The following is a 144,179-nucleotide window of genomic DNA, read 5'->3' as shown; positions in this document are numbered from 1 at the left end:
CAGGTGTCAGGGCTCATGTGTGTCAACATGGCTACTTAACCACTGTACAGTCCAAGCTCACACAGGCACCTACACTTGTGACCAGGGACCCCAGCCCCACCTCACTTTGTGTTCTTATGCTTAGCCCTGAAATCTACAGGTTTCATCTGGTGAGGTCTGGGGTTTTCCTGGTAGGTAGGTGATTACCCTACTTCTGTCACACTTTTTCTTGTCCCTGTAGACAGAAAGAGAAAAACACTGATGTTCCTTCCACCTGTTTCTTTTGACACCATCTTTCCTTGAGCTGGATGTATTATTAAGTATTCTTCCAATGCTACATTTTCTGTAGGGACCTCCCAACTGTTTAATCACATCACTTTTCCTTTGCAGTGACAGAGGCACATTTCATATACCAATTGCAGTAATTCCTCTGAATATGATTGTTGACTTAGTTTGTTGTGCTGACAATGCCAGAGATTTGGGGGCAGAGGGAAAGAAGCAGCAATGCAGAATGGACACTTGGCTTATAGTTCTGTGAACAATAATAAGTAAAATTGGTATATATTAATCTCTCCTAGTATCCAGATGCCAGCTGGGTCACTTTCCTTCATTCAATACTAAAAATACCAACATGATAACGATATTAATGATCAGATCATTACTTGAGGTGGTTTTCCTTCTTTTGATTGCAGAGATGTTAGCAATGCTTCTGGTCAGCAATGTAAGCAGACAGAAATTCATATGCAGTGGGCACCTTTGGCTACTTCTCCCTGGCTCATTCCCAAAGCTCTTCTTCTTTACTTCAAGGACAAAATGTGACTAGGCTATGCATGTGGCAGCCTTCTCACTTAAGATGCCCTCTTCCTTCCCATCCCTAAAGTCAGGCGCTCAGCTGGTCTCAATGCTGGCTGATTCCTCCACATTTTGTAGTGATGGTGTGTTTACTGAGCCATTTCCCTTCAATTAGCTATATATCATCTGTTTGGATAACTTATTCTAGAAGAATGTTTGTTGAATAAGTTAATTAGTCTATATTCCAATATGTTCCGCATGGCTATGTGTTGTCATGATAAGCCATCAACACTGGGATTTCTCATCTGACTCTGAGAGATGGTATGTGGCTGGAGAAAGTTGGCAGTGGCTATGTTGCATGTCCCAGCATGGCAGTGTTCCTGAGCAGAGGACTGGCTGACCACCCACTCTGCCTCTTGGGCGCTAAGGGACCTGATAAGTTGGCTCAGTGGTGCGATCTTTACTTATTTTCATGACTTTGGCATCTAGCAATGAAATTTTTGTATACAAATCTGTACTTCTCTCTCTTCATTCATTTTTGACTGAAAGTCTCAGGGCACAAGGTCCACCTCCAATAAACTAACACCTGTTTTCTGAGGACAGGACACCCAAGCTGGTTGCAACCTGCGTGAGTGATAAAAGCTCTCTCTCCATAGCACTGCTTTGCATTCCATCTTGCAGACATGGATGCCCAGTGACCTGAGTCATGCCCAGGAGCTGGTTCCATTCTCTGCCCATCCAGGAGGAGGATGCATTTCCTTTTGTTTGCATCCTTCTCACCTGCAGGCCATACTTGCTGTCTCACAGATCAACAGTTCAGCATGACTTTGTGCCCAGACGCACAATTGCTGGGAGGTTTGCATAAAAGAGTTAGGAAATCCTTGTCATTCCTGATCACTATTAAGCAATCAATTTCCCTGGAAACCTACTTATGTTGGACCAGATAAGCTGTCAGCACTCTGAGTGGCCTTTCACTGATGTGCACCGCCTCTTCCCCTGTTTACTTAAAACCTGCCTCACGGTCAGATTCTGTCAGGCCCAGTGGGTTCATGGGTTATCTCCAACCCAAAAGTTAGTTCTCCTTCAGGTGCATCATTGAAAGAAATAATTATAAGAAAATACTAAAGGATGTGCAGACTGACTCACTCGAATAGCCAAAAGTGAAAAGAGAAGTCTGCATTGTAGTGTAATGTAGCCATGTGAAGTGCAGAGGGAGAGGGTCCTCTGCTTGGCCCCTGGGGCTGGCTTTCTTCTCACAGATAGAGATGGAGAGCAATTAGAGTCTGGAAATATAAGCAAGCCAATCTGTTGTGTTTATACAGAGAGGTTCCCCCTAAGTGAGGCAGAAGCAGAGACACAAGTAATGAGCACATGTGTTTGGAAAGAGTATAAGGTACTTATAAATATTATAGTGGCGTCGCTATAGTTAAAGGTCTGGCAGCATTTCCATTATAAACTCTCATTGTCAGGGGTTTAAAACTCTGCTGTAAAAATTCCAGGCTGCAACTTGGCATTGCAGGATAGCCTGGGAAAAAAGCTTTCATCCTTGACCCCATGCAGGTTTTTCTTGATGTTCCCAGGCAGCCCTGCTTAAGTCTCTGCACCTCTGATCCTGTTTGCATCTACTAGGGGAGCAAACAAGCAGGTCTAGCACCCACATGGCAATTATGGTCTTTTGGTTATTGGAAAGGGGACATCTGATAAGAAGCACCCACACATTCATTGACCAATTGTTGCGTATGAAACCTGATCTGCATAAGATGCTCACTAAGGGCCATGTATCAGTGGACATGCAAATAAGGTTAGGAAAAAGCAATTAAAATAAAAATACTAATATTGAAAAGCTAAACATTTTACATAACTAGCTTTAGGACAATCGTTAGGATCATTAGGGATTTGCAAAAGAAATCTCATCAAGGCTGCTATCCCATGAAGTCTCGTGCTTACCAAAGAAATCACTATGCTTTATCTTTGATCAAAACAAAACTGACTAGTGAATTTGGCATTGAGTTACATGAAGACCATTAGAATACAAGTAGAGAGTTTCCAGAATTAATCTGAAAATGATCTGAGATTAATAACTTTTGAATGATAATTTTCCCCGTGTCATTTAATGCTAGTGGCATGTGAGAAATCTAATCAACAAAGGCTCATTGCCTGAACTGAAGATGACTGTGACACTGAGCACATCCATGGTTCTCCAGTGACCAGCCACGATCTGCAAAAGGTGGGGTTTGCCTTGTTTCCAGATGATGGATATCATGGACTACTACAATGATGCAGCTCTGTGCAGGGCATCAGGCTCTTGCCCTCTGTGAGCATTCCTCTTCAATGCCATCTCATCTAGTCCTAACAACTTCTGCTCTCTTATCATTAAGTTATCCCGTTTTGCTACATTCCTGTAGTAACTACAAATGACTATCTTTTCCTTGAGTATCAGGCTAACATGAGCTGTGTCACCAGAGACATCCTGAATGGTTAAGGAAGAAAAAAGATTCTTTTTTCTTTTTTTAAAGATTTTATTTATTTGACAGACAGAGATCACGAGTAGGCAGAGAGGCAGGCAGAGAGAGGAGGAAGCAGGCTCCCTGCTGAGTAGAGAGCCCGATGTGGGGCTCGATCCCAGGACCCTGGGATCATGACCTGAAGGCAGAGGCTTTAACCCACTGAGCCACCCAGGCACCCCGGAAGAAAAAAGATTCTTAAGACAATACATCAGGGAGCTTAACAGAGCCTAGAAAATGTGTCAAGGAGTTTGTAGAGCTTAGAAATTTTGAATTAAAACAAAAAAAAGAAGGAGAAGGAGGAGGAGGAGAGGAAGAGGAGGGGAGAAAGAAGAAGAAGGAGGAGGAAGAGGAGAAGAGGAGAAACCATAAATTGAAGGCCATGCCAAACCTGGACAGATGCTTTATTCAGAAGCTGAGAATTCTTTTCATGCATTCATTTGCCATAACAAGTAGTCAAGAGCAAATCAGAAATTAAAGAAAAACATCTTTGTTCTGATCCCAGTCATAAATTCACATTTGGTCTTAAATGAACAGAATTACTCTATCATTCTACACTGGTAGAATCAATCTGTATCAAAGGGAAAATTGCTAGCAATCACATTGCCATTCAATTTTGTCAAAAATGGGGTGTAATTGATATGTAGGAGACAGACTTCACTTCCTAAGAAAGAAACACAGTGTGAAAACTGATACTTCAAAATCAGTTGGGCCTACAATACAAAAAAGTAAAAAAAAAAAAAAAAAAAAAAAAAGTAACAGTGCTTGAGTTCCACATAGCCCAGCTTGGATTTTCAGGCTTGCCCTCAAATGCCTCAGCTCTAGTTTAGATCCTAGAAAATATGGAATGAAGACTGGAGATTTTGTTTTCGTTTCAGATTTACCTTTCTCCCAGTGGCTCAGGTTTTGGGGGAGCATATACACCAGCTAAATTCAAAATATCAGTAGTAAAACTCAAAGTTCCCTTCTGGGGCAGGGCATGATATTCATATCAATTAGAATATTTTAAAGAAAATTAAATACATTGAAACATTTCTTATCACATCAGCAACAATGTTTTCTGGAACTATGAGTCCATCAGTGGACCATATGTCTAGTTTTGTTTTGTTTTGTTTTGTTTTGTTTTGGAGACCAAGTGGGAAATCTGTGCTGTGTGGGGTGTCTCCTCTGATCACAGCCTCTACCGTTTTGGAGGTTTCCTTTTCCTTCTCTCCATTCTTCACCTCTACTCATCATTTTAAGGACCTCTAGGTGGCAGGACACATTTCCACTATTACTTACAAGTGAGTGACAACACCGTGCCAGGCTTGCCTTTATGCACTGTTGTGGGTCTGGTTCCTGAAGAACACTGCTGGATAGACGACACTGATTTGGAAATATCCCATTACTCTCCATATTTCACAATTACCAACTGGTGGTGAAAATTGTTTTCCCATCTTATTGAGTTTTCTTCAAGAGGGACATTTGAAATCCATTATTTCCTCTTTAAATCTTAACAGTGTGTATTAGCTCCTTGCAACCAATACTAATTTTTGCCAGATTAAACTCAACACACACACACACACACACACACACACACACACACACACACACTACTTATCAGAGGAACCATAGAACATATACAGCTCTTTTCATGAGCCAAAAGATCAATGTAGCTTTCACATAATACCTGGATCGATGTTTCCTTTTATTGGAGTTGCTGATTAAAACTGCTTGAGCTCTGTCATTATTTGTTTCTTCTTCTGTCCAGCTTTAATCCTAAAGTGCCTCAGAGCCTCCAGCCACCAACAGTAGAGACGATCCGCTTAGACTGGTTCTAGGTACATTTTTTTCCCATGGTAAATAGCCAAACTGGGGATAGGTTGGGTAGCTTTATCATTGGGTAAAATTTTAGTAGTCACACATCTGTAGATGGTCATGAGTAATAATTTATCTCTGGGTAGGTTTAAAGGAAGCCCTCTTGCTTCCAAGTAGAACTACCCAAGTTCAGGAGTGAATAAAATTCCACGATTTTTACACAAAAGCCAGGAGGGTGAGGCAAGAGTAAAGAAGGGTGTCCTGTTCTTGACCAGAGGGGCTCTCTGGTGTCAGATTCCCACAATGTTTTCTTCTAATTTCAATAATTTGTACTGCTACTCCACAATGTATTCATGTTTTACTTTAATAGAGAACTGACCCATAATTCCATAGCATAGCAAAACTCTTGTTCCAGGGAGGTATGCCTTGTTTTTCCTAAACCCTACCAAGTCCCCAAGGGGTGCTTTGCCCGCTAGAGACCTCCAGGCTTGTAAGATGAAGGTCCAACCCCCCAGCCTAGCAGGCACCAACCTGCTGCCTCAGTTGAGTTGATTGGAGTTGTTTTAACCTAAAGAAGAAAAGGCTAAGGTTGGGGGACAAAACAATTTGTATTTTTACAGAAAACAAATTACAAGAGGTAGAAGAACCAATATAAAATTAAAACAGATTGTTCAAAAAAACCTGGCAGATTCTTCAAACTTAGAAACTAAAAACAAAAGGATACATAATGGTCTGTTCTTACAGAGAGGCTTTTCTGAGGTCTGTTCTAATGCTAGAATTTTAAGATAGGTTTCAGTTAAATATTTTCTCCAGAAGAAAAAAAAAATAGTTTTCTTATATTAGGGCCACACAGGAGATCATTTTTTTTTTTTTTTTTGTGGTTTGGAGACATAACTATTGTTTCATTAGTAATGATGGAAAAGTACACTTTCTTACAAAAATCGTAAAAGTTGGACAATTGCCAACTACCTGTTGGTTGAGAAGGGAAATTAATCTGCAGGGCTCACTTCCTTTCACTGGTGTTGTTTTCTATAGAAATAGAGAATAATACTTCCCACAGTGCCACTCCTCTGCTGTCAGAGCTGGAAATGTTCATAGTCCAGGACAGGAAAAAAAAAAGATGATACACTGTTTGTTGATTTCTCTCTCCTCATCAAATGGCCACTGGCCAGAAGCCAGCCCTTGGCAACTAACAATGAAATAGGAAATGGCCTGTGGTAAATATTCCCTTGAATGCCCTGTTCTGACAACAACACTGGTCAGGAAAAGATGAAGATACCCAAATGACTAATGTGTGTAATCTAAAATTCTTCGAGTTTGTCTGGGGAACGCCATAAAAAAACAAAACAAACAGACAAATAAAAAGATCCCTACTATTTTCTTCTCACTTTCATCATCAAGAAGAGAGATAACAAATAATGGCACGGTGTGGAAAAAAGTGCACCCTTGTGCACTGTTGGTGGGACCATGAAGTAGTGTAGCACTCAGGAAAACACCATGGAGAACCCTCAAAAATTTAAAAATTGAGTTACCATATGATCCACCAATTCCGCATGTGGGAATATTTTTAAAGGAAAAAAAATTCAAAAAGATAAATATATTCTTATGTTTATTGTTACATTATTTACAACAGCAGAGACATGGAAGAGACCTAAGTGTCCATTAATAGATGAATGGATAAAGAAAATGTGGTATATAAATATACCGGAATATTACACAGCCATGAAAAAGGACGAAAGCTTGCACATTGAGGCAACATGGATGGACCTAGAGGACATGGTGATGAGCAAAGTAAGTCAGACTGAGACAAATATCATATGATTCCACTCAAAATGGAATCTAAAAAATGCATAATCAAACAAAAAGCAGACTCAGAACTATAAATACAGAGGACAAACTGATGCTTGCCAGAAGGGAGGAAGGAGGGAGGGTTGGGCAAAACTGGTGATGAATAGGGGAAATACAGGCCTTCAGTTATGGAATGAGAAAGTCATGAGAATTAAAACTGGAGCATTAGGGGCGCCTGGGTGGCTCAGTGGTTTATGCCTCTGCCTTCAGCTCGGGTCATAATCTCAGGGTCCTGGGATCGAGCCCCGCATCGGGCGCTCTGCTCAGTGGGGAGCCTGTTTCTCCCTCTCTCTCTGCCTGCCTCTCTGCCTACTTGTGACCTCTCTCTCTGTCAAATAAATAAATAAAATATTTTTTAAAAAGTGAAGCATTAAAAAAATAGTGATATTGTCATAGAGATGAACTGGGACAGATGGTAGCTATGTTTGTGGTGAACATAGCATAATGTATAAACTTGTCAAATCATCTGGAACTAATGTAACATTGTGTGACACCTATACTAAAAAAATCATCCAAGTCATTAATAAAGATTTTAGAATGAAATCATAATAAAAATCACAGTAAAATATTAAAAAATATATAAAACACTTGTGAAAGCAATTGAAGAAGACACAAAAAGATGGAAAACCATTCCATGTTCATGGGTCAGAAGAATAAACATTGTTAAAGTGTCTATACTGCTTAGAGCATCGCTTCTCGGCCTTTTGGCTAAGATCAAGTGTATACTGCCTAGAGCAATCTATACTTTCAATGTCATCTTGATCAGAATTTCACCGGAATTTTCAAAAAGCTGGAACAAACAATCCTAAAATTTGTATGGAATCAGAAGAGACCCTGAATTGCTGAGGAAATATTGAAAAAGAAAAACAAACTTACTTACACTGTCAGTGGGAATGCAACTTAGTGCCGCCACTTTGGAAAACAGTGTGGAGATTCCTTAAGAAATTAAAAATAGAGCTACCCTATGACCTGCAATTGCACTACTGAGTATTTACCCCAATGATAGAGATGTAGTGAAAAGAAGAGTCATCTGTACCCCAATGTTCCTAACAGCAATGGCCACAGTCACCAAACTGTGGAAAGAACCAAGATGCCCTTCAACGGATGAATGGATAAAGATTTGGTCCATATATACAATGGAGTATTATGCCTCCATCAGAAAGGATGAATACCCAACTTTTGTATCAACATGGATGGATCTAGAAGAGATAATGCTGAGTGAAATAAGTCAAGCAGAGAGAGTCAATAATCATATTGACTTAATCATAATCACTTAACTTGTGGAGCATAAGAAATAACATGGAGGACATGGGGAGATGGAGAGGAGAAGTGAATTGGGGGAAATTGGAGGGGAGACGAACCATGGGAGACTGTGGACTCTGAGAATCAAACTGGCATCTCTGCTTCTTCATGGTTATGACTGAAGAAGACACACTCTTCTCAGTTTTAGGGAGAGTATTTGCTTTTCTTCTAGAACATTTAGAAAGTATGGTCAAGTTAGACTTGATTTATCTTGCAAATGTTACTCTAGATCAGGCAGAGTATTTGAATATGGAAACAGATTTATTGATTGGGGAGTGTGAGGTTGGTGCTGGTTATTCCTTTGGAGGAGTGAGAAGTCTTTGATGTGAGAATTAGTGAGTGGGTTAAAAGGGAAGACACTGGATAAAATGGGAAGAAGTAGATAAGAGAAAGAAAAAAAAATTCTTTACACCCCAGAATTTAAACAAGATGGTGGCTTAAAAATTACATTTGATTTGTATGAAATTTTATACTGTCAAATATATTAGTCAATGGAACACAGATATTCTTTGTGCCAAGAGAGTTGAATATTCTGTTTTTTTAAACTAATTTTCTGATGCCTTAATATGTATTTTCTATGCTAAAGGGAATTTGAATAGAGTGTTATCTAACTTTTCTTTTAAACATGTAGAAATAAAAAAATTTTGAAAGTATAAGGCAAGGTCTAATTTATGTGGGAACTGGATGTCTGTGGAGACCATACACCAGGACAGCTAGAGAGGCCCATTTATAACCACTCTTATGTGTAGCTCTACCACTGAAAAAAAATGAATATAGGCTCATTGAAAAGCTTCAACATGCATGTGCCTTCACATAGCATAGGATCAGAGAGTTATTATTATTATCTTGAACAATATAAAATATCTAGGGTTGAGCACCTGGAATGGGCTTCATGGATTCTAAAGCCTCTCGATCTTTAGGTAATAGAGTAAATTTGCTGGAGAAGTGAAGCCCTTCCCTCATTTGAATCATGCAAACTTATTAGTATTATTTGATACAATCAGGTTATTTTGGACCCACTTACATGTGTATATTTATTTAGTTTTCCACGGCAATTTCATGACTGTTTTGTAAGGTATCTGAAGACTTACTCTTCCTCTATGTGCGTGTTCTTAATAGCTCTGATCTGGTAACCTCTTTATTTTAGCTAGAAGATGGATATTTCAATAATTTGAAATGAGTTAATGTGAGTTCAGATCCCAATCAGATCCAAAATTTTAAGTGCTCATAAAAACCTGAAACTTTGCAATAACTCTAAATCCCCACATGCAGAGGAAAACAATTTACGTTTTGTGGCACTTGCCGTGAACTTTTGCAGGCATTTCTGGCTGGATTGTCTGTTAAGCCTTTTGCTATATTAACGTAGCTTTGGAAGAAAAGGGCTAAGTTAGGTTTAAATGTCACATTCAAAACATTGTGAATGTAAGAAATATAACCCCAGGGCCAAAAATCACTGATGAAAAGAAATTATACTGGTTGTGTAAACACTGACCCTTGGGGAAGGAGGAGATGAGTTTTGGTGCAAAGGGAAAAATCTGTCCCATTAAGGAAGGGAAGTGAGGCTTCTTACACAAGAGGAAGGGACCTGTGGGTAATACATTTTTGCCTATTAAATTAAGAATAGATGACTGATCTAGTAAGACATTTTCTGTTACTATGTGAAGAGATTTTTAGGTATTTGCTAAGAATCACACATCAGGGACATTCCAGAGATGTCATATATTTTTCCCAAATCCTCAGTCCTGGGTCAGTTTCCTCTTTCATAAGCTCTCATGATACCTTGTGTTAACCCCTAAAACGATGGCAGCTACAAGGACATAGACCATCTACAAAGTCCCCCACTATGACTGTGGCAGCTCTTGCTTTCCAGCCTGGATTAGTTATTCCACTGTGTTATGCCTGAAAGCCATTCTTACACACACTTCCAGCACTCATAAGAACGCTTTTCTGCCAGCCAAGTACAAACCATTCAATGGCAATGGATTGACAGTTTATACAGGAGCGTATGGTAGATTACAATCACAAGTGTATAAATAGTTTAGAACTTAGAATTAATATTTAAATGTGTTGTAAATTGTGGAGGGAAAAAAAGTGCATTGTTCTCAAGGAGGTGGATACTGCAAGGAAGGAATAGCATTGGACTCTCTTAATAGGCCTGGCAGTGACCTTGGGGATCAAGCCAGTAAGCAGAGTCATTCCCCAATTCTAAGATTAAAAATGTAGGTAGCCTTTATGTAAAGTCCAGAAATTATTATCTACTGCCTCCCTTGAGTTGACAGGTCCTAGAAGGAAAAGTGATTCAGGTGGAACCTAGTTAGTACAGGATCAGGGAACTAGCAAGAGGCTCAGGGCTCCGTTCTGAGGCTGAGGGGCCATTCTTGCTGTTTACCAGGCGACCTAAGCTGGTGGCACAGCCAGTTTGACTATGGTGCACACTTCATGGACATTACTTAAGAGTCTGTGTGGTAGTATAATGTGAATGGACTCTCAGTCCTCAGAGGGCAAAACGCCATACAAATTCAAGTATTGCTATAATTCCATGGCCTAATGCTGAACCGAGACCATACAGCTCTCAATATTTATTCTCAGGGAATCAATGCACTCTCTCAGACTAAAGAAGTGGGGGAAAGATAGAGCACCTAGCACGTGTTTCCGGGGTGGGGGTGATTTATAAAGAATAAAGTGTATTTGGAGAAAAACTCACTAATACAAAATTTTTTTTTTATTGAGGCTCAGTTATTTTACATAATTACTTTTCTTATTGAGGTTTGTAAGTAAGTCTAGCTGGTTTTCTTTACTAACTATAATTTTCTTTATTAATTAATGATCCAAAGTTAAAATGGATAGTTTTTAGGGGCACATATATTATTTTGTGCTTTTTCTACTTCATTCTTCCCTAAAAGCAAAATCCTTGAGCAGATGTTCTTCAAATTTTTCCAAAATGTAAATAAGTGACCCCTGGAGAAAGAGAGAATCATAGCATGGAAAGTTTTCAGGAAAAAAGTACTTGGTTTTTCAGAAAATCATACATGAAGGAAAATGAGATATAAGTGAGAGTTCTGATGAAAATATTTATGCAATTTCAACTATAACATTCTCTTCCTAGTATGACTATAATAACGTTGCTTTGTCTTTTTGCAGATTTTGCTTTTGTAATTTTTTGTCATCAGAAAATACAGTGTGTGCTCATTGTTTCTGACTTGAAACTCTGCTTTATTTGTATTAAAAGATTTTTAAAAAATCTCTTTATTATCACCCTATTCCTATTTCCAAGACTACATGTTTTTTTAAAAAGTATCTGTGTTCTTTGACATGGGCTATAGCAACTTCTTTCTAGATATGTCTCGTGAGGCAAGGAAGGCAAAATCAAAAAAAGAAAACAAAAAACAAAAATAAAAAAACTTCAGGAGTTCATCAAAATATATATAAATATTAATTAATATATAAAGCTTCTGCATAGTGAAGGAAACAATCAACAACACTGAAAGGCAACCCATGGAATAGAAGAAGATATGTGCAAATAATATATCCGATAAAAGATTAATACCCAAACTATATAAAGAACTTATAAAACTCAACACCCCCCCAAAATAACCCAATTAAAAATGGGCAGAAGACATGAATAGACATTTTTCCAAATAAGGCATACATGAAGCCAACAGACACAGGAAAAGATGCTTCAGTATCACTGATGATCTGGGAAATACATACCGAGGTACAATGAGATGTCATCTCACACCTATCAGAATGGCTAAAATCAATAACAGAAAAAACAACAGATTTTGGTGAAGGGAGAGAGAGGAGATGGGGGGAGAAAGGTGAAGCCTCTTGTCCTGTTGGTAGGAATGCAAACTGATGCACTCTGGAAAACAATATGGAAGTTCCTCAAAAAGCTATAAATAGAACTACTCTATGATCCAGTCACTGGACTACTAGGTATTTACCCAAAGAATTAAAAAAAAAATACTGATTCAAAGGGGTACATGCACCCTGATTATTATAGCAGCATTATCTACAATAGCCAAACTATGGAAATAGCCCATGTCCACTGACTGATACATATATATACCGGAATGTTAATCAGCCATAAAAAAGAATGAAATCTTGCCATTTGCAATGATGTGGATGGAGGTAGAGAGTGTACTGCTAAGCGATATAAGTCAGTCAGAGAAAGACAAATACCATATGATTTCACTCATCTGTGGAATGTAAGAAACAAAACGATGAGCAAAAGGAAGAAAAAGAGAGAAGCAAACTGAGAAACAGACAACTATAGAGAATGAACTGTTGGTTACCAGGAGGAGGTAGGTGGGAGGTGTTGGGGCTTAAGGATTATACTTGTGATTAGCAGTAGATGTTGTGTAGAAATGTGGAATCACTATATTGTATACCTGAGACTAGTATTACACTGTATGTTAACTAACTGAAATGTAAGTAAAAACTTAAAAAAGAAATAAAAAGTATCAGTGTTTCTGAAAGTCAGTTTGTGTTGTCAGTTGTACATCTGGGGAGCAATTATGATTGCTTGAAACAAATGTGTTTCAAGAGGTTATTTCAAGCTTGAACTACATTAATATTTGCCAGTAGGTTTTAAAATCTATTAAATTAAATTCTATTTTTTTAAAGATTTTATTTATTTATTTGACAGACAGAGGTCACAAGTAGGCAGAGAGGCAGGCAGAGAGAGAGGGGGAAGCAGGTTCCCCGCTGAGCAAAGAGCCTAATGTAGGGCTTGATCCCAGGACCCTGAGATCATGACCCGAGCCAAAGGCAGAGGCTTTAACCCACTGAGCCACCTGGGTGCCCCAAATTAAATTCTATTTTAATTAAAATTAAAATCTATCCACTAAAAGACAGATTTTATTTCCTCAATCCTGAAAATACAGTTTTAAACTTTACTCAAAACCATATGTTCTATAGCCTACCAATGAACTTTCTTCTGTGTGAGCATCTTACCTGTGGAAGACTGACAGCCAGTAAAAATTTCCAAGGGAAATAGGAATATGGACAGACAAGTTGTAGTGAGAGAACACTTGGCTAATTTGTAAGAAACTTGTTCAGATGATTTGAGAGTGTACAATCTGTTTTGCCCAGTGCCACTGAGAGTCAGGACACAAAGAAACAAAGGCAGTGGGGTCTAATTAAGAAACAGGCATTCAGAAGAAGAATCAGTCCCTAAAAACTGGGGTTGATCTTGCTATCTTCCCTCTGTTTTTCAACACATGTGGTGTATTTCTCCTGGGACAGTTATAAAATATGCGCTGGGGGAGTGGGACAATTATAAAATACGTGCGGGGGGAGGTAAAGCTGGAGGGATGGTAGGGAAGTAAAAGAAAGTGGCAGATATACAAGAAAGGGAGGAACTAGCACAAATAAGAAAATGAACAAACTCAGTTTTAAACCAAGCTGATTGTTCTGGGTCTCATTGACCTTGGCAATACTCAAAGGGTCATATTTTATATAGATGAACTGTCTTCAATTTCTCCTGAATCTCTGGAACATGTGAATGTTTTCCCTCAATGCTTTACCACTACATTCTTTTTATTCCTCAAAGTTGTATTATATTAATAGATGTTTCTTGTTGTGCTTATTTGAATTCATCTTGACATTATATTTTTCATTATTAAAGAAAAATACATTTTTTGTTTTGCCTGACTTTTTGAAACTCTGGCCTCTGATATGATACTGATGCTTTCCTGACACATTCCCCAACCCCACTATATTTTAGAAGTAGAATGACATATTTAATTGAGTTTATGAGACACATGAAATCATACTTATCAAATATCATTATTAAACATAATGGAACCCCCTCAATGCCATTTTATTGGTGGACTCTTTTTTGTGGAGGTCATCCTGGTAGGTCAGTCCACATCTGTACCAGGCAAATATTGCAAGTGATACCATTTTCTTGACCTCATTTTCTCTTTCCTTAAAGAGAGTTTTATAAATTTAGAAAAATACACTCAGATGGAGTTAAAGATAAAGCAAGGATATAGAAACACATTCTGCTTAGAATTTTTCTCAAGTAATTATAGATGAGAGATTAAACAGCATTTCATCTTGTTCAAATGTCTATAGGCACTCCAGTCACCAGCTATGTTACCCCCAGAGCTATTGGTGACACCATTTATAGTGTGTGAGAAATTCTACTTAATGTTTTTGTTTAAGATTTTATTTATTTATTCGACAGACAGAGATAACAAGTGGGCAGAGAGGCAGGCAGAGACAGAGAGGGGGAAGCAGGCTCCCCGCCAAGCAGAGAGCCCAACGCAGGGCTCAATCCCAGGGTCCTGGGATCATGACCTGAGCTGAAGGCAGAGGCTTTAACCCACTGAGCCACCCAGGTGCCCCTCTACTTAACTTTTATGCTGCACATGATTGACAGCACTTTTTCTCACAATAAACTGTTCAGGTGTAACATAGGTTCCTAGATGAGTTTGGACAACCCCTTTTATTTTACTTTTTACTTTTTAAATATTTATTTGCTTATTTTAGAAGGAGAGAGGCAGAGGGAGAGAGAAAGAAGAGAAGCAGACTCCCTGTTGAGCAGGGAGCCTGATGTGGGGCTCAGTCTCAGGACCCTGAGATCATGAAGTGAACCAAAACCAAGAGTTGAACACTTAAACAACTGAGCCACCCAGGCACCCCTGGACCACTCTTTTAATATCTCTAAGATCTTTGACATTAGGATGGGAATTAGTAAAGATCCAGTGAGCTACAAATAGGAGAAAACTTCTAACAACAAAAACATTTATGATCTCACAAAAAAGAAGTCCAGAAATATGACAGGTTTCAGGTTGATTGAGTCAACAGCTCTGGAGTGCCTTAACAACCAGGTTTATTTCTCATCCTTCCCAGTTTAGAGAAGATAAAGTCTTAAGATCACATGACCAATAGGAATCCAGATTCAGTTTCCAGATATTTTGAAGGCCTTAACTGAAATGTGTTAATGGGATCTGTGTTTAAAGTTTTTCATATAATGTGCTTTTCTCAAATGAATTCCAGGAGAAAGGTTATAATAATCTGCTTTCTCAGTCAGTTAAGTGTGGAGGGAGCTTTAGCTCCTTCTTCTTATGGTGGAACAGTGTCTTTTGTCTTAGGATCTTCCACATAGTTTGGCATTAAGCTTTCTTCTCCTCATGGCAAGGAAACTCTTAAAATAACTCAATAAAAATCCACAATGTCTATAATAATTAGATTAATGAGTGATTTTCAATTTTACTAGTGAAAAAATACTACTACAAACTAGGCTAGATCACTGCTCTGCACACTCAGTGAACACTTCTTTTTTTTTTTTTCAGTTTCATTTTATTTATTTTTTCAGTGTAACAGTATTCATTCTTTTTGCACAACACCCAGTGCTCCATGCAAAACGTGCCCTCCCCATTACCCCAGTGAACACTTCTGAATAGTCAGTGGGATTCAGAGATTTCTAGCACTCTAGTTAAGATATGAAGAGTAGTAAATTGGGGTGTGTAGTTGCCATGCTATGTGCTGAATGCTGTGGTAATAATAGCAAAAACTTATAATGGTATGGAACCTTAGAGTTTCAAGTACCTCTATAAACTTACATCCTCATGACAATCTCATGGAGCTTCTAGGACAGCTATTACTACCCTTTTTACAGAAGAAAAACTCTGATCCCAAGGATGAGTAACTTACAAGGAGTGCTCTCCTTGTAACTGAGACCCGAGCTACGTCTTCCAGCACCTCATCCAGAGCTTTTCTCTTCTGCCATGTTGCTGGACCAAGTGGGCTGAGCTTACAGTTCAATGGCTGCTGGACCTGCTTAAAACCAATTTTACAGAGCTTGACTGGGGCTTTCCCCTCCTCGATGAGGGACTTCAACCATGGTAGAAGTAGTTATATTACCAACATGGGCAGATGTGCCAGACCAGGGGGATTCATCTCTCATTTGCCCCTCAAAAATGTATTGTTAAAATTTACCAGCACACCACTGGTCAAACTATGTCTATATGTATTTGCTGGTGCAGGTAGTTGGACATAAGTAATCCATTTCCTCTTTACTAATGCATATTGTTTTGCTGGGTGGGCTTCATATGTGTATAGAAAATAAATTCCCAATATTATTTACCTTTTTTGGAAACTGTGTTTGCGATAGCCACAAATGGACACAAAAGATGTGCACAAAACATTCATCTTCATCTGTAGGTAGTATAATCATATGTTTTATTTAAAAGCATATTTCTTCTGAGAAGCTTTGAACAACCTTTGGAATTTACTCTTGTGATAAGTATTACTCTCCTTTCCTTCTTATAAAAAATAAACTGAAGCTACACAATGTATTGAGTTCTTTAATAATTACTATTTTACAGACCAGTGTGAACAAAAGTAAAAAGTGATCTGATGGTCCACGTGGAGCAAGATGCTAGTATGGTTGGAATGAATGGAAGCCCTCTGGATTTACAACCTGAGTCTCTTTATCAAAGTGGAGGCTTCCTCTGAATATTTGGGATAGCTAACACAAAGTAGATGACCACTGAACCTGCCCTCAGTACCCCCACCAGCCTTACTGGAAATGCAAGTATATCTCAGTTATGTAGTTATGGCATCAATAGTCTGTTAAAACATGTGATTTGGAGTCAGCACCCTGTCCATCCAGTGCCATGCATTAGAATGTCAGTGAGAGAGGTAAATTTTGGTGAAGGATGGGGGGCAGCCCCATGGGCACAGTCCTTAGCACCAGGAACAAAAGGGGCCAAGAGATAAAGATTAGGAAAGAATTGTGATATGCACTAATAGCTTTTCCTTTTTATGAATAATAATCAAGCTGAAGCAGCAAAATGTGTTGAATTCTTTAATATTTAACACTATTTTTATTTTACACTACAGGCAACTGAACTGAAGGAGAGTTTCTACAGCCTTTATCTCTCCTGCTACCTGTTACTCTGCCAACCTCCACGAGCTTCCTGTGGGCAGAGGCTGCACCTTACTCACCTTTATATCTTGATTTCTTATAACTTGACCTGCTGTGATACCAATAATATTATCCATCTTAATAAGTTTAGTGCAGGAACAGCAGCATTATTGATAGCCTTTTATGTGCCAAGAGCCATACTAAGTTGTTTTACAAGGATGACCTCATTTTATTGTCACAACCACCCTGGGAATTAGACCTCGTTATCCCTGGCATGTAGATTAGGAAACAGAGGTTCTAAGAGGATACGACACTTGCTCAAGATTGAGCAATTACTAATTGATGTAGTTGAGTCTCCACCCAGGTTTACCTGATTCCCCTAATTAGGGAATGAGAATTCCATATAGATACATAGTTCTGCCCTGCAAATACTTTTTTTTTTCCATTTTATTTATTTTTTCAGCATAACAGTATTCATTCTTTTTGCACAACACCCAGTGCTCCATGCAAAACGTGCCCTCCCCATTACCCACCACCTGTTCCCCCAACCTCCCACCCCTGATCCTTCAAAACCCTCAGGTTGTTTTTCAGAGTCCATAGTCTCTTATGGTTCGCCTCCCCTCCCCAATGTCCATAGCCCGCTCCCCCTCTCCCAATCCCACCTCCCCCCAGCAACCCCCAGTTTGTTTTGTGAGATTAAGAGTCATTTATGGTTTGTCTCCCTCCCAATCCCATCTTGTTTCAAATACTTTTTACGGTGTCTTTGAGTAACTCATCTTTTCTCAGTTATTATCTCAATGTAAAACTTCCCCTTTGCAGCCTGCTCATTTATGGCTCTTTCCCTTTAAGGCTGATGACACAAAGAGTAAGAGTCCAGAATACTGGACTCTCCAAAATCACCCAGCTGAGGGCAGCATTGAGGGCAGATACCAGACAGGAGTTGAGAGTCTCTTCCCACACTTTTCACCAGTGATACCAAAGGTGTAATATCAAGAGGGGATTGAAGTTGTCTTCATTTTTCTGCTATATTCCATTGCATCTACTACTCCTGATCCTTACTTCTGGAAACTCCCTCCTCCCTCAGGCTTCAGACTCCAGCAGAATGCCTAACAGCTTGGCTTTGAAGTCAGAGTGACTCAGTCCCTATTCCACCACCTGTTACCACTGGCATGCTGGGAAACTTTCCCACCCTGAACCTCAGTCTCCTCACTGCAATGTGAGAAATCAGCAGGACCAGCATAGGTTTGCTGCAAGGATCCCATGAATTGATGCTCCTGAATGGCTTAGCTATGTGCCTGGTACACACTCCAGCATTTGGCATCCCTAATCCCCACCCTGCACCTGGTGCTGGTATGGACCAGAGCCATTTGTCAAATGAGAAGCAAGGCACCCTGTAGTCTGAGCTGGAACCCTAAATTTTCCCACTACAGAGGCCCATTGGGGTCATCCTTAGTCTCTCACCCCTGTTCCTGGGCAACAGGACCCCAATGGCATAAAAGAAGCCAAATATGATTGTCTTGTGAAACCTGAGAACTTGTTTGCCATATCCTGAGGGAGAGCATCTCCTTCAACTTTATGGCCAAGTTCTGGACCTGACATTGAACATCTGTATTTCTGTCTTTCCAACTAGAACTTCTGGACAGCCAGGCTGCTGAGGAGAGGTGTCTTACTTATTTCCAATGACAGAGTAGGCATTTGATAAATGTTAGTTGGAGAAATGAATTATTGTGTAAACACTCTTTTGTCCTGTGGAACCATATGAAAGAAAGAAACATTGGAAGAATGCTACCTATCACATTAATTCTTCTAAGTCAGGGATTGGCAAACTTTTCCTCTAAAGGACCACATGGTAAATATTTAGGCTTTGCAGGCTATACTGTCTCTGTCACAACTACTCACCTCTGCCACTGGCGTGCCAAAGCAGTCACAGAAGCACACAAATGCATGAGCATAGCTGTGTTCCAGTAAAACTTAATTTACAAAATGGGCGCTGGGCCAGATTTGGTGCAGATGCTGTCATTTCCTGCTTGTGCTTTAAGGGTTGGCACAGATCTTTGGTTTTAAATTCAGTGCCATAAGCAAATTTTCATACTCGTGTTTTCCAAACATAAAGCCTTCAAACTATGCATTTTCTGGTGGCAGGCTCAGCATACCAATCATTCATTCATTCATTCATTCATTCGCTTCATGATATTGGACCCATGATAGTGGTAAAGCATTTTTCTAGGTGCAAAAAAAGAGAATGATCCCAGACATACAACTTTATTTAAAAAAAAAATCTGTCCTGAGATACGTGTCCCTAGAAGTATGTTGCTTATTATTTCACTTCAATTGTCTCCTCTGGCTTCTGGACATTCTTGAATGCCTCTTAGGCTGTACCCTGTCTACTTGGCATAATCGATATCTCATCTCAATCTGGCATGACCTGAATGATTGCTCTCACTTCAGCTTTGTCTGTTTTTTGGAACATGCTATGGGCTTTCTTGGTCAAAGCTCCTGTGGGATTTGTGCTAGAGCCAGGAATGGGACCTTGTATCCCTTTAGTGTTTGTCTGGGATGACCTTCTAGCCTGGGCTTCTGGGAAGAAGCTGAATACGAAGGGTGTTGTATCCCTTATGTCTCTTCTGTAAAAGCAAAGTATGTATGTATATGTGTATGTGCATATGTGTGCAATTTCTTTTAATGTACTAAAATTTTAGGAGAACAATCTTTAAAAAACAATTTAAGCCACAAGTATATACCGTTATTGTATGTTTGGACAAGAATATGGTTTAAATGTACAAACATGGACAATAATCTTTAATTTACATGTTACTGGCATGAGGGTATCTAAATAGTTTTTGAGTACTAGCATTTTGGTACATTATCTTTTGGTAATTATCACCAAAGAAATTTATTTAATCAGAATTTCTTTCTTGCTTGCTACAAAATTAAATATCCCTACTGTTTCCTTAGGAAGAACATTTAGGTGAGTAGCTCTCCTTTAAATTGGCTAGAATTTTCATACATGCAAGAAAAACTAATAAGGAAAGACCTTAGCCGATGTTGTGCTGGTAAATGTTAATAACCAGCTCTCCAGAGAGAAAAAAAAATGTGTGCATATATACACACATAATTTTATTATCAACAATCTTGACATAAATATATTTTGCATACATTTTACAAAAAATAATGAAGTATATACATTATTCTTTTATCATAAATTCCATTTGATTCTCAAAGAATACTTTTGTTGACTTTTGCTGAAATCTTAGGTCTGTAGCCAACCTAACATTGCAGCAGATGTACAAATGTGACTCTGACTTGACTGTGGTTTGATATTTTCATAGTTAAGCCAGTGAGGAAAGAGAAAGTGAAATCATGAAGGTGAATGCTAGGGTTTCACGGGTTCTTCAGGACATGAGTGACTTCTTTGCTAAATTGGATAGTAGGTTTTGAATACTGAAGAATTCTTTCAATTTCTTGTGCTACTTCATAGGGTAACAGCTATATACACAACACACTTTTAGATTTAAACTGCATTATAAACATTTTCTTCACCATTTCCTGAAGCCTTGGCAGACAAGATAATAAATCAAACCCTGATTAGTGATGTTTGCTGATTTCTGTGGCATAAAGACCTGCCCACAACCTGTCTCATGCTACCAATGACATGTGACTAAATATGGAGCAAGGGCTAGGTGTGCACTAGCTCCCACCACACTGGTGTGATAGATGCAAAACCCCTAAAGAACATAAGACACAGAATAAAATGGAGTAAAATGTTTGGGAAGGATGATTTTTGAGTTCTTACTACTTTTGCATTTAATATAATAAAATATGTTTATATAATTTAATAGTAAATAACAGTAAATGTTTAGAAACAGCCAAAAAACCTGAAAATTTATCAGGTGTTTCTCATGTGCCATGATGAGCTAGTTTCACCACATTGCTCCTCTTGGCAAAATATATATCCCACTGAAACTGTAAATTATCCAGTTGAGTTTCGTGAATGGCTCAATCATTAACATTAAATACAAGTATAGTTTTAGAAAACCCTTTTAAGAAGTTGTACTTTATTTGCAGAACATTTAACACTGGTTCCTAACAAGATCAGTTCCTTGCATTTCTTTCACAGAGTTACCTTCGAAACTCATAATGTATGTGGTAACTTTTATTGACATATATCAGAATAAGTATACATATTGCAATAGTGAGCCAATTAATTCACCTAATTACTAATAGTAGATATGGTGGATTGCATACTGACAGCGAATATGGAGCCTCACAAAACATAGATTGTAAATTCTGTGGGTGTGGGGACTGGACCCCTCTAAATTCTTATAAAATTACATAGGTTATTCTTGGTAATTTGCATCTAATTATTGCAATCTATCATTATGATAATGTGTCACCCATATTGAAACCACTTATACAGGTAAAACCATGCATGAGGTTAACATATAAAATATAACCTGGACCCAAGTAGTGATTATTGATTAAATATAGATAGGAGGACAACACTGAATATGCTATCTTAGTGAAATTAATATGAAATACTTCTTTGAATATCTACTTCTTTTTCTTCTGGTTCCTGATAAGGCTTATTTAATTATGAATGATGATATGTCTTATATATGGAAGCTCTAGTGTTTGGTACCACTGGTTTGCACAATGTGTGACTTTGCAGAAGAAAGGAAGTAAAGAATGAATAAATAAATAGTGTATGAAGGGGAGAACTCTGATGTTTGTTGCTGGAGGGCAGAGACTTTCTCACACACCTGGCCAGGCCCTTCACAAACTATGTGGGAACCAGTCCAGGTAGGGGAGCATGAGAACCATCAGTACACTGGGGAGCAGGCCTCTGGCCTGTGACTGGAGTAAGGACCAGGAGGTATTACTGTTCTATGTCATGGCCACCTCTGGGCATCTGTGTAAATGTCTTCTACGGTCAGACTTAAATGTCTACCTGACTCCTCTTAGTAAAGATACATAATTTTCTCCCTTAACTCATGTTTTTCCCTAGGTGATCTACTTATATTTCTAAAACTGGATATAACTTTAATAAGTCAGGTGGAATGCACTTCTTGGGTTTTCTCTGGGCTGGATGCCCTGCTAGGAAGAACTGGAACCCTAGTAGCTGGGCCTCTAACAGAACTTCCTTTGAACCTGACCTGAGCAGGAACAACAGCTCTGTAGCTGAGGTGCTGTCACTCATACTTTATGATCCCATGCCTCAAAGACACAGGTAGACAATATGTGCAATAAACACAATTAATGAATTCACAGGGAGGCCAAGCCCATCCCTCCTTGGCATTGTTAAACCTGCAGCTTCAATCACTGTGAAAAGCTTGATTGCTCAGTTCCCATGCTACAAGCAGGGTTCCCAGATTTGCTCTACTGTAGTGAATCTTGCAGTTGCCTTTAATTGGTCTGCATACAGAGAATACAGATTCCAGTTATTGAAATAGGAGGTAAAATTTGGAACTTTTTGTAGGAAAGGGTACAAGTGCAGAACAAACGACCCTAGAAAATGGACCTGATTGCTAACCTCTGCACACTCCCCCTATCCACCAGTCTGAAAAAAAAACACACCACAGAAATCAAATAAGCATATACAAATGCCTGCACTGGGAACACATGAAGGTTGTCACAACCTTGTAGTGTCCATTTCATAGGGAAGTTTCCACATATCAACAAATTTTATTCAGTGACTGTTTTTTATGTAGGGCTAATGCAAAGAAAGTTTGATTATTTAAATTCAGGTTAAACAAAGAATTAACTAAGCCTTCCTATGGAAAATAATAAAACAAAATACATAAGCATATAGAAATAGTGTCTAAGGGAAAAATATATAATTTTGAATTATATATTCAAAATGCTTTTAAGAAATTATTTCCTAATAGTATTAATGACAATATAAATATTAGTTAATGCTAGATATTGTTCTAAGTACATACCATATTAATATAAATTACTTATTTTCTCCTAAATACAACCTCCAGCTGTCAATACCATCTTCCCCAAGTCTGAGAGACCTGAAGGAGGGTAGGTAACTACAGGGGGATGGGATGTCCACTGTGCTCCAGCACCGTATGGCAGACAGAGTCTTAGAGACATAACACCTGACAGTGTCATTTGCCTCCTATTTATAACAGAGTGACAGAGACCAGGCACCTCACAAGTGTAGGAAGAAGAGCAGGAGGAAAGGGTCTTCCAAATAGGGAGAGCAGGGTGAGGGAAGACTTCAAATTCTGCAAGGCTGCAGAGGGCATGCCAGGAGCTGTTCCTCTATCTGCTTGAGGTTTTTTTGTTTTTTTGTTCCCCATCCACACTAGTATTTTATTTCTATTCTTTTTATTTTTTAAATTTAATTTTATTTTCTTTATGCTTTAGTTTTTTGTGTATGTATATGACAGAAACAGATAACATGAGATCCACCCTCTTAACAAATTTTTAAGTGTATAGTATTATAGTATTGTCAACTGTATTACAGTATTATAATAATATTACAGCATTGTTAACTATAAGCACAATGTGGCACAGCAGGTCTCTAGAATGTATTCATTTTGCTAACTGAAACTTTATACCACGGAACAATAATGCCCCATTGCCCTCTCCTATCCCCTGGCAACCATCATTCTACTTTCTGTAAGTTTGACTACTTTAGGCACCTCATATAAAGGGACTCATGCAGTATTTATCCTTCTGTGACTGGCTTACGTCACTGGGTATAATGTCCTAAAATTTCATCCATGTTGTGCCATATGTAAAGGTCTTCTGCTTTTTTTTAAGGCTGAATGATATTCCACTATACGCATAGACCACAACTGCTCTGTTGATATATATTAGGTTGTTCCACAATTAAAAATAGAATTACTATATGATCCAGAAATCCTTCTTTTGGTTATTTTTACAAAAAAAGTAGTATCAGGATCTCGAAGAGATGTTCCCATTCCCATGTTCATTGCATCACGTGTACCCACACTTTTGCATGTGTATTTTGGGTTGGGAGGAGATCAGACTCTTTCATGTCTTTCCAAGTACTCAGCCACAGAGCTGCCACAAATATCTAGAGTGTGTGTCCTATTGAAGCATCAGGTCAGAGCATCAACACACAAAAAAATGTTTGAAAGCCAAGTGGACCTTGCCAAGGTTTTAGCTGGGGTTTTAGGCAAGGATTACTTACTACAGTACTCAAAGGCACCCCAGGTGTATGGGCCAGGAGCCCCACAGGATAGGGTCAAGAGGCAGAGGCAAGTGTTTCTTCCTACTCTGAGTTAGGACTGGCTGCATTGTAATATTGAGGAATAGGATAGTGAGAAGTCAACATTCTTTGTGAGTCTCTCTCTTCCTCTGAAGAGGTGGATGATGTGGTGACTGCATTCTGCAGAATAAAGTACATACAGTGAAATATCTACCTGAGATTATCCGGTCTTAAAATCCTTTCCTTCAATATTCATTTTCTTCCCTTGGAAACCTGATTTTCATGGAGGTGAGACATTTGTTCTCTTGCCTTTGGATCTGTCAGATGGAATATTACTTCCAATTAACAGCACCAAAAGAAAAGGAGTGAAACAGTTGATATCTAAACATTTCTCAGATTTTTTCTGAAGTTCCTTCCTTCCAGCTCTTCTTCCTAAGTTTTTGAGAATATAAACTCCCTGTCCTTTGACTAAGAACTGGAGGAGACCTTACAAAGTGTTTTCTTGGATGCAGAAGTCACTAGGCCTCAGGAGAAGAGCAGAGAAACCCTCATGCTCTAATCCTCTATAAGCAGAAACCACATCTGTGGGAAGTCATCATGAGGAGAAAATTGGTCTCATGCCTGCTCCAAAAATTAGACATTATAAAGAAGAGTTCAGGCCAGCAGTGCCTGGCCCAGGGTAGTGAGTGGGGTGGTCTTCCAGGCCACAACAGAAGCTCAGAGAGGCTGTGGGTCTTCTCTAGGTTTCACCAGAAAGGGATTTTGCTCTGTTACTGCTGATTGGACCTCAGGCTTCATGACAGTCAGAGCTAAGAAGAACTGACTTAATAAAAAAATAAGAAACACTACCATAAGCCGGAAAAGTTTCCCTTGAAAGAGCTGCTGCAAAGAAGTCACTGTATGAGATCTTAGCTTCCCTCTTGACTGGGAGCTGGGGGAAAGGGGTTGCACTTTGTGTCAGAGACTCCCCTTCTTCATGCTTGTTGTCTTGTATTGGGGGTGGTACTGGTAGAGGGGCCTGTGGTCCACAGAGTGTGGGAGTGATGAGCAGGGCTGTGGTGGGGAGGGGAGGTTGCATCTTTTGGCTGGCACTGGAGCTGGTCCCTGTGACTCAGGGCAAGAGTGGTGGTGTGGTGGGGTGAGCTGCAGCATGCCAGTGTCCTGATGGTAGTTGTGGGGGCCAAGTGTGGGTGGCGGTTGCCTTCTGGCTTCTCCCTAGAGCCATGTGTCTGGGTCTGTGATTACTGGCGGCAACCAGCTACAGGCCCAGACTCGTTTGTGTACTTAGTTCCTCTGAAAGTGCAGATGCCCTTCTCAAGACGCAGAGCTGCCCAGGAGCCCGCGAGCAGGTGCGTGGGCCTGGTAAATGTGTTTCTTCATGACCTCAGGGAACCAGGATGCATATGGCTGCTTTCAGGCTCCATTGAAAAACTTCTAAGGAACAGGAAGTGTTTGCCATTAGAATCCTACTCTGAATATGAATAAAACAAAATTAAAACTGAGTCTTGGATCCCCTATTTTTATCTGTTCCTGAGAGAATATCCTGGGCTTATTTATGATTTGAGTACCTTATAAGAAAAGCAATATAATATAAAAAATGTGTTAATGTCCTATAAAAACAAACCTATTCAATATAATTTATTAGAAATATGATCCCACACAAATATCCTTGTATGTGGAAGTCACCTTTGGTTAACTTTGAGCTTGTTCTTTGGCATTCCTGTATAATATAGAATCTAAGTAGCTTACAGCAAATACTCAGAGGACTTTGCAGCTTTGAATTGGATGCTCTGACCCCTGAATCCTGTAGGAACCAGGTGTCCTTTATCAGAAGTAGCAAGCCAAATGGCCTATGACAGTCTGAGATTACAAAATTGGATCTCATAATACCTTTTTTTCCCCACATGTACTTTTTATCTCCCTAATGATGTCTTAACCAAAGGGTACATGGATACAACCTATTTCAATATAATTGCTTTCCTTCCATTGTATTTATGTTATTCTATATTTTTATTATATTGAGAAGAAAGTTTATAGGCCTCACAGAAGGCAAAGTGGTCCATACACAAAGAGGCTAAGAACCCCTCACCAAGGAACACTCCAGAATTTTCAGGAAGTCCCACATCCCTTAGTTTGCTGTCATCCCTCAGCATCTACCCCTTCCCTGAAACCTCAGACCTGACACCTGGCCCCACAAAGGGGAACATACTGCCCTATTTCAACCCACTCCAAGATTGGCCTCTTCCTATGAAGATGGACTGTAGAAAATGATCCTCCCCATCAAGGGGATCCCACACCCCACATGGGAGTGTGGGTTGGCCTTTGGTCCTAAAGAGCAGTTGTATGATTACCTGAGTCATGGTTCTTGAAGGAAGAGCGTGCTAGCCTTCAAGAGTAGTGCCTGTCAGGCCCACACTCTGAACCTAGGTGATCCGTGTTGGGTGTCACAGCATCTTTTTTGGGCTCTTCATCGAGGTCTTAAAGTCTGTTGCCAGTCTTGCCCGTGGCGAAAGGAGTACCTTCAGAAGATACAACTGCCTTGTTTTTGCTTTTGTGTTTTTCATGTGGAAAGTAAAATGACAAAATGTAGGATACAATATTTGTTCAGAGGAAACATGCTGGGGAAGTCAAATATTGATTGGAGAGTGGCACTAGGGATTTGAGCTTGAGCTTTGTTTACAAAGAGGGCATGAACCCCAATGAAGACAGTGGTGTCACCCCACCACGACCCTGCACCTGGGCTTCTGGCTGTGCTTCAGGGCATACCTGTGACTGCAGGTAGAGAGAAGTCTGCTTTGCTAGGAAGCATTTGCAAATGTGGACCTAAGACTCACCTGATCCTGTAAGCATCATCCATTTGTGCATCCAGACCTGAGGCCACATCATGGAGCTGTTTTGTGTAGAAGTTGAGGATACTGTGTCCAAAGATTCAAAGATCTGTGCGTCAGAGCTCTTCTGTGCTGTTTATTTGCTGAATTACCTTAGACCCAATTTTTGGTCCCAGTTTCCTTATCTGTAAAATGGGGTAATAACAGAACTTTCCATCATTTCAACCCCTGTACTACACCTATGAGCTAGCTGTGAGGCTGGGAACGACCTGGACCACACTCTCCCACCTACAGGATGGACCCATAATCTACTTGACCTTCACTGTTTCCACACATCCCCACCTGCCAGGGTGGCACCTTGTGATTTCCTAGCCATCAAAATACCTATTTCTTTCTTTTATTTTTTTTAAAGATTTTATTTATTTATTTGACAGAGAGAGATCACAAGTAGGCAGAGAGGCAGGCAGAGAGAGTGAGAGAGAAGCAGGCTCCCTGCCGAGCAGAGAGCCCGATGCGGGACTTGATCCCAGGACCCTGAGATCATGACCTGAGCTGAAGGCAGCGGCTTAAACCACTGAGCCACCCAGGTGCCCCTAAAATACCTATTTCAATGTTATTTCAAGATCCTTTCCAGATGTGTAAAATTCTTTCTGTCCTAGTGAAGGACAATGACTGACCTGCTTTTGTTTCAGCGGGTACAATGCCCACTATGCCATTGGCCCTTGCTACCTCACATTGTTAATATTTGATTGTTACTATTTTTTTTTTAACGCATGTGCTTATTTTTTCAAACTGGTAAACTTCCAGAGCCCTCTTGAGTTTGTAGTCTTTCTAAAGTTCACATTCCTCCTACTGCATTAAGAAGAAAGGTCTTTGAATTCATTCCTACCTAGATTTTCTTTTACATTTCCCCGCAGGGGAAAAAACCCACAGTGCAATGAAACTGGGAAATCCCTCCCCAGTAGGAGTTTTTCACAACATGTTGCTGTGGAGGGGGCATCCTGTAGGACCTTAGCCCTTTTCACCCCCTCCTTCCACTTCCGAGGGGGAAGTGTCCATGTGACAGCAGATCTTGGCTTTGTTGTCCTGCTAGCAGGAACCCAATGTGGTTTCTCTCATTATTATGGTAGAAGCTTTTCCCCCACTTTTTTTTCTTTCTCTTTCATTCTTCTCCTCCTCTTCTTCTTCTTCTTTAAATCAGGAATGCTTTACACTGCAATTTTTTTTTTTTTTTTTAGTATATGTGCTGCCAAAGCGAGCACTGCACTGCAATTTTTATGGGCAGTGTCCTTTCTATGGTTTGGTGGAAGTGAGACGTGAAATCAGAGGGAAATGTGATTCAAACACAAGGTGGCAGAAATCTTTGTCAAGAAGAATAATTTCCTCTGAGCCCTCTCTCTCCTCTCTTGAGGTATCATGTTTCCAGGCAGGTTGCTTTCTGGAGAGACAGGTGTGTGTGTGTGAGTGTGTGCATGTGTGTACATGCATGCATGCATAGGAAACAAAGAAACTGAGGCCTTGATGGACTCCATTTCCAGGAAATCTCCTTGCTATGGCTGATGCAAAGACAAAAAAAAAAAAAAAAAAAAAAAAAAAAAATTCCTCATGGTCTCTTCACTTAAAAACATTTTTTTAAAATAGAAATTTAAATATTCAGCAGTTTGGTGATGATAATGATGCAGTCAACTTTTTTTTTTTTAATTCTTTGAACTTTTTAAAGCCCTTTGTGTTTTCCTAACTGTTACTCATAGGGCTGGGATAGGAAAAATGCAGGCAGGCTGGTGCCTGCTTCTGAGTACTCAAGTTTGAGCAATAGTATACCACACAAATTCAGCTAGTTATATATATATTTTTTCCTGATGGTGGCAGCAAGAAGTTGGATGGGTTTCTGGGCACATCTTGTTCTCCAGTTAAATGAATGATTTCCTTTCAGGCTTGTAGGTTTGAAACGAGTTCCTGACACAGGCTCTGTGTCCTGATGGGAGCTGCTTGCCTGCATGAAAACAGCCGGTAGGACAGAGGGCTTCAGGCATCCCAAACTGCTCTGTGCTAACCAGGCCCAGACGCCACCTTGTCAACCTGAGAGCTGGGGGAGGAAGGGTCGTTACTGCCATGTTGACCCCTATCTCCCTCCAGGTGTCTCAAGTCAGCTTTGGGCTCTGATGTTTTAGGACATGTGGTGGGATGCTCCTGGCAGGAGCTGCAGTTGCTTTTGAAGTGTCCTTGTGGCCAGGCTTGGTGGGAAAATGGCCAAAAGATGCTATCTTTATAACATCTGCTGTCATCTCTGTTGTGTGGGAACTAATGGCTGTGTTTGAATAATTAGGCCTTTGCACCGTAACACAACAGAAGCATGCATTGCTTCATTAAAACAAACATAATTATTGTGGTGCACATATTCAAAGCCCCTTTCATCCCTTCAGAACCTGCAGGATTTGGGAAAGTCTCTGTGCTGGAGAGCTTGCTCAGGTCTCATGGATACAAACCACCACCAGTGAGGATCTCTCTTAGGGTAGAGAGTGCATGTCTGGGAGTTTGGTTGTTGGATCTTCCTCTGTGTTCCATTACGCTTTAGTCAGACTTCTGTTTTTGCATTCATTCCTTCTTGGATTCAATAGCATATGGATTTGGTTTGTCTTACCAAGCTGCTGAGGTTCTCTGCATTAGCCCTTGCTATCATGTCCATAGTTATTTCTCTTATGCAGACTTTGGAGCTGAGGTCTGCTGACCTCTCTGTGCCTCAATTTATTCATGCATTAATCATCACATCTGCCCCAGCCACTTCTAGGACACTGTAAAGATCAAATGTAGTCATAGATATAAAAATGATTTGCAAAGTATAAAAATACCACACAAATAATAAAAATCCTACAGCTACCTGAATTACAGCATGGGTACTATTTAATCGGCCCTGCCAACCTTTTGACTCAGGATGTGGCTCTTCAATAAATACATTTGGGAAATAGGTCTTGTTTTTGTGGTGGCCAAGAAAACTCTAAAGAATGACAATCTTGTTTATGAGAAACTCTGATCTTCAGTTTCCTGGAAGATGTTCCCTCCATGTCAGTGATCAGTGTGTTCTTTCTTTAATCAACTGATCAACATTTATGGAACACTTATAACATGGAAAACAATGTGCCAGTTGATGCTGAAATATGAAAATGTATGGAAGCAGTGGGGAATATGTCTCTCAAGACCCTTAAATCTACCAAACTCTGTCATTTGATGGTTAAGACAAAGATGGTATCAAGAATTCATAAGAGAGAGAATTTCTGTCCTCTAGGACAAGGGAATTTCTGCACACCTCTCATTTTCAGTTTTTGTTATTTGTTGATGAAGCTAGCATTGGAGGTGTTCCATGGAAGTAGGATTTGATCTACACCATCAAGGACGAACTGCCTCTTAGTTGACAGAGGAAGATTGGCTCAGAAGATAATTCATTGATAAACTGATGCCAATCATATTTTGGAATTTACCCCAAGATACCCAGCCACCTATCACTTTCATACGTAGTTTATACCCATAGTACATGTGATGAACACTCATTATGACTGTCAGTTGTAGGACAACCCAAGATTAACCTGGGACAGAGAGAAATCATCAAGGACCTTGTGGCTGCATTGCATTGTGGTTGAAAAGGGAAATGGGATATAAAATTCTTTACACATGTCAGCTCCTGAATGAAGAAGTGTTTTGTTCTCCCATTTGGAATTTTAAGCCCATAGAGAAGGACATGAATAGATTTTGTTTTCCTTAGATCTTAGGAGCGCTCCTGCAGTGCTCTAAAAGAATCCAGACACTTTTCTATCCTCTGCAAATCCTACAGCTTTATGGATGCTACCCAGACTTCGTGTACAGTCCTCACACAGGTGAGATATTAATGAGTCATTGGCTGACATGGAATTGCAGATAGATGAGGCACATTTTATCCCTTGAGGAGCATATCTTTCGTAGAATATGAAAGTACACTAGCAGGAAGTTGTATGATAAGTGGCTGACTACAGCAGGGTGTGGTAAAATCTCAACAGGAGCTACCAGGGATAGTTTCTTGACAGAGACAAGGTCAGAAGCAAGTCTGGTGCATGTGAAGGAGTTCTCCTGATGGAGAAAAGGGACAAAGAATGTCAGGAAGAGGAAATAAAATAAAGGAAATAAAATAAAGGAAATAAAGATCAGTGCAAGTTGGTAATTTGGGAGAAGGCATTGGGATGAAATGATGGAGGTATCTATGATATGGGTGTTAAAGTGAAATGATCCTAGGGTTTGAGAGGCAGGAATTTAGCAGATCATGTTCAAAGTTCAGAATAATTGAGATGGAGATTTTAGAGGAGAATGTAGTCCAGTGATATCAGGTCTGTGGTGTGGATCGCTTGCTGAGAGGGTCATGCACCCTGAGGCTATATAGGATGGATAGTCACACAGACCTTTGTCATTCACCAGGGTAGAAGACCTGAAGTATGTTTGGGGAAATTTCAGAGCTCTCTAGAGCTGATGAATTTGGTCTGAGAACATTCTTCACATTTCTGTCACTTTAATGGAGAATTATCATATGTCACATGAAGCACTGACATGAATTATGGCCCCTGGCTTGTGTGAAATCAAAGTTGATAAATGAGTACAATGCTATATGATGCTGTAAGAGAGGTCTGCACCACAGGCTCTGTGGTGGTAGTGGTTCGGGAGTGTGCAGATCTCTTGACAAAGACCAGGGCAGTTCAGAGTAGAGGTGAAATTTGACTTGAAGGGCAAGTGGAGTTTGTCAGGCAGGAGGAAGTGGAACAAAGGCGATTTCTGAAGAACGGGTGGAGGTGACAAGACTCTGGTGGGCCAGATATGGCAAATGTAGCCTGAAGGAACCCCCAAAGTCTGCTGTCTTACTAAAGCACTCCAGGACACACAGAGAATCAGGCAACCACTCAGAAGCACTAAGCTTCCCTCACATCTTCTCCAGGCAGGCTCAGACATCATCCACTTCTGAAATGCAGTAGATACCTGCTAAGAGAGAAAGATTTTTCTCACTCAGTGAAACCTTTACCGTAAAATCACCAATCCTGTTGATCTACACATTCCCTTCTTTTAAAATTTAAGATTTTGTGGCTAACCATGCACTAAAAACTAAGATTTGAAACCCTTGACATTATAACTTTACCCAGGGCTTGGAACATTGGTAGGGACATCATCCCCAGGGAGCTATCAGTTAGCTCCCTGCAGGAGCTTGTCAATTATATAATATCTGACAATCCAACTTATAAGTTTCACAGTGATATTTGTCCCTTAGCAGATTGTCACAATTTGTTATAGACATGTCAATAGAATAACATTTATTTATGTCAAACCAAATTTACTATATACATCAGTTGGAGTCTCTTTATTTTCACTCCACTATTTGAAAGATACATTCTATTTAATAAACTTCCATAGGTAGAGTTCCAGTAAAGGCTTCAACTCAGCTCTTACTCTTCTCCAGGCAAAGAAAGACTTATCCCAGTAACTTTCCCAGTTATGTAAGTGGCCCTGGTTAATTCATTTTTTTTTCTGTAAGAGGCCATTTTCAATTCTATTTGCTGACCAAATGAACAGGATGCTACTGAAGCCCATGCAAGGATGGGTAGCAAGCAAATACTGACTCCTACTCATGATTTCATGCAATAAATCTTAGGCCTCAGGGCTTCTTTGGACCAAGGAATGCCAGTTCAGCCCTTCACTTTGTATTGTGGAGCACATTATAGAGTTATATCAACTTCCTCAAAAGATAATGCTACCCTGAGTTCCCAAACTCTGTTGAGATCCAATACAAAAAAAAAAAAAAAAAAAAAAAAAAAAAAAAAGTTTCCAATAGCACCTGTTTCAGGATTTAGTCATTCAGCAAATATTTATTGAGTGACTACTATCTATGTGTGGGGGTCAAGGAAGAACTCTAAGACTGATAGGTTTCATGAACTTATATTCTGGTAGAAGGAAAAACCCAATGAAACAAGTAAATAGGAAAAAAAAAAAAAAAGGAAAGAGTGAGAGCAGGGTGATGTGCCAAATGGACGCTGGCAACCGTACCATGTGGGGGCCATGCTAGGCCTCCCCTCCAGGGCTGAGGTCATGAGCCTGATCTTCCCTTTCATATTACTGAGGTGGTTTAAGAGTTTAAATGGTGATGATGGTGCTATTGAACTTTACATTTACCTTCTAAGGTTTAGGTAGCTTACCTTAATTCAGTATCCACTTACTCAAAAAAATACTGCTAGAAATATTAAAAACTGTCTCTGTCTGAGGATCAAAGCCTTTTGGAGAATGAAACTGTGTGTTATGACCAGAGGGCCCAGTCTAAGTTTGCAGTGTCATGTAGACATCAATATAGAAAAGAGCCCTCCCAGAGACTGAGGTCCTTGATCAAGGGAGAGCGAGTCCCAACAGTAGGTATGACACTGTGTGGGTTCCTGGGGTGTGCAGAGAGAACCTGGGTGGCATTTGGAAGTTCTGGGGCTTTCGAGCACTGAGTTCTGGGCTGCTAAGGTAGTCACTCAGCCCAAAGATGACTGAAGGAGGAAGGAAAAAGGTGCTCTGTGTGGAGGACAGGAGGATAGTTCTGAGTGGCCGCCAGCAAAGTCCGTGTCCATCACAGCCTCTGGAGAAAGGAGAGCCCTCCCAGGGGGACGCGGGGCTGCATGGGACAAGTGTCCACCACCAACACTCCCCTTGCATGGTCTCAGCCTCTTCCAGTTGTACCTCACCTCTGGAGCAGCCTGTGTGTGTCATCAAAGCCGCCAGAGCTAGAGACTCCACCAAACCACTCCCTCCCTCCCGTCCCCTCCCACTGCAAACCATAATCTTGCAGGCAGACAATGAAGATAGGACAGCTATTCAGAAAAACGCGTGGCTTTGGAGGCTCAGGACATGTCCCAACTGCACCTGCAGGTTTTCCTTTCCTGGGGCCGACGGGCACTGGCTGCGCTGCACCTGCCGCGGGCCAGCTCCCTGCCTTTCAGTCACATACCTTGTGCGGGGCGTGCAGGCCCTGGCCTGCTCCACATCCTGCTCTGCCCTGATGATAGCTCCTCCACTCCACTAACTTCTCAACACACTCTGCAAGGGAGGCTGTCCCTCTTCTCTCCAACTGTGGATTTTCTGTAATAACATGCCTATAAAAAACAGAGACAAACACCACCCTCTTGGTCCCTCTCCCTTCCACAGTTCATGGTGGGCCCTCACTTGCCTTCACATAATCTGTTGTTCATTAGTTCCTATCCTTATTGTGGTTTTCTAAGAAGCAAACCAACATGACATATGTGGGTTTAAGCTGTGTAGGTGATCTTGGGAAAGAAATAAAACCAATCAGGAAAACAGAATTTGGTAGGATTGGAAGTCTTTTTTGAGGAGGGCTTTTCTATCAGAACTCACATATCAGCTCTTTGTAAGACCAAACACTGTTTGCTACTCTACTTTCTTTGCAAATTTCAATAATTTGTTTTGAGCTCTAAGATATACCTGCAGAAAGGAGATTGTACAGAAAGACAGAAAGACAAGGCGGGAGACATCAGAAAGAAACCAGCAGTGTAAGATTCGTAAGTACTGTGCCTACATGAGGGAAGGGCAGTGAATTTCTTTGCTAACTCACAGAATGGCACTACTCTGAGCCCTATTAACTACACGTCTGACTCATTAGCTAGGATTGACTAGGTTTTTAATAATATTGCTTCTGTGATTTGTTACTCAGTACCAGAAAAATGCAAAGATTTTTTTATTAATGATTAAGCACATGCCATAACTTTTCTGGCCAAAAACAGTTATTAAAGTATTCAAAACATTCTCCAATGACAGGAGTTTAATGTCTTATTTCATTTTTCACTTAGACACTTGTGTTTCCTTCAAACTCCATTTTGTGTAGGGCTGGGAGAACACTCTGTGCATGTGTGACTGGCAGGTGGGGACATTCCCTGGATGCTGGTGGCCCAGAGTGGTGGATCATGAAGTGAGTTTCTGGCAAAAGGGGAGGAGGAGCCCAGGTTTTTCTCATTTGTTCAAATGTCCTTTTGCCTGACAACCCCTCATGCTGGGAACTCTGTGTGGGGCTGGGCCACATAATCGGGGCAGTGTAGGCTGAACAGGCAGGAGGAGGTGAAAATAAACAAGAAGATGTGTGTCTTAGGAGGAGGAATATTTTTTTGAGGGATTAAATCATGGCATGAGTATACAGTAAGCCACAAATTACTGAGGATGAGGGCCATGCTGTTCAACACACCAAAGGATGCTGGCAATTGCATGAAGATATGACATACCAAGGGGATTTCTGGCAGGTCTTCAGTGACTCCCTCTCCCCACATAGTTCCTGACTTGTGTGAGTGTCCATGTATGTAGATGAAAGGCAAGTAGGGACAGCATGTCCACTCGATGTATACATCAAGGTAAAATTTCTTTTAAATACTAGATTGATTGCCGGACCTTCAAAATCATATCAGCTCCATTCCTTCCTTGTTTATAAGCCAATAATCTTTTCAACTATCTAGACTGCTGTCCTTAGGCTGGCTACAAACATTCCAAAGAGGGAAAACATGTATGCTATTGTTGAGCTGATGATCTACCAAGGCATTCTTCCTCATGTCTTACCAAATTATTTATGGTTTCTTTCAAATTATTTCTTGTTTTCTTTCTCTCTCCCTCCCTTCTTCCTCCCTTCCTCTCTCCCTCCCTCCCTTCCTCTCTCCCTCCCTTCCTTCCTCTCTCCCTTCCTTCCTTCCCTCCTTCCTTCCTATTTCTTTGGGGATGACTAAAATCAGATTGGTATTTGGATTAAATAAACTCCCCATTTTGTTGTCCTTTTAGGACTCAATGCAATTAAACCTTAGTTTTCATTTCTATAGGTCAGATAAGTCATTTCTTTAGCAATATGTGATGTGTTTGTAAAGTCTTTTCTAGTACTGAGGATCATGCTTGGTTGATCTCCAGGCCATCAAGAGCCAGGCTTCTCACACATGCCTATGCATCACCACAGAATCCAAGGAAAGGAGGGTTCCTACTCATCAGGGCTGGTGGGGCCCAAGACTCTATATTCTAGCCAAATTCCCATGAGTTGTTGCCTCTCTACAGGCAGTGGACTGCAGATACTCTGTAGCCAAATGGGCACTCAGTATGTCCAGATTTACCTTCCAAGAAGGAGGGAGCTCCCTGAGATGAGCACATACTTGCACCTGTGCTGAAGCATGGACCCAGTACAGGGGTGCTCCATCCCGAGGTTAAGGTGTTCACTCTGTGCCCTCCCATCCCTCTGCTCGCCTCTACCATGTTGTGTCATTCCTGCTACGACTAGGGGAAAGGGTGACCCTAAAATAGGTGGTCCATTCCTAAGAGCTCTTTGTCATCCTACTCACCCCTATTTATCAAGCTGGCCCATGTGCCACGAGCATGGGATGCATGGGGACACCACTGTGAGCAAGGAAGTCCCTTCCTGCTCCCTACAGAGCCTGAAGTCTGGTTTGTTTATTATTCCTGGAGGCTGTGCTTAGCCATTTCCTCCTCATGTCCATCAGAAGCGTTTTTCCTAGAGAAGGTAAAACACATCTATTTTCCTATACCACACACCTGGCGATCCCTAGATAAGGCTGGGGGTCATGCTGTTCTTTTTCTTTTCTTTTCTTTACTTTACTTTTTTCCCTCTTGCCTCCTCCTTTCTTCTCTTCACTTTGCCTGTCTTTGTCCCTCTTCTCCTTGTGTGCATCTAACTTGGCATTCCACATGGAAGGGCAGATGTCTTTGCTTCTACGTGGACTCCTACAGTGATGCCTGTTGTAGTGGCACTCTTGTTAACTGCTTCCATTTTTTGAGGTTATGGGTTTATTCTAAACAGAAGGATTTAAGGAACCCACTTGCATAATCATGTAGAGTTTGTGTGGCCTGGCTAATTCAGGTTTTCCTTCCCCATCCTCTGAGTACTGGGCACTAGCCAGCCAGCTCACTCCTGAACCCACTGCCAGAGTAAATGGGAGGATTTTTGCAGATGGGCCTTAAAGAGCCAATATCCAGAACCAGCCTTTTGTCTGAAGGTTGTTGTCAAAGTCCTGGAGATGACATATCTGTTGCCTGTGATCCCAAGACTGTGTCCAGCTTACCTTTATTCTCTGAGCCCCACATGGGGCCTATTTTCCTATCATCTTCTATGAAGTAACTGGAAATGATGAACATGGGAGAGATGATCTATTTCAGACAGGAAAAAAAATGATAATCTAGAGGTTTCATAGGAAGACACACAAGTCAGTGCAAAAACAAGTGGAGTTTGGTAGTGAAGACCCAAAAGATTTGGAAAGGAGAAAGTCTCACTGCATGGATAGGTGAGTTTAGTTATGTGTGCATGAACACATGTGTGGGCATGCATACACACCACACACAACTGTAGCTTAATTAAGGCTAGATAACAAAGCACACTGAAACTCACATAGTAGTGGATTGTGATTTGGTGGTTAATAATAGATAGGAGGAAGGAGTCCTTAGAAGTAGCCTGTGTCTTCTAGGATGCTATTTTTTGTAAGGAGAAACCTCCTGGATGTTAAACGAAAAGAGATTCTAATTATGGCCAAGGGTTAGCATCCTATGAAAGTAAACCATTCCATTCTTAGCCAAGAATTTTTGCAGGGAAGGTATTTGCCACATAGACTGAGGACTCTTTTTTTTTTTTTTTTTATGTTAGTCACCATACAGTACATCATTAGTTTCTGATGTAGTGTTCCATGATTCATTATCTGTGTATAACACCCAGTGCTCATTGCAACACGTGCTTTCCTTAATACCCATCATTGAGCTACCAGTTCCCCTACCCACCCCTCCTGAAACCTCAGATTGTTTCCTGGAGTCCATAGTTTCTCATGGTTCATCTCCCGTTCTGATTTCCCTCCCTTCAGTTTCCCTTCCTTCCCCTGTGGTCCTCCATGCTATTCCTTATGTTCCACATGAATGAAACCATATTCACTGCTTGACTTATTTCACTTAGCATAATCCCCTGCAGCTCCATACATGTCGATGCAAATGATAGGTATTCTCCTTTCTGATGGCTGAGTAATATTCCATTGTATATATGAACCATAACTTTTTTATCCATTTGTCTGTTGAAGGACATCTAGGCTCTTTCCACAATTTAGCTCTTGTGGACATTGCTGCTATGAGCATTAGGGTGACTCTTAATCACCTCTTCATGACTGCTTAACCATACTTGCCTTTGCTTCTTCCAAGCATGCCCACTTAGGATGCAGAGCCTTGGATGAATTCCAGTCCTGCTCAGGAATTGTAGCAGGCTGATAGCCTGTGTTCTTACTGAGTGCTGTCTGAATGTTATAAGGGGTAAACAAAGGAGCAACCAATATTATAGCTATTCTTAAAAACATGACACTGAATAATAAGACAGGTCTCAGATTCCTGAAATGCAGCCAAAGCACACAATTTTTACATAATAAGTCATCTATAGTTAATAATTTTACATATATAAGTGTGTGTATATATATACATATTTATATTTATATATAAAATCTCACATCTACTATGATTCTAAGAGCTCTTAATCTATTCATGACTTAAACCTTGACTACGCTATGTGGCAGATATTCTGCTGACCCCCAAATGCAGTTGTGTAAAGTGTGGCACAGAGTGGTCAAGGCATCTCTCCTGGGTCATATAAGCAAATGGTGAGAGCAGTGTTCAGTCCTGACTGGCTGTAGAGCCCACTCCTAACCCTGGCTGTGCGACGTCTCCAGGTATATGCAAAGGCTGCTTGGGGTGGGAGTGGAGATGGTGGTGTGGCAGGTAGTAGAGATGTGTGTGCATGGGCTCTGAAGGAGGGTACCCCCATTTTCTGTCACGATGCTCAGTAACTGTACCAGAAGTTATGTTTGCTCAGTCCTGGGCTTGTCGCTCTGAGTGTTGGCGATGTACAAAGCACAAGTCCCAGACCCCCTCCAGCTCAGATGGGAGTAGAGGCCTTGTTGAAAAAGGGTGCTGTGCTGCACCTATTCTCCTGGGGTTGGAAGAAAACAGAGTTTCATTGCCTCTGATTCTTTGAGCTCAAGGACCAAAAAGACTCAATTCAACTCCCCCTGGCCCCTGCCCCTGCATCCTGGGGTCCAGTCTTAAATTGTTCTATGTTCTGATTTTGTACTTTAACTATGCACACCCCACACTTCCCAAAGCAGTGCTGTCCCCTTTCAGCATTTGAAAGGATTTGATATTCTTGCATTCTTCCCCTGGAAGCAACAGGTCCTGACAGGGCATGCGGTTGGAGCAGCCGCCTGCATGCCCCAGGTGGACTGAGGCAGGCCAAGAATGAAAGGGGGAGGAGTGGGGCGGCCAGAATGCAGTCACCTGAGAAAGGAGGAATTCAACCCAGAGTAATCCCTCACCCTCTTCCATGGGTGCACCTCTCCCCACCCACCCAGATGCCGTCTCCCCTCCCAGAGCTCTACAGGCCAGGATGTGGCAGCACGTGGCTTCTCAGGACACCTGCCAGCGTCTCCTTGTCCTGGTGGCCTCCTCTGTACCCCTCTAGCAGTCTCTCCACATTCCTCACCCTCTCTTCCCTCTGGCCTCTCTCCAGATCCAGTGTGCTGGGCTGTGCCATGGCTTGCATGGTTCTTTGGGGTACTATTTTGAAGGGACCAGATTGTTCCTTACTGTTTTCTCTAATTTTCGTTCTGGAGGCTTCTTCATATCCCAGCACTATTTTTTCTGGATCACTACATTTTTTCCCTGGTTGAACATCCAGTCATAGAACATTTCTTCACCCTGCCATCCTTTCCTCCTGATTCCTTTGGTCACAGGCATTGTTATAGCAACTACTATACCCTCAAGTTAAATTTTTTAAAATATTAAATACTCTCATATTTAACACATTTCTTTTACCCCCCCCCACCCCTATCTCTAATAGACCTTTCTGACCCAGGTGGGAGTTTCACCTTGACCAAGTATAGGGAATTTGCAAAAGGCACATGGCTCCATTTCTTTCTCCTGTTTCCAATTATATCTGACAGTTGCTTATTTGCAAAACTTCTTCTGATTATAGGTCTTGAGAGTGGCTGAGAGGTCCTTGATCAAGGGAGAGCGAGTCCCAACAGTAGGTATGACACTGTGTGGGTTCCTGGGGTGTGCAGAGAGAACCTGGGTGGCATTTGGAAGTTCTGGGGCTTTCGAGCACTGAGTTCTGGGCTGCTAAGGTAGTCACTCAGCCCAAAGATGACTGAAGGAGGAAGGAAAAAGGTGCTCTGTGTGGAGGACAGGAGGATAGTTCTGAGTGGCCGCCAGCAAAGTCCGTGTCCATCACAGCCTCTGGAGAAAGGAGAGCCCTCCCAGGGGGACGCGGGGCTGCATGGGACAAGTGTCCACCACCAACACTCCCCTTGCATGGTCTCAGCCTCTTCCAGTTGTACCTCACCTCTGGAGCAGCCTGTGTGTGTCATCAAAGCCGCCAGAGCTAGAGACTCCACCAAACCACTCCCTCCCTCCCGTCCCCTCCCACTGCAAACCATAATCTTGCAGGCAGACAATGAAGATAGGACAGCTATTCAGAAAAACGCGTGGCTTTGGAGGCTCAGGACATGTCCCAACTGCACCTGCAGGTTTTCCTTTCCTGGGGCCGACGGGCACTGGCTGCGCTGCACCTGCCGCGGGCCAGCTCCCTGCCTTTCAGTCACATACCTTGTGCGGGGCGTGCAGGCCCTGGCCTGCTCCACATCCTGCTCTGCCCTGATGATAGCTCCTCCACTCCACTAACTTCTCAACACACTCTGCAAGGGAGGCTGTCCCTCTTCTCTCCAACTGTGGATTTTCTGTAATAACATGCCTATTAAAAAGAGAGAAATAGAGACAAACACCACCCTCCTTTACTCTTCTGCTTATATCTCTGTTTTCTTTAAAGAAAGTCTTGCCATAAAATACTTTTGCTTTTACTTATTTTTCTTTTTCCAACTCCTCCTCCTCCTCTTCTTTTCCAAGACAACAGCAAGCTTGATTTCCTAGATGGTTTGCTACTTGCAGCCAGGACAATATCCTTTTCCCATCTCTCTTTTGTTACCTAGTATGTAGTCTGTGGATTCTGGGTGTATTGCCATGCAGACATCATACATAAATACAAACATGATGATTTTCAGGGTCCTTGGAAATAAAGAGGGTGCACCCACTTCCTAGTTAATAATTTGAGTATAATTCTTAGGGCTGCATGTGCATGAATCAAAATACAGTACCAAATAATATTTAGAAATTCAAGGAGGCCAGCAGTCTGTTTTGCCCTTAGTCAAATTTACACTATCCAATTTAAGAACATAGCAAGTAGACCAAGGTCTACTTGGCTAGTTGAGGCTCACTTAACTTGGATGTAAGTTCATGTTTATTCAGTGGATTTCTGACTTCCAAGCTTTCATACAAACCATGCATCTTATTCATTTCTCTTTAATATTTCAGTATCTTAAAGGCAGCATAGCAAACACATCATCTTGATTGTAGTTAATCAGGACTCTAGTCATTAACAGCATGGTACTGATTGCTTTAGAATTAGTGGTATATTGACAGGGTGAGAGAGAAATTCAGGATACTGTAATATGTCTGTTAAATTTAATAAACTACTGTGTGTATGTCTGTGAATTTGTTATGAGAGAGATGTATGTGTATGTGTGTTAATAGGAGACATAATTTCACTAACTCCAATCATGAAAATTCTAGTGTTGTTTATATTGAAGTTTTATCCACATTTCATAAGATTCATTTCTGTAAATACGTTAGATTACTAAAGATATTTTTAGAGCTACCCTTCGGATTTCTTTTACTGGCCAAGTAGCTTAAGCAATGTCACATATTTAATCAAATGTATCTCATTTCTAGGTTGTTGCTCTTCTTATTGCTTCATTATGTATGAGCTCTTGCTGAGAACACAAGCATGCTCCAAGACAGAGCATGGATTCCACTGTCTAGTACATACCTATATCAATCTATGTATTTGTATTGTACTTCATAGGTCACAAAATGATGTCATAGATATTATCACATTCAATTCTTAAAAACTCTGTGTGGTTGAGAAACATAGGGTAGGTATTTTTCTCATTTTACATCAAATGTAATTTGAATAGTATATAGCTTACTCATGAGTGGCTGTATATCCCAATTTACTTGGGATTACATTGTCCCAGTATAATTATTAGCATTTCCTTTCTCTCTCAGTATCTTCAGTTTGGATGACAAATGCAATGTCCACACCAAAATATCCACCATTTTTCACTTCTATTAGACTTTTTAGGTTTGTGTGACCCGTGCAAGGCCATGTGATACCTTGTGACAATGAGAGGCCATTGGAGCTAGAACAGGGTCTTGGCTGGGCTACAAATTCATTTCCACCTCGATTAGAATCCTTGGACCAGTTACTGGCATCCAGGAAAGGCCATATCATTATTGCTAATGTTTGCCACTAAATCATGTCCTCTCATTATTGGCATCTTCTTCAGAAAGAAACCTTTCTTTGATACTACCCAAGATGGCCCAAGAAACATTCTCCATTTGAGGAGTTCAGCCATTTCCTCTCCTTTTTGAAGGACTTCTGTCCTCCTCACAAACCAGCACTGGTTTCAGCCTCTGTTTTCTCCTTCCCTTGGAGAAAATGGTTGGTTTGTTGATATTCATCTTACTTCTAACTCTGTGCTGACCGTGGAACCATAGAGTCTAACAGCTTGGCCACCATTCATGAATCACATTTACCACATGTGGATTCCTGACAAGGCAAGGTTCCAATACAATGGTTGATTCCTATTGGTTCCAAATGTAGGCAGGTTTACATCCAAATTGTAAACTTCAGCTAAAGAAAGAAAGGTGAGTACAGTGCCCTTGAAGAGAGTTGTCAACAGTCTCACTCACTAATATGCCAGGTACGTAGCACCTCTAGGGTGCCTTGAAGAGGCAATTTGAATATTATTCAGGAAGTAGGGGTGCTCAGTAATTTCAAACATCAGGAGTATGTATGGCAAGAAGAATACATATTGCTTTAGAGAAACATCTTCAATGTTAGAACTAGTTGAGGTCTGAATCTTGGCTTTGTTCTTGACCAGGTTAGGATGTTGAAGGAGTTTCTTGATTTTCTTAAGCTCCAATTTTCTCAATATGTAAGATAAAGACAGTAAATAATGTCTTTGTTTACCTCTTAGGGTAGTTGTGAGAAATGAGTAAGATAATGAATATAAAGTACTTAGCATAATACCTGGAGCAAAAGTGCTCTCTGGATTGTTGTATAATGTATCATTGAGATTGTAGCAGTCATTTTATTCCACTTTCTGACTTTCTTGCATTTCTGAAGGAGTCATTAAGGAAGACTTGGCCAAATGGTTTTAATTACTCTCCTGGACTACCCTGGGCTTTGGAGCTAATCACTCCTACCAGGAGGTAGTGACACAAGCTCTAAATGTCTCTTGCAGGAGAACTTGTAAATTCCTCTGCTTCCTTCTGTGTCATTCTCCATCTTCAGGCTCACTGTTGCCCAGCTCTGGGCTGACTTTGGAGATGGGGACAGGAGACAGGAAGGTGCACCTCTGGTGAAGCGGAGGACAGCCTGTATTGCACCCAATTTATTCAGATGCCTTTAAGTTGACAAGCTTCTCACCCAGGGAACTCTCTGTGAGTCTGGCTGGGGCCACATAATAGGGGTAGTGTAGAGCTCAACAGGCAGGAGGGAGGTGAAAATAAACAAGAGGATGTGTGTCTTAGGGGGAGGAATATTTTCTTGACGGATTAGGTAGGAGGCAGGAGGTACACAGAAAGCCACAAATTACCAACTGATGGAACTGAACAGTTAACCATTGCTCAGGTTAATGGCACTCTGATAAAGACATTTCAAATGCGGAAGAATTCTTTGTTTCACGCAGGATAGTTCACCGTTAAGACTTCCTTCCTTTTTTGCTCCCCTTAAAAACTGGGCAAGTTTCCTTGAGAGACCTCATGAGAAGAGGACTTTGATTTGCTTGGTATGTATTTAGGTTGGATTCTCCTTCAATGGTAACTGAGACTGGAAAACATTTGAGAAGATCATCTGCTTCATTCTAACAGGGAACACAGTCACTGAATCAGAAAAGATAAATACATCACTTCTCCCTCTTTTTGAAATATTACCGGATTTACATAATCCTCAAGATTTGCCAAATTGTAATTAATATATGCATAGTTTAAGCTTCTATTTTATTATAGGTCGTTTATAATAATCTTTCCATGTCAAATGCAATTGCCACCCTTTCTTGGCCACAGTACATGAGAATTACAATCAGCTCTAGATGACTGTAGAAGAGCTGGAGATGATTCTGTGAGGAAATGAACACAGATGAAATGCAGTCAATGAAAATGTGCAATCCAAGGAGTGGGTCAGAGCAGCCTTTCCCAGATATGGCTGTCTCCATGGTTTCAAAGTATATTTGATTTTAATTACCTTTAACAATCTCTTTTAATTAAAAATGATATAACTTTTTGGGGGGAGGGTTGAGAAGGGCAGGAGACAGATTGCAATTGCATCCAAATAGTAAAGGTGATGACACCGCCATCACATGGCATAGAGTCCTCATTTTATAACACAAGTGAGGTGAGAGCAGGGCAACTGACTTAGACTATATTCACCCCCATGGTTTAGCACAAAGTGGGAACTTGGTGAATGTTTTGGATGACTTTATGATGCAAGCAATTGCAGGCTTGGCTTCTTAACAAGTGCAATCTTGTACACAAAGATATTTGCAGGTTAAGAATGTAGGACTACCAGTTTTCAGTGGTAGTTTTTAAATCCTGTTGTTTTAAAAAATGTACTTGTTTCCCAGATAGACACCCTCCATGCTGTGAGCAAAGCAATGTGTACATCTCTCAGAGGGTCCTGGTTGGCTTTCTGCTGATCCTCCCAGGGCACTGGGAGAAGAGGAAGCCAACGCTTTGAGGACCCAGTTGAGAGGAAGGCTATATTCCAAATTATAACTGCTTATTGTAGTCCTAACCCAGCCACCCAGAGGTAGGCAAAGATGGGGCTGAGCAAAGTTGGCTGTACCTGAGGGCTAGAGTCAGGGCAGGCTAGCAGCAGGCAGGCAAGGCCCAAAGCAGGCCATGGAGCTCTGAGTGAAAGGAAAGGGGGTTTTTCCTCAAAGGTTCTCTGTGTACTTGGATGACCCTACTATTAAGTCGAAAGAATTTTCAGTGTTAAAATCATTTATGAGTTGCTACGGTAGTAAAATTAAGAGAATCCGGAAATCCATATATAGTCACAGAAGGAAATGATTTGGGCAGATATGATGAGAAACAGCAGAGGGGGTGTGTTCTGTAATGTATGGAGAAGTTCTCAAACAGAGCTAATGAGTCTGTACCAACATCATCTTAAGTTTCACTAAAATTATTTAGACTTTTCTAAAAAAGTTTTTTAGTTTTAAATAATATCAAGTAATAAAATAAGATTATTCACATATAAGTCAATTTTTACACAATCTACAATAAAAAGTTTAGGTATAGATGTATAAGATTAGTTTTTTAAATGATAAATTAAAACCATGATCAATTATGGTCCACATCAGCAGCAAAGAGGTGAAAAGAATGTGCACCACAGGGAAAGGGGAATCAGTACCTCATGCACCAGGCACATCACACTTTCCTGGAGAGTAATCTGGCAACATGTGCTAGAAACCTCAAAGCTGGACCTCTAACTGAACATTCTCTTTTAATAACTTGTCCTGATTAAGCAAGCAATAACGAACATGAGAAGATTTATCAACAAGGACAGTTCACTTGGGAATTATTTGTAAAAAAAAATGTGGGAACAACTGAAATTTCAATGACAGGGAAGTGCTTTAATAAGGTCTGTTGTGACCGAAGACCAGGTAGCCATTACAAGTCAGGCTGCAGACAGATATTAATTAATCTGAGAAAGTGCCATGAGATAGTGGTCCATAAAAAAAAGCTGCTTAGGTATACTTTGTGCAAAAATACAGCTATACTTACAAATGCCTTAAGAAAGCCTGAAAGGATCTATACCAGAATATTGAAGGATATTTACATTTTAGTTTTTAATTTCCTAAACTTCTGAGTCTTCAGTGAACTTCTGTTACTTTGTAATCAGAAAAATACAAATTTTAAAAAATTAAAAGCATTGTGTTTCATTATTTATACTTACTCAAGGTAGAAAAATTGTGTCAAACTCCATCTACATGTCTACCTAAGAATCTATAATTTTAAGAAAATACTTAGACAGTAAAACACTTTTTATTTCATGGAATCATTTATTAGATTTATTTGTAATAATCCGTTTTTTTTAATACAAGGTGTACTTTTGCTTAAATTTGACACATATATAGTAACAAAAGGGATTTAATGTCCCAAATAATCTCTGAATGTTTATATATGGACAGAGAGCTATGTGCATTATACTTCTCTCAGCTGCCTGCATGCATTTAAGAAAGAGGTAAACAGTAGCTACAGGAAACCAAGTAGGTCCCGTCTTTCTCATGTTGCATCGAAAGCCTACAGGCACCTGCTAGATGGAGGAAGCAGTTCTGTCCTCAGGACTTCATTGCTTGTGGGACATGATGTGATGTGTTTCCTGTTAAGGGGTACCTGAGGGGATTCCAAGAGGTCGGGGGTGACACCGAGGTGGACCCAGTCAGGGTGATGGGGACAAGGAGTGGGGCTGAGGTGGAGAGAGGCAGGAAGTTGGGGAAGACAGGGGGTTGCGAAGCCAACTGCAATGGGGTGGAGAGCATTGGAGTGACTCCAGAGATAGACTGAAAGCTATGGCCACATAATCCATTATTTACAAAAACAGCACTTTCTTTCTCCTCTGATCAGCAAGAATTTGGATTTATCTGGTAGCACTTTGTACTTTTCTATCCACAATGTTTACTGGGGACCCATTCTGGGCAGAGGACTCTGCTAACTGCTGTGACAGACATAAAGACGGGTGTAGGGACCCCTGCCCTCAGATGCTTACTGTTTATGCAGATTATTCTGGCAAGATTTCAAACAATAATATGCATTATATTGAGGTAGGTATACATCGCTTTCAGCTTTCTGAATGTCCCTCAATGCCTAGCAGACAGGTATTTATGTGCGAAATGTCACTGTTATTCTTTTTTAAGTGCTGTCTTCATTATTTACTGTTCCAAAGGAAATTAAGCAGTTTCACTGACTTTTAAATGTATACCCAGCATTTTTCTGACATGAAGAATAGTTGCCTCAATAATTCATGATTATGTAATCTCTACTCATTTCATTAATACAAGTGTTTTATGGTAGTTATAAGCTTCAACAAATAGTCTATATGATAAAATATCTGGCAATGTGAACTTGTCTTGCCAAACCCAACATTTAATAGGGGACTTACTGTCTTCCATTTATTTCACTTGCATCTTGCACCATAGTTAAATGATACATGTTGGTGAGCCTCATCCCCCACCTCAAACACAAAATCTGACACCATCTTTCTGAGCTAAGTGGAAAAAATAAACAACATTCATGCACCTATTTTTTTACTCATTTGAGACAACACATTTAGGTATTCATATATCATTGAATTCACTCGGATCTTTGAATACTTGAGCTTCAAATTCCATATGACTCTGTAAAAAATGTGCTCAAATTAGTAAAGACTTCCCCAAAAGGTAAGAAAAACAAATGTTCTGTATGTTTTCTTTATGCTTGAAGAGCCACAAGATAACTGAAGAAGAGTGGGGACCGAGAACTTGTGACACTCATGCATGGTACACTCACAGGTACAGTGCTATGTTCCAACATGACACTTGGTCTGGGGCCACAAAGATGAGTAAGGCACATGACACAGCTCTCTAGGAGCCTCCAGCCTAGTGGCTGGATGGCCAGAAACTGAGTTTAATTCACTGAAGGAAGAGTGTAACAGGGTAAGCATACCAGGGCTCTGAAGTCCAGGAGGCCATGTTATGTCACAGCCAGGCTACTGCTGGAGTGGAGGTGCTTCCTGGAGCCAAGAAGCTGCACTGAGAGGTGGGGTGGGTAAAGGATGTAGTACAGCAAGACAAGAAGACTTCACTTGGAATTTATTAACAAGTAGGGCGTGGTGACCTCAGCAAGAGCTGTTTCAGGAGTATGCTAAAGAAGCCATGGTAGTGTAGGGCATAAATATAGACAATTCTCCCATAACATTTGCTGTGAAAAAGAAAGCCACTGGACAGGAAATAGAAGTAGGTGAGGGATTAAGGTAATTTCTCTTCTTTCTTTCCTTCCTTCCTTTTCCTTTTCATTCTTTCCCATCCATGTGTTAAGACACACAATAAGTAAATGAGTAAATATATTCTATATAATGATAAGAACTATGAAGAAGAAAGAGGCAGTGGTGAGGAGTGGAGGGAGAGGAGTCATTAACACAGTGGATGGCATCTGTGCAGAGACTGAATGGAGTGAGGGTCTGAGGAATGTGAAGGTCTGGGACAGGATGCTTAGACAGAGGCTACTTTAATTGCAAAGGTACCTAGGGAGAACAGCAAGGTGGCTGGAATGTCTCTGGGGCATGACCCCTCCATTGGGAAGGTAGCAGGAGACCATGGTTGGAGAGAGAAAAGGAGGCCCACTGAATAGACTTCAGACACACTAGGGGTTTTAGGGAAGGGAGGGGCATGGCAGCTTCTGTGTTTCCAAATATACTGGATGTTGCGGAGATTAGTCAGTAGGGGACAACAGTAGAAGCAACAGATTTAATGATCTAGGCTGGGTTACTGGGTAGCAGCTTGATTTAGGTTGGCAATCACAGACGTGTGGAAGAGAGGTTATATTCAGGGATATATTTTGAAGGAGTAGCTAACGTAGTAAGTGCTCTAAGAGGGAAATTAAGGGTGACAGGTTTCTGACTAAAACCGAGCGTACAGGAGTGTAATTTATTGAGGCAGGGAAGATGGTGGGGAGTGATTTTTAGGTGAAAACCAAGAGTTTACTGAGATTATCTATTGGCATGTTGAGTAGACAGCTGGAGATTGGGAAGGTAGATAATGGTAATATTTATATATCACATCACTCCACCAACTTAAAATCTTCCAATTAATCTTCATGAGTTTCAAGACAAAATCCAGGCTCCAAGCTCCACTGGCCTTGGCTCTTCTATGCACATCCAGCCTCAAAATCAATCTCATACCACAATGAGTGCTCTTTTAATGTAATATTTGTTTCTCTTTCCCTTTCCCACCCTCATGCATATGCCATTACTTTGCTTAGGTTGCTTTTCTCTATTTTGACCTGGCTAACTATTCTGGCCTAACAACCCAGGTAAGCCTTCCTTGTCTCATCAGCCATTCACCAGTGATTCCATACTGCTGGATTAGATGCCCTCAACTACTGCAACCCTCTACTACACATATCTTTATGGACTTGAGCACCAGGGCATGCAGGATACTCCATAATTGGTGACTGAACTTGGACAACTTGCCTAAACTCTCTGAGCCTCAGTTTTCTTCATCTATAAAATGAAGATTAGTAATACTACATCCTTCATAGGATTGTTAGGGGGATCTAAGGAAGTAATATGGGGCAGCTCTTAAGACATTGCCTGACATAAATGAAGCACTGAACAAGTCATTATTATTATAGTAGTACTTATCACACTGTTGTATAATTATTTTACGTTGGTTTTTCCTAAGAAAATATTAGTCCTTGAATGCAGATATGAAGCCTTTCATCTGTGTTTCTGGAACACATTATGCTTTAATAATTTTTTCTTACATGAATGAATGTAAAAATACCATTAGGCTACAGCAGTATTATGAAATGAACCAGCATTGTTCTTCTTCAGTTGGATTTCTCTACTTAGAAATTATTCTCTGTGGGTGAATGTAATTCTTCTGATCCTTCACTCACCAAACCAAGAAGTCCTGGGTTATTGATCCTACATTATATATTGGTCACTGTTCAGTGAATGTAATATCATTACCTTTGGATCAGGAAGACATGGCCCAAAAGCTTCTAGTAGTAGGGTCTCTTCTCTCACAGCCTGTTCATAGTCTGTGAAAGACAGCTTCCCATCATGGTCATGGTCCTAGGGGATGACCGGCCATGTATCAGTCAACATGTATAATACTTATTGCAAACACAAACTGTCTTTTCATGGTCAAGTTTTTTTTTTTTAATTAATAGGAGAAAGGTGTTGGAAAAATGAGAGACTAAATAATGAAATTGAAAAGAACTTTTATCATTACAATTAAAAAGCACAATATAAGTGTTTTATTTCACCAAGCAGGAAACAGAGAGTTATTACAATTTGAATTCTTATTTCTGTCCCATTCTGGCCTGTAAGTTTCAATATAAAACCCTAAATTTCCCATATTTACCATTTTTTTAAGTGTTATTTCAACCAAATCTTTAATTCCTTCATCAGGGTCTTCTTCAGATGGCTGTTTGAGAAGGCTGTTCTTCAACATATGGAACATTTCCTCCTTTGAAATGAATCCATCACCATTCAAATCAAACACCTCAAAGCAATCTTTTAAAAAAATAACCAATTATGAATTTGATACTATGACTCAGGGATATTTGCTCTGACAAAATGTTCAAGGCCGAGGTCTGTATTGGGAATATTCATGTCAACACTGCAGGACTTAGTGCAATCTGATAGGAAATGCTTAATGTACACTAGCTGAATATGGTCAACAACCCTTAGAAAATGGCTCCTTACACTCACTCAGCTAAGAGTAACCATGCCAAGGAACAATGATTTGACCATTTCATCTTGAAATTCTTGGAAAACTGACTGAAATATGATCCTTAAACAGAGTTCATCAGAATGAATTAAGAATTAAATAAGAATCAGAACACTCTAATCAATGTTCTCTACTTTCATGGTTAATAATTCAGGTAACAATATTTACCTTATGTACATTAATACATAAATCCATATGTACATAGTTAGCATGTATAGTATATGCTTATGCAGTCTTGCTTGGCATGAATTACTCCTCAGAATCTTTTGATTTTCCTTGGTATTAATTTTTTTCAATCTTTATCATTGACTTGAATTTGCTCCATAAAAGAGGCTAATGGAGATTCAAACCAACCAACTGAAAGACAAACCTATTTTACTGGTCTGCTTGGAAGACATGGATGTACATTCTTTAGATATGTTAATCCTAATGTACAAAGCAATAGGGTAACCTGAAATCTTACATTTCATTTTTTCTTCCAAAGTTCCTCGAAGAAATACCGATAATCCATAAATCCACTCTGATACGTTTACACAGCCATCGTTGTCCTTATCAAAACCTCGGAATACTAAGAGAGAAGTACAATGTAATACCTTGCTGCATTTTTGTTCTCAGTAATATATTTACACTGGTGCTACCCACTTTTAAAATGTGGACAAAACTTCAGGATCAGATGGTCTGACATGCTCATTTGACAAAGAAGGAAAATAAGATATAACATTGGAAAACTCTTTTATTTAAACTTTCACATATTCCTTTCATATTTTATGGAAACAAAGTAAATTCTCAGTATCTAAGTACACTAATCAATAATTATCAATATATGAATATATTGATATACTAAATGTGTTGATATGCTAACATAAAATGTATGACTTTATATTTTTCTTACTCAAGAAAAATAATGCTACTATACAATTGATAAAGTTATAACTTAATTTTTATTGAAATAGTTTTGATGATATAAGGAAATTTATGTTTTTTTAAAATTGTTCTTTTCATTATTATATTTACTAAGTAGAAATAGAAATATTTTAGGTTCATGGATATAAAGTAAGGAAAAACTAATTATTTAAGCTGGGCTTTGTTCTTTTCTTAAATACACAGAATAGAGTACATAGAATCACTTCCCTATGACCCTTCTCTCTGAATACACAAATTAATTTTTTATATTCAAGTGAAATTGGGAATTCAGAACATTAAGCTTCCTACCAAGACTGTCCAAACTCCCAATTTTTTTCCCAGTTATGGCTGGATCTGACCCATTTGAATATTGTATGTCTTCTTACCTCTGTCCATAATCATGTCATCAGTCATTCCAAATGTCACATGCAGGATGTTTCGAAATGCATTACGATCTAGCCCAACGGTGGTACCTTGCCGCTCTGTTACTTCTCCCACCAAATTATAAAAAAGATTTATAAGACAGTTTACTTCAAACTTATTAACTGTGAAAAGATAAAATTAAGATATAACAAAAATGCGTTTTAATCTTTAGTTTATTTAAATTTTGCATTAATGAGTTTATAGACAACATGAAGGCCACCAAATATTTAGTTTTTAACAGAAGACTATCCTGTTTTAAGATTCATGACCCTTAATAGAGAGTGACCACTACAAAGTATTCTTCACTAAAATAAGAGAAACAGCCTTACCTCCACACAGGGGTTGAATATTAAATTTAGTCACATTTAGGAAGAAAGTAATATTAGCCCATTTACCTGACTAATGATTGTGGGGCCAGATGCTAAACTTTAAAGGCAGTAGAGGTGCAATTCAAAGCAAGCAAGGTAATGCTTAAGAATGGTAAATCTTCCCCAGCATTTTGATTATAGGCATTTATGAGATTCACAGCTTAACTTCTGCCTGGAAATAGATATCAGACTTCTGAACACTACGCAACAATTTTCACTTCACATCATCAGCCTTAGTCAAATGAATAAGCTGGATTTTGGATATCAGAATCACTTTTTTTTTTTTCAGTAAAGAAGCATTTAACCATATTACAGCACCAATTATAGTTCTTATTGTACATGATGTGAAAATTAATATGCAAGTACTCTGTAGTATTTTGGAGAAAAGGAATTTTTATTTAAAATAGACACACATATGTGTATACTGGTCCATACACATAAATGTATGAAGGGTGTTTATAAGCCCTGAGCTAATTATTTGTGTTCCAATTTTCATTTGAGGTATGTAGGTGGAAGCACTATTGCCTGGCATAAAGGTGAGTTTAAATATGAAGTATAGGTGGAGGATGAGAAAGGTTTTATTTCAAAACACAACAAATTACAGTTCAGTTCAGTACTTCTAAAAACAAGGATGAAACCTGTGTGTGTTTAAAAGGTGAATTGTTTTGTTTTTGGTTTAAATAATCTAAATTTTTAAAATAGAAAAAAATGACTATATTGCAGAAAAAAATAAAATAAAAGAAGACAGCAGATAGGAATGGAGAAATCATGCCTCATCTACAAGTCAAGACAGGCTCAAGTATGATTTCTGGTTTGGTGTATCACATTTTAGGAGGGACATTGAAAATTTGGGGAAATAAGTGATTTAGTAAAAAAACTAGGTTAACACTAGAAAAGAATATAATGGTTATAATTAAAAAAAAAAGCTGTTAGTGGGGAGTTAGGTAAGCCTGGTGGTGTATTAAAGAGGACATGTATTGCATGGAGCACTGGGTGTGGTGTATAAACAATGAATCTTGGAACACTGAAAAAATAAAATAAAAACAGTGTCTGTAGAAAATGGCATGTCAGTTCTTCAAAAAAATAATTAAACATGGAAATACTATGTAACTCAGTGATTCCACTTCTGGGTATATACTTAAAAAAACTGAAAGCAAAAACATATCAATGTTTATAGCAATGTTATTCACAATAGCCTTAAAGGTGAAATCAAGCTAAGTGTCCACCAGTGAATGAATGAACAAGTAACACGTAGTGTATATATACAATGGAGTAAGATTCAGCCTTGAAAAGGAAAGAAATTTTGACCCATGCTACAAGACGGATGAAACTTGCAGACATTTTCCTGAGTGAAAAAAGTTAGAGATAAAAGGACAGATATTGTATGATTTCACTTATATCATGTACTTAGAGTGGTGTGATTCATAGATACAGAAAGTAGAATGGTGGTTGCCATGGGCTGGGGAAGGGGGGAAATGAGAAGTTATAGTTTAATGGCTACAGTTTCAGTTGGGAAACATGAAAAGATGGATGGTGGTAATGGCTCCACAACAAAGTGAATGTATGTAATTCCATAGAGTTGTACACTTAAAATGGTAAATTTTATGTTATATATATTTAACCAAACACACAAATTTCCAAAAGTAAGAGAGTTGCTACTTGTTAAAGAAAAGACTGCATGAAGAATGATGTTCATGTATATGAAATGTTAGCAGTGGGGATGTTGATTAGCCATTTTTCCATCTTGGCTAAAATAAAAATTAAAGAACATTACTTTAATTTATTACCCAAAGGATCCAAAGTTAGCCACAAGAAAGTTTTGTTGTTGTTGTTTTTGTTGTTGTGTTGTTGTTGTTGTTGAAATGTTTCTTAACTTCCAGAATAAAATACTAAATGAAATTAAGGGAAATTCAAGAATGGATTTTCATCTTTTAAAATGGTACATTAGCTGAGCAATCACTTAAGATATTTTTTTTCTCTGAAACTACAGAATTTATCCATTTCATCCTGGTGGGATTATCATCTGGCAACTTAAAAGGAAATTTGACTTTAAGGAAAAGTTTCTCTGTTTTTTTTTTTAATTTTTATTTATTTTTAAAATTTCTTTTAGGTGTTCCAGAATTTGTTTATGCACCACACCCCATGCTTCATGCAATATGTGCCCTATATAATGCTCACCATCAGGCTCACCCAACCGCCCACCCCCTGGCTCTCCAAAACCCTCAGATTGTTTTTCAGAGTCCACAGTCTCTCATGGTTTGTCCCCCTCTTCCGTTTCCCCCAACTCCCTTCTCCTCCCCATCTCCCCATGTCCTCAGTGTTATTTCTTTTTTTTTCTTTTAGAGATTTTCTTTATTTATTTGGCAGACAGAGATGATGAGTGGGCAGAGAGGTGGGCAGAGAGAGAGGAGGGGAAGCAGGCTCCCTGCTGAGCAGAGAGCCCAATGCAGGACTTGATCCCAGGACCCTAGGATCATGACTCGAGCAGAAGACAGAGGCTTTAACCCACTGAGCCACCCAGGTGTCCCCTCCATGTTATTTCTTATGTTCCACAAAAAAGCGAAACCATATGATAATTGAATCTCTCTGTTTGACTTATTTCACTCAGCATAATCTCTTCCGGTCCTGTCCATGTTGATACAAAAGTTGGGTATTCATCCTTTCTGATGGAGGCAAAATACTCCATAGTATATGGTCAATATATATGGGCCACATATTCCTTAACTACTCGTCCGCTGAAGGGCATCTTGTTTCTTTTCCACAGTTTGGTGACTGTGGCCATTGCTGTTATGAACACTGGTGTACAATTGGCCCTTCTTTTCACTGGGGTAAATACTCAGTAGTGCAATTGCAGGGTCATAGCATAGCTCTATTTTTAATTTCTTGAGGAATCTCCACACTGTTCTCCAAAGTGGATGCACGAACTTGCATTCCCACCAACAGTGTAAAGGGTTCCTCTTTCTCCACATCCTCTCCAACACTTGTGGTTTACTGTCTTGTTAATTTTGGCCATTCTAACTGGTGAAAGGTGGTACCTGGTATCTCAATGTGGTTTTGATTTGAATCTCCCTGACGGCTAATGATAATGAACATTTTTTCATGTGTCTGTTAGCCATTTCTATGTCTTCTTTGGAGAAGTGTCTGTTCATGTCTTCTGCCCATTTTTTGATATGATTATCTGTTTGGTGTGTGTTGAGTTTGAGGAGTTTTTTATAGATATTGGATATCAGCCCTTTGTCTGTAATGTCATATCTTCTTCCATTCCATGGGTTACTTCTTTGTTTTGTTGACTGTTTCCTTTGCTGTGAAGGAGCTTTTGATCTTGATGAAGTCCCAAAAATTCATTTTTGCTTTTGCTTTCTTTGCCTTTGGAGACGTGTCTTGAAAGAAGTTGCTGTGGCCATTGTCAAAGAGCTTATTGCCTATGTTCTCCTCTAAGATTCTGATGGATTCCTGACTCACATTGAGGTCTTTTATCCATTTCAAGTTTATCCCTGTGTATGGTGTAAGAGAATCGTCAAGTTTCATTCTTCTACACATAGCTGTCCAATTTTCCCAGCACCATTTATTGAAGAGACTGTCTTTTTTCCACTGTATATTTTTTCCTGCTTTGTCGAAAACTATTTGACCATAGAGGTGAGGGTCCATTTCTGGGCTCTCTACTCTGTTCCACTGGTCTATGTGTTTGTTTTTATGGAAGTACCATGCTGTCTTGGTGATCACAGCTTTGTAGTAAAGCTTGAAATCAGGTAACATGATGCCGCCAGTTTTATTTTTGTTTTCAACATTTCTTTAGCAATTTGGGGTCTTTTCTGATTCCACACAAATTTTAGGATTATTTACTCCAGCTCTTTGAAAAATACCATTGGAATTTTGATCAGAATGGCATTAAAAGTATTGATTGCTCTAGGCAGTATAGACATTTTAACAATGTTTATTCTTCCAATCCAAAAGCATAGAATGGTCTTCCATCTTTTTATGTCCTGAACTTCATAAAATCTATCTATGAAAGACCCACAGCAAATATCATCCTCAATGGGAAAAAGCTCACAGCTTTCCCATTGAGATCAGGAACACGACAAGGATGCCCACTCTCACCACTCTTGTTCAACATGGTATTAGAAGTCTTAGCAACAGCAATCAGACAACAAAGAGAAATAAAAGGTATCCAAATTGGCAATGAAGAAGTCAAACTCTCTCTCTTCGCAGATGACATGATTCTTTATATGGAAAACCGAAAAGCACAGCAATTCAGTAACGTGGCAGGATACAAAGTCAAGGTACAGAAATCAGTGGCTTTCTTATACACTAACAATGAAAATACATAAAGGGAAATTAGAGAATCGATTCCATTTAGTATAGCACCAAGAACCATAAGATACCTGGGAATAAACCTAACCAAAGAGGTAAAGGATCTGTACTCGAGGAACTACAGAACACTCATGAAAGAAATTGAAGAAGACACAATACTCATTCTTCTTGAGTGGTCTAGAATAGACCACATACTGGGTCAAAAATCAGGGCTCAACCCATACCAAAAGACTGAGATTATTCCCTGCATATTCTCAGATCACAATGCTTTGAAACTGGAGCTCAACCACAAGAAAAAGTTTGGAAGGAATTCAAACATGTGGAAGCTAAAGATTACCTTGCTTAAGAATGCTTGGATCAACCAGGAAATCAAAGAAGTACTTAAACAATTCATGCAAACCAATGAAAATGAAGATACTTTGGTCCAAAATCTATGGGATACAGCAAAGGCCTAAGAGGGAAAATACACAGCCATCCAAGCCTCCTTCAAAAAAATTGAAAAGTCCAGAGTACACCAGCTCTTTTTACACCTTAAAGAACTGGAGAATCAACAACAAATTAAGCCAACCCCACACACAAGAAGGGAAATAATCAAGATTAGAGTAGAGATAAATGAGATAGAAACTAGAGATACAGTAGAATGCATCAATGAAAGTAGAAGCTGGTTTTTTGAAAGAATCAATAGCATCAATAAACTGTCGGCCAAACTAATCCAAAAGAAAAGAGAGAAGGCCCAAATTAATAAAATTATAAATGAAAGGGGAGAGATCACAGCTAACACCAAGGAAATAGAAACAATCATCAGAAATTATTATCAACAGTTATATGCCAATAAGTTAAGCAACCTATATGAAATGGATGCATTCCTGGAAAACTATAAACTTCCAAAACTAAAGCAAGAAGAAACTGACAACCTGAATAGACCAATAGCTAGTAACAAGATTGGAATTCCCCAGGGAATCCAACCAAACTTTCAAAGAAGAAATAACACCTGAAGCTCCTGAAGCTGTTTCAAAATATTGAAGCAGAAAGAAAACTTCCAGACTCTTTTTATGAAGCCAGTATTACCCTGATCCCCAAATTAGGCAAAAAGGAGAATTTCAGACCAATATCCCTGATGAATATGGATGCTAAGATTCTCAACAAGATCCTGGCTAATAGGATCAAACAGTGCATTAAAAAGATTATCTACCATGACCAGGTGGGATTTGTCACTGGGTTGCAAGGGTGGTTCAACATTCACAAATCAATTAATGTGATAGAAGAAATCAATAAGAGAAGAGAGAAGAACCACATGGTCCTCTCAATTGATGCAGAGAAAACATTTGACAATATCCAGCATCCGTTCCTGATTAAAATGCTTCAAAGTATAGGGATAGAGGGAACATTCCTCAACTTCATAAAATGTATCTATGAAAAACCCACAGCGAATATCATCCTCAATGGGAAAAAGCTGACAGCCTTCTCTTTGAGTTCAGGAACACGACAAGGATGCCCAATCTCACCACTCTTGCTCAACATAGTATTGGAAAGTTTCTCTGTTTAAAAAAGTTTTTAATTATAATGTCCGTTATTTGTAACTATTTCTATAGAATTTAACCATTAATTATCAAGGTTTTTAAGGCCCACTTAAAAATTTTGATGTAAGGACAAAAAACAAGAGTTGACTATTTTCCTGCCGGTTTTCTTTTTTTTTCCCCCCAATTTTTACTTATTTATTTGTCAGAGAAAGAGAACGAGCAAGCACACCAAGCAGGGGGAGTGGCAGGGAGAGGGAGAAGCAGGCTCCCTGCTGAGCAAGGAGCCCAATGCGGGACTCTCTCCTAACCTGAGTCAAAGGCAGACACTTAACCGACTGAGCCACTCAGGCTCAGAGAATGACTGTTTGCAGTACATTGCATACTTACTGAACAGAGACTAAAACAAATTCAGCATTGTGTATATCAGTTATTGCATTGCTTTTGTAAAATGTTCACTAGATGTTTTAAGAAGATCTAGTCTTTTCCTTGAAATGTAATTATTTTGAGAAAAACACAGTCATGTTGTGAATAGTCAAAAGGTCAATGTATTAAAAGGTAAATGAAAACCTGGCAGGAGGGATGCCTGAACGTGCTCTTAGAATTTCTAAAACGTGCTCTTGGAATTTCATAGGTAACTTTAGAATTGTATTTAGACAGAAACACAGAATTGTACTTGGTCAAGGAACCCAAGATATGGTTAATGAGAAAGATCCTGTCTGATGAGCAAACTTGTAAATTTTGTTGCTGGTTGCAAAACTAATGGCCACTTGAAAAAATAGGAGAATCCATAATCCCAATATCAACTCCATTGTGCAAAGGAAGAACGGGTTTATCATCGTTTTAGAGCTTAAAGGATCTAGTGCCTTCTAGTTGTATTTAGTATCTAATGTGTAAGTGGTGAGATGTTCTCCCTTAGTGAAGTGGCACTGTCTATAAAAGTTATGGTGTGTATAAACATCTGAAACTTCTTAGAAATTCCAAGACCATGTTTTAGAATGTGTGATTGGAGCAGATATCTTTAATAAGTGCTCATTTTGTCACCTGCAAGGTCTCCTTTACCTTGAAACCCCACCAGCAACAGCAAAGCCCATGTCTGGAGTTGGAAGTAGATTCTTTATTGTGTGTTTAGCTTGTGGAACTCTTTGGTCTCCAGACACATTTTCTTTTTCTGAGATACAGGCTTTTGTGCCATTTCAACTCTTTTCTAAGGATGTTCAGCTATTGATAACCATTTTTCCCTTATGGATCTCCTGGTAAGTTTTCAGAACTTGGACCCTGCCAGTGTATTTGCACTAAAAAGAGCTAGAAAGCAGGCATATTTTTGTTGTGCTAGTTTTCTTGAGTCCAGTGGGTTTCAATACATATTTAACATCTATGTCTGAGGCTAAAACCACACATGTTGTGTTAATATATAAATAATGTTTCTATAATGGAAAGGTAAGTTAAGAAGAGGGTTTGAGAAGCAAGTTAGTGCATGTGTGGGAGTGTAGTACTAGATGCCTGGATACCTAAAACTGGTCCTTAAGATCATGGACAAGCATGGGTACCTGGCCAAGGCACTACCTACCATCCAGGGATTCCCTTCCAGACTTCTCTTTAGCAGACATTAAGGGGGCTCCAGGAGCACTCAGACTGGAAGTGGGAAGCAGGCTGAGCAGCGGGCACTTTTACCAGATAGAACACAAGCCCTTCCAGAAACTTCTCATCCAGCACTTGATTCTTACTTACAGTGCTTGCAATTTTTAATTAAGGTGTCCGTCAACTTCTGCAGCTTCTTGCGGTTCATGCCGGCGGTAGGGAATTGGGCAGCGGCGAGTGTCTAGGGACGAGCGGCTAACGCGACCCTTGCTTGCCCTGGGCCTGGGGCAGCTGGGCGGACTCTCCCCCAGTCAACCGGCGCGCGGCCCTAAACTCACAGAGTAGCCATGGCAACGCCTAGGCCGGCTGCCGATTGGCTTCCGGGCGCGCACGCGGGGTGCGTGCGCGCCCTAACACACAACGTGGCCATGGCAACGCCTGGGCCAGTCACCTATTGGCTCCTGGGTCTGGGCGCACTGTCCCACTTGGAGAGTCCCTGTCGGGGTACTTGCGGGTTCTGCTCTAATTGATGAGTCCGAGTTTTGATTTTTTTGCTCTCTTTTGGGTTCGCAGCCCCTTCGATGGACTGCACTGTGAATCAAGGTCGTCTGAAAATATGTTGTGCACGCTGCGTGAGGGCTATTTTGGATGGTGAGCGTCGCACCAAGAGAGGCTTCAGGTCTTCAGGGAGATCTGGAGAAACTTGGAGGAGCTTCAAGAATTAGCAGGTGTGTTATCCCGACATTGTTTTGAAGGGTGTAGGAGGCTGAGGGAGCTTGCCTTTAACGCTGAGCTACGTTTTTGGTTGTGTTTTTGCTATGATGCCTGGAGGTAGCCTGGAACAAGGTAACCCTCAAGATTTTAGTAATGTTACTGGGAGCAAAGGTTACTTGGAATAGTCCTTCTCCTCCCCTTCCTTCATTCTTGGAGGTGGAAGTGGAGGTTGTGGGTAGAATCTGGGAAAAGCCATCAGTAATGTTAAGCTAGTTAAAGAGGCAGCCTCCCAAAGAGACTGGTTGACAACTGCCACTGTCTGTGGGGTACAATACAATCTTGCTTTTCTGAAAAATATCCCAGTAAAATTGGTCTTTAACTTATTTGAAAGGCAGGCTCTGTGTTTTTTAATGTAGGAGGAGTTTCTGGTCTTCTTAACCACAGATGGGACACCCTCTTTGAATTAAGATAGCAATAAAATGTGTTAGCTCAGCCAGGAGCACAAAACCTACAGTATTCTCCAGTGTGTTTACCTACTTGTTTTACATCAGTGGGGAAAATGCCTTTGAAAACACATTATTTCGGGGGTGCCTGGGTGGCTCAGTCAGTTGGGAGTTTCAGGTTGTGATGAACTCAGGGTCTCGGGATTGAGGCCTGCATCCACTTCTGGCTCCGTGGGGAGTCTGCTTGTCCTCCTCCCTCTGCCTGTGCCCCAACATGTGCTCTCTCTTAAATAAATAAATAAACAAATAAATAAGAAAACAAATCATTTCATAGTATACATACTGTCATTGTTAGGCTGAAAGCAGAAAAATTCTGCCAGTCATGAGTAGCAATCCAAAATGAAATCGTTCCAGTGTTGAGGTCTCTGATTTTCTCTCCTTGTTTTATTTGTTTGTCAAATAAAGGTTTGGGAAGCTGTTTGAAACCAGAATCAAGGATGCCTGGTGAAGGCACGGACTGTGTTATCTTAAAGCAAATTCTCTAAGAACAGTAAAACAATATGAAATGATAGTGATGATGAGTTTGCAATTGTTCTCTGGTTACATAGCATTCCTATATGTCCTGTTGTCTAGCATCTGTGACACTTCTAATTAGATTGCAGAGAACAAATGGGAAGGACTAGACATATTCTAATTGTACTCACCTGTGAAACCCTCATGACTTTTGTTCGATGACAGTATTGTAGCAAATATTTCATTTATAGAGATTGTTGTAGGACTCATTTTAAAAGACAAGGAGCCAGAAGAGTGGCTGTCAGTAGTAAATAAGAGAAGCCACCGGCCCCACCTGTCTTGTGCTGGTTGGTCTGTTATAAACCATGTATTAAGTGTTCTGGTCAGATGCCCTGCTGGCACGTCTTAGAGGGCAGGGCTCCACCAGTGGGGAGCACACTGATGGGCATATCCAGGTGTTTTTTTTTTTTAAAGATTTTATTTATTTTATTTAACAGACAGAAATTACAAGTAGGCAGAGAGGCAGGCAGAGAGAGAGAGGAGAAAGCAGGCTCCCTGCCGAGCAGAGACCCCGATGCGGGGCTCGATCCCAGGACCCTGGGATCATGACCTGAGCCAAAGGCAGAGGCTTTAACCCACTGAGCCACCCAGGCGCCCCTATCCAGGTGTTTTTACAGACATCATACACTTCCCAGCTTGTTGGTGAGCTAATAAGTTCTTACTTCATAAGTTTAGGCTTAGGACCCATCAGCCATCTTCCCTTAAAGTAGAAAAAAATATATAAGGACAGTAACACAGAAGGTTGATATTAAAATTGTCAAATCTGTTCTACCAGGAAAAAGTTCTTTAACCTGTTAAGAACACTTTGTAAGGTTCTATTCTTCCATTTCTCCCCTTCCAAGTTCTTTCTTCCATGCTGTTCTTTTAGTGAAAAATTTCCAAGGGCATTCCAAAGAAGAAGAAACTTAGCCCTCTAACACAGTGGACAAGATATTTGTTAGGGGAATATTTTGTCAACATATTGGAAAACTTCAGTGCATTCATTACATTCTTGTGAAGTTTTTTGAACTTAATATTTTTAGACTTCAGAAATAAGCTGTAGGCATGATAAGATCAGTTAATCACATTTCAAAAGCAAATTGACATTACTATTTGCAGTTTTTAGTTGCTTATGTTGAGTAGACACAGGATCACTTACTCCCTCATGGGCGTTTTCAGAGTAAGGCAACTGAACCTGAACAGTTACTTCATATCGAGTCAATCAATAATAGAATAATAAAAAAATCTGCATTTAATCTCTACTGTACACAGATTTTACTGTGCATGACATGATCATCGAACTTTCCAAAATTCAACTTTGCAATGGAGGCTTTTGTAAATAAAAAAGTACATTAAAGTGACTATCAGTGCTATAAATGTTTCCTTTAATTTTGTGTGCAAAACAGACTTCCTTTTGACTCACAATTAAATGGAGTTTTGCCATGATAAATAGCTTGAACCTTGAGTTGATGAAAGTCTTTTACTTCATGTGGACCTTTTATGATGAAGGCATTTGGAAGCTGTTTAGGAAATGACATCATAGAATTGATTTTCAAGTAAATTACAAATCTATTATGAAATTATTTTAATATAAGGAAAATATAAAGTTTAGTTATTTACATAATTTAAATTCAATTTTACCAATTTTATTATGTAGACAGAACGTTGAAAAATTCAGAGGTGATCTTAGCCAACTGTTTGGGTGGTTGACTCTCCACTTCTCTCTCTTGCCACTTGTCTTTGCTGCTACCTTGTGTTCCTTGTAGCCTTTGGTATCTCCAGTAGTTCACCTATCTGCCCTGGGACTCCTGCACATTCCTCACCTATTGCCAGAGGCAGCTCTTGGAGAGTTTTTGACTTCTCTGTGTAAAGTGAATCCCTCTCTATTCCATGTTCATTCTCGGCCTCAGAACCATTTCTTTCTAGCTCTTGCTACAATGCATGATTGCTCTCTTTCTCTGATTTCTCTTCCCCAGTAGACTGTAATTACATAATCGCTCTCTCTCTCTCTCCCTATATTCATGACTATTTTTGTCTGTGGATCTCTGTATCTATTATCTGTTTTTCTGTATCTCTGAAGTTTGGCAACATGGTCTATATTTTATTGTCTGTAGTAAGGGAGGGGAGTGTGAGAATTTGCCTGAGTAGGGATGGGCTCTGAATTCCCCTGCAACACCCCATCATGGAGACCCCCTGTGAAGAAAACAAAGAAAAAAGCTTTTCCCAAAATATACTGGTACTCACTGGTGTTAACACATTTCTAGATAACATTTAAAAAAACAAAAAACATAAACAAGTGACTGGTGAGTAATGCAAATGCCTAAGGTTAGCTAAGGATAGGATTCTTATATCTTTTTTTTTTTAAAGATTTTATTTATTTATTTGTCATGGAGAGAGAGCACATAAGCAGGGTTTCAGCAGGCAGAGGGAGAAGCAGTCTTACTGCAAGGACCCTGAGGTGGGACTTGATCCCAGGGTCCTGGGATCATGACCCAAGCTGGAAGTAGATGCTTAACCCACTGAGCCATCCAGGCATCTCAGGATTCTTACATCTTACATGTAACTTATGAAGCTGTAAATTAAGATGTAGTACATGACAAGTAACCATTGCAACAGCTATAATATCAGCAGGTTGAATAAGGAAGCTGTTTTTCTAGGCCTTGTAGAGGCAATCAAGAAATCCCAGAGGACCCACCATGCTCCTCCTTACTGACTGCTGGGTCATGGAGTACCCAGGGCTAGGTAATGGCAGTGGTATTATTTGCATAACCACCAAAGGGCCAGGTAGCTCCAAGGGAGCCTAGAGTGCCAGGTAGCATTCTGGAAAAAATCATGGCCCTCTTTAGCTCATGGGAAGCTTATCCTCTCAGACCAGGTCTGGTATTGCCTGGCCCTGAGAGCCAGCGCTGACCAGAAAATGATTGGGATCAGTCCAAATATTTGACACCAGGCCCTGGAACCACATTCTCCACCTCCACATTCTCCACCATTGTTCTTGATCATTCAGAGAAAAGGAAGTTCCCAGAATTGCCCATCTCCAAATAATTTTATCCCCATCAGACTCCCTTTCTTAGCCTAGATCTCTCTGATCCTTTTGAACCATGTTTAGCAATTTTTTTTTTGATTGTGAATATTTACCTTACACAATCCATCATCTATGCACAGAGCCTTCTTCCTCCTTTCTTCTCTGAAACCTGCTTCTTCTGTAGACACCCCACAGAACAGGCTGCTCATGTTCTCATACCCATTTGTTTGAGCTGGAAGGAAGTCAATCCTGTTGGCCTATATCATCTCTTTCTTCCTTTCTTTTTTATTGGCCATCTCAGAAAGTGCAGGTTGTGCTCTCTGCCTCGCTACCCACCTCCTGTCTCATCCATCTGCTCTTCTCTCACCCAGATCCTGCATTAGCCCTCTGTCTTCCATCCTGAACTTCTCTAAGCCATCCACAAGGCTGCCAAAAGGATTTATACAGATCCAACCATGTCTGCCTTCTGCTCAATATTGAAATGCTTTCTCACTGCCTGTAAGACAATGTCCATGCTCATATAGCACAGTTTCCACAGTTCAAGATCTGGCCTTTGCCTGCTATGTCAGCCTCTTCTTCGAGCAGCCCTTGTGTATTTGATGTCTGGAGTTTCAGCAGCCTTCTTAGGCCATGAGGTTCACTGGGAATTTGGGACCACTCAGAGTGGAGGATCTGTGTCTCTTACATTGTAGGCACTCTTGGACAGGGATGTAAAATAAGCTTCTATTGGGGCACCTGGATGGCTCAGATGGTTAAGCGTCTGCCTTGGACTCAGGTCATGATCTTGGGATCCTGGGATTGAGGTTCCTGTTCAACTTTCTGCTCAACAAAGAGTCTGCTTCTCCCTCTCTCTCTGCCACTCCCCCCTGCTTGTTCTCTTTCTCTCAAAATAAATAAATAAAATCACAATATAAGATAAAATAAAACAAAACAAAATAAACTTCTATCTTATTTATCCTATTGATATTTGGTGGTTTTAATTACTTTCAGTCAGGGGTGCCTGGATGGCTCAGTGAGTTAAGCCTCTGCCATTGGCCCAGGTCATGATCTCAGGGTCCTGGAATTGAGCCTCGCATCTGACTTTCTGCCCAGCAGGGATCCTGCTCCGCCCCCCCCCCAAACTGCCTCTCTGCCTACTTGTGAGCTCTCTCTCTCTGTAAAATAAATAAAATCTTAAAAAAAAATTGTGTAATTACTTTCAGTCATACCTAATCCTATAAACATAAGTTTTAAAATAAGAAAGTAGGACTTCATTTTCTCTAAGGACCCTTCTGGTTTTGTGATTCTTAAAAACAAAAGTAAAATTTAATTTCCATCTATTCTCTAGCCTCTTCATTAGATTGAACCTTAAGACAATTTCAACAATTGACCCTTTCTGACCTACAGAATCTGTGATCCCATATCAATCTAATGTATGATGATGTCTTTTTATGTTTGCTCAATATTTCAAATTAACTATGTAGAGACAAGATTTCATCTGCAAATTCAAAGTGGTACATTATCCTTTAGTCATTCAAATGCCCTGTGATTCCCATTCTAGATTTGTGGTTTGATATTGGAAGGAATTTGGAATATTTTTCTTTTAACTTGTCTCCTATATTGGTGGGGAACATACCAAATGGCTGACCTAGAACAGGTTGTACCTCAAGCAGGCACTGCTATGTTCTCACTGCTTGGGGATGACAGAGAAAACCATGGTCATTTATTTTCTGCTTTTTCATTAAAATTAATATTTTAATGGGCAATTAAGCCACTCATGACACACATTGTTTAATACTTGAGAATTGCAACTCTACTTAAAGAAAACCCTTCCTATTCTGATCTAATCTTTAATATGGGGTTATATTTGGAAACATCAAAGGGCATTATGGCCTTTTAGTACTAGAAACACAAGCAAATCAAGAAGGCAATTTCACACTTAAAATTGTAGAAAGGATTTGTTCAACATTATTATCCTTATATTTGTGGATATTTCTTCATTCTGTTTCAGGGAGGAGGAATTTTTTTTTTTAAGATACAAATTCTAGGAAAGTCCTTGGGATCCATTTCCATGTGGCACACTTGTTGCATTTATTCATTCATTTAATCAATATTTTGGGTGCCCGCTATGTGCCAAGTGCATCACATTAGGTACTCTTGAATTATGCCCACTTCCTGCCTTCTGTTTTCTGACAATCCCTCATGTAAAGTCACTTGGTAAAGTGGGGTAGGTGCTAGTCTGGGCAGACTGTACTCTGAGCTATTTGGTTCCACAAAGAAATTCATTCTCTGGGACATGCTAGTCCAGGCAACATTTCCTAAAATCTAGAGTTGGGGAAGGCTCAATTTGTTCACTCATTCAAATATGATGTTGAGATATGACCTGTATTATTATAAAAGCATGGGCTGTTTTCAGAGGTGAGTAGCACAGACAAAGAGAGAAAGAGAGATAGAGAGAGAGAGAGAGAGAGAAGGGGTTTGTCTGGGTGGCTCAATTGGTTAAGCCTCCTCCAACTCTTGATTTCAGTTTAGGTCATGATTCAGGGTTGTGAGATAGAATCCTGTGTAAGTCTGTGTACTAGCCATGGAACTTATGTAAGATTCTTTCTCTCTCTCTCTCTCTCCCTCTCTCTCTCTTTTTCTAAAAAAAATAAAATAAAATAAAGGAAGTGAGTAACATATAAAGATAGCAGATCCTTCCAATCCTTTCCAGAGATGCACTGGTGGGATGTCATGATTCATCTGTCAGGGAACAGGCCTGGGCTGCAAGTGCATGCCTTTAGATTGCACATACTCTCATTCTTCTCTTTCATTGTCTTAAAGGCAGAGAGTAATGGTCAGCATTTGGAGAAGATGGCAGGAGCCAGGTGTGTACTTACATGCTATTCACTTGTTCAGTCAGCAACCACATATTGAGCCCTTATCATGAACTAAGCATCAACTGGGATGTGGAGATACAGCCTGAGGACACTGTCCATTTAATGAAAAGGCAGCTCCTGGTTCAAATACTTGAAAACATAGATAACTACAAGCTGAACAACATACTGTGAAGTGAATATGCAAGCAATCCCAAGGAGGGGCTAGTGAGAGGCCATAGGTACTTTGTATTAAAATAAAATCAGCTGACAATAATAACAGTGACCAAAATATAACCACCATCACTCTAGTGCTTTGGAACTCAGATCTGAACCTAAAGTCTGCCCTGTCATTAACTAGTGGAGTGATTCTGACACTTTTCAAACCTTTTCATGCCCATTTGCCACACTGGACAATGACCAAAGCAATAGTGCCCACTTTGTAAGGCAGTTGGGAAGATAAACTGCAGTGATGACTTTGAAGAAATTAGCCTGCTGTCTGGCACGTAGTAGACTGCCCTCAGTGCTCCTTAGTTAGCTGCTATCAATTTCAGTGGTAGTCTGTGGGGGCAGTATGGTCCTCAAGATTGGCATCTCAATCCCAGGACTGAGAATACATTACCTTACATGGCAAAGAGGGTTTTGGAGATGTCATTAAGGTTACTAATCTGCTGATCTTAAAGTAGGGATTTATCTTGGATTACTGGGTAGGTCCAATATAATCACATGAGCCCTTAAAAGCAGGAGAGGAAATTGAGTGAGAAGGCAGAGGGTTTCAAAGCACGGGAGGACTGCACGCACCACAGTTGGCTTCAAAATGCGGGGGTCTACGTGTCAGGGAAATGAGAACCCAAGTCCTACACCACAAAGAAATTAATGCTCCCAACAACCTGAATGAGTCTGGAAGTAGATTCCCCGCTCAGAGCCTCCAGATGGCTGACTACTTTCATTCTGACCTGTGACACCAGGAACTGAGAGCTCAGTTGAGCCTGGCAGAACTTTGTGTTTTTGTTTTAAGCTACTAAGTTTATGGTGATTCATAACACAGCAATAGAAAATAAATACACCATCATTTTCAAGTATTTTTAAAAAGTTCAGCAGGCATTGTAACAATAATAAACATTCAAATCCCAAAGAACTATTAAAAAGCTTTATGGAGATATAATTTACACAAAATGAAGATCACCAATTTTAAGTATATAATTTGATGAATTTTGAAATGGATATATTTATATGACCATCTATAATAACAATGCTATTCTGTCACCCTGTAGGGTCCTGTCTGCCCCTTGGCAGCTAACTACTTCCCTAGCACCCTGGTAAACATTGATCTGTGTATTGTCCCTTTGTTTTCCCCAGAGTGTCATATAAATGGGATCATATGGTTTTGTATCTGGCTTCTTTCACTTGTCATAAATGCTTTTGAGATTCATTCATGCTGTTTCATGTATCAGTTGTTTATTTTACTGCTGAGCACTGTTTCATTATGTAGATGTACCATATACCTTCACCAGTTGGTAGACATATACACCTAGTTTTTGGCTATTATTAATAAAGCTACCACGAACATTCAAGCATAAGTCTGTGAGATCATATGTACTTATTTCTCTTGGGTAAATGCCTGAGAAAGGGATTGCTGCTGGGTCATATGATAAATATATGTTTATCTATATAAGGAGCTATTAAACTGTTTTCCATGGTGCATACCATTTTGCCTTCAAACCAGCATTGTATAGAGTCCCATTTGCTAACATGGAGGACATGGGGCGATGGAGAGAAGGGAGTTGAGGGAAATTGGAAGGGGGGATGACCATGAGAGACTATAGACTCTGAAAAACAACCTGAGGGTTTTGAAGGGGCGGGGGGTGGGAGGTTGGGGGAGCCAGGTGATGGGTAATAGGGAGGGCACGTATTGCATGGAGCAATGGGTGTGGTGCAAAAACAATGAATACTGTTACGCTGAAAAGAAAGAAAAAAAAAAGGAAAAAAAAAGGAAAAAAAAAAAGAAAAAAAAAAAGAGTCCCATTTGCTCCCAATCCTCACCAACATTTAATATTGCCAGTCTTCTTAATTTTAGTTTTTCTAGTGGGTGTATGGTATTACCTCATTGTGGTTTTAATTTGCATTTCCCTATTAACTAGTGCATTGTATGTTTTCTTTTAAACACTGGGTTGTATTTTTTTTTAAAGATTTTATTTATTTATTTGACAGACAGAGATCACAAGTAGGCAGAGAGGCAGGCAGAGAGAGAGAGAGGAGGAAGCAGGCTGTCCGCAGAGCAGAGAGCCCGATGCAGGGCTCGATCCCAGAACCCTGGGATCATGACCTGAGCCGAAGGCAGAAGCTTTAACCCATTGAGCCACCCAGGTGCCCCTGTATTTTTTTTTTTTTTAATTTGAGTGTAGTTTAGTGTTATTTATACATTATGGCTAGAATACATTTATCAGATACCAGTCCATTAGTTTTCTTTTATTCTTTTACTGGTGGCTTTTGAGAAGCAAAAGTCTTAAATTTTGATGAAATCCAATTCATCAAATTTTAATTTTATCATTTATGCTGTTTGTGTCCTAGCTAAAAAGTTTTTGCCTCCTATAAAGCCACAAAGATTTTTTTCTTATATAGTTAGATCTCTGGTCACTTCAGTTAATTTTTGCATATGCGTGAGCTAGGGGTTCATGTTCATTATTTTTCATGTGAGTATCCAATTTATATAAAATTCATTTTCTATTGAATTACCTTGGCATTTTTTTTTCCAAATGGTTAGGGAAATGTGGGCTTAATTTTGAACTGTCTATTCTGTTCCATTGATCACTATGTCTATCTTTTTGCCAATATCATACTGTGTTGATTTCTATAGTTTCATAGTGAGTCTTGAAGTCAGGTAGTGCAAGATTTTTAGCATTGTTCTTTTTCAAAATTGTTTTGATTAATTTCAAAATTAATTTGATTTTGATGAAATTTCATTTCATATTAATTTTAGAATTAGCTTGTCAATTTCCAGGAAAAAACAAACAATACTGCTGATATTTGATTGGTATTGATTTGATTGGTATCATATCTATATAGAAATTTGGGTAAAATTGACATCTTAACAATATTGATTTTTCTGATCCATGAACATGGTATACCTCTCCATTTATTTAGGTCTTCATTAATTTCTCTCAGGATTATTTTGAGGTTTTAAGTGTTCACATCTGAGCATTTTGTTACATGTATTTGTAAGTATTTTTGATGTTAATATAAATGTGATGTTTAATATGTTTATAATGCTAAAGTTACATATTACTTCTATGAGATTTTTTTTGTAGATTGTATGATTTTCTACATTGATGGTCATGTTGCTTACCAATAAAGTCAGTTGTACTTCTTTCTTTCCAATCTTTATGACTTTTTCTTTCTTCATCTTCTTTTTTTATGGTGAAATATTAGGGACATTACCTCCAACACAACAAACACAGCAAAAATTTCTACTTTTATTGTAGTGTTGAAGTGGTAGAAGTAGAAATCCTTGCATTGTTCCTTGTGTTGGGGAGTTGTGGTCAATATTTCACCATTAAATATGATGTTCATTGTAGATTTTTCACAGATACCCTATATCAGATTAGGAAGTTGTCTTCCATTCCAAATTTCCTGAGAGTTTTTATCATTAGTGGGTTGTTGAATTTTTTATTGCTCATCCACTGCTGAAAGTAATGCAAGTGTCTATTACATGAGTGCTATGTTTCACAGAAAACAACAAATCTGGAATGCTTGTCATTTAGTAAAATGAATGATTCACAACTCATTCTGAAATTTGACAGTTTTTGTATACACTGCCATACTCTGGTCAGTAAATATCAGTGTGGCACAAAAGAGTTTGTAACCACTCCCTCTCTCTTTGTGAACTATTGACAACATTTCATAATATTTTAAAGCTCTGTTATTTTTTTTTTAAATAAACTTGACTATGTTGCTGATTTTGTTCACTTTGAATTTGACTTCCTGACTGAAATACTTTGCCTATGAATTATGCAATAGATTCATTTTATGTCTGGTGCCATCTCTATAGCCTTACTCAGTGGTTTTTGTTTGTTTGTTTGTTTGTTTTTTGTTTTTTTCCCATTCTGGTCAAAGTTTCACAGTTTTTCAATAAAATATTTTTTTTTTATTTACTACTTCCTTTTCTGTTAGAATATATGTTCTGTGGCATATTTGTTTTTTAGAAGCTCATTAAATTTCCTTCTGGAAACAGAATTGGCCAACATTTAATCTTAGACATTTTAGAATTGTATCATGACCATTTGAAACACACCTTTAATATCCTTACTAGTCACATGGGTAAACTTGCTTCTCAGCTGGGTCCTATTTGATGGAAAACAGGAAGAATTGAGAGGAGATGCATTCAGGCCTGGTCACACAATACTTCTCTTGCTCTGCTTGGTTCCTGTTCTGTGTAGCTGGAAACAAAGGGCACTCACTGTATGTTGGGGGTGGGGTGGCATAATGTTAGCAGTCTGGGTCTCCACAGTCAATCCTTGGAAGACAGAGTATCCTGTCAAGAAGACCTTTGGTGGACTTTGAATAAACAAGAAACCAATTCCCATTGTTCCACAATGTTTGGGGCTATATGTTACAGATCACCTATCTTTACTAATATAAATCTATATAGCAAAATGATATACCAAATCTCCCAACTCAGTAAAAGGATTCACTCTCTCTTAATATTTTAAATAAACACAACTGCTTTATAAGCATCTTCTAGTAGTTTTGCTGAAGATTTCTGTATTGTTGACCTATTTTTTTCTATGTATTACTTCAACATATTTTATAGCAGAAAGAACAAGTGTTTCCCAAAGGTATTTGACTTTTTTTTCTTTCACTGTTAAACAAGAGACCAGGCAAGACTTAGAAATATTTCTCACTGAGCTCATTATAAAGAAGATGTGGGGTGTGTGTGTGTGTATATATATATATATTACACAATGGAATCTTATACAGCCATCAAAAAATTGAAATCTTGCCAACTGCAGCAATGTGGATGGAACTAGAGGGTATTATGCTAAGTGAAATAGGTCAATCAGAGAAAGACAACTATCATATGATCTCACTGTGAGAAACAAGACAGAGGATCACAAGGCAAGGGAGGAAAAAATGAAACAAGATGAAACCAGAGAGGGAGACAAGTCATAAGAAACTCTTAATCTCAGGAAACAAACTGAGGTTTGCTGGAGTGGAGGGGGATGGGAGCGATGGGGTGGCTGGGTGATGGACACTGGGGCTGGTATGTGCTATGGTGAATGCTGTGAATTGTGTAAGACTGATGGCTCACAGACCTGTACCACTGAAACAAATAATAAATTATATGTTAATTAAAAATTTAGAAATTTGTAAAGGACTACATTGAATATTTGTGCTTTAAAGATCTTTTAAAAATTACAAATATTTACTCCATATTTTACATATTTATTCCAAATTTCCATACTCATCATGCTATCAAGAGTTTATATTTTAAGTCACAGTGCACACTAAATTCAAGTTTTCTGTCTGATAATTCATTTGTAGTCTCATAATCCAAATAGCTAATTAACACTTTTTTTTTTTTTTGCCAGCTCCTTGCAGATCTGACTAGATCACTGCAAGCTGTGCTTGATGATATTGTTGACTAGAAAGGGGCAGGAGCAGCTTTGCTATTCTCTTGTTGCAGGTGTGCCTTCTTCATTACCCTATTATGCTCAACACAGAGTTTCCATCAAGGAATGATTTTAACCTACTTGTCCTTTTTTTTTTTTTTTTAAGAGCTAGTTTAGTAAAACCAGATAATTTAATCCATAAATCTGCTTAACTAGGCACATGTGAACTGCAATACCCATGACATTGTGAAAGCAAATAAATAACAAAAGGGGTCACCATCACCTCCCCTCCTTTCTCAGAATACCTGTTTTAGGATACTCACATAACTATTCTACAATAAGGAGAACATATTATTTTGAGAACCTGCCCTAGGATATACTTCATAACAACAACAACAAAACTAATTCTAATTTAAGAACTCATCCTGGGGAATTCTTCTTGGCAATTTGTGAGCTCTTTTGTTGTGTTTCTTTGTTCATGACACTCTGTGGCTGTCACACCTCCGTGCATGTATTCTTGTTTCTACTTCAGAGAATTGAGAGCATCCTATGAGAAGCTTCTAAATTGTTACCCCTTTTCCTCCGACTACATATTCCATCTACCCTTCCTTCCTGTTGTAGGGAAGAATTGTTCTCTCCCTCACAAGAAGAATAATCTTAATGTTTTCAAAAAGCACATTAAAATACCTTTAGTTTTTCACCTTATATTCAAGCACACATTACAGTGATGCCCTTGGAACTTTGGAAGTTACTTTTAGTTGTTTTTTTGGGTTTTTTTTTTTTTTTTTCATTTCTATTGTCTTTGAGCATCTGTCTACCTTGAACTGTATTGTATTCTGTTAGGTGATATCATGTCCTGTGCTAAAGAGATAGCATGTTAAACAATAAAACGTTCCAAAGAGAGCTTTAGTTATAATGACATCATTTGACATGTCAAAGTTTGGTTTGAATTTGTAGATGATTAGTTTCCTAAAATTTTCTGGCTGTTCGTCATCTGTTCTTCATGCCTCCATGGTAAGTGGGCCTTAAGATCAGCTAGACCTTTCTCTTTACACTCCACACTTAGTTCAACAATGAAGAGAACTAGCATTGCTGGTCTTCTGTTTTGTTTTAGCCATAAACACAATTTAGCTACACGTCCAGAGTTAGAGCTGAGAGGTTCTTTAATAAAATATCAGCCTTACACATTTGACTTTGCTTTGTTTAAGGGAGAGTTTAGGAGGCATCGAGTACATTTTTCTTCTTCATTTATCCCTTTGGCTAATCTAAGAGTCTCTTATTTAAGCTTTGATTACATACACATGACTGTTCAAGAGTCACAGTAGGCAAGAGGTCAAGGTACAAAGGCTGATGTTGTTTTTGCTGATTTTCCCCAAAGTATCCAGCATGTGGGAAACTGTATCAACTGACTCTGTGTCAGTGAAACTTCACAGTTATGATGAGCATCTTTTGGACTCCCCTGGAGCAGAACCGTTCGATTCAGACCTGGAGATGGATGAAACAAAGTGTGACTAACACTGCTTTTAGAAGACCTGTTAATAAGACGGCTGTTGTGGATGATTTAGAAAGGAAAGGTCAAATCACTGGCGAAGCACTGTTTTATACTCACCACAGCATTAACTGATAGGTTTTCTGCAGATAGCAATGACACATTTGAGAAGCTGGCTGTTGTGGCTGGGAATGTGGGTGACAGTAGGCTTAGCTAATGTTATAGGACTGGCAGGTACTTGGGGAATTAGAGGAGATGAGTGGGAGGACAGTGATTCAATTTTAAGATCTAAGAGGGTCTCTGGGATTGGCCCATGCTGCAGTAAATTCATTCGGAATCCTGTAATTTCAAATTCGATCTAAGAACTTAAACACTAGCAGGTTTTAGTGGTCAGAGAACCTTGCATTTAAATGAAAACTGGGACAGTGTTGTGAAGACTTTAAAAATTATTGTTATTTTTTAAATTTAAATTTTAGGTGGTTAGCATACGGTGCAATATTGGTTTCTGGAGTAGAATTCAGTGATTCATCACTTACATAAAATACCCAGTGCTCATCATAAGTAAAGCCTTTTTTGTAATCAAATCCTAAAGTGTTTCTTCTTGTTCTAGATTTCAAGGTTTTAAATGCTTCTGATACCAAATCTTTTGTTTGAATTCTTGATGTCTATTGTACTCATACTAAAGCTTACTTTATCATTGTGTGTGCATATATTAATAAAACCAGGAGCTGGATAAACAAGTCATTCTTATTTGGATTAAAAAGTGGTTCATTTCAATGTTTCCCTTTTACTAACAAAGCTCTGGGTAATGAACAAATGCAACACAAAAAAGAGCTGACTTATAAAAGCTTTTCATGATTTCGGGAACAGCAGCGCATAGTTAAAATACTCCCATTCCGTTCTTTGGGTTTTGCATAAATCTTCTGTAAGGCTTTGCTTTAAAAATGCCAGCTCTAATAGTAGAATTGTGTTTCATGTAATCAAATGTATTTTGGGGTCATTCTCTTAACAGTTGTTGAAAATAATCATTTAATGAGAATCTCTAAGGGCAAGCTAACCTTCTATGAAGGGAGGATCCACTTGAACTGGCTTTGGGAAGGCCTTTAACATTTCTCTTTTACAACAGGATTGTGGAGTTTAGTTCAATGTAGACAGTGGGTGAGCATGGCTCATATGCCCCCTTCCTGTGTCACCTCTGGTGTGTTGAGCCATCTTTTGAACAAAACTGCTTGCATGTATTTCATGTTTCTTTTTCCTCAGAGGCTCACAGACTTCTAAGTATGCCTGGCCCATGTGAGTGCATAACATAAGTGGATTGTCTGTGTTTGCATTTAGAACAGCATTAGAAAAAAAAAATACCCTGCAAAATAATGCAAATTTTACCTTTAAGGTAGTCATGAAATGCCCTGCATTTATATTTCTCCTTACAACTATGTAGCAAGAGGTATGCCTGCCATATCAGAAGAGAACTTGCTGATTCAGAGAAGTGCAGATTTCCCGAAGACCAAACTTGCCCCAAGCTGGTTGCTTTGTCTGGTCCAGGTCTGGTCCAGAGCTTCTGTGGCCCTCTCTTCTGTAGCCCGCTTTCATATTTATTATTCAATTTCATCCTCAACAATACCCTCAGAAAACATTTCCTGATTTTCTAGGGGAAGAAGCCAATATCAGAATGGTTCATTGATTAGGCCACAGACCAGTCAATTAGAGGCATGTTGGATTTGAACCAGGAGCAGTGGCTCCACGTCCACAGCATGGCATTATAGCTTTCTCTGTCATGCTGCTTTCCTGCCCAGAGTAAGATGGGTTGCTTGTCTTCTGTCTGCTGACTTTCGTCTGCTTTCAATGTAAGGCTGTGGATCAAGCAGCTCATCTAGCATGTCTCTCAGCTAAGCCTGAGAAGCCACAGAAAAAGTGGCACATATTTGTAATTTATCTCTTCTTTTGAGCTGTCAGTTTCAACTTTAGTTGTTTTGGTACAAGTTACTTAAGAACAATTTCTGGGAAAACTCTCCACTTCTGATTGAATGGCAGCCAAACCTATTGCTGGTACTAAGTTTCTTCCTTACCTCCCCATGTAATGGGTTTATAGCTGGGTACAAGCCTGCCCAGAGAGACCCTGGCCTAGGACTTTCATGTGATAAGAATGACCTTGTGAGCAGATAAGATTTGTACTGCCTCGGGGTCTATGACTTAAGATACCCAAGCAGGTTCACTTTTTGCTTCCCATGAGTTAGGACAGAGAGGATTTCTGCCACCCAGCCTGAACTATGCAGGTGATGTGGTGGAGCATTCAGGTGGAGAAACCCAAGACTCTGAAGGGTCTGTGGAACAGAGCTACCTGCCAGCCTGAAAAACTTACCTAGGATCTGAGAGAAATCATCACTTACCTGTTTTAAGCTACTAGATTGTTATTGGATCTCTTTGTTACAGCAAGCAAGCATGGCCAAACTAACATAGCTCACCTTACTAGATAGGTTCTAGGACCAAACCAATGGGAGCTGCCCTCATGGGGCTCCCATTCCACTGCAGGAGACAGAGAAAACAACCCAAATAGTTAAATATGTGCTGCCATGTTGGATATGGTAAGTGCCACAGGGGTCATGAGGGTCAGGAAGGAAGAAAAAGGTGTCAGAGGAAAGGAATGCAGTTCTGGACAGGGGGTTAGGGGAAGTCTGACAGGAAAAGAGACTTGAGTAGACCACCAAAGAACATGAGAGAACTAAGAACACAGTAGACTCGTTGGGGGAAAGCACTCCAGAAGGAGGGAACAGCCAGTGCAAAGGCCCCATTAGAACAAAGTCTGGCATGCTTATAAATCTGTGAGGAGGCCATTGTGCCCAAAGCAGTATTGTATCAGCTGTTTGTTTCTATGGAACAAGTCACTCCAAATCCTAGTGGCTGAAAACCACAATTGCTTATTAGCAGTCAATTCTGTGGGTTGGCAACCTGGGCTCAGCTAGTCTAGTCTCATGGGAAGTGGTGGCTCAACAGGAGTGGGATGATCTGAAATGGAATTGGTACTCTGGTACTGATGCTGGCTGTTGGCTGGGTCTCTGTCACCAGGTGATCCCACACCTCTGGGGATGCTAACTCAGACTTCTTCACACAGACATCACCAGCGGCAGAAAGAGCTAACATGGGTGTTTCCGGCACCCTGAGAGCATGCCTCCAGAGTCTCCCAGACTCTCTTTGCCACTTAGTGTGCCCAAACAAGTCACAGGCCAACATGACTAAGCGTATCTTGTAGGTTCTAGTGACTTTGGTAAGATACACTTCTTCAGGTTTTGGCCAGCTATATTAGAAAATCTTCAAAAACTATTGGAGATAGATTGCATGGATGAGTATTATGTAACTAACTGGTAGCAAGGCAGAATACTATTACTACTACTACTAAATATAAAAGCCACATTTAGGGCTTAGCACTGGGTGGGGTCCATGTATCACTTAATTCAGAGCAGCACTGCAGAGTGAGGACACCCATCCCCAGAGAGGTTAAGTGACTTGCCTAAGATGGCACAAGTGCCAGAGCTAGGGTTTCTACCCATGTCTTTCAGACTGAGCCTTTCCCTTTGACCTCTGTGGCCACTGAGATCCTGGCCATGGCCCAGAACTACCAGGAGATGTGAAGTCAGAGGTTTCACCCTGGGAATACTCCCTGCTTCCTCACTTTTGGTCGGGGAGAAAGGAACTTCTTAAAATAACCAGAGAGATTCTAGAGGAAGAGCCACAGAGGCAGCTCCCCAGTGTTTTTACTAATATGGACTTTCTTGGTCTTGAGGAAGTACTTTGTTTCAAAAATAGCTGGTGCTTTTCCAAGAGGAGACTTGGAGCTATTAGCCATTCACCTCATGCCTAAGATGCATTGCTCCTGAAGGCGGAGAGGGCGACAGGCCTCCATCCCAAAGCCTGCAGGAGGCAGGAGGCCCGCTGGCCTCCGGAACTGCCAGGACTGGGTTTCCTCATTCCTGCTGGTGCCCAGATATTTATGCCTGGGGCGAGAGGGGACAAAGAGCCCAGCAGGAAGGGAGGGTTTCCCCCTCTTCCTTTCCTTAAGCTGAAAATGTTAGTGTTAAGCAAGCCTCTGAAAACACAGCCAAAGTGACTGGACAAGTTGGTTAAAGATAAAGATTTGTCCTAAGAACAAATTTTAAGCTTGGTTAGTTGGCATTTACTAGGGACTCTTGTTTTAACAGATAAAAAGTTGGAGGTAGAGGATGGACACCAGAAAAATTGCAATGAAAAATCTGCGTCTTATTTTTAATAATTCTTAAAAAGTTTAAGACATTAAGTCCTTACTATATGTTATACATTGTTCTTAGAATTTTATATGTACTAAAGCATCTAACCTCATGTAAACCCTAGATGTAGGCAATATTATTTTCTCCGTTCTACACTTGAGGAAACTGAGGCTCAGAGTGGTTAAATAAGTTGCTTGTTTTGCCAGACAAAGGGTGGAGTCCCACTTCAGAGGGGCTTCCATTTCCATTCCAAATGGACTGATTGTTTATATGTTTCATGTATGTGCGTGTGTATGCATGCCTGTGTGTGTGTGTGTGTGTGTGTGTGTGTGTGTGTGTGATGTTTCTGGCAGCCATGCATTCGCCTGCATAACTCCTGTCAAAAATTAACTGGTTTTCCCATCCTCGGGGGGCCATTTGTCCTTTGACGCTAGTGTTTCATTTATCACTTGCCATTTCTTATCAGCCTACAGTCCCTGGAAAGCTATTTTCCTTGGAAGATGGATGTGGATGCTGCTTTTTGGGTAAAGAGAATGTTCTGTTTCCATACTCCTCTGTGATGAGTGTTTTCAGCAGACCTGGGTATGCTGTGATTTGAGCACCAAGTCCCTCACTGAGTCTGCTTTGTAGAATGCTTTGACTCCTTCACTCGGGCAGATTGTTTATATTAATATACACATTATAAAGCAGACTTCTTTCTGCAAAGCAACTTAAAGGTGAAAAATAGTACCCATGTATCTGAGAAATAAGCATATATTTGTGGACTTGAGGACATATGAGCAAACGTATTTATTTTACATGCCTCATCGTATTTTATATTATGTTTTAGACTTGGCCTCACTTGATAACAAGGAATCATCTTTTAAAAACAGATCTAAAAAATCATATGTGTTTTATAGGAAAACCTCATCAACTTGGACTGCTCTATTGCCATGGCTTGGCTTACAATTTAAAAAATTATTTGCTTAAAATTAATTCATGAGCAGAACTTGGGACTTACATTGAGTATATTCGATGCAATATTCCTTTGTCCTTTAGTATATTCGTTATATGCAGAATCAATGTTCATTACAATGTAGACTTGATTATTCATTAACATTGTCCAACTTTTGTTTTTCTCTCCCCCCCTTTCTTTTTTTTGAGAGATGGAGAGTACATGAGTGGGGTACAGAGGGGTAGAGGGAGAGGGAGAGAAAATCTTAAGTAGGGTCCATGGTCCAGTTTGAAGTCTGACTCAGAGCTTGATCTCACCATCCTGAGATCATGACATGAGCTCTGAGCCCAAATCAAGAGTCAGAGTTTTAACAGACTGAGCCATTACTAGATGTGCAACTACTTGCAAGAACTGTCACTAATGTTGTTTAAAAATTATTATAATCCAAAGTGTTTGCTATTTCAGATCTTATCCCTACCTTTTCCATGCCCCCATAAGTGCCATTCTCACTTTGGAATGCTTATCAGATTCTGTATTAATTATTTTGTTCTTTATGTCTTCCTCAAAAAACCCCGAGATTGCTTTCAGTTTTTCCAAAGGCCTAGCATAGTGTTTCCTGAAGCCTGAGATTTGGAAGGAGCTTGTGTCTTCTCCACATCTGGCACTTGCTCAGGCTGTGCTATTCCTTCTGCCTGGGGGTAACTTCGTGCTTCTATTTTCTAGAATACATTTTATACAATTAGTGTTAATGCTTCTTTCAAGTTTTGGTAGCATTCTCCATGGAAACAATCTGTGCCTAGAAATTATGTTTTTGGATTGCTTTTAGTTACAAATTAGATTTCCTGAATAGTTAAAAGGCTATTTAAATTACATACTTCAAAATGGGTAAGGTTGGTAGTTTTTGTTTTTCCAGGAACTGGTCCATTTCATCTAAGTTGTAAAAGTTGTGTGTGCAGACTTGTCCATTTTACTCCTTCATTACCGTTTGGATATCTGCAGGATTCATAGTAATATCCTGTTTCATTCTGCTATTGGTAATGTGTCCTCTCCTCCCTTCTTCCTAGTGTGTGTGTGTGTGTGTGTGTGTGTGTGTGTGTGTGTGTGTGTGTGAGATTTGTCGGTTTTGTTGACCCTTTCAAAGAAAAAGCCTTGTATTTCATTGATTTTCTCTACTGTTTCCTCTATCGTTGTTGTGCTTTTAATTTCACTGTTCTGTGCTTTTCTATAATTGTCCTTCCTCTGCTTGCTTTGTGTTTACTTTTCTAGGTTCTCAAGGTGGAAACTTTTACATCACTGACTTGGAAATGCCGCCTTTTTTAATACAAGGATTTAGTGCAGTCTGTTCCCTTTCAGCACTGCTGTGGCTTTGTCCCATGCCTTTTATAGGTGGTATTTTCATTTTCATTCAGTGCGACATATGGTTTATTCCTCCTGAGACTTCCTCTTTGACCCACGGGATATTTAAAAGTGCATTGCTTAGTTTCCATGTGTTTAGGGATATTTTTCCATGTTTTATTTCTAGTTTGACTCCAATGTGGACAGCAAACACATTCCGTATGATTACAGCTTCTTAAATTTTTAGATTTGTTAAAGATTTTATTCACTGAAGAGAGAGATTGAGAGAGAGAGAGAGAGAGAGAGAGCAGGAGCATGCACTCTTGGGGGAAGGGCAGAGGCAGAGGGAAAAGCAGACTCCCTGCTGAGCATAGAGCCCAGTGCAGGTCCTATCCCAGGACCCTGAGATCAGGACCTGAGTCAAGGTCCTTGATTTCTGTTGTTTGATGCATGCACATTTGGGATGGTTAAGTCTTCTTGGTGTCCTGGACCTTTTTTCATTCTGTGCTGTTCCCCTCTGTCACCTGTCACTGGTAATTTTCTTTGCTCTAGTTCACCTACTATTAATATGTCTTTTCCTCCTTTCTTTTGATTGTTTTCATGATATATCTTATTCTTTTTCTATGTAATCATATTTGAAATGAGTTTCTGGTAGGTGATATGTACTTCAGCCATTTTTTCAATCCATTTTGCCATCTTTGTCTTTTAAATGATGTGTTTAGATAGTGTAATTTATTGTAATTACTAAATTGTTAAGGCTTAGGCCTGCCATTTTATTTTATTTTTTCTGCTTATTCTTTATTCTCTGTGTCATTTTTACTGGCTTTCTGTGGGTAATTGAACTTTTTCTTTTCTTTTCTTCTTTTTAAGTTCTGTTTTGATTTATCTCTCTTTTTTTAACATATCCATTTATAGAGCTTTTTAAAAATATCTCATTGTACTAGTGTATATATTTTAGCTATTTAATTTGAGTGAAGTTTAGGAACTTTACTTCCCTTATACCCCATTCTAGCCTTGTTTAAAATATAATTGTCTTAAATATATCTTCTCTGTATGTTTAGAGACACATCAGAAGGTGTTATAATATTTGTTTTAGCCATCAAGTGTAATTTCAGAAACTGAATAGGAGAAGGAAAATGTATTTCCTATATACATATTTTTATTCTTTCCACTTGTTCTTACTTCCTGATGCTCCAAGTTACCTTCTTTTAGCATTTCTTTCTGTTTAGAGAACTTCATTTAGCTAATTTTTAGGGTATCTCTGATGGTCAAAATTCTTTTTTTTCTTCAGCTCAATTTTTGGAATTCTTCTGTAATTAAAAGGTATTTATAAGTATAAGATTCTGGGTTGACAGCTCTTTTCTTTCACTACTTAAAAAATATTCTTGACTCTAATTTCTGCTGAGAATTTTATTCCCATTCAAATTGTGTTTCCCCTAGAGATAAGGTATTCTCTACTGATAGTTATTTGCAATACACTTTTGTATGTGTTTACATTAGTTATGTGGCTATGATGTTTCTCCGTACAGATTTCTTTGGGTTTATGTTGTTTGGGATCTGCTCAACTTCTTGAATCTGTAGAATCGTATCTTTGGTCAAATTTGGAGATTTTTTTCCAGTCATTATTTCATTGGATAGAGTTTTTTGACTCACTCTCTTTCTCCTTTCAGGGACTCATGCCACAAATACAACTTTTTTAATGGATTTACAGTTCCCTGAAACTTTTGTTCATGTTTTCTTTTCTTTTTCTATCTTTTCCTTGGGCTGTTTTGATTGGATAACATCTGTTGTTCTATCATCCAGTTCACTGATTGTTCCTCTGTCCTCTGCATGTTGTTGTTGAATCCAACTTAATTTCAGTTACTCCATTTTTCTGTTCTTCATCTCCCTTTAGTTTTGATTTATATCTTTTATTTGCTTAGACTTTCTGGTTTTGTTGTTGTTGTTGTTGTTTCAAGTGTGTCTGTCATTGCTCATGAAGCATGCTTATGATGGTTACTTTAAAATCCTTCCCAGATAATTCTAACATCTCTGGTATCTTGGTGTTGCTTATTGTCTTTTTTTCCATTCAGGATGGGATTTTCCTGATCCTTGGTATGGTGAGTGATTTTCAGCTGACATTTGGAACTTTGGTATTCTGTTACGAAACTCTGGATTTTATTTAAACCCTCTATGTTAGCTGCCTTCCTCAGACACTGCTCCTGCAGAGGAAAGGGGCCTCTGCCTCATTCTTTCCAGGTGAGAGTAGAGGTTCAGGTTCCTCACTTGCCCACTCCCCCCCCACCACCTGCCTGGCCTGGTGAGAGCTGTCTTGTTACTGCTCCCCATGTTTTCTACACTGACATTGCATCAGGGGAGGTGAAAGTCCTGATTCTACACAAAGAGTCCTTTGACACCATCTCAAAGGGGAATGGGAATTCTTCATTACCACTGGGTGGGGGTGGATGTCTGCTCTGATACTGAGGGTGGGGGTCTTGATACCCCTGTTCAGGATGCTCCCAGCTCATTACCTGGCCTTTTGTGACACATTCTGGCAGGGTGTTTGTGGCATTTTGTTACAAGCTTAGAGAGAATGGGGAGCAGGCCTTTTATGTGGCCTTTGGTGGTGGGGTTGGCCTAAGATTATAGTTTTTTTCTGGTGCACTAGAGTAAGCAGTGATTTCTGAAAAGTTTTCTGTATTTCTGAGCTGCCCCTTTTCTGGTCTTTTGGCTAGAGACAGGCAACGAAAAAGAGAGGCTTCTTTGGTGTGTACCACTGAAAACTCCTGGGTTGCCAGGGTCTCCAGCTCCATGCCTGGGATACGTAAGGCAGAAAAAAAGCTAGGGAAACCATCATCATTTTTCCTTGGGCCCCAGGTTCTCTGTCTGCCTTCTTCTCTCTGCCTTTAGGAGTCTTCTTATGATTGCCTTATATGTACTATTGTTTTTATTTGTACATAGCAGGAGGAAAAGGGAAAATGTATCTGTGACATTTTGCTGGAAGTAGAAGCCTTGTGGGAGCTGGGTAGATTTTATAGTTTTCATTTTAAATATTTTATAAGCATCTCATTAAGCAAGTTTTTAGAATTCATAAAATTTTCATAGTTTTTTGTAAAATAACAACTCTTTTATCGCACATTTTTTCTGCATATGTAATTGTTAATTTTGTATAATACACATAAAATTACATTATATATTATTCTGTATGTATAATACATAATTATGTACATTATAATAGATACTATACTAATATATTAATTAATTATAATTACAATATAGTATATATTTACATTTGCTGTACAATATATTAATGTACTAATTTATATAATTCTATATTATATATAAGGTATTATATATATAATTACATATATTTATGTTATTATATATTATAGGCAGCAAACTGATAGACCAACAAACAACCTTTTTTTTTTTTTTAAGTGTGGAAATGGGGCTATTTTTTTTCCTTTTTTTAACTTTATTTTCTTTTTTTCATTATTCCAAGATTCATTGTTCATGCATCACATCCAGTGCTCCATGCAGTAGGTAGGTGCCCTCCTTAATAGCCACCACCAGGCTCACCCAACTCCCCCCCACCTCCAAAACCCTTAGTTTGTTTCTCAGAGTCCACAGTCTCACTTTTGAGCTCCTTTTTTGCTCAAGGCTCAGAACTATGTGTCAGGGATCAAAAGAAGCAGCTGTAGTTTGCAAGGGCTGCTGTAGTAAAGCACTGCAGACTGATTGGTTTAAATAACAATTATTTTCTCACAGTTCTGGAGACCAAAGTCCAAGATAAATGTGTTGGTGGTGTTCTTTTCTCCTGAGCCAACTCTCCTTGGCTTGTAGATGGTCGGCTTCTCTCTGTCCTCACAGGGTCCTTGCTCCATGTGTTTCTGGGTTCTAATCTCCTCTTCTCAGAAAGACATCATTTATATTGTGTTAAGACCCACCCAATGACCTCATTTTCATCACCTCTTTAAAAACCCTGTCTCCCCCTATTGTCACATTTGACCTACTAGGCACTGTAACATATGAAGGGGTAGGCCCATAACAGAAGCCCAGGACCTGACCATCGGTGATCTTGCAATCCTGTGAGTGGTTGACACACATTGTAGCAAGAAGAACAATAACACCGACCTGTCGGACTTCTCCTGGATTCACGGGTGGTCACCAGGCCTGGGACTGCACACAGAAGCTCCCTAACAGAGGTAGCCATATGCTGGATGTTGGGGAAGCTTAGTCAGACCTAAGGGAGGGATGGTTTCCAAGATAGAGGGGACCTCCTGCTCTAAGCAAGAAGATATTCTCATTCACAAAAGGGGAACTAAGGCCAGGAGATGTGCCTCCCAAGCACTCTCATAACTATGGCTTCTCATAGTCCATGATTGCCCAACAGTGCTCACAAGAATAGTTCATAGTTTTTTTTTTAAATGATTGATTGCTTTTTTCACAGATTTTTAAGAAAATTGATTCTTATATTTAAATGAAATAGAAAACAAATGATGCATTTCAATATGACCCTTTGTTAAGAATTCACATGTCTTGGGGATATATTCTTGGGTGTTTTTGTTTGTTTGTTTGTTTTGTTTTATTTGTAGACTTAATAGAATTTCTGCACGTAGATTTACCAACTGAATTTTCTTTGACCTCAAAAACCCATGTAAACCAAGGCTTCAAGCATGCACAGCTTTTTAAATTTTATTTATTTGTTTGTTTGTTTATTTGTTTGCTTGTTTTGCTTCCCACCTCAAAGAAATGCACATTTTCTATTGGATTCACAGCCCAGTGAAGTCTCCAAGCAGCAGTTGGTAAGGAGAGAAATACCAGTATAAAAGCTTCCTTGCAGGCGTGTTTAGCAAATGCTTTCTTATTTTAATCTTTCATTATGATTTATAGAAGGATTCAAAGTCTGTCCCAGGGACCTGTCCCAGCAACCCCAGCCTGTGGAGATAAATATCCTTACTGACTCTTAGCTGCATTTGGCAATCTATTCATGGCTAATTTTTACTGCACCCCTAAGGAAATAAGAGCACTGTGTATTCTAGGGAAAAAAAACACTCCTTTCAAATAACTCCTTTTTCCGTGGCTGTGTGTGTGTGTTGTGTGAGCGTTACTTGGTGGCAGGGAACAGAGTGGCTTTCTGTGGAGCCGCCGCTCCTGTCTCCGGCGGCAGACTCAGTGTCTGTGTGGGGAATTCCTGCTCCTGGCCCAAGCCCACAGGCCCTGCTTGAGAACAGCCAGGGAGGCCATGGCACACACCCTCTTTTTCTTGCTTGGATAAGGATCTGTGCTCTGGAGACTCTTCCACAGAGCCCAGCAAGAAAAAGAGAAAGAAGCTTTCACTCCATCCCTGACTGGGAAACTAGCTTAACTTTTTTTAAAGCGATCGTTACCCTGGATCATTCTACTGGGTAGTAGACAGAGATAAAAACCGACATAATAGCCTTTGAGTTTCTTGAGAATGAGCTAACTATGGAAACCATAATTCAAAATTCATGTAGACAGCTCTGGGAAGACTGTTCTCACAGGATGTTTCACACCTTTTCCTCTCCCCGGGATCTTATCTGAGTGACCCTGCTCTCTGCAGCTGACCAAGGCTCTGTTTAAAGAGGACTTCTTGCCTTCAGATTTATACCAACCCACCAAGGAAAACTAAAGTTTCCAGAGCTGCCTACTCCTGTCACAAAAGAGAATGTGGCTTTTTGAGGTTGTGGGCTTTGAACATAAAGCATACTTACATCTTTAATCACCCGTGGTTTGTAAATAAGACACCTCAGTCCCCCTCTTCAGAGATCTCTTCAGAAATCTCTGAATGAGATCATTAACCCCGGGTGGGCAGCTCGGTGGAAGAAACACAGGTCTGGGAGTTTGGAGTCGGTTTCTGCTTGCAGGTTCTGTTGGTAGTTATCTGAAAGATAAAGAAATCAGGTGAGACCTGTGGTTGCCACTCTTCCCTTAGCTCATCAGAATTATCTGCGGACTTTTTGAGACATAAGTCCCAGAGCCCTGGCCTGGGAGAGTCTGATTAACAGATGTCTTTGGGAAGTCTCCCAGGAAAGTATGTTTCTTAAAAGTTCCAGATGTGATTCTGACTCCAGTGGGATTTTGGAACCATTTATATTGATGAATTCTGATGTCCTGGGTAGCTCCGAGAAAAAGGAGACAGAAAAGATCCGGAAGAGGAATCCTTCTGAGTCCAGCCTAAACCCCATGCTTCTTTCTATTTGTGATCAATTACTGGTAGCATCATAGATGTAAAGGTTAAGTAGTGGAGGGGCTGCCATTTCCAAGGGGATCCTTTCTATATGGGGACTGGAGGAGCCAAAGGAAGAGCTGGAGGGTGTTTTTCTGTTTGAGGGACACTTTCACTTCCCTCAGCACAGGAGACTGAGGATGCTTATATAGAAACTGTATCCTGGTAAGTTGAGGAATGCTTTGATTCTTACCTAAGTTTTAAAAATTCCCCTTTGCAGAGACTACCACCTTAAGTATCTAAAACAAAAAATGTCTGAATTATCTTCTTAATCTTGTTCACATACATTTTGTTAGATGGGTACACTGACTCTCTGGGGAAACTTTTGTGTCAAATATGCTGGAATGTTTCTCTTACCTGCACATGAGGGGACAAGGGGAAGGCAGCTTCTTCTTATTTAGTGACTTGTCCCCTTTCAAAAATCATATAACCTATTTACTGGTCATATTTTAGTAAAAAATAAATTACATTTATACAAGCCCCTGAATGCCCACACAGAAATAAAGGAGGCAGCAACAGGGCACAGTGTTGGGCACATTGACTTTAACACTCACTAATATGTGTTGATATTGACTTAATATGCATTGCTCTATTAAGTACATGACCTGAGACTTAGGGCAGCTCAGTTGAAGTATTTGACTTATTTGTTATATCTTTATTTATGTATTACTTAATGTAACATATTTGTTTAGAGGAGCTGGACTGAATTATTTACTAACTACATTTATTTATTTAGGATAGCTTGGTTGAATTACTAACTTATTTATTACTTCTCTGCTTCACTCAGAAAATGGGGAATTCACCTGAAAATTGGGAAAATATTAAGTCCTTACCTCTCAGAAACAGAGTGATCCTTGTTTAGAAAACAACAAACTAAATCAAACACAAAAACCAAAACTCAAGACTGACCCCCACCGTGAAAGGAAGAGAGAGCAGAGAGGGGCGGGTGACTAGCCTTGGTGAGCTGGGCTGGCATGAGTGCCGGGTTCCTCTCTAACCTGAGACATGGGAAAGACCTTGCTTTCAGGAAGATGAATTAGATGTATTTATTTCTTCTCCTCCCATTAATTACCCCTAAAATTCATGAACATTCTGTATCAAAAAACACAAGAAGACTCTAGATGGTGGAGAGAAGGAGGCAGGCTAGCTAGGCACCCAGAAACCGAGAAATGATGTGGTGGTGAGTTTCCTGTGTTTTCTTTTTGCTTCCTACATCTCAGACTTAGAGTGGAATCAGCCAGGGAACCTGGAAATGCAAGTGAGGACCAGGGACAGGGAAGCCTAGCAAGACAGAAAACTTTAGGCAATAACCACTCCATTTTGTCTAAACACCACAGAAAGCACTACAGTCCCACCCAAAGCCACACCAGCAAAAGCTGAGCAGGGAGCCTAGACTGTCACCCTCACCAGGCTTCATGAGTAGTCTCAGGACATACATTTGCATTGCTGTCACCAGAGTCTCAAGAATGAGGGTCAGATGAAAGGACAAAGTAAAAATGTGGAAAACACAATATATTTTCCTTCTCTTACTGTGTTCTCTAAATTATACCAGACATTTGAAACAAAAAATATAAAACTTCCTAAAAAAGCTTTAATGTGAGAAGAGGATATATTTAAGACAACTATATTTTAGAGAAGTAAGAAAAAGGAGTTTAAAAGGGAGGAGTATATGGGGCGCCTGGGTGGCTCAGTGGGTTAAGCCTCTGGCCTTCAGCTCAGGTCATGATCTCAGAGTCCTGGGATCAAGTCCCGCATTGGGCTTTCTGCTCAGCAGGGAGCCTGCTTCCCTTTCTCTTTCTGCCTGACTCTCTGCCCACTTGTGATCTCTCTCTGTCAAATAAATAAAATTAAAAAAAAAGGGAGGAGTGTAAAAAAGAGTATACGAGGGAGGCACACTTTCCATATTTCACTCAGATTAGTAAAATATCTCCACCAATAGACTGCAGGAAGTAAAAACACATGTCTATGAAAGGGATACAAGGAGATACACTCAAACTGGAATTCTAAGAATATGTTTATAACCTACAGGAAGGCAAAAGGAGAAACAGGGGAATGAAAAACAATATACAAGGGAAAAATAAAATGGTAAGCTTACATCTTATCAATTCAATAATCACATTAAATTTAAATGATCTAAATGCATAGATTAAAAGAGATTCACAGAATGATTTTTTTAATCACTTAATTATACATTGGCTACAAGAAACGCATTTCAAAAGTGATATATAGGTAAGTAGAAAGAGAAAAGATGTATCATACAAACATTAATCAAAAGAAAGGAGCTACATCCACATTTGATAACAAAAATTAAAAAAAAAAAACGGGGGGGGAGACAACCTTTATAGAGAACAAGCTTCTGGTACTAGGGGGAGGTGGGTGGAAGAATGGGTAAAATGGGTGGTGGGGATCTAGAGTACACTTACTAGGATGAGCACAGGGTGCTCACAGAATTGTTGAATCATTATATTGTATACCTGAAACTAATATAACACTGTATGTTAATTATACTTGAATAAAAAAATAAAAGTTCATGTAGAAAAAAAAGTATATATATATATATATATATGCAAGCTTCTGTTTGAAGGGTGCCTGGGTGGCTAAATCAGTTGAGTGTCTGACTCTTGGTTTTGGCTCATGTCATGAACTAAGGTCCTGAGATTGAGCCCTGAGTCAAGCTCCTGGCTGGGCTGGGAGACTTCCTGGGATTCTCTCTCTTTTCCTCTAACCCTCCCACCACACCCCCACTCCCCTGTCCCTGGCTCTCTCAAAAAACAAACAAAAAACTCTTTCTGTTAGAAAAATATTTATGGGGCACCTGGGTGACTCAGTCCTTAAGTGTCCACCTTCGGTTCAGGTCATGATCCAAGGGTCCCGGGATTGACCCCATCGGACTCTCTGCTTGGTGGGAAGCCTGCTTCTTCCTCTTCCACTTCCTCTGCTTATGTTCCCTCTCTCGCTGTATCTCTCTCTGTCAACTAAATAAGAAAATCTTAAAAAAAAAGTCCTTATGTTTGAATGTAGTCAGAAAAAATAATTTAAGTTTCATTTTCAGAGTGGTTCATGGTATTTAAGTATACTAAATTGAAATGATATTAAGAAAACAAAATATAGTCAACATTTTAAAAAAGGAAAGGAACTATCAAAAGTTATATTAATACCTGATAAACAAGACTTCAGAGCAAAGAAAATTACCAGTGACAGGTGACAGAGAGGAACAGCACAGAATGATAAAAGGGCCAGGCCACCAAGAAGACTTAACCATCCCAAATGTGCATGCACCAAACCAGAGTGCTTCATTATATGTGAAGCAAAACTCGATAGCACTGAAGACAAAAATAGCAAACTTATGGTTGTCCTTGAGGACTTCAATACCTCTCTGTGTGCACTTGCTAGAAAAACTAGACAGAAAACCACTAAGAATATGGAAGAACTCAGCAACACCATCCACCAACAGGATCTAGTTGACATATCCAGAGAGACACTATCTTGAGTCAGAAAACAAAAGCAGCACATTTAAAAGAACTGAAATCAGGGTCTCTGACTTTGACTCAGGTCCTGATCTTAGGGCCCTGGGATAGGATCTGCCCTGGGCTCTGTGCTCAGCAGGGAGTCTGCTTCTCCTTCTGCCTCTGCCCTTCCCCCAAGAGTGCATGCTCCTGCTCTCTCTCTCTCTCTCAATCCCTCTCTCCAGTGAATAATATCTTTAAACAAATTAAAAAAATTTAAGAAGCTGTAATCATACGGAATGTGTTTGCTGTCCACATTGGAGTCAAACTAGAAATAAAACATGGAAAAATATCCCTAAACACATGGAAACTAAGCAATGCACTTTTAAATATCCCGTGGGTCAAAGAGGAAGTCTCAGGAGGAATAAACCATATGTCACACTGAATGAAAATGAGAATACCACCTATAAAAGGCATGGGACAAAGCCACAGCAGTGCTGAAAGGGAACAGACTGCACTAAATCCTTGTATTAAAAAAGGCGGCAGTTCTATTTTCAACATTTTGAGGAACCTCCATGTTGTTTTCCAGAGTGGTTGCACCAGCTTGCATTCCCACCAACAGTGGAGGAGGGTTCCCCTTTCTCCACATCCTCTCCAGCATCTGTCATTTCCTGACTTGTTAATTTTAGCCATTCTGACTGGTGTGAGGTGATATCTCATTGTGGTTTTGATTTGTATTTCCCTGATGCCGAGTGACGTGGAGCACTTTTTCATGTATCTGTTGGCCATCTGGATGTCTTCTTTGCAGAAATGTCTGTTCATGTCCTCTGCCCATTTCTTGATTGGATTGTTTGTTCTTTGGGTGTTGAGTTTGCTAAGTCCTACCCTATGACCCAGCAATTGCACTACTGGGTATTTACCCTAAAGATACAAACATAGTGATCCGAAGGGGCACGTGTACCCGAATGTTTATAGCAGCAATGTCTACAATAGCCAGACTATGGAAAGAACCTAGATGTCCATCAACAGATGAATGGATCAAGAAGATGTGGTATATATACACAATGGAATACTATGCAGCCATCAAAAGAAATGAAATCTTGCCATTTGCGACGACGTGGATGGAACTAGAGCGTATCATGCTTAGTGAAATAAGTCAATCGGAGAAAGACAACTATCATATGATCTCCCTGATATGAGGACATGGAGAAGCAACATGGGGGGGTAGGGGGATAGGAGAAGAATAAATGAAACAAGATGGGATTGGGAGGGAGACAAACCATAAATGACTCTTAATCTCACAAAACAAACTGGGGGTTCCTGGGGGGAGGTGGGATTGGGAGAGGGGGAGCGGGCTATGGACATTGGGGAGGGGAGGCGAACCATAAGAGACTATGGACTCTGAAAAACAACCTGAGGGTTTTGAAGGGTCAGGGGTGGGAGGTTGGGGCAACCTGAGGGTTTTGAAGGGTCAAGGGTGGGAGGTTGGGGGAAATGGGGAGGGCACGTTTTGCATGGAGCACTGGGTGTTGTGCAAAAAGAATGAATACTGTTACGCTGAAAAAATAAATAAAATGGAAAAAAGGCGGCATTTCCAATTCAGTGATGTACAAGTTTCCACCTTGAGAACCTAGAAAAGTAAACACAAAGCAAGCAGAGGAAGGACAATTATAGAAAAGCACAGAACAGTGAAATTAAAAGCACAACAACGATAGAGGAAACAATAGAGAAAATCAATGAAATACAAGGCTTTTTCTTTGAAAGGGTCAACAAAACTGACCACACACACACACACACACACACACTAGGAAGAAGGGAGGAGAAGACACATTACCAATAGCAGAATGAAACAGGATATTACTATGAATCCTGCAGATATCCAAATGGTAATGAAGGAGTAAAATGGACAAGTCTGCACACATAACTTTTACAACTTAGATGAAATGGACCAATTCCTGGAAAAGCAAAAACTACCAACCTTATCTGTTATGAAGTGTATCTTTTGAATAGCCTTTTAGCTATTCAGGGAATCTAATCTGTAACCAAAAGCATCCCAAATAGGTAATCTCCAGGCTCAGATTATTTCCATAATGAATGTTACCAAGCCTTTATAGAATACTCAACACCAACTGTGTCTTGTAATAAATTGAAGATGAAAAAAATTCTTTGCAATTTATTTTACTAAAATCAAAACCAGAGAAAATAATACAAGAGAAAACTTTAGGCCAATATCCTTTATAAATACAGCCTAAAAGATCCTTAACAAAATTGTAGTGAATATAATAAGAATTATATAAAATGAATTATGAATTATCACACCATACCTATTGTGGAGGCAAGACTGGTTGAACATTAAAAATTCAATCAAGATTACACACTGTATTTATAGGCTAAAGAAGAAAAATCATGATCATAGTAATTGATGCAGAAAAAGCATCTGGTAAAATTTAACATCCATTCATGATAAGAACTCTCTGAAAATAGGAATGATAGAGACACTTCCTTAATTTCATAAAAAGCATCTACAAAAATCCTACATCTGACATTATACTAATGGTAAAAGATAACTTTCCCTTAAGATGGAACAGTCAGGAATATTTGCTCTCATCATCGAATTCAATATAACACCTTAAGTCTTTTTTATTTGAAATTTTATTTATTTGTCAGAGAGAGAGACAGGGGGAGAGGGAGATTGAGAGGGCAAAAGCAGGGGGAGTGGCAGGCAGAGGGAGAAGGAAGCTCCCCACTGATAAGGAGCCCTGTGCAGGACTCCATCCCAGGACCCTGGGAGCATGACCCCAGATGCAGGCAGACATTTAACTGACTGAGCCACTCAGGTGTCCCTTAAGTCTTGTTGCTGAAGTAAGGGAATGGAAAATAAAAAGCAAACAGAATAGAAAGGAAAAAGATCAAACCACTGTTATTATTTACAGATTACATAATTATCTGCTTATAAAATCTGAAGAAATCTGCAAAATCTCTTAGAAATAAGTGAATTTAACAAGTTCAGAGGATACAAGATCAATATACAAAAATCAGTTGTTGGGGAACCTGGGTGGCCCAGTTGTCCCAGGGATTGAGCCCACATCCGGCTCCCTGCTGGGGAGCCTGCTTCTCTCTCTCCCTCTGTTTGCCACTCCCCATGCTTGTGCTCTCTCTCTCTGTCAAACAAACAAATAAAATCTTTTAAAAAATCAATCGTATTTCTTTATAGTAACAGTGACCACATAGGCAAGAAAATTATAAATACAAAACTACTTACAAAGAAAGCATGTACTGTGTACTAAAGCTTGTGAAATTTTTATGAAAGAAGTCAAAAAGATCTAACTAAATGGAGAGACATACCTGGCTCATGAATTAGAAAACTCAGTGTGGTAAAGGTGCTGATTCTTCCTGAATCGATGTACAGGTTTAACACACTTTCTATCATTATCCAAGGAAGGTTTTTTTTTTAATAGATACAGACAAGACTGTTTTAAAGTATATATAGAAAGACAAAATAAACTTAAAGCTAAAACAATTTTATAACTCTCAAAACTCAACAGTTAAAGAAATAAAAAGATTATATTGGAAAATGGGAGAAAGACATGAACAAAAATTTCACTGAAAAGAGTATGTAGATGGTAAGTGACATCTAAAAAAGCACATGAAAGGATGTTCTCAACATCATTAGCCATCAGGGAAATGCAAATTAAAATCATAAGGAGATATATCATTATATACCTAGGAAAATGGAAAAGATAAAAAATGATAATATGAAATGATAGTAAGGTTGCTGAGAAACTAGGTTACTTATCTATTGTAGGTAGGAATGTAAATGGCACATCTACTCTTGCAAACAGTTGGGCAGTTTCTTAAAAAACTAAGTATGTCACTGCCATATGATTGAATATTGCCATCTTGGGCATTTATCCCAGATAAGTGAGACCTTATGTTCACACAAAAGTCTGTACATGAACGGTCACAGAGTCTTCATAGCCACCCAGGTGTCCCTTAATTGTTATTGCTAAGTCTAAAAACAGCTCAGATGTCTTTCAACACATGAATGGTTAACAAACTGTGGTATATCCACATATACCACATACTGAGTATGGAACTATACTCAGTAATTAAAAAGAATGAATTACAATAACAAGGTGATTGAATATCCAGAGAAATATACTGAGTGAAGAAAAAAACAATCCCAAAAGTTGTATACTACATGATTCTATTTATTTAACATTCTTGAAATGAAAAAAATTGCAGTGATGGAAAACAGGTTAGTACTCACGAGGAGCTGAGGATGAGAGCAAGAAGTAGGACCAGTGGGGATGGAAATGTTCTGAATCTTGATCTTATCAGTGCAAATACTGCTTGTTACACTGTACGATGGTTTTGTAAGATAACACTGGGAGAACTAGAAAAGGGTGCATATGATCTATAACTGCATGTGAGTCTACACTTGTTTCAAAATAAGTATAGATTATTTCAAATTTTCTTTTAATGAAAAAAAAAATCATTCTAACCAGGTGTAAGCTCTTCAAATTTTGCTTTATGGAGAATGTCTGGAACTCAGCTGCCTGGTGCTGCAGGGACCTTTGCTAAGGATTACTGCCTGCTGGGGTGGGGGCCGGAGTCCCAGGCACCCTTCTGCTGTGACAGCATAATAGTTTTAAGTATCTCTAGGTGCAAAGTTCTTGGAGTTAGGAGTTCTTTGTTTTGGGAGATTTGGAGCCTGGGAATGGGAGAGAATGGGAAATAGTTCTCTACAAACCTGACTTTACCGTGCTGTCGGTGCCCTGAGTTGATTCCATTCTATCAGATGAAGTTTTTATTATCCTTAGAGCACTGTGACCCTCTTCCCTCCACCCCTTCCCCACATTAGTATTTATGTATTTTCTGAGTCATTTAGGGTTTTCTTTCATGCAAGTTAATAGAACTCTTGATTCAAACATCATGCAATAAGAATTTCGGAGGTTAGGTACACAGACACTATGGATATATATCAAAATCCAGGTTCTTTTCTTCTCTCTGTTCTTTGTTAGTATTCCTGTGACAGCATTCATCCTCAGTTGTCAAATCCAGGCACAACACCCAGAGGGAGACAGGGGAGGATGAATCTTTTCCTGTTTCTTTGTCTTAAGAGATAAACTCCTGATTCCAGGAGCTACCCCCTCCATACCACATAAGTTTTCTCTCATCCTATTGGCCCAAATCGGGTCATGTACCCCTTTCTGACTAGGCCCCCTACCTGAGGCAGGTAGGCAGCTGTGAGAAGGAAGGTGGGTGCCTGAAAGTTTACCTGTGAGGAATGACAAAGGAAGCGTTAGGTACTAAAAAGGCACTATTCTCTACTAGGGGTGGGATGTTTCTACTCTGCACCAGGCACAGGCCAACATTAGGTCCTACAACAACTTTTTGGAGTAAGTCGTATAAATGTCCAGTTTAGAGAAGAAAGAGAGTTTCACAGTGATTAATTTACACAGCCTCATGGAGCTAGTAAGTGGCAGGGCTGGGATCTGAAGAGAGTTTCACAGAACTGTCTTCATTCTAAATGAGAGCTTCATTTTGTATTATTTTGTGGACTTGCACTGCCTATGTAATTTATTTACAATATTAATTTGTTTGTTAATTATATTTTGATGAAAGGTAAGGCTTTTAGTCAGTGCTATTAATTGCTATGGATGTTGGCAGATGGTGTCAAATGCCTGGCAGAGTCCTGGGACTGCTCTGCCCCTTTAAATCTGGAGTTCATCCTTTTGATTGAGTAGTCTAAGCAGAATTGACAAGGATGTAGTGGGAGTCTGGAAATGAAAAATAAATATTGGCCAAAGTTACCCATTTTAACAAATGCTATGCTGATTTTCCATTTCTTTTACGGGTACAAGACTAGTATAGTTTCCAGTTTCATCTATTGGTCATCCATTGTCTTTGAGGTTTATGGATGGGGCATTGACCATCCATGGATTCCTACAGAAATGCTCCTTTGGCAAATAGCAAATTGCTTATATCTGTGGTTGCAGAGGCATGTGAGTGGCTTATTTGGTTAAGTGTCTGCCTTCAGCTCAAGTCATGATCCCAGAGTCCTGGGATAGAGCCCCGCATCCAGATTCTTGCTCAGTGGGGAGCCTGCTTCTCCTGCTCCCAATCCCCCTGTCTGTGTGCTCTCAAAGAAGTATGACAAGTTATAGGACTTCTCTCTGTAAGAGAGCAAGAAAACTGGAAAGCATAGAAGGATGGAAAAATCTATTTCCTTATACTGGCATTTTTGACTTAAGCAGAAAATTACATTTTATTTCAACTAGTATCCCAAGCACTACCTGTTTCAGAGATTCCTAAGGAATTACTCATTGGTTTGTTTGTACATGGTATATAGCAGGCATTCAAGAAGTGTTTGCTGGCCAGTTTTGTTGGGTCTCACATTTTTCTTACAGTACCTAGCTATTGTAAGTATTCACAATTGTAGATATTGTAGATTAATGATCATTTAAAAGCAGCAAATCCCAAAGTGAACTCAGTTTTTTCTTATTATGCTCCTCAAAGCAGTTTTTGTTTGGCTTCAGCATCTATTATGGAAAAGGGTTTGAAGAAAGTCGTATTTTATCTGCAATTCTTCCTCATCCTAGGTTTGCAGGCAGTGCCCTCCAATCCCTATGGGTGTCTCTGCCCACCTAGACTAAATAGTGACAATCGTATATTTTAAGCATGCATAGAATTTAAATAAGAGAAACGGGAGAGATGCTGTTAAATTCTCGTCAACATTTCAATACATTCAAGTTTGTTTTTTTTTTAATGTAATGTGTATTGAGGACCCACCTTAGCTAAGTTTCATAAGTGTGTGTGCGTGCCTGCAAGTGTGTGTGTGTGTGCACACTTGTGTGCCTGCATGTGAGGAAGTGGTGGAAGGGGATAGCCCTAGAGACTGTGTGTAGGTGGACTCAGTCACCATTTTGAGTAACTATTCGTTAAAAGATTGTAGCACTACCCATAGGGTGAGGACTTACATAAATTTCTCAGGAGCTCCTTTCTGAAAGTTTTCGTACAAGGAAAAGTTTTTTAAGGCTAAGCCAAACTGCTCAGCAATATTGTATATTTATTTAACTTAATAAACTTATTTTTTATTTCATAGCTTCTGGAACCTTAGGCATTAGTACTAATTCATAAGGAGGCTCACTATGTTTCTCTGAAGTTTATTTTACAGTGGGCAAATATTTTCAATAAATTACAGAATGTGAAATGCATATGTTCTTTATGGACAGTGACTAGTATTTTTACTACCCTTGCATGGTTCTTACATCAAATCTGGTTTTTCATTTCAAAACTACAGGTTAGACAATATTATTGACATTATCATCTTTTTAAATCTTCTCCTTCTCTGGCTTAAGTAACTAATGGTTGCCTCTCATCCCTTGCTCTATTTGTTCTTATTAAACACCCTCATTATTAAACAAAATTTAGCAGTGTGATCAGGGAGGGGCTTGTTAGGGATAATTCTCAACGCATACCAAAGAAAAGACAGAAGAACACTTTGGAATGGTGGCCTAAAACTAATTTTGTTAAAGAAAATTTCCCATTCAAAGAATGGAGGTAGTGTATATCCAAAGACACTTGAATGTTTTTAAGATTTGAAAAATAATTTTAAACGATCTAGAAAATGGCAGTAGTTCCATTCTACAAACAGAGAATATGATCCACATGATTTTATGGAACTTGGATCAAGCACGGAGCCGTTGTCACAGCCGTGGAGGACCACCGTCTGTGAATGTGCCTACCCTTATTGGACTTCTTTATAAGTGTGGGCTCTTAGGATCCTGGCTTCCTTACATTGCTAGCTGCTGTTTACTTTGTCCCAAGAATTGTCATTTCTCCTGCAGGAGATTTTAATGAAAATTGAACCCATAGTTCTGTCTTCAGAGCCTGAGTGACATGTGCTTCAGATCATGTCAAAGCCCAGGTGACGGACAAGGCCATTCTCTGTAGCTCTGAAGTGTCCATCTTGGGCCAGCCTAGCCAGTGGCTTTCATTGTATTTGTTTTGCCTGTTTTTCTGTTGTGACACAAATAGATGTGTGATTTATGTCTGAATTACCCATGAAGACTAACCCGTGCTATCCAGCCAGCTGTAACTCTACCCCTTCTCTTTTCTGCTCAAGAAAACACTGGAACACTTGGGAGTGATTTTACTATGGAGAGAATTGGATACATTCCAAAGTACAAACCCCGGTAATTTACTACTAGTTAACAAATAGCATTTGGCACTCCTCACAGCTGAGATGACAGGCAGTGACCCCCTTGGCCACTCTGCCCTGACTGTGGCTACACAAAGTCCAAGCCCTTGAGAAAGCAGAGTGCATGGAATGGGGTTGCAGAGTTCAGAGGAGCTCTCAGCCACATAGAGGTCTTGGCAAATCCTTCCTCACTCCCAGCTAAACTAAACCAGGATGCTTTCTAAGTCTCAGTGTTCTCATCCATAAAATGAGAGACCTAACCACCCTTACTTCATCAGACTCTTGTAATTATAAAATGAAATTACCAGCACAAAGAATTTAACACAGTACCTGGAACAGAGTAAATAATTGATACAAATTAGCTCCCTTATTACCTAGATGTTATTTGCTTACCATCCTAAGAAATGTCTTTGTAATTAATTATTTTATTCCAGAGACATCATACAACTTTAAGTTCTAAATGTTTTCAAACTTTCTACCAGCAAAACCTTTTTATTGCAAAACAAAATCACTACAAAATGATAAGTATGAAATTTAAAGACCATAATTAACAAAAACAACAATGTATGTCATTATTCAATAGTGTTTTGAAAGATGCTACCATTTTAAGAGTCGGTGTTTTTAAGTATCTTTCTGTAGACAGAGAAACCAATTTTCTCTAGAGGTTTTTACAGTACCCATGATACTGCTTCTTCCTGCTTTAGCTTTCATAGCATCAACATAAAACATTTGTCATCTTATTGATGATGTTTTTGAAATTAGCATAAATTCTTAAAATTATTTCTTCTGTTGCACATCTCAAAAGTTTAGCAAAATAGTATGTATTCCTATTTGTCTGTGTGTGAATTTGTGTAAAATGAAGAAAAGGAGACATCTGTATGTCTGTGTTCTTTTAAACTATACAGATGTCACATAAACATAAACTTCAAACTACCTTAATAGGTATTATAATTTTTTTGGATTTTGGATTATCTAGTACTCTAACTGTATTTACATAGCAGTCTGATCTATTATCATACCCAGTATAGTATTTGTTAGTAGAAGCTTTAACAGGCTCTTTACAAACTGACTCATTTCTTTCTTCAGGACTGTGCAGCAGATTACTTCAAACAATCCTACAAACTCATTTTAACAAGACTTGAATTTTGCACACATTTCCAATACTATTAAGCCATTAATTCTTTGTACTAAAAATAGTAAAAAAAAAAAAAAAAAAAGTTTTCCCAATATGTTTTACTTCAAAACACTCCAGGCAGGGACCTAGAACAATTTTGCAAAATTTCATCATGTAAATCACTTTGAGGACTTACGTATTTCTTTCTTTTTCCATCTTTGTATTTGTTTTGACTGATTTTCTTGACACTGACCTGGCTAGAAGGTCACCATCCATTGTGTCATTTCACGTATTGTCACTATGGTTCTCAGCAATTAACGAATCTGTTTATGAAACACAGTTAATCTTGTATTAAGTCAACCAAAGATGGGACCCATTTTTACAACGTCTCTTTAAATACCTGGGTTTTAACCAGCATTTTTTTTTTACTAGTTTTTAAGGGATTTTTTTTCAATCCCATGTTTACAATGAATTTTATAAATATGATATAGATAAAATGTAAAGATTGCATTAAACATGAAAAGTGTCTTTAATTCATTTTAATTTATTTTAGGATGTGTATGCTGACTGGTTATTACAGAGACCACCAGTAAGTGAGAACAGGCCCCAGAAGGGACTATACACACAAGAGTGGCAATGTGAGGACATAGGCTGTTAAGGCCTAGATGTTTTTCACAGGGGTCAAATGTTGTAGTGGAGAGGAGATACGCAGAATATTGAGGGAAGACCAGTGTCTCTACCAGAGAAAAAAAATGCAGTTTGGGAATTGTAACTTGACTCGAATAGACCAGTTTGTTACATGTCAACTGAGAAAGGCAACTCCTTCTATTGAAATAAGCAAAGGCTGTGGAATCAGATTCAGATTCAAATCCTGGCTCTATCATTTATAAATACAATATGATGTTTTTATTATTATCATGCAATTTTAGTTGTTGGATTGCTTTCACCAGCCCATCCCAAATTTACAGGGTTTGAAATATCAAATAAAGACTGACTATTCAAAAAAAAATACATAAAGCTGGAGTGGCTTATTATTAGTAAACAGAACTTTCTATCTTATTAATAATATAAAAACTAAACATAACTGCTTCTTATAGATACTCTGTCTTAAAACTAGCATGTAAGTTGTTTACATTGTGTGGGTTATTTTCTTTCCATTTTAAGATGAGTTTATCAAAGAAACAGAATAAAAAAGTGGTTTCAGGCAGGGGGAAAGGAAGGAAAATAGGGAGAGACTGGTAAAATGGTATACAATTTCAGCTCTAAGATGAGTAAGGTTGGAAGATCTAGTGTAAAAAATGGTGACTGTGGCTGATAACACTGTACCATATAATTGAAATTTGCTAAGACAGTAGAATTTAAATGTTCTCACACATACACAAAAGAAGGAAAGATAAAATGTGAATTGATGGACGTGTTAACTAGGTGGGGAGAATACTTTCACAGTGTATATCGAATCACTATCATGTACACTTTAAAAATCTTACAATCTTATTTGTCAGTTACATCTTAATAAAGCTGAAATTTAAAAAAAAGAGTCAAGTTTACACATGAAAGAGAGATAAGCAATATTCAGTCTCCTTCAAAGACTCTTTGAGGCAAAAATCAGTAATTCACAGAATTCACAGAATGTGAATCACAGAGGTGTATAAACATCATTTAAAACATGAGGCATTCCTTTTCATTGTTCTAAAAATTATCTTTTTTGTTGGGTTGCATTTTCTCTTTCTGTTAAAGTTTTGTGGTCTGTGGATAGAGTCAGAGTAACAAGCACCAGGGTGCATGAGCAACCTGGCCAGAGAAGGCCTTTTCCACACCATCACTCCACCCTGATGTTCACAGAAAACTTCTGGTCCTCTGCTGTTTCTTTTGCTCTCTCTCTCTTCTTCTAAGGTCTATGCTAAATATGTTTAATTCTCTGTTCTTTCTTCTTTAGTTTGACAAATTCTCACCATCAACTGCCTTCTGCTCTCCTTCTCTATTGATTTTTATCACCTGGACTCAGTAACAAGAATGTATAAAGTAGCAGAAAAAGCACAAATAAGTTATTTTGTCATATTTTATTAAAACAAAACAAAACAAAGAACAAAACAAAAACTTCAGAACATGGCCTACGTTTTACCTTAAAAGTTTGTTTACTGTGTGGTCACTTAACTGAATTTATAAAATTTGAATCAATTAATAGATTAGTTTTTCAAAACTTAGTTCCTTTTGATGGTGTATGTGGTCATGGGAGCCTGCTCAAGGCAATGGTCATAGTTTATCTTTAAAATACTATGTAATGTTCTTGTGGTAACAGCTTAAGTGATTGGCTCTGGGCCTATGCACTCAGATATACATTTTCTTCCCTGCAGCAGAAGAAATACTGGAAAACTTACATTCAGTCTTGGGGAGACTACGACATGGAAATTATGTATAACTGTTCCTCTATTCAACCACAAAGGGTGTGGATTGCTATTTCATAATGGTCTGTTTGTTGGGTCCAGAATACAGTCTCCGGTAAGGGAAACATAAAATAAAAGCCATCGTGCATAACCATAAAGTTGACGTGTTTATTTTTGTGTAATACAATCAATTTAACAAGAGTTTTGAACCATTTTGTGAAATGCGGCCATATTTGCTTCTGCTCCAAGTCTTGGTGTTAGGAACTACATGTTTCTTACCCAGCTTGAGACCTCGGTGAGCTGTCACACATTTCTTTGTAGTGCTCTCCTATGTCACTCAGACTTTACTGATTTGTTCATGTCTCTGGGCTCTGTTCCTGCATCTAATTAGAAGAAGTCTGTGGCCAGAAGGCAGGGAAAGCCTCAGGGCACTGTCCACAGTGGTGGGAATGCTGTCTGCAATCTCCATCACTACCCCCAGAATAGTTTCTCCTGCACCACGAGGAATTTTCCTTTTAGTCCCTCTATCCTGTGATGAATTCAGGTAGCTTTGTGAACGTGCTGTCAATACAGTTGCTTATTTACTCTGATAAGTAAGTCTGTCATGGCCACACCATATAAACCAGGTGCTGCCACCTCTGTGTTTGGCCCAAATCTTCAGTGTCCCCCTTGGGAAGTTCCCGAGCCCTGTGGCCAAGGCTCTCTGCTTACCCTGTGCTAAGGGCTCTTCCCAGGCCATGTTCTACCCCGCAGGTCTCATGGCCTTGTGGGTGTACCTCCTAAAGCCAAAGTCTTTGTTAATGAGTGTGGTTGCCCCTGAAAAGCTGCTCACATGAAGGATGCAGGGAGGCATGCTCTGACCACATGAGCAACTATTTTTGGATATTTGGTCAATATATTCATCTCTTTTCTTAAAAATGAAAATACCCACAGGAAATAATCAGCTTGGTTTCTTGTTGGGTTTTGATCCGATGAGGTGACAAGTGGCTATCATTAGTGATGGGTGGCTCTCAGTACAGAGTTTTGATTTGCAAGGGTGGACTGATGAAGAGAAATAGGAGCTGTATAATCTGGGCAGTTTGAGGAACCCCTAGGTGCTGGTGGTCCTAAGATCTGGCCTCTTACTGTCTGACTATGCAAGGAAGCTTCCCCTTCCCTGAAGTCTGGGCAAGGAGGCCAATGAGTCCTGTGAGATGGCTCTGAAGACAAATGGAGTAGCTCTGTGATATTTCTCTAGGTTTTGTGTGGACAGTTCTCAGGGTCTTGTACTTTATGTCCAAGCCAATTCACCTCCCAGAGTCCTACCCAGTTGCCATGTTAAGTTCATGAGATATAGTAGGAACTCAATACATGTTTAGATTTGTGGAATGAATTGAACTTATGGTTTTTCCAACCCATGCTGTTGTCCTTAAAAGGCTAAACAGCAAAAGGAACCTACAAAATGAATAGAATGTAGCACTGCTCCACAGAAACTGTGAAGTCTGAAGGATTTGCCAGGATGAGGGGGAGGAACATCTTCGCTACCTAGGAAATGTACAGTTAAAGATTTGCCCATTGAGTTCTGTTACAGTGGGGAAGCAAATTTATTTCATGCTCATGATTTCTCATTTTACTGTTCATAGTTATTTCTTTCACAATGTTATGATGTAATCATAGTAATATTTTCCTAGCATATTGGTGCCTGGAGTGAAATCGCACGTAGTATTCCACATTGACTTATGCACTGAGCTCCAGATTTCTCATTTGACAGACTTCTACTTATAAATAGACTATTTTTTTTTTTTTTTGCCAAAAGGGCCAAATAAGCTCTGAAATACCAAGTTTTCTGCCTTAATTAGAAGAATTGGTCTTTAGGAAGATGTAAGAGAAATTAATGCAGTCTTATTTACCACATATAGACAACAGGTTTAGGACTACATCTTGGCAGCTCTGTTTGTACCTATAGCCTGCCTAAACCCTGCCTTGCTTCTCATACCATGGCTCTTTTCCAAATCACTGTTGCTATTGACCATCCATCCTGGCTCAGTATTGCTCTGTACATTTCAAAGCAACATCTGCTTTGGAAATAGGCCCTTGAAAACCCAAAAGTCAGAGGAAATGTGCAAAAAAGAAAGCAGCTGATTTGGATTGTTCTATGTAAGATAGTATACTCCTTTGACGAGAGTAGTGTTATAATCATGGCACACAGAAAGACTGCAAGCCCTGGGTTAAAAAAAGAACTACATGTTCTGAGTCCCAGAGTGAAAGTTTGAGCTGAATTTAAGCTCTGGTCTAATGGGAAAACAACTCCATATTCAAAGTTAGTATTGCCAGTACATTATCCTCTACTTCAAGAGACAGGTATGTATGCACTCTTCTCATTTGTATACACTACAAGATGAGTCTTCTTGATGGAGATTTAAAGGTAAAGAAGACAAAGTTTCTCTCCTTGTCTCAGAAAGATACTGCTGACTTCTAACTTTTGGAGCTAGGGTTCAGTGGGATTAATAGAGATAAAATGAATGAAACCGAAAGATTATTCTGGCCTTTTTACTACCTGAGCAACTCAAATAATTTTTTTTCTTAAAATTATTAACAATAATGCACTAACCTTATGGAAGTTAAACCACTCATAGGGTTTATGGTGTCATAAGAAAATACATACATCATATCTCTTCCTCAGTGTTGTGTCATTTCTAGGGCCCTTTCTTTTTCCTTTCAAAGGTAATTTCAGACTCACCAATGCAAAGATATTTGTACTTTCCTACATCATGTGTGGTCTGTTCTCAGCTCTGTAGGCCTGTGGTGCATTATAACCCACTTTCACAATGTAATTTTCCCTTAATTCAAATTTTATGGACTTTTGGTAGTCGTCTCCTCTTGTTTCTCTGATAGTTCTAGCTTTTCTCAAGTGAATACTCTTAGAAAAAAAAATACATGCATGTACAGTTATCTCATTTAATATCACTATGTTATATTCCTTCTCCAAATGGAGGTCTTGTCCACTGTAATATCTTCATTTTCTCCTCTAGAGAGAAAACCTGAAAATCTATAGGTCTGAGTAAAATAGGCTGGGGAACCTAAGGTTGAACATTTAAATAAGAGTCTTCAGGAAAAAAAAAAAAATCTTTGATGAATTCTCTGAAAGCGCTTTATACCTTATTAAGAAATTCATTTCTTTAAGTCACTAAGGTAAACTTTGTTCAAAGCTCTTCATAACTTTCCCAGACAAGAAAATTGCTTTAATAGCTATGGACGGAAGCTGACATAAAGGGCTCTGATTTGGAGAGCATCAGAAAAGGATTTACTCAGCATGGATCTAGGGCTTTGGTTAAATGGCAGAATCCAACAGGGAATCCTGATTTATCCCATGTGGTCACTTTGTCTATGTACCTATCATCCATCTGTGTGTGTGCACTATTTTGTTTGCTTGATATTATTTTTCATTACTCCACATGGCTCTGGCAAGTGCTGAGAAGGATTTAACAGCCGTTACTGCATGTGATTGTCAGAGGATCCTAACAAGCTGGCTGCTTATATATAGTTACATTAAATATCACTTCTTGAATCTTGTAGGACTGGACTTTTGGCTGAAGTCACAACCTAATGAAGTCAATGACAATGACTAGAAGTGGAGGTGCACCTCAGCACCCAAAGAAGAAATGGAACCCCCAGTAGACTGTCAGGTTTACTCCTGTTTCCCACCCACAGAGCCACTGAACACAGGCTGAGAAAGTGTGATCAGATGTTTATTTTATCCCCAATGCGTTTCCTTCTCATTGTAGATTTAATCCAGGGTAATTATATGTATAAGTTTCATGAGGTAGTTAATTATATAATATGTCATATAAATAGTAACTTCTTTTTTGTTAAAGTTCTTGTATCTCTTATCTAGACTTTCATTGAAAATCCTACGCTATATAACAATTACTTTTTAAGAATCTACAGATAATGTATCTATGAGTATATAGTTATATATGTTTATATGTGCACATGTAGTTAACAGAGGGGAAAACTTTCTAATTACATTTGTAAATTGAAGGCAGTAAAAGAAAGTCATTTAGCTAAGTTATTAAAGAGTGCCTGGCTCACAATATAAAGACCACTTAAGAGGTATTTATTGAGAGAATAAATATAATCATTGGTGGGGATGAAACTAAATATAAGCATTTCTGTTCTCAATTGAAATTATTCTGTGATGTTTATTTGATAATGTAGGAAGGCTTTTATTCTAGAATAAACATTTGAGGAGTATACTTGCAGAGAGAGAAAAAAAAATCTGCTTATTAAAGTGATTCTCAAGGATCTGGAATTTCACAGTATCTCCCAGGATAAAACACACAGAGACTATCTATTTCTCAAGAATATGGTGAACACTCCCTAAGTTGCACATTTGCTGAAGAGTTGTTTTTTTTTTTTTTAAGATTTTATTTATTTATTTGACACAGAGAGCAAGATGACAAGTAGGCAGGGAGGCAGGCAGAGAAAGAGGGGAAAGCAGGCTCCGCCCTGAAATGAGAGCCTGATATGGCGCTTGATCCCAGGACCCTGAGACCATGACCTGAGCCAAAGCCAGAGGCTTACACCCCTTGAGCCATCCAGGTGCCCCTGAAGAGTTTCTTTTTGATGCTCAAAGTAAAAAGCAATTCTAGTAAAAGAAGGCTGAAAAGAAAGCAAACAGAACAAACAAAAACAAAAAACAAAAAACAAACAAAACACTGATCTGTTACTTAAAGTATTTCTGTGCATTAATTTTAGGGCACTTCCACTGAGGTTAGACTGCATACGACAAAAAAACTGGAAGTAGGAGATTTAACTGCCTCCCTGGTGTAATTTTTACAAATGTGCTATTTTTATTGGAATCTAAAGATTTTGCATAAAACAGAATCTAAAATGTGAACTAAAAGTTTTGACACTGGAGCCATGTCTGGTGAAGTGCTTAGTGTCTTCAGGCTTGAATTAAGTATTTCCCAGGTGAATGAATTGAAGGAATAACCACTGCTCTGCTTTCATTCCATTCATAAAATCCAGGACAAGTTGCTGCCAAGTAGCACCTTATTGTGGGTCATGCCATTCATCCGTGCATACTTCCAAACCCAGCAGTCATCTTTGATACCTTCTGTGTCCTTAGCTCTTTTCCCACCATGCCACCTCTTAAATTCCTCCAGCATCCTGCTCTCTTCCAATCACCTCCCCTGGGTTAGGAGCACCTATTATGCTTGCACGGGACACTTTGTTTTTCCTTTATATCACAGATCTTATTTTGTAATGATATACTGATTTTGAAATTATTTGAATACATGCCATTTTCCTAGACTGTAGGGTCCATGAAGGCAGATGTGATTTGCTTCGTTTTGTATCTTGAGCACTTAGCATAGCACTAAGGCCTATATACTGTGTTAAATGTGTATTTTCAAATGAAAAAATGAATGAGATTATTATGACATCATGGTTAAATTACAGTGGTCCTTGGGTTTTACCTCCTTAGGCCCCTCACCAAAGCAGCCTCACCTTTAAGGACTGCCTGGAGGGGCTCTTGCACCCTCCAGTAGGCACAGACAACCCTGCTCCCGTTCCTTCTCTGTGTTGGGTGCCTGACATATCCCTTCTCCAAGGCTGTAGGAGGGCACCAAAGCCTTTCACTATTTGCAGGCTGCATGGTGAAAAGACAAGCCTGGTGTCAAGTACATTGTTTCCTGATGCCCTTGAAGCTTTAGGTACTCACCAACGGCTCCCTCTCCCCACTCTGTGCAGGGTCTGTGCCTGCTTATGCCCAGAAACCAGCCTCCTCACAATTTCTTCACTGGTTAAATATCAACCCCAAACCACAGTCCTTCTCATTCCCTTTAATTGACCGTTATTAAGACAAAATGATAGGGGCACCTGGGTGGCTCAGTGGGTTAAAGCCTCTGCCTTCGGCTCAGGTCATGATCCCAGCGTCCTGGGATCGAGCCCCGCATCGGGCTCTCTGCTCAGTGGAGAGCCTGCTTCCCTTCCTCTCTCTTTCTCTGCCTGCCTCTCTGTCTACTTGTGATCTCTGTCAAATAAATAAATAAAATCTTAAAAAAAAAGACAAAATGATAATAGTAAAATGCCCTCATTCTACTCTGACAAAACCCAAATCCCATCATTTATGTCACTGCATGCAAGCAGACCCCTGAAGAGCCAGCCCTTACCTCACACCAGTTCTGTGTCTCATGCCGAATCTCCATGTGGACTATGCTGCAGCACACTGTTCACACCATCAAGATAGCAGAATTCTCACTGCTGTCTTCAGTGTCAACCCAGCTCCTTCCACATCTCCCCACCAAGTACACTCATTCAACTGAATGACGGAGCTGAAACCAAGCATTGGCTGGAGAGGCTCTGTATGGTGCTCCATTTACTACATGGTGAGCACAATTAACATAGCTCCTCTGTTTATATTGTGATTTTAAGCCTAATCCTGAGTGCTTCTTGTACTAGCAATGCAGTAAAGGGGAAGGGTGTTAAACTTAGAATTGTTTCTGCTAGAATCCCAACACTGTCACTTTTTAGTATCAACACACTGGAAATGCTACTTAGAACACATTATCCTCCATTTCTTTCTAAGTGCTTACGTTAATAACCACATGCTCAGTTATTGTGAGGATTAAGTCCTATTGCACATGTCAAGCACATGGCACATAATATGTCCCCAATAATCCATGATAATCAGTGATCAGCCTTTTTGTCCTGAATTAATATTTTGGAAAATTTTAGGCAGCTTTCCCCCCAATCCTGCTTGAGTTTTCTGCCTTCCTTTTCTGTTTTATTCTTATGATCACTTTAAATATCATTCATCCTTTCCAAGTCAAATTAGGAAACTTAACTTATTGTATGGGAGAAAAGCTACACTCTGGGAGCCTTAAGTTATATGCCTCTATATGTCATGACATTGAATATACATGGAATATGTGTGGACAGTATTAGATAAATACTACATTATATGTTCAACATATAGTCTGCTTTTAAAATTTAGGACCTCCTCTCAAGGCCAGTGAAGTATACTCCTGAGGGTTGAAGTTAGCCCTACCATTGTCTCATCCCATAAACCAGCTCACATTAGGGCAGACCTTAGGAGAAAGCCTAGAGACTCTGGGAAAAGTAGTATTTCTGAAGAGTTGTCTCCATTTTGGCCAGCCGCAACCATTCCATAGCATGAGGATTGTCGAGACGCCAAGATAAAATGGTATCATTTTCGGCAAGAGAGGACACATAGACTTATTTAAAGGTGGTTTATTCTAGAGGACAAACAAGCATTTCTTAGTGGCTTATGGAGTGACCTGCACTTACTTCACTTTAAAAGACAGTGTGAAAATGAACACTCAAAGCCTATCTCTTGAAAACTTGTTCTTGTGATCTAGAATCATGGGGGAGTTTCTTGATTTACCTCATAAAATGTAATCTGATGCCACACTTTTTGAGAGCCTAAGCATTTGGGAGTACGATAATTATCTTCATGAGAGAAGTTGTTAACAATACTAACACGTTGAATATCCAAATTATTCAGTTGGAATGATTTTTTGCTAATATTTTGTTACTGCTAATTTTCAGAAACCCTACAAATAGTCTACAATTGGGCGTTCTGTTTATGTTAATAGGGAAAAGAAAATTGTAGAACAGTGTCCCTCTTGAGCATAGGTGGAATCATGCTAAACAAAATATTAGAAAGTTGGATCCAGCAATATACAAACAGGATAGTACATTATGACCAAGCAGAGTTTATCCTAGAAATGCAAAGTTTCACTTCATATTTAAATATTAAAATGTTTATTTAAATATTAATAAGCTTAATTAACAGAATAAATGAAGATATTTGTATAGTGATGTCTATAGATACAGAGCAAGCACTTATTAAAATGTACACCCTTCATGATAAAAACTTGCATTACAGTAGGAATAAAGAAGAACTTCCTTATCTGTAAAGAACATGGATTAAAAAAAATTATACTACAGCTAACACCAAACTTCATGGTGAAATACTAGAACCTTCCCAAAACCAACATGAGGATATGCACCCTCATTACTTCTATTCAACATATTACTGGATGTTCTAGCCTTGCAATAAGGTAATAGATATATATATATAAAAGGTGTAATGATTAGAAATGATTGGGAATCACTTGTAGATGATGTGATAGTTTACATAGATATGCTAAGACATCTCCAAAGAAAGTGCTAAAACCTATACTGAATTCAGCAAGGTCGTGATTGATATTCAGACACCAATTATATTTCCATATACTAGTAGCAAAGACTTTAGAGAGCAAGACAAATATATGCCATCACATACGCAAAATAAAATACTGAATAATAAGTTTAAGAAAGCACATGTAAGACTATTGCACTGGAAACTACAAAATACTGCTCAGAGAGACTTCAGAAGCCCTAAATAAATGGAGATAAATTATTGTTAACATATTAATTTTCCTAAATGATCTATTGATTCAACACAATCCCAATCAAAATCCCTGTGAATTTCTCACAGAGATACAGTCCACCAAACCAGCTGCTAATAGTGCTTAGAGTTCTGAGATAATAAGGAATCTGAGCACCATTTAAACAATCTTCTGCTGTCCTTTCTTCCCAACCAGAGACTTAAGCATGTGTGGAATGACACCACCACCCACAACTGTAGCTTTGATGAGAGAGTCTGATTCTTCATCTCCATGAAGAGCAAGTTGCAAGTGATGAGGGGTAATAAGCTTTACCTTTAAGTCTTTTGATGCATTTCCTGCCAATTTAAGTAAAACAATTCTGCCTTTTTGTAATTCTATTTGAACAAGTTGGAAATTTAATTAGCTTTCCAACCAACAAAATTTCTGCCTTTGAGTTTTAACCATATTTAAGTATTACTGTGGCTTCAAAGAAGCTATTGATTCTCACATAGTGGGTTTTGATTGGGTTGACTGTTTAAAAAATAACTGTTTGGATTTTAATTGTGATGCAGAAGTTATAGGAACCAACATTTGGTTTTGTACAGACATTTTCACTCCAGTGGATAAGCTCAGTAAAGGTCATATCCAACCCCTTGAGCCCGCCCCTCTGCCAATCCAACCACAGCTCCAAAAAAAAAAAAAAAAAAAAAAAAAAATCCCCTGTGGACACTGTTTAAAAGAAAGAGAGCAGCTAATTCTAAAACATATTTGGGAATGCAAAGCACTAAAGAAAACTAATACCATACAGAGAAGAAAGGTTGGAAGGATTAAACTACCAGATGTGAATTTATTTTTTGACAGTTTAGAGAATAGTGGTCTCGTGCACAACCCACAGTTCAGGAGTGGGAAGGTATGCTCCCCTTCCTTGAGGGTGGACTAACTACAGTGATGATTCAGAAATCTGTATGGGAGATTTGTCTTTACCCTCCTGCTTCCCTGCCATTTACTTTATTTATTGACTCAGTTCTTTATTCATATCAATATGGACTCATGGATACTTATATTTTGAGTCTGATATGAATTTTTTCTATAAATCTACATTAATTATAATAGTGTGCTATTGGTTTAAGAATAGGCAGATCAATAGAAGAGAACACAGACTTTGAAAATAGACCCATCCATATACTGTTGATTTATTTTTTGTTTTACAAATATTTAGAGAATCATTAAAAAAATTTTCCCACATATGAATTTAAACAATTGGAAAAATGAAGATCATAGTAAAAATCCCTCTCCTTTTCTTTCAACTCCCTTTCTTTCATTCCTTTTTGTTTTTGAGTCTGGTCTTGTTTTGTTTCCTTTTTTTCAATTTTCCAATTTTACTGAGATATAATTGACATACAACGCTGTATAAGTTTAAGGTATATAATGTAATGACTTGACTTACATATATTTTAGAATGATCACCTATTGACTTTAGTTAACATCATTACCTCATAGATATAGAATAACAAAAACGAACAAACCAATTTTCTCCTTGTGATGAAAACTCTTAGGGTTTACCCTCTTGATAACTTTCCTGTATACCACAGAGCAGTGTTAGTTATAGTGAGCATGTTGTAGGTTATATACCTAGTACTTATTTATCTTGTAACTGGAAGTTTGTACCTTTTGATCACCTTCCTCCAATGCCCTGTCCCTCCCCCCTGCCCCTGGTAACTACAAATTTGATGTCTTTATGAGTTTGTTTTTGTTTTTTATGATACATATATTTATATGAGATCATACAGTATTTATCTTTCTCTGTCTGACTTATTTCACTTGGTGTATAATGTCTTCAAAGTCCATCTGTATTATTACAAATGGCTGGCCTTTCTTCTTCTTCTTTTTGTTTTTTTTTTATGGCCAAATATTATTCCATTACATTAGATTCTATATCTTTCTTATCCACTCATCTGTGAATAGACATTTAGATTGTTGCCATGTCTTGGCTACTGTAAATACGCTGCAGTGAACATGGGGATGCAGGTATTTCTTGGACATAGTGTTTTCATTTCCTTTGGATATATTCCCAGAAATAGAATTGCTGGATTGCATGTTAGTTCTATTTTTAATTTTTTCATTTTTTGACAGAGGTATCAAGGCTATTCAATGGGGGGAAAAGAAAGTCTTGTCATTGGAATATGTAAAACATCTGTTCTGCTGTATAAATATATGGAAAAAATGACTCTCAGCCTTTATAATTCATAAACACTCCCAAATTAATCTGTGACATATCATAGACTTAATCATAAAAATAAAGAGTCTACAACTTACAAAAGATAACAATGGAGAATATCTTTGCAACTTTGAAGTAGGCAAATATTTCTTAGGGAGGACAGAAAAGTTCTAAACATAAAGGAAAAAAGTGGTAAATCAGGCTTCATCAAAATTAGGAACATGCTAACATAAGTCACAGACTGGAAGCGGACTGCAATACATGTTTCTGAAAGAAGACTTCTATCATCTATCTATCTATCATCTATCTATCATCTAGCTAGCTAGCTAGTCACCTATCATCTGTAAAAATGACAATCCATTAAAATGGGCAAAATGTTTGAACAGAAACATCAGTAAAAAGCATAGGGAGGGCCAAGAAGTGTGTGAAAAAAATGCTTAGGATCATAGAGAAATGCAAACTAAAACCACAATGAAATATACTTCTATTTTCATTAGCATACTTAAGTTGGAACAACTGGCAGCACTGAATGTCGGCAAGGATATCCAGTAACTGGAACTCTCGTGGATTGGGAATGTAAAATGGTGCAACTACTTTGGAAAACACTTTGGCAACTTCTTACAAAGTTAAACACACACTTGTTTCATGACCCAGCCATTTTATTCCCAGTATTTACCCAAGAGAACTGAAAACACAGGTCTATAAAAAGACTACAGTAAGAATATTTATAACAGCTTTATCCATTAAAGCAAAAAAAAAAAAAAATGGAAACAAACCAAATGTCTACTAAAAGAGAATGGATAAAGGACTTCTGTAACCATACAATGGACTATTACTTAGAATTAAAAAGAAACAGTCTATTGTCAAATGAAACACTGTGGATGAATGTCAAAAACATCATGCTGAGGGAGAGAAGCCAACCCCTAGGAATTTTTATGTTCTGATTCCATTATATGAAGTTGAAGAACAGGCAGAATTAATATATGGTTGTATAAGTCAGAAAAGTGGTTACCTCTGCATGGATAGTGTTCTCTGGAAAGGGGCTTAAGAGAGCTTTCTGGGCTGATAACAGTCTGTCTCAATTAGACTGGTGGTTTCTCAGGTGTATGTATTTATCAAAATGTCAAATTGTATTCTTATAACCTGTGCATTTTTCTGTGTGTACATTTTACCTCCATAAAATAAAAATGTCATATTAAAATTTTAAACTTACTAAATTGATCTCCAGTGCTCACTTTATTAGAAGTCAGAAAGAGCTAAGAGTTCTCTGACAAACCTGAGAAAACCAACACCAGAGGGCAAGTGGTTTGTCATTGGGAAAGGGTGCTCTCCAGGAGGACAGGGCACTATTTTTTCTCTTTTCCCCAATACACTCTTCCCTGCCTCTAATGACTCATTCTGCTTGTCTGGCCTATTCATGAGGTTCATATCAGAGGTAAATTACCATTAAAGGAGGCAAATTGAAACATCAGCCTAATTTCCTTTATTTCTCATTTCTATTTTGGTGACTAAGGAAAGGTCTAGAAATGTTGATAACCATTTTAACAGGATCAAAAACAGAAGCCAGGCCATACCAGGATGCTACTACCTTTTTTTTTTTTTTAATTTTTTTTCTTTAAAATTCATAAGATCCTGAAACATCTTGATTTTATATTTTGCCTATCTGGATTGTATGTGTACATCAATATACTTTCATGACCCCATTCCTTTTGCTCAGAATTCCTTATCCTGTTTTCCCTTAATTTTTTTAAAATCTTTTTTTGTTGTTGTTCTAAATGCAACTGAAAATATCTTGTTTGTCAAGTCCACTCAATCTGAAAGTAATTATTTGTATGTTTTCTTCACTCCTTTGTCCCTGTTACCTAGACCAAAGCTCACCATGGAAGGCAATCTATTCCTCCCTCATTCACTCATTCACTTCATACTCATTCATTCATTCACTAATAAATCTTCACGATATACTCTGTGTGGGATGAGCAATATCCATAACCACCTGGTCCTCATTTCTGAGACAGAGTTCGTTGTTCCTCCCATTATATTCACACAGCATAGTTATTACTGGGTTCCCTGTGCACATGTGCTCTCTCTTTGTCGAACCTAAGCTTTCTGAGAGTAGTCTGAGATGTGACAGTTTTTTGTTGGAAAAGCACAATGCCTGGCACAGTGCACTCAAATATTCATTGAAGAAAAGAAGAAAAGAAGGAAGTAAACTATATTCATCAGAAGCCAATAACAGTAACTTTTTAGAAAAGTTCTAATGTCTTGTCCTATGTATAAGAAGGTGTATATGTATGCTTTGGTGGAGGGAGTGGTAGTCCCTCTTCTGCATCCTTCAAAGATAGCACCTTACTCTTGAGAAGATGGGGGTTTATCAGCATACAGCACTTTTACCTGAAAAAAATGACACTAGACTCTCTCCCAGGGGAGCAGGTTCACTCTGCTCAGTGTGGGGAACAAGGGGGTTGACAGAGTGGGTGCTCAGCAGGAGGGTGGCCTCCTCCAGCTTATATAGTAGGTCTGCTGTGGCTTTGGCCATTCTCCTCATGAGGTGCAGTGCCAGTTCCAGGGTTCTCCTGGGGACAGTGGCAGACTCTGTGGTAACCCTTCCACCCTGGTATGATGTGAATTTTGCCCAGAAGTCAATGCCAGCTGCTTGTGTAGTCTTGAAACCAGCTTGGCATCTTGTGGGTGAAGAGCAAGGCAATGCTGACCACCAGCCACCTTCTGGGCAGCACAGGGACCAGCCAGGGAGGACTGCTAGGGAAGTAGGTAAGAAGGTAGCAGGCACATAGTAACAGGCTAACATCTTATAAAATGCCAATGAAGCATTTTGGGAAAACACACACACACACACACACACACACACACACACACACACACATATTAACAATATCTGAAGAAACTTTGACTACTCTCTCATTCAGTACATTAAATTGAACTATGTAAAGTGAGGATATTTGCCCATTTTTGACTTACCAAAATAGTAATTCTGTATACCTCACTCTAAACTTTACTGTTCAGCATTAAAACAGCTCAGGAAATACCTGTTCTGTTATAAGGTTTAAAATGCATTGTCTCGGGGCGCCTGGGTGGCTCAGTGGGTTAAAGCCTCTGCCTTCGGCTCAGGTCATGATCCCAGGGTCCTGGGATCGAGCCCCATATCAGGCTCTCTGCTCTGTGGGGAGCCTGCTTCCTCCTCCTCTCTCTCTCTGCTTGCCTCTCTCCCTACTTGTGATCTCTGTCTGTCAAATAAGTAAATAAAATCTTTTTAAAAAATGCATTATCTCATCGTGAGTGCTGTGAAGTGTGTAAACCTGGCGATTCACAGACCTGTACCCCTGGAGATAAAAATACATTATATGTTTATTAAAAAAAAAAAAATTTGGAAGGGGAGGCGAACCATAAGAGACTATGGACTCTGAAAAACAACCTGAGGGTTTTGAAGGGTCAGGGGTGGGAGGTTGGGGGAACAGGTGGTGGGTAATGGGGAGGGCACGTTTTGCATGGAGCACTGGGTGTTGTGCAAAAAGAATGAATACTGTTACGCTGAAAAAATAAATAAAATGGAAAAAAAATAAGTAATAACTATTATAATAATTATAGTTATTACATTATATATAATATATTGTATATAATAATAGTTACAAATAATAACTATTATAAATAATGCTTCAATAAAAGTAGGAGTGCATGTATCTTTTCAAAAAAAAAATGCATTATCTCGACCCTTACAAAGAAAGAAATCAATTATAAAAACAAAAGTGAGGGTTTTTTTTTCTTTTCTTTCTTTCTTTCTTTCTTTCTTTCTTTCTTTCTTTCTTTCTTTCCTTTCTCTCTTTCTTTCTTCCTTTCTTTCTTCCTTTTTGTTTGTATTGCTTGTCTGAATATGATTTGGAGAGAGTTATAAACATGAAGTAGGGAACAGTGACAGTAGATAACTTAAAACATAGGCTCTAAGATTTCTGAGTGCATGTGGTTCTCCTCCCCTTTTTCTCACTCTCCTTTCTGGCATTTGAGAAGTCCCCTCTTTATATCTAAATTGTTTCTATTCTGTTTCTAAATTGTTCCCTTGAGTCTCAATGATCACCATGGCACAGAATCTGGGAGTGGTCAGAAGTGAGAGACCCAGCCAGGAAAAGTCTTAGTCACTGTGTGGTGGATGAAGCCTGGAGTGTGCCCAGCGTGTTCACTTGACTGATTTCCAAGGCAAAGGTAGACAGCTGCCTGACAGACAGGCCTGGTCACAGCAGGTTACAATGAACTGTGTCATCCAGTCACACCAGGCAATTTCCTTTTTGAGTCACTTCTCAGCTCAGAGTGAATCATACTCCACCCTCCTCTTTTTCAGCCTTTATGCTTTCAGGCTCTGTGCCTGAGTAGAAGGGAGACCATTTTCTCGCTGGCAGCAACATTTCAGCAAAGAGACTCCTGAAAAGATCCTGTCTGCCTCAGTGGGCCGTGATAGGACTCCAGACGCAGTGGTGGTCACCTGAGATCCTGCCAGGTCTCAGGGCTTAGAGATGTGATGTGTGGAAAATGAGAGCCCCAGCAAATCCATTTGTTAATGGAGAAACACACTTTTCTTTCCCATTCCAATTTTTCTCCTGAACAAAAAAATCAGAAGCTGGGCCCCTGAGCTTTTGTGAGAGGAGAGATTTTGGGGTCACAGTGACACTTATAAAGAATTTAGCTTTGAGTTTTGGTTGTTTTCAGCTTTCTTTCTGTCTTTCTTTTTTTTTTTTTTTTTTTCATTTTTTACCTATGTATACTGGATAAAAATAAAGTAACTATTTATATGATGTAATTAAAGACAAGAATGTAAGCAATGGGTCTTGGAACACAGAGTGTTCTCTGTGGGATCACTGCTCTTGTGAAGGAAGGGGACGTGAGGTGGCTGCAATGAGTTGAGGCCACTGTCTTTACTCATCCTGCACTGAGCTCCCAGACCTGCAGAGCTCTGGCATCCAAGGAGACATCCTCAGCTCTGCTCTTGCAGCTGGCCTTTCAGAACTGTGTCTCATCCGGGGCAGAAAAGTTGAACCTCAAGCTTGAGAAAAGGATATGACTAATCATTGGATTTAAAAAACTGTTTTTTTTAATTTTAGGCTAGTTCAAGAGCTTTGGGGTTTCCCTGAGAAGAGTCAGTACTAAAAAGGAAGCATTTTTGAGCTTTATTCTTCTTTGCTTTCCCCTCAAAGTCACTTTGCATCTCAGCCCAGAGAGAGGCAGCCCTTCTGTGCAGTTTCCTCTGCTACTTTCTGCAGGGAGAGGGCAGGGCAGCAGGTAACATGGTCTTGGGTGCTAACACTAATCCTTCTTCCCACTGTGGTGACATGCTTTGGGGTCTTTAAGTATTTTCATTTCTTAAGAATCTTCATTTTAAAGTGTGATTTTTCAAAAGGATTAATACCTTCCTTCAGGAAGGGTTATATGGGTTAGGTTGGAGAGGCTAAGGCCATAGAAGGGTAAGGGAGCAAGTGGGGTGACATGAAGGTGGAGAAGTCCAGTGGCGAATTATCCCAGATTTCATGACTTTTGTCTACTTACCTCTCTGCCAACTCTAACTTCCACGCATCATGAAGAATTAGCTTGAGAATGCCACTTCCTTGTTCAGATTTCTTCAGTGACTTGCAACTGCTGTCACGAACAGAGTCCAAACTCATGAGATTGGTATCCAAGGTATCCCTGGTCTTCCTTCACTCTGCTTTTACAAGCTATGGGCAGCCTTACCTCTCACCCCCAGTGTATGTGGGCTCTAACCTACTCTTTGCTGGGTCTGGGACACAGCCTGTAATTCCTCACCTCTTTTCCTTTGCTGACTTTTTTCTCTTAGCCTATACCTTTCTTTCCAGTTACTTCCATTCCTCCTCTCTTTTTATCAATTGTTGAGAACCTAACATTTTTCAAAAATTACCTACTTCACAAAACTGTCCCCAGTTGCTTAAGTCAATCAATGGAAATCTTATATTTATTTATTTTCTGCAGTACCTGGTTTTGCCATACTTATAGCATCTTATGCTTGCCCCCCATTCACAGTTATTTGAGGGCATGCCCTGATGTATTAACCTTTGCATACTCTCTACTGCACTGAGTATAGTGCCTGAAACGTTAAAAGAGTTCTGTAAATGAGCATTAAGATGTTGGTTCAGGTTCCAACATTCCCAAGGTCTTACCTTAAGGAAAGACTAAATTTTATTGCTTGAATAAGTAGCCCAGAGGCAAAAAGGACCTGAGGGCACTAATAGAGAGGATCCAAATGACATGTGGCTGCATGACAACATTTTCCTTCCAGTTACAGGTGAGCGGCTTGGCATCAGGAAAACAAAAGAACTCAGAGGTGAGTCCATACGTGAATGTCCTGCACTGCTTTGCAGAAAATGAAGAAGATGCAACCTTCATTCAGATGGTATTCAGTTCATCAGCATTGGACCAAACCTGCTTAGCGACCTAACGCATGGGCTCAGGGATGCCATTTAGGTAATTCAGCACTTGCTTGGTTTTAGGACTTTAGAATACCAGAAGCTTAGAGTTGGGGCTGTACTGTGGAGATCATCTTGTTGACATTACTAATGAATGTAAGGATATCTTCATCCCATTTGCTCCTCAGGGGTCCATGCTGTGGCCTCTGCAGTCATGTGTATTCTAGGGAGGGGCCCATGTGCCTTGGAGACCACAAGACTGTACCCCTTGCTCATCCCCACAAGCCATTGCATACTGGGGCCTTGCAGGAAATGTGAGGGGATTTTTCACAGGTGGACACTTGGAAAAGGTATGTGGAGGGTTAAACAACTTGGTAGAAACACCTTGACATCATGCTGTGCCAATGAGCATACCTGTCCTATAGCAAGGAATAAAATGATGGGATCCCACCCTTAAAACTAAAAAATGACTGAAAAAGAAGAGCACTCTTAATGGCAAATTTCAGTAGTCATTCTTAAGAAAAACTTGGATCTTCCACAGTAAGTAATTAAGAATTTTCAAAGACAAATGGATCATGTCACAAAGGGAGATACTTTCAATAAGCCAGTTTACAGAGCAATGTTAAGTACACATGATTTGGGCATTTACTATTTTTGTAAATCTGACAAAGATTCACTTCAATGAAAAAAAAAAGAAAAACTTGGATTTTCAATCTGCTTATAAGGAGCCATGGAGTTATCATTTTCAATCAGATGAAAGTTTAGTATGTACTTAAGCATACTGTTAAGTACCGGTAGTTGTTTATGCAAATACAAGGACATTTAGAATATAAAGAACTAAGTCATGAGGATTTCATGTCTATTGAGGTATTTTTCACACAGAGGAGGGTCAATAGAGAAATTTTACACTGTTGAATGAAATCAGTTAATCCTAACTCTATTCATCTATTGACTTCAAAAAAATGATCTAACACTCATCTGTAAATAATGATAATAAAAATAGTGACCTTTTAAAAATTATAGTCATATTGTTTGGAGGTAAATATACATACTGAGTAGGTGTTATGAATGAAGATTTCAGAAAATTGATTGATTACTCTTTGATACTTTGGCATTGGATGAGTTTATTGTTAGTAGATAAGGGCTGTTCTTTGATCTAAACTTAAGGAGATTAATTTATATTTTAATGTTTGGTAATAAATGAATAATTTTGAATTATTGCTACCATATTATTTAAGTGTCAATTCAGAGGATTTAAATGAGACATTTTTCATATTTTTCCATCTTAGGAGGCCTGAGCACTGTTCATAATTCAGAAGGGAGATTGCCGTGATTAACTTTTGGACTATGGAATCCTTGTTCTATCTTTCCTACATCCTAGACCAGACATCAGAGCAGACACTTTCCATCTGTGACTACTTACAGAGTTCTTCGTTAGAGCCCTTGAGCCTGGCTGTTAACTTCACTTCAACCGGGTTGCAAAGAATTCTCAGGATAAAGCTCGAGATAAAAAAGGAAACATCAAAGCTGCTCACTCCAAACTACAGGGCATAAACACACACAAGCACAAGCACACTCTTGAGTGTGCACAAGACTATGGGGCTTCCTTGATTGATTCTGAAATGTGGCAGGCAGAGGTGCATTTGTATAGGGAGATGCAAATGTTGAGCTGAGTAACACCTGCTGTGATCTGTGATACGCCATTTGTCTTGAAAGGGCCAAGAAGATAGAGGCCTGAGTCCCTGAACTTTTGGAGGAGTCCAAACAACAGAAGTACCCTGGTGGAACAAAGGCCATCGACATATGTGAGGGCCGCATTTTGTCAACTAGGTATCATGTTTCGGCCACAGCATGACAGACAAATGCCAGGCCAGATGAGGAGATATAATCTGCTCAACCCGATGCATCTATACCTGGATCATGTGATGGGGGCAGATGCTGACTCAATATGGATGCAGGTGCAGAAAAAAAGGAGAAAGAACCCAGACACTGAAGCCAAGTGCTACAAAAGTCCAGAGGCTCCAGGGGAGGCTCAGTTTTCCAAGTTATTGATCTGAACTTCCATGTGGTATAGTGGTTGTCTATGCGGTGCTGTGTTGAGGCTTTCTCACAATGGAAGCCCGAGAGGATCTTTGACATCTGGAAACTAAAGTCTTCTTAGGAACACTAGTTTTTCTATTCTCATGTCAGAGATCTGCAGTTTCTCCCTGCCATGTCCACCCTTGATGATGGATGCTCTTGGTGCTGCTAGCTCTACCTGGATGGATCATTAAGATGAGACTGCCTCTGTTACACAGGGTTGATGAGCTTGTTACGCCTTGTCCAACTCACTAGCACAGGAAACCTAATTTTGCTTATTAAGGTAAACCATGTTTGTGTCACACAAGAGGCTTAGTGCTGTGCTCTCATCCTTGAGAATGCCCAATATCAAGTACCCTGAAGAGTTCTTAAGATCAGAGCTCAACATTTCTTGATTGTTTCTCTGGTTGTTTTTATTAAAAAAAAAATTACAATCTCTTTTATCTGTTAGTCAATGTGCCATATGCTTAGATGAAATGGCCTGCACTTGCATAAAAAAGAAATATTAATGCAATTGTTGAAAATAAAGAAGCTCTTTGCTCCCAGGTAAAAACTGGCCTCCATCCTGGAAAATAGAATATGCTGTAGCTCTCCAAAGGGAGTATTTCCAGCTTCTGAAACATGTTGACATCTGGTTGCTAATGGGAGCAGACTATTTCCCCCTCTGCATTTCCTTGTCTATCTCCCCTTTCTCCTTCTTCCTTTCTATTACTTTTAGTGTTGTTGTTACATTGCTCCTCCCCTTCCTTTTTGGATATTTTTTGGTTCACTTAAAGATTGTGTTCAGAAGCATGAAATCACTCAAAGATTTTCTTCCTTCCTGTTCCTTGTTTTTAATTGTTAAATTTTTTTTTTGCTTTTTAACAAAACTTTTAAATTTTTGAATAGTTTTAGATTTACAGAAAAATTGTAAAGATAGTACAGAGAGTTCACCTCACCCAGATTTGCTTTCCTCTAATGTTATATCATCTTACACCGTCATGGTACATTTGTGAAAACTAAGAAATCAACATTGGTCCATGATTTGAACTTAACAGTTTTGTGGTTTTTTGGGGTTTCTTTTTTGCTCCCCCCCCCAATAAGGTCCTATTTCTGATCCAGGACCCAGTCATAGTACACCATTGCATTTAGTTATGTTTTTCCAGTGTCCACTGGTCAGTGATAATTTCTCAGACTTTCCTTGTTTTTCTCTTGACTTTGACAGTATTGAGGAAGACAGACCAGATAGTCTGTAGCATGTCTCCTATTTGGGTTTACCTGATGGATTTCTCATGAATAAACTGGATTATGGATGTTTTGTATAAAGTACCAGGGAAGTGCTATATACTTCTCAGGTGTCAACACAACCTCACTGATGATGTGAGTCTTCCATCACCAGGTTAGGGTGGTATTGGCCAGGTTTCTCCTTTGCAGTCTTACTGTCATTCTTCCCCTACTCTGTCACTAAGTTTAGCCTTCAAGGTAAGAGGGGAGGGTAAGTTTCACGTCTGGAAATGGAACTACCTATATGTATTAAGTTTAATTCTTTGGGAAGGAAAATTTGTCTCTTCTCCATTTATTTATTCAAAACACAACTTTAGGGCTTTTTTGTTGTTGTTGTTTGTTTGTTTGTTTTACTACATTTGGCAACACAAGTTTTAATGCCACTTTTCAGCAATATTTTTGAGTACAGCTTTTCTTACTGTACATATAAGAGAGTACACACACGTATGTATAATTTAAGGAGATAATTGTGTGTACCAATGAATACCAGTATGGGTTAAAATTTTTTTTCAGTGTTTTTTTAAAATTTATTTATTTTTTCAGCATAACAGTATTCATTGTTTTTGCACAACACCCAGTGCTCCATGCAAAACGTGCCCTCCCTATTACCCACCACCTGTTCCCCCAACCTCCCACCCCTGACCCTTCAAAGATTTTAGTTATTTTAGTGAGAGAGGGAGAGTGGGCATGAGTGGAGGAACATTGGGAGAAGAAGAAGCAGACACCTCACTGAGCAAGGAGCCAAATGTGGGGCTCCCAGGACCCTGAGATCATGACCCCAGCCGAAGGCAGATGCATAACCAAATGTGCTACCCACGTGCCCTGTGCTGCTCAATTTTTTTTTTTGTTTTAAAATTTTTTAATGAGAAATTGAGTGTACTTTTATGAATATAATTATTTTTTTTTTAAACTGATTTTTTTTTCTCATTTTATTTTTTTCAGCATAACAGTATTCATTCTTTTTGCACAACACCCAGTGCTCCATGCAAAACGTGCCCTCTCCATTACCCACCACCTGTTCCCCCAACCTCCCACCCCTGACCCTTCAAAACCCTCAGGTTGCCCCAACCTCCCACCCCTGACCCTTCAATCACCTGAGGGTTTTGAAGGGTCAGGGCTGCTCAATTTTTAAATTTAAACTTTTATTGAGATTATTATAGATTTACATGTGGCTGTATTCTTTACCCAACTTCTCACAATTGTAACACTTTGCAAACTATAGTTATAAAGGATATGACATTCATGCAATCCATCCTTATTAAAATTTCTCTAGTTTTACTTGTACTAGCATGCATGTGTGTGTGTGTGTGTGTATTTAGTGAAATGCAATTTTATCACATACACAAGTTTGTGTATCCATCAATATAAAAATACTGAACGCTTCCTTACTACAAGGATCCTCCTTGTTGCCCCTCTTTTTTTTTTATTAATAGACTTTAATTTTTAGAAGTGTTTTAGATCCCCAAAGAAGTTAAGCAGTTGGTACAGAAAGTTCCCATATACTTCTTTCACTTCCTATATACAGCTCTCTATTATTATCATCTTATGTTATTATGGTTTATTAAGTCATTATTAATCAATTCTTATTAACTGAAGTCCGTAGTATATTCAGATTTTCTTAGTTTTTTCCTAATGTTCCTTTTCTGATTCAGGATCTCATCTAGGATGCTACATTATACTTAATGGTCATGTCTTCTTCAGCTGCTCTCAGCTGTGGCATTTTATGACTTCCCTTGTTTTTGATAACTTTGAAAAGTTTTGAGAAGCATTGATCAAGTATTTTGTAGGATACTTCTTTATTGGCATATGCCTGATCTTTTTCTCATAGATTAGACTGAAGTTATGTTTTTGGGGAGGAAGATCATAGAGATGAACTGTCATTTTCATCCCATCATACCAAGGCTACGTACTATTGACATGACTTATAACTGTCAATGTTGACATTGCTCACTTGGCTGAAGTTGTGTTTATTAGGCACCACTCATTCTTTTTATTTTAAAGATTTTATTTTTAAGTCATCTTTATGCTGATCATGGTGCTCAAACTTACAACCTTTAGATTAAGAATTGCATGCACTGCTGACTCAGCCAGCCAGGCACCTGTATTCTTAACACAGAGCTGGATGTACTAGCTAATGCAATAAGGCAACAAAAGGAAATAAAAGGTATATAGACTGGGAGGGAAGAAATAAAACTGCCTTTGTTAACAGATGATATGATTGTTTATGTAAAAAATCATATACGAAAACCCCTCTGGGAACTAATAAACATAATATTATAGCAAGGTTGTAGGATAGAAGATTAATGTATAATTCAGTTTCTTACATACCAGCAATGAACAATTGGAATTTCAAATTTAAAACAAAATATTAAGTCCTAAAACATTAAATACTTAGGTATAAATCTAACAAAATATATATAAGATCTATATGAAGAAAACTACAAAACTCAGATGAAAGAAATAAAAAGAAAACTAAATAAATGATGAGATTCCGTGCTTAACAATATGTTAAGAAAAGACTTGATATGATCAACATGTCAGTTCTTGTCAAGGTTGTAAATAGATTTAAGTCAATCCCACTTAAAATAATAGCAAGTTACTTTGTGGATATTGACAAATGGATTCTCAAGTGTAAATGAACAGGGAAAAAGATCATAGGGTAGCTCTATTTTCAACTTTTTGAGGAAACTTCATACTGTTTCTCAGAGTGGCTGCAACAGCTTGCATAGAATGTAGTGATCCGAAGGGTCATATACACCTGAATGTTTTCAGCAACATTGTCCAAAATAGCCAAAATAGCCAAACTATAGAAAGAACCTAGATGTCCATCGACAGATGAATGGATAAAGAAGATGTGGTATATCTATATCTATCTATATCTATATATCTATCTACATCTATATTTATCTCTCTCTCTGTGTGTGTGTGTGTGTGTGTATAGTATGCCACCACCAAAAAACCCCCAAATATTGCCATTTGCAATGACATGGATGAAACTAGAGGGTATTATACTACGCTAAATAAGTCAACCAGAGAAAGTCAATTATCATATGATCTCTCTGATGAGGAATTTGAGAGGTGGGGTCTCGTGGGGGGAAGGGAGGGAAAAAATGAAACAAGATGGGACTAGGGAGGGAGACAAACCATAAGAGATGCTTAATCTCAGGAAACAAACTCAGGGTTGTTGGGGGGTGGTGGGGAGAGGGATAGGGTGCCTGGGTGATGGACATTAGGGTGTGTATGTGCTGTGGTGGTGAGTGCTATGAATTGTCTAAGACTGATGACTCACAGACCTGTACCCCAAAGCATATAATATATTATATGTTAATAAAATTTAAAAAAAAGAAAAGGGAAAAGGACCCAGAATAGCCAACTAAATAGTGGAGAAGAAAAATGATTTCAGAGGATTGACATAGCCCACTTCAAGAGATACCAGAAATTTACAGTGATAAGAACAGTTTGGGTGGGTGAAAGAATAGAAAAATAGGGCAGAACAGAGAGCCAGAAATAGAAATATACACTATGTAACATAATAGATCTACACAAACATAGCCAACTGGTCTTTGACAAAAGAGCAAAGCCAATACAATGGAGGAAAGACAGACATTTCAACAACTGGTGCTGGAGTGATTGGACATCCACATGTGTAGGCTGGGATCTAGACACAAACATTATATTCTCCAAGTAATTGAACTGAACATGGATCACAGACCTACATATGAAATGGAAAACTATAAAATCTATCAAGATAACATAGAAGAAATCTAGGTAACCTTGGATTTGATAATAACTTTTTAGATAAAATATGTAATTTATGATCCATGAAAGATTAATTTTAATAAAAGCAAAAACTCTGCTCTGTGAAACGCTGCTCTATGACACAGTCAGAATAGGAAGACAAGCCATAGACTAGGAAAAAACATTTGTCCAAACACACAGAATGTATGAAACCCTCACAACCACAGGATGAGCCAAAATATAAACTGGAAACTTGGAGTGATAAAGATGTGTCAATATAAGTACATTACTTGTAACAAAAGTCCTACCTTGGGGCTGGATGTTGATAAAATGGGAGGCTGTGCATGTGTAGGGGCAGAGAGTATACAGGAAATCTTCCTCTTGATTTTATTGTGAACCTAAAACTGTTCTAAAAACAAACTCTGTTAGAAAAAAATCAGTTCAGCATATTTGTGCATCTGTGGTCTGTCTCTTGGTGGGGGAGGTTGAGTCTCAGACTGTGGGACAAATTGCTTGGCTTGCTGTACCCACTGCTTTCCTGATTACACTGGTCCATTCCATTTCTCCCATAAGAAAGGGAGTCTCAGGATTGCTGTTGGCTATAGTAGGAAGGAATCCTCTCTCTAGACTGTGTTGGTGTTGCTCTGTGCTGTGGGAAGGAACCCTTCCCCCTGAGCAAGGAATGAGCTTGTCTGTGCTATTCACTGTTGTAGGTTGAGGGTTAAGAAGCCTTGGAACAGGATCACCTTATTCTGTTGGTGGGAGAGGGGCTGTGGCCATCCTGCTGGGGGGCTTCAAGTCCCAGGTTCCTAAACCTTTATATCTTTCCCTGCTACTTTTCATCATTTTTGTTTGGCAATTCCCAGGATTTATAGTTGTATTGAGTCAGGGAGAACAGACAGAAATGGATCTATGCCATCCTGTTGGGACCAGAGATTTGTTTCTCTAAGTTTTGAGCATGTATATATATGGCAGATACTAAAAGAATTTGCTTTGTCTGGCTGGGGGTGCATCCTTTATGATGCTTTATTTGAACAATGTACAGAATAATTTCCTTTTTATTACAACCCATGTTGAGCTTTACTGGACTTTATTTTATCTATGAGATAAAATTCAAAAGATGAGGGGAGTGGGGAAGAAATGTTATGGGTTTAATGAAGTGCAGTTGAATTATCTCTCTTGTTCAAAACTGCATCAGATAGAGCACTGATTTATTTGACCAAAGGCTCCTTTGTGGAGAAGGATGTGAGATGTTTTGGAGTGGGATAGAAAAAGGACACAGGACAATTAAGGGGGACTTCAATACTTCTCCCATACATACTACACAGTCTCCCAGGAATATACCACCCACCTGACACTGGGTCACACTTGTATGCGAAATCAGATAGGCATTGTGAGTTGTATGACTGAGGTAACAAAACAAGACCCCAACTCTGTTAACAAAGACTACTGCAGAGCAGGGCAAGGATACTTATCATTTGTTTGGCCCCTCATAGTTTCAAGTAATGGTAAAGTCCAATCAAACTTAACAGTTTCTAAGCTTGTAATAAAATCATGCTCATTGCTCCCATTTTCACACATCTTATATATTTTGTATATTTAAATCAGCTTCAGATAACATTTTAAAATATTTATTGTGAAGCACAAGACATGTGAGCAAACAGAAGAAACATAAATACATAGCATAATTATTACTCTATTAACTTATTTTTGAACTTGATGTAAATGAAGTCCTGCAATATGCATATTTTTGTCTGACTTATTTCCTTAAACACTGTGCTATTTATCTATGTTGCTTTAATTGATTTAAATTTAGCTCTGATATAAAAGGGCATACCCACAAATAGAAAGATGAGATATGAGCAAGAATAAATATAAAAGAATGACAGGACATATAGTGTTAGTTTCAAAGATGGTGTAAACATAAAGGGAGCAAAAATAGAAAAAAAAGTTAGGGATCTCAAACAAACACATGAATAAAAAACATTTCATGAATTATTACTTTTGGGTTACCTACCAGAGTCAGGTTGTATTTCTTTTAACTCTATAATGGTGTTATGGGTTTTTTATCCCTATATTCAGATCAGAGAATGGAGTTTCAGAGAAGCCAGGTTCCTGCTCAAGGTCAGCAGTTTCATACCCTACATTCACACTTCAGAGGCACGCTCTGACCCACTTATACCATTACAAAACTGTCCCCAAAACATCAAAGGGAACCAAAAAGATCTGCCAGAGGTCAGTGAAGAAATGTTGATGAATAATAAGCAGAAAACAAAACTCATTAATTCCTATGTTGATTCAGCACCCTCCCCCCCATGAAATCAAGTCATTTTGGACAAAAATGGTAAAACAAATATTGTTAAGAGAAAATCTAAGCCAAAGGAAATCGTGAAAAAGTTCTCTTTGATTAGTGTTTCAATCTCTTGGCCAAAATGAATCATAGACCCAAATGGGTAAAACTTCTTGTGCTTGTTGAATGAATGTCACCCAGCCACTGTTGGTAATTGTTGAAGCCTGTAGAAAACTCATGCAAGAATAAGAATGTGGGAAGTAAAGTTCTAGTGTCCTTGCTGGGAAAGAATTCTACCAATTATAGGCTTGAAATCCTGCTGCAGATTTAAACAAGAGTTGAGAAATAATTTTTAAATGTTTAGAAAGGAAACATGATCATCAAAGCCACCACGGATTTACTAAGAACAAGTCGTTATGTAGACTAGCCCAATTTCCTTTTTCATTAGTGTTGCCAGCTGGTAAACAGATCTGGATTTCAACAAGGCATCTGACAGGGGTCTCCTGTTATCCTTTTGAAAAGATGGTGAGATATGAGTCAAAGAATGTCAAAGCCACAGAGTGATGAGTGAGATGAAAGTCACCTTGGAGGCAGCTTCAGTGTGGGCTCAGGGCTGCTCTCCTCTTGGTCCTGGCCCCTTGTCCTTAAGGACTTGGAGGAAGGAGTGGAAAGAAAATGTACCAAATTACTGGATGATTAGAAGCTGGATGGGTAATAAACTGGAAGGATAACTGGGCATGGATATTGAAACATCCCAAGTATCTGGAAATATTAATAACTAAAGCTTAATAGAGATTAATATAATTCTTCACATTTGGTTAAAAGTACAATGAAAGAATAGAAACAGTTTTGCATATTAGGGCACAAAGCTTAGCCTCAGTTCCTGGAGAAAACACCTTGGTGGTTGAGTGGACATTAAATATCAGTAGACTTAGCCATGCACCCTCTATATTACCTCTGTAAATCCATGTCCCATCCAACTGTCAAGAACTGATCATAAAGGCCTCTGGTATTATAAAATATTCCATGTCTTCCTGCTTAGATGATCTTTCTGTCATCTATTTTCTTTTTTCCACTGGATACAAGCTCTAGCTCTGTGCTAGCATTTGCCATTTTCTTCCTAAAATGTTGCGGATTTAGAAACACCTTAAGGGATCCAACAACACTCTACTGGCTTGAGGCTTTGACTCCTATTTCAGACATCTCTGTGTTCTCAGCAAAGTAGTTGTTCAGTAAATAATTCCTCAATGGATGCTATTGTATGAATGTAACTAAGGGCTAATGTGATCTTGGGTCAATCAACATATACAGTGTCCAGACATGGGCCACAAGGGTGAGTTGGAGAGGTAATTGGCACACAGAAGTGAATCTATATTAGACATCAGTTGGCAGGAGGACTTCAAATAACTTCATAAGAAGAATGGCAGAAAAAAAAGAGGATTTGTTTGCTGTTTTTTGTTCATTTGTTTCATTTTGTTTTGTTTGGGCTGGAAAATAAAATAGGAACAGAGAGGAGTGATACAGAAAATAATCTCTAAGGACTTCATCTGAAGAATGATTTACCTTGCTCTGTTTTTTTTTTTTTCTAGTGGGAAAAGCAAGTCAAAACCACATACACACAGAATTTAGTTTGACAAGGAACAATCTTCTAAAAATTAAGAATGAAGCAAGGATAGAATAAGATGTCTCAATAAGCCATGAGTCATGTTTATTGGAGATTTTCACAGAATTGAAATAACATCAATAGATAATATTATTGAGGCTATGAGACTAGCTTATTATAAAACAAGGGCATATGAAATTGGAATAATCTTGGCTGTATGTGATCCAGGTAATGGGGATACAAAGTCAAAAAATGAACTTCAGAGTATTCAACCAGTGGTTCCATGCAAATTGACCCTCAGACCAATAAAATTTAGACAAGTCGTAAGTTAAATTAAATCATTTTAAATCATTTACTAGAAAGTGGGATTGAATTTAACAAGTTCATAAATTCATTTATTTGATTTTTAAGTGTAATATTTTTATTGCATGATTTATTCTCTCAGAGTGCTCAAAATTGAATACTTAGATCAGAGAATGGACACTAGAACTTCTGAGCCCTTGGCACTGAGCTCAGGTATGACCTGGCCCCACCTTACAGGTAACAAAGTAACCATAACTTGAGGTAGTAAATGTAAATATTTTCTCCCATTCTGTGGGCTGCTTCTTTGCTTTGTTGACTGACTGTTCCCTTTGTTGTTCAGAAGATTTTTGTCTTGATAAAGTCCCAAAAGTTTATTTTCACGTTTGTTTCCTCTGACTTTGGAGACTTGTTTTGAAAGAAGTTGCTGTGGGCGATGTAGAAGAAGTTACTAGGTTCTCTTCTGGGATTTTGATGGATTCCTGATTCACATTGAGGTCTTTCATCTATTTAGAGTTTATTTTGGACTATGATGTAAGAGAATGGTCAAGTTTCATTTTTCTGTATATAGCTGTCCAATTTCCCTGGAACCATTTATTGAAGAGACTGTCTTTTTCCATTGAATATTTTTTCCTGCTTTGTCAAATATTAGTTGACCATAGAGTTGAGGGTCCATATCTGAGTTCTCTATTCTCTTCCATTGATCTATGTGTCTGTTTTTGTTCTAGTATCATGATGTCTTGGTACTCACAGCTTTGTAATATAGCTTTAAAAATCAGGCAATGTGATGCCTCCAGCTTTGTTTTTGTTTTCAACATTTCCTTGGTGATTCCTGGTCTTTTCTGGTCCCATGCAAATTTTAGGGTTTTTTGTTCCAGCACTTCGAAATCCACAAGATTGGAGAAGATATTTGCAAATAACACTACAGATAAGGGGTTAATATCCGAGATCTATAAAGAACTTTTCAAACTCAAGACCCAAAAAACAAATAATCAAGTAAAAAAAAGGGGGGGGGGGCAGAAGACATGAACAGACACTTCTCCAACATAGACAAATGGCTAACAGACATATGAAAAAAATGTTCATCATCATTAGCCATCAGGGAAATTCAAATCAAAACCACTTTGAGATACTACTTTATACCAGTTAGAATGACAAAAATTCACAAGACAAGAAACAACAAATATTGGAGAAGTTGTGGAGAAAGGGGACCCCTTTTATCCTGTTGGTGGGAATGCAAGTAGGTACAGCCATTTTGGAAAACAGTGTGGAAGTTCGTAAAAATTAAAAATAGAGCTACCTTATGACCCAGGAATTGCACTACTGGGTGTTTACCCCAAAGATACAGATGTAGTGAAAATAATCAAACTTTTTTTGGAAAGAGTTGAAATATCCTTCAATAGATGAATGGATAAGGATGTGATCCATAATGGTTTTCCAGGAAAGCGAGTAAAATTGGCTTTATAAAAATTACACATTCAATACATGCTTACATCAATGTATAAAAAGATTAAAAAAAATGTGGTCCATATATGCAATGGAATATTACTCAATCTTCAGAAAGGATGAATATTGACTTCAGCATCAAAATGGATGGGACTGGAGGAGATTATGCTAAGTGAAATAAGTCAAGCAGAGAAAATCAATTACAATATAGTTTCACTTATTTGTGAAACATAAGGAATAGTATGGAGGACATTAGGAGAAGGAAGGGGAAAATGAAGGGGGGGAAACCAGAAGGGGAGATGAATCATGGAAGACTATGGACTCTGGGAAACAAACTGAGGATTTTAGAAGGGAGGGGATGGGGGGATTGGTGAGCCTGGTGCTGGGTATTAAGGAGGGCATGTATTGCATGGAGTAGTGGGTGTTATGCACAAATAAGACTCATGGAACATGACATCAAAAACTAATGACGTACTGTATGTTGACTAACATAAGATATTAAAACATATGTGTGTATATATATATATATATAGAGAGAGAGAGAGAGAGAGAGAGAGAGAGAGAGAGCACACACAAGTGGGAGAGGGAGAGAGAATCTCTAACAGACTTTGGACCCCAACTAGGTGCTTGATTTCAGGACCTTGAGATGATGACCTGAGCCAAAACCAAGGATCACCCAGGATCCTCAGGATCTCTCAGCTTTTAATGTAAGCATTCATAGCTATAGACCTCTCCCTTGGCACCACTTTCTCTGCAGCTTGTATTTTGGGAAGGTTGTTTTTTGTGATCATTCATCTGAAAGTATTATTTAATTTTCCTTTGAATTTATTCTTTGATCCACTGGTTGTTTAAAAATATGTTGTTAAATTTCCACAGTCTTGTGAAGTGTTCAGTTTTTCTTTTGTTAATGATTTCTAATTTCAAACCATTGTGTTCAAAGAAGATATTTTCTGAGATATCTATCTTTTTAAATCTATAGAGAATTTGTGGCCTAACTCAGGGTCTATCCTGGAACATGTCCCCTGTGCACTTGAGAAAGATTGTGCACATGGGTTTTGCTGCAGGATAGCATGTACTTCAGGTGTCTTTTGGGTCTGGTTGGCTTATTGTGTTAAGTCCTTTATTTTCATACTCATCTTCTGTCTGGTTGCTCTATCCAGTAACTGAGAGCATGGTATTAAAGTCTCCAGCTACTTTTGTGAAGCTGTCTATTCCTCCTTCAGTTCTGTAGAATTTTGATTCATATTTTTGATGAGATGTTATTAGGAGCATAAAACTTTTGGGCACCTGGATGGCTCAGTTGGTTAAACATCTTGCCTTCAGCTAAGGTCATGATTTCAGGGTCCTCAACTCAAGCCCTACATCCAGCTCCCTGCTTAGTGCTTAGTGGGGCTCCTGTTTCTCCCTCTCCCACTCCCCCTGCCTATGAACATACTCTCCCTCTGTCAAATACATAAATAAAATCTTTTTAAAATAAATAAAAAATAAATGTTTATAATTGTTATACCATTTTGCAGAATTGAACTTTCTTTTTAAAATTTAATTTAATTTTTTCAGTGTTCCAAGATTCATTGTTTATGTACCACACCCAGTGCTCCATGCAATATGTGCCCTCCTTAATACCCACCACCAGGCTCACCTATCACCCCACTCCACTCCCTTCCAAAACCATCAGTTTGTTTCTCAGAGTCCACAGTCTCTCATATTTTGTCTCCCCCTTAGATTTCTCTCAATTCACTTTTCCTTTCCTTCTCCTAATGTCCTCCATGTTATTCCTTATGCTCCATAAGTAAGTGCAACCATATAGTAATTGACTCTGCTTGACTTATTTCACTCAGCATAATTTTCTCCAGTCCCATTCATGTTGATACAAAAGTTGAGTATTCATCAAGACAGTGCTGGAGAAGATGTGGAAAAGGGGAACCCTCTTAAACTCTTCATGGTAATATAAGATGGTGCAGCCACTTTGGAAAACAGTGTGGAGATTCCGTAAGAAATTAAAAATAGAGCTACCTTATGACCCTGCTATTTCACTACTGGGTATTTACCCCAAAGATACAAATGCAGTAAAAAGAAGGGCCATCTGTACCCAGCATTCATAGCAGCAATGGCCATAATTGCCAAACTGTGGAAAGAGCCAAGACGCCCTTCAAAAGACGAAAGGTTAAAGAAGATATGGTTCATACATACAATGGAGTATTACGCCTCCATCAGAAAGGATGAATACCCAACTTTTGTATCAACATGGACGGGACTGGAGGAGATTCTGCTGAGTAAAATAAGTCAAGCAGAGAGAGTCAATTATCATATAGTTTCACTTACTCATGGAGTATAAGGAGTAACACGGAGGACATTAGGAGAAGGAAAGGAAAAGTGAATTAGGGGAAATCAGAAGGGGAGATGAACCATGAGAGACTGTGGACTCTGAAAAGCAAACTAAGGGTTTTGGAAGGGAGTAGGGGTGAGGGGGTGGGCGAACCTGGTCATGGGTATTAAGGAGGGCACGTATTACATGGAGCACTGGGTGTGGTGCATTAAAAATGAATCTTGGGACATTGAAAAAATAAAATAAAATTTTAAAAAATAGAGCTACCCTATGACCCTGCAATTGCACTACTGGCTATTTACCCAAAAATACTGATGTAGTGAAAAGAAAGGCCATATGTACCCTAATGTTCATAGCAGCAATGACCACATTGCCAAACTGTGGAAAAAGCCAAGATGCCCTTCAACAGATGAATGGATAAAGAATGGAAACTTCTATTAATATGTAATCTTTGTCTCTTTATCTCTTATAACCTGAAAGTCTATGTCTGATACTAGCATAGCCAGCCCTGTTCTCTTTTGATTACTATTTACATGGAATACCTTTTCCCATCTTTTCTTTGTCTACCTTTTGATTTCTTCGGATTTCAAGGAAGTTTCTTTTTTTTTTAAAGATTTTATTTATTTATTTATTTATTTGACAGATAGAGATCACAAGTAGGGAGAGAGGCAGGCAGAGAGAGAGAGAGAGGAGGAAGCAGGCTCCCTGCCAAGCAGAGAGCCCGATGCGGGACTCGATCCCAGGACCCTGAGATCATGACCTGAGCTGAAGGCAGCAGCTTAAACCACTGAGCCACCCAGGCGCCCCTCAAGGAAGTTTCTTTTACACACACTTTTTGGATCACATGTTTTCATCTATTTTGCCCATCTCTTTCTTTTGATTGGAAAGCTTATTCCAATTACATTTAAAAATAATTATTTATGGGACATATGATAATGTCTAAACTTGTTGAATCACTATGTTGTACACCTGAAACTAATGTAATATTGTATCTCAACTATACAAAGGAAAGGAAGAAAGAAAGAAGAAATAAAGAAATAAAGAAAGAAAGAAAGAAAAGAAGGAAGGAAGGAAGGAAGGAAATAGGGACAGAAAATAAATTGTACTTGCTGAGGGCTGGGCTGGGGGGAGGTGGGAATGGGGAATTTCTGTTTAATGGGTACAGAGTTTCAGTTTTGCAAAATGAAAAGAGTTCTGAAGTTGTATGGTGGTCATGGTTACATGACAATATGTATGTAGTTGATACCATTAAACTGTATACTTAAAAATGGTTAAGTTAAGATGGCAAGTTTTATGTCGTGTATTTTATGCAATAAAAACATTTTAAGGTAAAAAATGGTAATTACTTATAAGTAGAGACTTTTGTCACCATGCTCTTTCTTTTCTATATGCCTTATAGGTTTTTGTTTGTTTGTTTGTTTCTCATTTCTTGCATTATTTTTTTGAATATTTTTTATTTATTTGACAGACAGCCAGAGAGGGAACACAAGCAGGGGGTGTGGGAGAGGGAGAAGCAGGCTTCCCACCAAGCAGGGAGCCCACCATGGAGCTGAATTCCAGGACCCTAGGATTATAACCCAAGCCAGAAGGCAGATCTTAATGACTGAGCCACCCACATGCCCCCATTTCTTGTATTATTAACTTCTTTTGTGTTTAGTTGACTTGTTCTATTAAAATGTTGAATTTCCATTCTAATTTCCTTTGTGTAGTCTATAGCTATTTATTTGTGATTATAATGGTGATTACATTTACTATCCTAAAGTTTAATGCTCCAATTTCAATTTATACAGCTTAACTTTAATAACAATAGTTTTGTATTTAAATACAAAAACTCTGCTCCTTTACAGCTCTGTCTCTACCTTTTGCCCATTTTTAATTGGGTTGTTCATTTTCTTATTGTTGAGTTTTAACATTTCTTTGCATATTTTGGATAACTATCCTTTATCAGATGAGTCTTTTGTGACATATTTTTTTTTCCTAGTATGGGGCTTTTCTTCTTATTCTCTTGGCAATATCTTTCACAGAGCACTGTCTTATGTTGTTGTAAATTTATGTAGAGTAAATGTGTAAGACAATTTATATTGTAAATGTGGGGGGAGCGGTAAATAGAAGTAAGGTAAGGTATGATCTTTCCACATTGGTGAACTAGAAAAATAATGATATCAGTAAAGTGTGAGCTTGTATAATATAATATCTAGAACAATCACTAACCAATTATCTAAAGAGATACACTTAAAATCATTAAAGTTAAATAAAAATGGATTTCTAAAAAATATTCAGGTAACCCACAGGAAGGCAGGAAAAAAGAAAGAGATGGCTGTTCTGAAAGACTGAATATTTATCCCCCACACCCCAACAAAGTCATATGTTGTGGTCTAATCCTCAATTCGAAAGTATTTGGAAGTGGAACCTTTAGGAGGAAATTAGGTCATGTTGATAGAGACCTCATGATAGGATCCTATTAGTGCTTTGGTAAGAAGAGGTCACATAGGGGCACCTGGGTGGCTCAGTGGGTTAAAGACTCTGCCTTTTGCTCAGATAATGATCCCAGGGTCTTGGGATTGAGCCTCACATCGGGCTCTCTACTCAGTGGAGAGCCTGCTTCCTCCTCTCTTTCTCTGCCTGCCTCTCTGCCTACATGTGATCTCTGTCTGTCAAATAAATAAATAAAATCTTAAAAAAAAAGAGGTCACAGAGCTATTGAACCCTCCTTACTCACAAAGATAAAGAGAGAAGTTGGCAGTCTGAAACCTGGAAAAAGGTCCTTGTTGGAATACAACCATGCTGGAACCTTGATCTTGGACTTCTAGCCTCCAGAGCAGTGAGAAATAAATAAATACATAAATAAAGCATAGCAAACAAACAAACAAAGCAAACCAGTTATGGTACATTGTTACAGAAGCCTGATGCAGACACAGATGATAAACAACAGTAAAATCCCAAAAAGAGGACAGCCACATGCAGAAAAATGAAATTGGACCACTTCCTTACACCACACATGAAAATAGACTCAAAATGGATGAAGGACCTCAATGTGAGAAAGGAATCCATCAAAATCCTTGAGGAGAACACAGGCAGCAACCTCTTCGACCTCAGCCGCAGCAACATCTTCCTAGGAACATTGGCAAGGGAAGGGAAGCAAGGGCAAAAATGAACTATTGGGATTTCATCAAGATCAAAAGCTTTTGCACAGCAAAGGAAACAGTTAACAAAACCAAAAGACAACTGACAGAATGGGAGAAGATATTTGCAAACGACATATCAGATAAAGGGCTAGTATCCAAAATCTATAAGGAACTTAGCAAACTCAACACCCAAAGAACAAACAATCCAATCAAGAAATGGGCAGAGGACATGAACAGACATTTCTGCAAAGAAGATGTCCAGATGGCCAACAGACACATGAAAAAGTGCTCCACGTCACTCGGCATCAGGGAAATACAAATCAAAACCACAATGAGATATCACCTCACAGCAGTCAGAATGGCTAAAATTAACAAGTCAGGAAATGACAGATGCTGGCAAGGATGCGGAGAAAGGGGAACCCTCCTCCACTGTTGGTGGGAATGCAAGCTGGTGCAACCACTCTGGAAAACAGCATGGAGGTTCCTCAAAATGTTGAAAATAGAGCTACCCTATGACCCAGCAATTGCACTACTGGGTATTTACCCTAAAGATACAAACATAGTGATCCGAAGGGGCACGTGTACCCGAATGTTTATAGCAGCAATGTCTACAATAGCCAAACTATGGAAAGAACCTAGATGTCCATCAACAGATGAATGGATAAAGAAGAAGTGGTATATATACACAATGGAATACTATGCAGCCATCAAAAGAAATGAAATCTTAAAAAAAAAAAAGAAATGAAATCTTGCCATTTGCAATGATGTGGATGGAACTAGAGGGTATCATGCTTAGTGAAATAAGTCAATCAGAGAAAGACAACTATCATATGATCTCCCTGATATGAGGACGTGGAGATGCAACATGGGGGGTTAGGGGGATAGGAAAAGAATAAATGAAACAAGATGGGATTGGGAGGGAGACAAACCATAAATGACTCTTAATCTCACAAAACAAACTGGGGATTGCTGGGGGTAGGTGGGTTTGGGAGAGGGGGAGGGGGTTATGGACATTGGGGAGGGTATGTGCTATCGTGAGTGCTGTGAAGTGTGTAAACCTGGCAATTCACAGACCTGTACCCCTGGGGATAAAAATACATTATACGTTTATTAAAAAAAAAAAAAAAAGGAAAGATGAATACCCAACTTTTGTAGCAACATGGACGGGACTGGAAGTGATTATGCTGAGTGAAATACGTCAAGCAGAGAGAGTCAAGTATCATATGATTTCACTTATTTGTGGAGCATAACAAATGACATGGAGGACATTGGGAGATGGAGAGGAGAAGGAAGTTGAGGGAAACTGGAAGGGGAGGCGAACCATAAGAGACTATGGACTCTGGAAAACAACCTGAGGGTTTTGAAGGGGCTGGGGTGGGAGGTTGGGGGAACCGGGTGGTGGGTAATAGGGAGGGCACGTATTGCATGGAGCACTGGGTGTTGTGCAAAAACAATGAATACTGTTACGCTGAAAAAATAAATAAATTAATTAAAAATAGGTAAATAAAAAAAAAAGAATGAACAGAAAAGAAAACAAAATCTCAGACTTAAGCCCTAACAACTATAATTACATTATAGGTAATTTGTCTAAATACACAAAATACAGGAATTAAAAACGTAGCAAAATTAAATACTGTATACAAGAATCTCAGTTTAGATATAAGATAGGTAGATTCAAAATAAATGATAATAAAGATGTATCGTGCAGGGATGCCTGGGTGGCTCTGGTGATTAAGCATCTGTTGTCTGCCTTCAGCTCAGATCATGATCTGGGGGTCCTGGGATCTAACCCCACATTCAGCTCCCTGCTCAACAGGGAGCCTTCTTCTCCCTCTGCCCCTCCCCCTGATAATGCTTTCTCTTTCTCTCTATCAAATAAATAAATAAATAAATCTTTAAAAATATGTATCATGCAAATATTAATCAAAGGAGATGAATAATGTTATACTAGTATCAGATAAATTACACTTCAGAGCAAAGAAAATAACCAGAGGCAAAGAGTCATTATACAATAACAAAAGAGTCATTCCACCAGAAAGACATATCAATTGTAGGTGTACATGCACCAAGCAACATAGATGCCAAAAAATATGAAGCAAAAAATGATAGAACAGAAAGGAGAAATAGACAGATCCACAGTTGTAATTAGAGGTTTTGGTAGCTCTTTCTCAATAATTGGTAGATCAACTAGACAATCAGCAATGATAAAGAAGATTCAAAAATACTCTCAACAATTAGGCTATAATAAACATTTGTGGAACACCCCACTAAACAACAGTGGAATGTCCATATTGTTTTCAAGTTCTGATGGAAAATTTGCCAAGACAAATCATATCCTTATGAAATGTGGGGAGACCTCAAGAAATATTTAAAAACTGAAATGATACAGAGCATGTTCTGTGACCCTAATGGAATAAAAAGAAAATAATAACAGAATAATAATAAGAAAATATCCAAACACTTGAAAACTAAACAACACACTTCTACATAATCTATAGGTCTCAAAGGAAACAAAAAATACATTGAGCTGAGCGAAACGAAAGTTCATGTCAGAATTTCTGAGATATAGCTAGTCTTGAGAGGGAAATTTATAACACTAAATGCCTCTGTTAGAAAACCTAATATCTAGTTACCTAAAATCACATCTCAGTGAAATAGAAAAAGAAGAGCAAAATAAAGCCAAAAGAAGAAGGAAAGACATGGACAAATCATCGACAGAAATCAATGAATTTGAAACAGGAAGACAGTATAAAATGAATTAAATAAAAATCTGGCTCTTTGAAAAATCAGTAAACTTGACAAATCTCTGGCAAGATTGGCAAAGAAAAAAGGCAACATACAAATTACCAATACTGATAATCACTCCAGGGTTGAGAAAATGAAACAGGGAATGTTAGTATAGAACACACAGTCATCAGGAGAAAAAGAGGACACTACTACCCACTGTATATACACACATTTGACAACTTAGAGGAAACAGACTACTTCCTTCAAAAGTACAAACTCTTTCCACAGTTTGGCGACCATGGCCATTGCTGCAATAAACATTGGGGTACAGATGGCCCTTCTTTTCACTACATCTGTATCTTTGGGGTAAATACCCAGCAGTGCAATTGCAGGGTCATAGGGAAGCTCTATTCTTAATTTCTCGAGGAATCTCCACACTGTTCTCCAAAGTGGCTGCACAAAGAACCAAGATGCCCTTCAACGGATGAATGGATAAGGAAGATGTGGTACATATATACAATGGAGTATTATGCCTCCATCAGAAAGGATGAATACCCAATTTTTGTAGCAACATGGACGGGACTGGAAGAGATTATGCTGAGCTAAATAAATCAGAGAGAGTCAAGTATCATATGGTCTCACTTATTTGTGGAGCATAACAAAGAACACGGTGGACATGGGGAGATGGAGAGGAGAAGGAGTTGAGGGAAACTGGAAGGAGAGATGAACCATGAGAGACTATGGACTCTGAAAAACAACCAGAGGGTTTTGAAGGGGCGGGAGGATGGGAGGTTGAGGAACCAGGTGGTGGGTAATAGGGAGGACAGGTACTGTCCTCTGGGTGTGGTGCAAAAACAATGAACACTGTTACGCTGAAAATAAACAAATAAAACAAATAAAAATTTTAAAAAAGTACAAACTCTTTACTGATGTAAAAAGAGACACTCTCAATAGTCTGACTATCAACAAAGATTAATTTGTAGCTAAATGTCTCAAAACTGTCAACCAAATCGAATCAAACCAAACCAAACTAAAACAAAACAAAAACCTCTCCAGGCCAAGATAGTTAGTTCCACCATTCTACCACCTGGTAGAATGCTACCAAAAATTCTATGGAAATTGCACACATTCTCTTCCTGAAAATAGAATGAACACTTTCCAATTCATTTTACAAAGCTAATGTTACCTTGATACCAAAACAAAGACAGTACCAAAAAAGTAAACTACAGACCATACCCTTGAGATAACATTATTCTGTTTACTCTAGTGATAAGAAATTTGATTCTCAGAGAATTTGCTAACATTTTGCAGAACAAGGGCTTGAATTCATGACCTTTGAATTGTGATGACTGGCAACTATCCTTCCTCTACTATTGATTGTGAGGATTTTCTCTCTTAGCTTGTCCTTGTTCCCTGTTCTCTGTCTGTTGAATATGAATCCCAGCAACCTTATTTACTAGAGAAGCTTGAGAAAGTCATTTACTTCTTAGAGCATTTTTTCTTTGCCTGTCGTGAAACTGTTGTGGAAATCATCATCATCATCATCATCATCATCATCACCATCATCATCATCACCACTTTTTATTAAATACTCTAACTTTGCATTTTTCTAGGTTACTTTTTCATTTAACAATGGATGTATCTACTAAAATCCATTCCTCACTTGGATTGAAAAGTTTGTGACTTGGGTAGATTTTATTTGGTGGTAAAGGGGAAAAGTTTCAGATCATAAGTGAAGCTATAGCCTGAAGAATCCATCCAGCACTTAAGGGTTTCCTGAATTAACAAGGCATGTGCGTGCATTTTTGCATTAGTCAGCTGGAACAGATTCTTCTATAAGGTATTCCCTTGGAAACTGGCTCTAAATATTTCACTGGCCTGGAGTTTCTGCGGTATTTGGAAAAGAGAAAAAGAATGGGGAAGAAAGAGGAGGAAGAGAAGAAGCCAGAGGGAAAGAAATGGGAGACAAATGTGTATGTAAAACCTCAGAGGGAGTTCATACTTTAGGGATAAAATCCAGATATTATATGAAGTTGGAAGTACTTAAAATACAAACTGGACACAGACCTGTACCCCTGGGGATAAAAATACATTATATGTTTATAAAAAAAAAAAAGCACTTGAACTTGGAAACCTAGGGAAAAAAAATACAAACTGGAGTTTGAATTCAGGCTATACAAGCACAATTCAAGCAGAAGGCATTTGTTGATTGCAATAAAATGAGTCTGAACTGCTGGATAGGATCAATTTGGCTGTCTCAAGCTTTTTGGTCATTGAATGGAACTGTCTTTGACTTAAACTTCTCTCATTCATAGTATCAGATGGAGTATTTCCTTCTCTCTACTTTAGAGAAGCAGGAAATGGAACTGTTTGGGTTTTTAATTTCAGAGAATGATATATAATGTTTTTAGGTGTTACGGTACAGTAGAAAGGGCACTGGATTATGCAGATTGTGGGTCTTCAGGCAGTTTAACTCACATCATAAGCCTTAGAGCCTCAGCTCTGAAAGATGGTAACAGCTATTCTGACTACACCACAGGTTTTGAGTTGTTCAGATGTTATCACAAGGGGCCATGTATGAAAAATGCTTTGCAAACTGTTCAGCAATTTACATTATTATTCAGATCATTAGATATAGATAATAAGGATTAGTAGTAAAATACATGTTGATTTTTTAAAATTTCATCACAGTGTTGTTATTAATTGAAAACAACTAAAACCAGTGTTTCTTCTTTATATGTTTAGGGATAAGTCTATTTATTTTTTTTACAAAACAATTAGGCATGAACATTAGACTTATCTTTATATATTTACTATATTTAGACATAATTTTGAGCTCAAGTTTTATACCTTTAAAAATAGTAGTTTTCAAAACTAGCAATTTTTTTGGTTCCAAGTATTAGTATAAGATACTTCCACTACTTCAGTGCTGTTGAAATCACACACATATGTGTATGTGGGTATGGTATGCACACACACACACATGCACATGCACACACATGCATACATTAGAGAATTCTGTGAATTACATGGGTTGCTATCAGGATTCACGGTCCAGACCCTGTGCAGTCTATATTATGTCAGCCAAAGGGAGTCCTGGCTCTGACAATAGAAAGACTGACTTTTAAGGACATGAATATTTCAAAAGCTATGCGATTCCCTTTACTCAAGATGTGCTGAATATTGTTATCAGACAAGGATAAATGTAAGTGGATTTTAGGACTGATTTACTTTCAGCCTGTCTAGAAAAGGAGTGATTTAGACCATATTTTAATTGAAGTTAAATCATCCCCATTCCTAGAAACAACGCACCAACACACACACACATACACACTTTTAATCTAATAAAGTTTTATACACTATCAGGCTTCTTATCAAACAATTCATCTTTCCAGACTCCATAAATAATTATGATTGTTCATACAATGGATTAAACTAGTGCAACAGATTGTCTTTTGATGGAAATGCTGGATCAGGATGACCTGATGAAAAATTGAAACTTGTCTCTACTTGTGTATTTTAATTAAGGAATAGGCATCAAAGAGAATGTTGACACATGTTATTGCAATTTTAGGTAATCTTCCTCTTAAAATAGCAATAATAACTTTATATGTATGACATGCTATATGATGACAATGGCATTCTTACTTTTATTAAAAACAATAAGAGTTTTCTATGGGAAAAATTAGTATATAACATTATATAAGCTTCAGGTATACAGTGTTATAATACAATATTTGTAGACACTGCAATATGAACACCACCATAATTCTAGTTACAAACTGTCAATGAAGATTGAAGCCTTTCACCCATTTCACTATCC

General features: G+C 38.9%; 1 protein-coding gene and 1 long non-coding RNA gene across 3 annotated transcripts; one reads left to right on the top strand and one right to left on the bottom strand.

Moving 5' to 3' along the window:
* Nucleotides 1-47,630: 47,630 nt before the first annotated feature.
* Nucleotides 47,631-60,100, bottom strand: CLXN (calaxin). 2 transcript variants are annotated; one of them, XM_045979231.1, is made up of 6 exons: nt 60,043-60,100; nt 52,079-52,237; nt 51,253-51,357; nt 50,421-50,572; nt 50,024-50,128; nt 47,631-47,690 (listed from the first exon to the last, which is right to left on the bottom strand). In XM_045979231.1, the coding sequence occupies exons 1-6, from the start codon at nt 60,098-60,100 to the stop codon at nt 47,631-47,633; spliced, it is 639 nt and encodes a 212-aa protein (XP_045835187.1). The 2 variants fall into 2 exon arrangements, with proteins under 2 accessions (XP_045835187.1, XP_045835196.1); XM_045979240.1 differs by lacking the exon at nt 52,079-52,237.
* Nucleotides 60,101-60,390: 290 nt separating this feature from the next.
* On the top strand, nt 60,391-122,052 carry LOC123954076. Its single transcript, XR_006821033.1, has 3 exons — nt 60,391-60,620; nt 119,333-119,377; nt 120,749-122,052. It is a non-coding gene; the product is annotated as an uncharacterized LOC123954076 (long non-coding RNA).
* Nucleotides 122,053-144,179: the final 22,127 nt, after the last annotated feature.

Source organism: Meles meles, chromosome 1 (genome assembly GCF_922984935.1).
Source record: "Meles meles chromosome 1, mMelMel3.1 paternal haplotype, whole genome shotgun sequence".
NCBI lineage: Eukaryota > Metazoa > Chordata > Mammalia > Carnivora > Mustelidae > Meles > Meles meles.
This window is presented reverse-complemented; position numbering and strand designations above follow the sequence as displayed.

Coding starts and splice junctions, on each gene's coding strand:
- CLXN (XM_045979231.1), bottom strand. CDS start 60,100: ATGAACCGCAAGAAGCTGCAGAAGTTGACGGACACCTTAATTAAAAAT. Junction 52,238..60,042: donor AATTAAAAATTGCAAGCACT/GTAAGTAAGAAT, acceptor ATCTTTTCACAG/TTAATAAGTTTGAAGTAAAC. Junction 50,573..51,252: donor TTTGGAAGAAAAAATGAAAT/GTAAGATTTCAG, acceptor TTTTTTTAAAAG/ATTGCTTTGAGGTGTTTGAT.